Source organism: Cibotium barometz, chromosome 38, assembly GCF_041138505.1.
Source record: "Cibotium barometz isolate CiBa-2024 chromosome 38, ASM4113850v1, whole genome shotgun sequence".
NCBI lineage: Eukaryota > Viridiplantae > Streptophyta > Polypodiopsida > Cyatheales > Cibotiaceae > Cibotium > Cibotium barometz.
The window spans coordinates 989,764-1,133,942 of NC_141083.1; the positions used below are offsets into that span (position 1 = coordinate 989,764).

Here is a 144,179-nt window from a genome sequence, read left to right on the forward strand (position 1 = left end):
AGCAAAGTACTATGCCTGGGAGGAGATGATATTGGTACTTAAGGGACAGGACCCTTGGCATCTTCCAGAGTGTGGGCACAACCCTAGGAGCCTTAGTTTCTCATGATCGATAGGAGGAGCACCGGCCCCAACCTCTCTAGACTATACAGGTTTTATGTTGATGATTTGAGTGGGCTTGCAATCGTGGGGGCATGATCAATATCTTGGCAGGCACTACTTTTTCAAATCACGCCCCAGTTATTCTATCCTTGGAGGACCCCTGGAGGTAGGACAAGCATGCAAGCCCTAGGATTCCAAACAACCTCATTCAAGACACTGAGATTTACAGCAAGATAGAGCAAATAGGGACGGGACTGGACTTTATTTCAAGCTCTACTGCATGCACAGTGGATGCGGGCCTAGGGGAGATCAGTAGTTTCTTATGCAGGAGGCAATCCAGAGATTTCAGAGCAAGAGAGGAGTCTGAGGAGGGGTATGCCTTCTTTACAGCAGCTTTAGGAGAGTTCCCCAAACAGCCTGTGGATTGAGAGTCAGATAGCCGCTGCCAGCACAGAGATTAGATCCATAGAGGAGAGGAGGGTGGAGTTCAAGTACCATGCCAGAGCTTCCTTTTGGACGACCCAGGCAGGCGACAGAGTCACTGGGGTTTTCTTCGAGATAGCCGGCCCCCACAGGAGGAGAGACGACATTCGTAGGCTGTGGCCAAGATGGAGCTATTGTTTCTAATCCCCCCCATGTGAGAGCCATTGCCACGGATTTTTTCCAATCTCTTCTCACTGGTGCTCCATTATCCCCACAAGTGATGGACGCACACGAGAGAGTTTGGCGGCACACGAGAGGAGAAGTGGTTCCCCCCTCTCTTCGCTCCTTATTGCCTCCAGTTTTTGCTGAGGAGCTAGTGGAGGCATTGACCGCACTTCCCAGGGGCAAATGCCCAGGGCCGGATAGACTTCAAGTCTCTTTCTATTTTCGTCATTGGGACCTCATGGAAGGCAGTCTTCGAGCTGCCTTCAATGAGATTATGCTCGTAGGTGCCATGCCGCTAGAGAGGCTCTCAAATGGTTTGATACACCTGATTCCCAAGGAGGGTGGTGAGACAAATTGGAGATCCGACAGTGGAGACCCATCACTCTTCTAGGGACCACCTATAAGATCTTGGCCAAGGGCATCAGCATGCGACTTTAGCCTTTCCAACTGGATTCATGACACTAAGACAGGCTTTGTGTAGGATCAAAGCATTCTAGACAACATCTTCACTTTCTGGGGGAGGCGATCGCTTTGACCAGGATGATGCGACAGCAGGACCTCATAGTGCTTCTCCTAGACTTTGAGAAAGCCTATTATAGAGTGGATTGGAGCTTTTTGGAGGGCACAATGAGCTAGATGGGATTCCCCGGGGAGTGGATTGATGGGGTATCAGGACTTTACTCAGCCTCACACACCCACGTTCTCTCTCATTCAGGGAGCGTGTGGTGACAGATTCTCCCTTTCTCGTTCGGTTCGACACGGCTATCCTCTAGCACCTTACCTCTTCCTATTTGTCATCGAGGCCATGAGTTGTTTCCTCTCAACTCATGAGACCGAGCTTCAGGGATTGTGTCTCCCCCGGAGGAGGAGCTGCTTGATTCAGAGTTTGCAGATGACACAACAACTTATCTGTTAGGGGATGTGGGGAATCTCTAGAGATTCCTGAAGGCGATAGAGATATTTGTCACGCATCAGGAGCACAGATCAATTGGCACAAGTCGTGTGGTTTCTAGGTAGGCTTTGCACCCTCCCCGACTTGACGCCCAATTGAGGCTTTCCAGTGGATCCTGAGGGACACTCATGTTCGTTATCTTGGATGCGAGGTGGGCATTGATATCTCTCCTATGCAGTAGCTTGCCCCTCTTCTTTTGCTTTTATACTGGAGTTCTGGGAGGCTCTCCTTGGTAGATAGAGTGGTGTGGCGAACCAGGTTCTTCTTGCCACTATGTGGTATATCACTTCATTTTGGGTCTTCTCTCGAGCATGTATTCACGAGGTACATCGGTTGATCCGAAACTTCTTATGGGGCGACAGTGAGATGGGAGGCCTGCCAGGGCCAAGGTTGCATGGAGGATGATTATTCAGCCACGACGTAGAGGGGGACTTGGCATCATCAAACCGTGCTATACAACGTCGTGCCCTGCTGGGCAAGCTGATAGCTAGAGGACTTCTTCCCGGTGGTGAGCCTTGGAAGGATTTCCTCCTCCTGGCTCGGATTTCAGCCCGCACCGCAAGTTTAGGGGGGCCTTGGCCACAGATTACCAGATTGATCTTCAGAGAGAAGCGAGCCCGCGGTTTTAGAGAAAATTTTGAGGACAAATTTGCAGCCAGTTTACTCTGAGCTTGGGATCACGTCAGGCCGTCCCTTTGGTAAATTTCTCCGGTAGCCTCAGAGGAGTGTCTTAGTAGGCAGCCTTTGGTCTGGAACCCCCTGATCCGTTTACCTAGTGGCCACATGTTGGAGGCTTGACCTCACGTTTCATGGGGCGCATTGAGTACAGGACCTGTTAGGTCCCTAGGCGATTGGATTGCACACAGGCAGTTACCCCAGAGGTGCAGGGGAGAGGCTTGACAAGGATCCAAGGTAGACACATGCTCAGCATCAAAATCGACTCAACTATTCGTCAGGAGTGGCTGTCTCCTATCCCAGACCCGACTTCCCTAGTGTGGCTAGGCATGTTTACAAGCATGATATTCTTATGGCAGTTCATGGAGCGGATGAGGCCAGTGGGCTGCTCACTTTTTCTATTGGATCCCATGCTAGATTAGAGTGATCCGAGGATTTCAGTGGCTGCACCCTGCAGAGGGTGAGGATGATTGGATTTCAAGCACGGGAGTGGCACATCGACCCACCACCGACCAAGGTGACCAGTGAGAGATTTTGGTAGCTATGGATTGCGAGTGCTGACCTCTCATGTGCCTATAGTGGGACCCGAGCGAGTGGACTTGGCATGACCCCGCTGATCAGGAGGAGACTCTAGATGCTCCCTTCTTTGCTTATACAGTGCGGCTAGGCTGCAGGATCCAAATGCTAGAGATAGATAGCACATCGACAACAACAGCACATTGGCAGTCCACAGGGCCTCTCACAACGTTTCCTCTCATATTTTTGGAAGAGAATTAGGGACAATTTTTGGCCTAGAAAGATCCCCCTCTTTGGTTGATGGCACACAAGAGCTTAGCGGTCGGCACTTGGTGGTCAGCCAACAGCTTGTCTGAGACGCGGCCACCCCCAGGAGTCTCAACTACATTGTCTTTGGGATTGCCCGAAGGCTTAGCAGGTTTGGCAGCGGATCCTCCACATCTTCACTATGGATAGGGCCTCGACAGATGATTACTTGGGGCATTGTCGCTTCGGCCACAGGCTAGGGTGGTCAAGGTTTACAAGGAGGATGGGGCAAGGCTAGCTCTTCAAGTCTCTCACCACTGCATTTCGTTAGTACCAGTCACTGCCCCACCTATAGACCAGTGGCGACCAGGCTCATGCTAGCGATGGGAGATTTGCAGCAGCATTGCAACCTGGCATATATGGCAGGCTTGATGCAGCAAAGCCATTGAGGGCACCCACACTCCACTAGTAGAGCCTATTAGGAGCATTTGGCTCGATTTCATACATACCCTCCGCAGTCTCAGTGGGGGAAGTTGCAGGGTGGATCGGACCGCATGCGGGAAGCTTTCTTGAGGATTTGGCGGCCTAGCATTACAAACCACCGGTTTGGTTTTCCCCCCTGCCCGCCCGCCCGTATGAGATAGCCTTCTCCTCACACAGTGGCCAACCAGAGGAGAAGTGTCTCTTTCCCCTCCTTTGATTACTTGATCCCTGCCCTGTACATTAGGTGAGTTTGTATATAGCCCTTCGTGGCTGGTTTTTTCAGTAACAAATATAAGGATCTTTTTCTCGGAAAAAAAAAGTGTCCCATTTCTTTCCTCCACACATGCCACAAAGTCAACACTAAAGAACGGTATAAGCATTGAGAAACAATGATTTTCTCATCTACTACGGCTTCGCAGGAATCTCTCTCTATGCCTCTCTACCTAGAGCAAGAATATTGCCACATTTGATTGTGAATTCAATGCCCCGAAGAAAAGACCCTAATCCCTCTTCAAAAGGGCAATGGTTTCATAGTACGCCTGTTATCTAAGAAAGGTGTGCTCCATCTCGACTTAAATATCACATACTCCCAACTCTCGCTCTCAACTGGCACCTTTGCTCTCCCAGCTTTCATGTCCGATTACACCCTGCTGTCACCCATGGAGATTTGAACATAAGATATGTGGGTTCTCAAGTGTCGTGGCATTTGAGTAAAGCAAAAGGAATTGATATATTGGATCGCCCTCAAGGGCTGGGTTCCTGATCCTTCATGAATGCAGGCCTACAAATGTCATCTGCTATAACACTCCTTAGCTTCCTAGTTGTGTTGTTCTCCATTTTGATGTTGTAGCATACCAACGCATGTCTACTTCCTACAAATCCATATGAATGGACAAAGACAAAGCCAGGTATGCCCTTTAGGATATTTCCATAGCTAAAGACCCTTCATTGACTAGCTAGTACTAAACATTGTAAACTACAAACTTTGCTAAAATGATGTGGTGTTGGATGGAGGGTTTGCTGACATGAGCATCATAACCTTTATCAATATATATACCTAGATGAATCCAAGAACATGCCTAAATTCACCTTTTAGGAACGTGCATGTTATATACTCATGGTAGTCAATCCACAAGACTATATAACTATCAACTCCATTATGCATAGTATGGACTAGATACTAAGACATTCCCACTAACGTCATCAGTGCCCAATAGTGGGTGTAGAACTCTGTATCAAGATATGCTCTCACAAACGCACTCCACACACACACACACACACACATATTCACACAGCTTTTCGTACTGAGTTTTTGTCAAACCTCCAGAGATGCAGGCAGACTCAGCCATAATGAAGCCTGGCACTAAGGGAAGTAGCAAATAGAAAGAATTAGTACAACAAATAAGTAGTTGCTAGGGCAAATGCACCGCTAAAGATAGAAAGAATAAGCACAATATCAACTGGCCGCAAATCATACGAAAACTTCACAATGTGAAATCTGCATGTCCACTAATACGGCTGAATTATATACCTAGTTGAATCCAGGAACATGCCCAAATTCACCTTTTAGGAACATGCATATTATATACTCATGGTAGTCAATCCACAAGACTACTCCATTATGCATAGTATGAACTAGATACTATGACATCCCCACTAATGTCATCAGTGCTCAATAGTGGGTGTAGAACTCTGTATCAAGATATGCTCTCATAAACGCACTCCACACACACACACACACATAAGAGCATATATTCACACAAACCTCTATCAATCTCCAATCTAGTGATAGGAGTTTCTCCAACCAAAAAGGTGGTGCATACACAGTAGAGAGAGAGAGAGAGCTTGCTAGCTATTTCTGAATAAGGCAAAAGCTTGCACATGCATGCCTGTAAGCAATGCACAATGGCCTTTCACGTTTACGGATACATCACTGGCTCCTAAAAGAGCATCAAAGAATTAAGAATCTGTTTGCTCATATTCTCTAATAAGCCGCCATGGTAGGCAAATATGCTGTAACAATATATCTAAATTTAGAAATTGAGAAATTCACTAAAGATATGGAGCTTATCTTTCAGCAGGCTCGCCCGAATAGTTAATTCAACAGAGAAGGTGGTGAGTTTGAACCCTAATATCTCCATAGGAAAAAATATGCATGCATGTCTTTTTTCTTCTCTTCTTCTCTTTCTTCAAAACTCTACAGCTGAAAAAGCCTAGTATGAAACAGCATCAACTGCCGTGAATACACCCCACCTTCAGTGAGAAAAGGAGGCTATGATCAAACGCCACCAAGTGGTAGCGGCACACCTAAACAGGCAAATCACAATGTCCTTGTACAGTAATGATTGTAATTCTAAGTGTAGAGAAGCATATCATTGCAATACTCTTGCAATAAGAAGAGACTGCTTGAGATCTGTCAAAGAACTCTGCCTCTTCCACCGCTCAAAGGCTGCTACATAATGGTCGGCAAGTCCTGTCATCCAGCGGATGTGCCCATATCAAGCTGAAATTCAGATAATCAACCTGCTGAACAACCATAGAAAATTGCACAGCCATGGAAATTATTTCACAGCACCTGCCCAGCTCAGCATTATTCTTTGCCTCACTGCTCAATACCTTTCTTCTGTTCAATCTGAACAGGCCTCGTGGAAAAATGAGAATGAAAACCTTTGAGAAGAGAGGGCTTCAGTCTGAACAATGGGCTTCCAAGATCTTTCTCGCAGTCCAAAAGGGGTGTTTGCAGTCATTTCTCCCAGGGCAGTGCAGAACCCTCTGTTTTCTGTAAAAATACTTGCATCTTTAGGGTCAGGCCAGAAGGGCCAACTGATTAGGACAATAAAATCCACTTGAGGACTTGGTCAATTGACAATCAATCAGAAAGACATAAAAGCTCAGTTTGGCCCCGAACTCACACAGCCACCCAAGCTTTGCGCTGCATAATCTAGCCGCTAGTGAAAGCCCTGAGACAATGATGGAACATGGCCATGATCTACAAATGCCCTAAGTATTCACTACCCTATCAATGACATCCAGGGCTTTAATCCTGTCCACTACAACTATGGCTGCATGGCGCCGCAAAGATGTGAAATCATCCTCCATGGAGGTGCTCGGAGAATGGCTGTTGCTTTTGCTTAGCCTATTTGTACAGTACATAGCTTTCGGCTTTGGAGTGTTGAATTCCTGACTTTTGCTGATTCCGGGTGTAAGTTTTTTATTCTTCAAATCCTGCAACATCACTTGATCTTCAGGTGAGAGCTCCCGCATACTCGCAATGTGACCATGTTCTCTCACAGACGGTTTCTCATTGCCCACCGGTATGATCTTGATTTGCTGTACCGGAGAACGGACGGGTGACTTTATGGGCGATTTATTTCCTGGAACATTGTTTTTTGCTAAGCTTACAAGGTGATGAAGCCATACAATCAGCTCTAGTATGTAGTTCTCTGTTGCTTTTTGATCTGCATGGTGAAGAGTTTGAAGAAGCGTGAGCTCTGCATGTCCCGGCAGCCTTCGATCTAGCAACGACGACCTTCATGTACAAGCAATTTGGTATCAGATTGTCTTTCATCAACTCAACTTAAATAAGATATTCAAGAGCTTTACCCTGTGTTTGCCCACTCTCCTACCCAGCCGAATCCATGATGGGCCCTGCGGCGTGAAATTGCAATCAGTACTTTAAACTATCGAGATTGGCTCAACATAACCTCAACGTAGCTATGTTCACTCACTTGGTGGTATTGGCTGCGACTGGCACTAACCAAGCTAAAGTCCTTTCCATCTCTTCTTTTATCTGAGGAATAGTTAACTGCAGAGAAAACCCCTGATGATTAAAAAACCCTCTTCTTATACCATGGGATAAATCATCGCTAAAAGCATGCTTAAGAAATCCACACACAAAGCTTGTGCAGCTTAGGCTAACAAAATCAGCTCAAGAACAATCAACATTCAAGGCATGCTTAAGACATCCATACGCAAAGCTTGGAGACCAACAAAATCAGCTCAAGAACAATCAGATGTTTACCTCCTCGATAGGAGAACTGAGTAGTTTACGAGGCAAAGATGATTTTATGCTAGGCGGAAGCCCTTGATAGAGGTTGTCTCTCGTGTTCGCGGGAACCGAACTTGGTCTAGAGACCTGGCAAGTCATTCCAACACAAATTCTGCAGGGTTTATGTATGCATCTTTCACAAAGACTCGATAGTTAGTTGCAATGCAAGAGGACATCAACATTCTATATATATACCTAGATGAATCCAGAAACATGCCCAAATTCACCTTTTAGGAACGTGCATGTTATATACTCATGGTAGTCAACCCACAAGACTATATAACTATCAACTCCATTATGCATAGTATGGACTAGATACTACGACATCCCCACTAACATCATCAGTGCCCAATAGTGGGTGTAGAACTCTGTATCAAGATATGCTCTCACAAACGCACTCCACACACACACACACACACATAAGAGCATATATTCACACAAAGCCCTTCGTACTCACAGAAAATAAGTAGTTGATAGGGCAAATGCACCGCTAAAGATAGAAAGAATTAGCACAATATCAACTGGCCGCAACTCGGACGAAAACTTCACAATGTGAAATCTGCATGTTCGCTAAGGAGTAGTTAGTTGCAATGAAAGAGGACATCAACATTCTATCTCGAAGGAGCTGTTTTCTTCCTATTTTTGACAATTAAATAGGAGGTTCACTTTTCTTTTGAAGGAGATGGGAGTTAAGAAGCTCCTCTATAGGGAGCTGATAAACAAGTGGCATCGAAGGGACCCACCACAAATAACCCACATGCTTAGAACTTGTGTTAGATGTACAAGAAACTCTCATAAACACTCAGGACAGGGTGTGGCAACGCTGTCACTTAAGCAATTTGAAATGCATTCAACAACTTCCAAGGAAAACCTACTATGTAACAAAGCCCATGAATATAAGCTAATCACACATCTCAAAATATAGAACTAAAGCACAAACGGGGAATCATTGGTCGAAGTTCAAGTTAAAACAAGAAATCATGAAAACTACTTCCAAGCATCTTGCAAAAGCCAAGCACCCACCTCACAGTCTCTGCAGCATAAATGCAGCACAATACTACTACAAGTACACTCAACTTTGAGCATTCTTACATGTGACTGCAATATCTAAATGCATGTACACAATCAATTCAAAGGCATATTTTAAGACTTTTTTTGTCCTGGCCGAGTTTTAGACCACCAGGGTCCAATTCCAGCATAGTTATGGCAACAGGGACACAGAAACGGAAATGTCATTTTTAAGGGGGGCGGCTGAAACGACGGTGGGGGAGAGGGGAGGGGGGATGCTTCATCAGCAAGAGAAGTACAACAGTGAGAAAGAAAGGAGAAGCTGAGAGAGAGGAGGGAAAGGGACTCACGGGAAATGGAAGATATAAGGGCAAGGAGAAGAAAGAAGCTAGGCAAAAATAGAGCTTGAAAGAAGGTGAGAATCGAAAAAACATATGGGAGGGTCCATAAGGTGGTTGTCAGGAAAGGGCCAAAACGATAATGGGGAAAATCAGGAACCACAACATCTGGAGAGTTCCTTTTTATCTGTTGAAAATTCAATGTATGAATTGTATTTGGTAGTGGGTTTTCTAAGTATAGTTCATTGTTCTAAGACTGAAAGTAATTTGTAAATGGGAGAAGGTAGTAAATTTTATGGGTCACACGTGCTATTCACATGATTTACATGGAGTCCACATAGATTGTATGGAGCGTATATGTCATGTATGATGTTCACGTCTTGTATGGACCACATTTAGTGTAGTATTGCACTTGGTGCAAGAATCTTGCGTGTGGAAGGGTCATTTGGATCCTATTTATATTTGGATGTATCTTTGGCTCTCATAGGAGAGTGATTTCTAATACAATGGAATTAGATGTTTGGTTTATGCCTCTCATTGTGTTTCTCTAAGTGAAATTAGTGTCCTTATCTCTTCTAATCAATCACGAAGTTAATCCTATGCTATGATTCTCGTTAGGCTAAATTTTCCTCTTGGTGTCAGAGCCTCATTAGGAGGCATTTCGAAAGCTCATTAACATCTGATTAGGGTTGGTTTCTTTGTCAACCCCACCCCTGACCTCTTCAAACAGTAGAATGACATGTTCCACGAAATGGAACATTCATCTAAGAAAGCTGACCCAAGCCTTCTCAAGTATAGATTCATACATGCCAAGCACCAACAAACCAGTGGCATGGCCGCCTTCGTCAAAGATACCCTTATTTGTTGCTGGCCACCTGTCATTTTGGTGCTGAATTCTGTTTTGGGACAGTCCGGGGAGCCTATGAGCCTATTTTGAGCATGTGGGTGGCGCGTGACTAACTGAAAGTTCCCATCGCACTCCGACATCATCAACAACGTCACCACTCCTTGAAATTGTGCCCAGGAGTGTCCAACGGTGCCAATTCTCCATTTTCAGCATTCCCACGTTGTGAGAGAGCAAGCCAGGCGCTAGTGTTGTGTGTTTTGGGTCTGAGGAGCAATGGAGCTTGCAAGGTGAACACACACACACACACACTCGAACCCAAGAAACATGAAGCTCGAAACGTACTCACATAATGATAATGATAAGTGAAGTACAAATGTACTAAAGTCCTACGGCTAAGAGCCCAACACACAAAAGTGTGTTCACATAGAAAAAAACCCTTTCCAACACAAGGTAAAAAGTGCCCATCTGTAGTAAGTGTTCGAACTTGAACTTCCTGGGGGCCAGATCCTAAAGTTAAAGATGTGAACGTAGACAGGGTGTAGCAGACTATCTTGGTAGAGGCTATAAGTTTAAAGCTTTGCGAAAAGCTTCAAAATTCTCTCTAGAAAGAGGCTTGGTAAATCCATTTGCCACATTGGCCTGTGTAGGCACATAAGTCAAGTCAATCTCTTCAACATAGAGCTTCTCCCTAACATAATGGTAATGTACTTCGCTATGCTTTGTGCGAGCATGAATTACAAGATTCAAAGCAACTGCCAAAGCACTCTGATTGTCAGTGTAGATGGTGGTAGAAAAAGGCTATCTAATACCAAGATCAGCTAATAGACGTCGTAGCCAAACACATTCCCCAGTAGCTGTAAAGACTACCCTGTATTCACCTTCACAACTAGAAGTGGCCACTGTAGGCTGCTTCTTGTTGAACCATGAAATGCATGAATTACCAAGAAGAAAACAATTTCCACTTGGTAGACACTCGCATGTCATAGCATCCTACCTAGTCACTGTCTATAAAAGCAATCAAGCACAATGTAGAAGAACTGCCATAAAACAGCCCAAAGTCCATGGTGCCTTTAAGATACCGAAAGACACGCTTACATGCTTTCCAATGCTAAGTGCCAAGGTTATACATGAATCTGCTCAAATATGAAACAACAAACTGAACGTCCGGACGGGTAGTGCATAGATAAATAAGGCATCCCACGGCCTGCTCATAAGTGGCGGCATCAAATGGCTCACCAGCATCATCAAGTGAAAGTTTTAAACATGGTTCCATAGGAGTAGAAACAAGTTTATAATCTGTCATTTGGAAACGCTCAAGGAGCTGCTCAATGTATCTTTGCTGAGATAGCAAGATACCCGCCTTAACACATATAAACTGAATGCCCAAATAGTAATGCAAATGTCCCATGTCTGTGACATCAAAAGCATGCTGCAATTCAGCTTTGAAAGCTGAAAGATTGTCCTCATGAAGACCAATAATGACCATGTCATCCACATAAAGAATAAGAATTAACACATTGTCTCCATCTCTGCGAACATAGAGTACTCTCAATTGGACTATTTCGGAATCCATTAGCAGTCAAGTACGCATGAATTTTCTGGTACCAAGCACGAGGAGCCTGTTTAAGGATTTATGCAATCTGCATACTTTCTTTGCTGCCCCTTTCTGAACAAAGCCAAGAGGATGAGATACATACACTTCCTCTTGCAAATCACCATTAAGAAAGGCAATCTTAACATCCAACTAATGTACATGCCAACCCTTGTGACCAACTAAAGCAACAATAGTACGAATGGTAGTCATATGCGAAGTAGGAGCAAAAGTCTCCTCATAGTCAATGCCCTCACGCTAAGCATAACCTTAACCAAACGAGCCTTATGATGATCAAAAGAACCATCAGGCTTATGTTTAAGCTTATACACCCACTTAGTGACAATAGCACGCTTGCCAACAGGCAATTCACATAACTCCCAAGTACTATTCTTTTCAATGGGGTCCAATTCCGAGTGCATTGCTGCAACCCAATGCTCATCCTCCAAAGCATCAACATGAGAAATAGGTTCCTCATTTTATGAGGTGGCAACAAGAGCAGTGTCAACAAATTGTGAAGATGCAACATGAGTACAACGAAGCATAAGACTAGGTTGTTTGATATCACGCAAAGAGTCAATCAACCAAGGAGATATATCCATGGTCTCACGAATAGCCGCATGTTCATTGTCCAATGCATCACCCAGGGTCTCCTGACCGACATGTGGCACATCAAGACCGATTTGACTGGTGTTAGGTGGCTGAATTTCAGGAATTTCAGTATGACGTGATGGCTGTAAACGAGCCAAAGCGAGCTCTACATTATCAACATGTGACCAAAACAAAGGCAGCAATGTATCTGGTCTAATTGATGGGTGTTTTTGACATGAAAGCAATGGCTGAGATGCAAACTCATCAAAGATAACATCACAAGACACAATGATTTTTCCTGTAGCGAGCACATAAAGTCGATACCCTTTGCTTTAATTGTTGTAGCATGTAAAGATACATTTAATGGCCTTCGCATGAAGTTTATGTCTTTGTTGCTCTGGTACATGCACATAATCTAGACAACTAAAGACTCTCATATGAGTAATCATTGGGATTCTGCCATTCCAAGCCTCATAAGCTGTCATAGATTTCAAGGCTTTAATGGGACACAATTATCACATTATTGGCACGTATGACCGCTTCAACCCAAAAACTACTCACCCAATCCTTGCTTTTAAGCATACACCTGGCCATCTCCATAAGAGTACGATTAGGTTTCTCAACAACACCCTTTTGCTAAGGAGTAAAAGGTGTAGTACATTGATGAGATATGCCATGAGACTACATAAAAGCTGTGAACTCATTGGATAAATATCCCCCCCCTCGATTTGTACGTAAAGCAACAAGCTTATGGCCACAAGCATTTTCAGCCAAGGGTAGAAAAGCACAAAAGGATGCAAACACATGGCTTTCAAGCCATACACCCAAGTGAACGAGTAAAGTCATGAATGTGAGGGACCAACTCTCCCAAATCCATAACCGCCATAGTCTCTCCCTAGCCACCTTGGCTGTGAGGTCTTGCTGCTGCATCTTGGCCGAAGCTATCGCCTCCCAAAGAGTGAAGATTTGTCCAAAATGCTCCGATCCTGAACAAAACCTGTCTGAGTGTCATGGATCAAGTCGGGGAAGAAAGGTTGAACACTCCAGCTAATGGCCTTGGCCAAAATCTTGTAGGCAGTCCCAAGGAGGGTGATGGGTCTCCACTACCGGATCTCCAATCTGTCACCACCCTCCTTAGGAATCAAATGAATTAGACCCTCTGAAAGCCTCTCTAGCATGGTGCTTGTAGTCATAATCTCATTGAAGGTTGCTGGAAGACTGCCTTCTTGGCGAAGAAAGAAGGAAACTGGAAGCCCGTCCGCCCCTGGGCATTTGCCCCTAGGAAGAGTCGTCAATGCCTCCACTAGCTCCTCTGCTGTGCAGGGAGTCAATAAGGTGGTCCGAACAGTGGGGGAACCGCCTCTCTTGTGTGCCACAAGACCCTCTCTTGTGTGCCACAAGACCCTCTCTCGTGTGTCCAGCACCTGTGAGGATAATGGGGCACCCGTGAGGAGGGATATGAAAAAATCCATGGCAATGGCTCTCACATGGGGGGCTCAGAAACAATAGCTCCAACTTGGCCACGCAACCTGCGAATAACATCTCTCCGCCTGCAATCTCAAAGAAGTCCCCAATGACTCTATCTCCAACCTGGGTCCAGAAGGAAGCTTTGGCATGGTATCTGTACTCCACCCTCCTCTCCTCGATGGATCTAATCTCTGTACAGGCGACAACAAGTTGACCATCAATCCACGGGCTATCGGGGGAACTCTCTTGAAGATGCTAGAGAGCAAAATGGCTCTTGGGCTGAAGATAGTAGAAAGAGCCAAAGTAGCATGGAGAAACCACTACGAGACAAACCGTGTGGATCAAAACACTCACACATGGAATGATCTCAAAATTTACCTAAGGAAGAGATTCTATCCTCACGCAAAAAGTTGCTGATCTCGGCAAGGCCAGCATCCAAGGTGTGCGGCAGAACCTAAGATAAAATCTAGTCCCTCCTATTATATCTTCTCTATCTTGCCGCATATCTCACGGTCCTGTATGAGGCTGTCCGGAATCCTAGTGCTCACATGCTTGTCCTATCTCCAGGGGTCCTCCAAGGACAGAATAACCGGAGCATGATCAAAGAAAGTGGTGCCCGCCAAGATGCCAATCATGCCTCCGCAACTGCAAGCCCACTCATCGACATACAATCTATCAAGTCAAGAGAGGTTGGGGTTAGCGCTCCTATCACACTGCGAGAAGCACAAGCTCCCGAGGCTCCGCCCAAACTCTGGCAGGTGCCAAGGGTCTTGTCCCCTTAGTGCCAAGATCAACTCCTCCCAAGCAAAGTACTCTACGCTTGAGACTGTAGCCATACCTCCTCCGAGTCTGTCCTCTGCTGACTCGATCATGTTAAAGTCTCCTCCCATGCATCAAAAGTCAGCCTCAGGAAGGGACTGACGAGCTGTACATGCTGCGATGTTCGAGGCATAAACATTGAGGAAGCCCACACAGTCCTCTCCAATCCTAAGGTGCCAAGGGTCTTGTCCCCTTAGTGCCAAGATCAACTCCTCCCAAGCAAAGTACTCTGCGCTTGAGACTGTAGCCATACCTCCTCCGAGTCTGTCCTCTGCTGACTCGATCATGTTAAAGTCTCCTCCCATGCATCAAAAGTCAGCCTGAGGAAGGGACTGACGAGCTGTACATGCTACGATGTTCGAGGCATAAACATTGAGGAAGCCCACACAGTCCTCTCCAATCCTAATGGTAAGCCACTCAACACGCCCAGTGACTATGACACCTGAGCTAGCTTCTCAATAACAGAAATACACACTCCCCCCTACGTTCCGGAGGGCCGAAAGAGGGAGACCAAAAAGTGTGACTCTTGCATGGTAAAATCTTCCCGCAACGACAGCTACGCCCCTCGGAAAGATGGTGCTCCTACAAAAAAAGAATATCAATGGTTCCCCAATTGTACCTCTATGGAGCTCTCCTCTAAGGATGTCTCACCTTTGAAAGCACTGAGGCCCCCCTATATCTTGAATGTTCCATGAGGCTATCCACATATCAACCTCTGTGGGAGGTGGAACTATCGGAATTGCCCTCCACTCGAAGAGTCTTGGGCATGGGTTTTGACGGGGAGTTCACAATCGGTCCTTGGGGAGAAGGCATGCCAGGTGGGCGCGGATTCTATCCTCCATGTGAAGCCACTTTGCGGAAGTGCAAGAGTAGGCATACTCTGAACTCCACTAATCACAATGAAGGTATCTATAAGCGGGGGGAAGGGGTGCCGCAACTAAGATATGAAGAAACACAAAGAGCAGCACCTCCAGGCTCGAGGACACCACCTCCCCGTTCTGATCTCTATGGCCTGAACCTCCTAGCTCCATCCGAGCTAGGGGCCAAAGATGGGTGAGCATGTCAGTGATGCACAAATCATGAAGATGGTGCGAAAGCTCTACTCCCTGTCCCTAGATGGTGGAAGCCACCCACTCCATCCCCCAAGCTACACTCAAGGGAAAGGAGACGCCACTCTCTAGCGTGGATGGCCTGGAATGATGAAACACCACACAAATCCGAATGGGAGCCACTGTCCCCTCGACGATATCAGTTCCTTCCAAAAGAAGGCATCGGAAGAAACTGTACTCCACTGGCAACCCCAGGATCTTGGGGGGGGGCACCTGGCGACTTTGGCGGGGGAGCCCTCACTAGGGAGGCGGTGATGGTCATCTCTACCAGCTCCGAGAAGCAATGAATCAAATGGCAAACAGAGCTTGCTCGCTGCCTCCACTCCGGATCAGGCGCTATCGTGGGGGGGGGGGGGGGGGGGCGCTGGGAATGCTTAGGAGAGGTGGAGGGAGGGGGGGTGCGAGCTCAGAAGAAGAGGATGGGGCAGGGGGGACTTCTGCAGGAAGATTCTAAGGCGAGGATGGAGAGTGAGGGGGGGGGGGGGGGGGGTAAGAGGAAGCTCGAAGCAGCTAAGAGTGACTCACCAAAGCGGGAGGGTGAGGGGAGGGGGCCGAGGCTTGTCCGAGGCTCAGTGGGGCCAATTGGCCTCATTGGAACCTGAGAACCTGAGGAGTCGTCTCAGTGGGATAACGGCCGCCAGACCGGAGGGGCCGGAGGTGGGACCCTCGTAGTGCTTGGGGAGGAGGGACCCGTCGTCGACAAGTGAGGGCTGCAATATATGCTCAAAACGGTTCTTTGACAACAGAACCGAATCCTCATGTACTTTGCCAGCCTGGCACGCACGGCGACGCCGCTTATAGCTCCGGAGGTCGGCTGGCAACTCTGGCAAGGGCCAACGGTCTACCACTCTCCGACAACAGAGTCGTCCGCAATTGAGTTCTAGTGCTCGGTTTCCTGAGGGCATGCATCTCTCCCTACCCCCTGATGAGCTGGGACCACCGCCGGAGGCGTTCTCTTGGACAGGCGCCGAGAGCAAGCTATAGCGAGGTGTCCAATCTGCCTACAGATGAAGGATTGGCCTGGGAGGCTTGAATCTGCAAGATGGGGGTGTCCCCGGAGGCAAGGAAGGGATATGACAAGAGGCACTGTCTCCGACAAGGCAACACAGATGCGAAGGGATGGAATCCTGACTGCCCGTGCGAGGGATGAAGCGGCAATGGGGGGGGGGGGGGGGGATTCCATCACTCTCTCAATGGCTCCCTAATCACTCACTGGGAGAAGAGGAGGGTATTCCTTCCCGAGACCTGGGAAGCACACTATCACAGGAAAGCTTGAAATGCCAGCTAGTGGGTCGTATGTGGGGTCGAAGCCGTGCTACCATCTCGCCAAGAAGACTTAGGCCGTACACAATGCGACGGGGCTCAACTGCATGACTCTATCTAACGCCGCTGACGAGTCACACTCAACATGATAGTAGTGGCGTCCCAAAGGATGAATGTATGTGATCCTTGCAGGCGCTCCAAGGAGCCTATAGCTTGTAGAAGATCTCCAAGTTGTTTGCACACCGGGCAGCTACCAACAATCTTGCACACCAGGGTGGAGGCTTCTAGGGATGCAATTGTTGTAGCGAGGAGCTCGAGGTATGCTTCTGAAAAGGATAGGCAAGGGACGGCGGCCTCGGTCAGGGATGACTGAGCAGCTACCATGGAGTCCTCCTAAGAGGTGAAGACCAAAAGGGGCCGAGGCTTGCCAAATGAAGAATACCCAAGAACAAGTGAAAGTGCCCGATGAGATGAAGGGAATGGAGGGCGGGACTAGAGAGGTTGCGGGGGAGGGAAGCAAGAGCGCCGGGCGGGGGGAAGGGGGGGGGGAGTGAAAGAGAAAAAGGGGGAAAGAGGGAGGAGGCGCAAGAGGGGGGTAGAGAGAGCGGAGGGGGAGGGGGTGCGGCTCGAAGGTTAGGTGTCAAAGATCAAGCTATCTTAGCATTGACAAAAAAAAACACTTGACCATTAATGCAATTAAACACTGAAATCGGCCACAGTCTTAAACATATGCCACTTAATCCACATAACTGTAAAAGAGAGATGTGCACAACTGACACCGCAATGGGCCGACCCCCCCCCCCCCCCCCCCCCCTTGGAGTATTTTATTACCCAAGGAGAAAATATCATGTACAAGCTTTCAAGGCCCTACTCTCCCCATGGGAGATGCTGGATTATGCATATACAAATGCCATAATAGAGTCATACATGAGGCAACCATAAAATTGAGTCGGAACACAGGCTGTAGAAATGCCGAGCCAATATTATAATCCATACACCTCCGTGTGGGTACTGATTCTTCCCCAAAAACCACCAGTCTTCATGCAATAGAGTTGGTACAACAGGTTCAGCTCTCCATTCAGCCGGTATAGCAAGTGCAATGGCTGGTGCAGTAGGTACAATGGCTGGTACAACAAGTATAGTGGCTGGCGCAGCAAGTACAAGGACTGGAAGTCATAATAAAATGATTAAATACCCTTGCCTTCAGTATTTCTTCGTGGTGGAAGCCTCCAAAACAGTCCCCAACAGCCGGTATACTCCATGGGCAGCCTTCAAGAGATAGAAAGAGAGTAGCCATCATTAGGGCAACCTGTAACAGTAGTAGAGGCTAGTGTGTAGCAAGAGACCTGCTCCAATTATAGATTTGGGGCTCCCATGAATGAAAATGGAAAGAGAAGGCTATGATGACAAGTGGAGAGCCACACAATAGCTAAAGTGACAAGTGTGAGGCCACTTTGATCCACTTTCTTGCCACATGTCCCAATCTAAGAGATGGGTTCTCCCATAATCTTTACCTTTAAAAATATCCCAACTGGTAGATGTTCTGCCAAATGTGCTTTGGCATGTCCCCCCATTTACTCAATTCCAGACGTAACAATGCGAATGAAATTCCATCGGTGTCGGGCCAAAAATAGTAACCCACCTAGATTTTAGGAGTGCGATCCTTTGTATTCCAAGATAATCCCCCATTTCCAACGCTTGTAATTTCCAAATATTTAGACATCCTAGAGTCCACCAAACCCCTTTCATGCTTGGAAATGTCCAGGCTAGTGATACCTTGTACAAACAACTGCACAATGTACTGGACATGACAATAAAAGCTACATCTCAACGGTCATGAACTGAGCAATAGTGATCAATAGACTGAACTTTAAACCCAGTTTTAGCAAGTCCAGATACAGAGATGAGATTCTTACGAATTCCACATACATACAATGTGTCATGTAAAGTGAATGTCACCACTGCATACTACCAAATCTACATTCCCAATGCCTTTAATGGCATATGATGCATTATTAGCACACATCATTGTACCACCTTTAGGTGCATCTTGCAAACATCACTGTACCACCATGGACGCCCAACTTGGGTAGGGCAATTCCTATCCCGAAATCCGCTAGGTATATAGAGTTTTTAGTGGGTGCGCGACCTAGCAAGTCCCACAGTTTCTAGGCTCCTCCGGGAGTACTTGGTGGTTGTCGTGCCTAGCTCTTGGGTCTTCCGGGGTAATGCCTTAAGGAAGTAGCGAAACCATCTCTGAGACTGCGGACGACAAAGCTAATGAGAAAAGCATTTCTCTGTTGGAGTCTTTCAAGCCAACGCCCAACTTGGGTAGGGCAATTCCTATCTGCAAATCAGCCGGGTATACAGAGTTTTTAGTGGGTGCGCTAGTCCCACAGTACCTAGGCTCCTCCGAGAGTACTTGGTCGCTATCATGCCCACCTCTTGGGTCTTCCGGGGTAATGCCTTAAGGAAGTCGCGAAACCGTCTCTGAGACTGGGGACAACAAAGCTAATGACAAAAGCGTTTCTCTATTCGAGTCTCAGAATGAGCCCACTTGTCTCTGACCCCGGCTCAAAAAACAAAACCAAAAACCTACAAAGTGGCAAACAGCTTCTTACATGAAGTGATGTACTCTGTGGCACCACTATCAAAGTACCGATCAGCATCAGAAACTGATATACAGGAAGAAGGCATAGAAGGAGTACTACATGTGACAAGCAATGCATAACCATCACGAGCCAAGTTGGCCTCTACCTTAGTGTCATCTGTGGTAGTAGCCAAACCTTGCTGCTTTTTCTTTTGCTCACTCGCAATACGCTTTCTACATTCTTCAATGACATGTCTAGGTTTTCTGCAATAGCTACACTATTTCTTCTTGTCCCCATCCTCTTTTGACACAGGAGGATCTAAAAGGGCAGGTGCCTTGCCCTTAGGCTTAGCACTAGAAGATGTCCCAGATTCTCCTTTCCCACAAAAAGAGGCTGCAAATGCCTGATGTGCAACAACAATCATACTATTCTGGTGGGACTGGGATTGCCCTTCTTATAACAAGAGAGCTACCAAATCATCAAACGTGTACAAATCTAAATTTCTCTTCGTCAAAAGCTGAAGAGTAGTAGCAAATCCTTAGTAGGATTCAGCCAAATGGTAGAAACAAGTCAACTGTCTGGTCACCTCATCAATATTGATTAACTGCTCTCACAAATCCTTAACACGGGTGAGAAATCCATCCATAGAATCACAAACAAGTCATTTTTTCCCCCGAGTAAAACAGGGCTGATTATATTACCACAAAGTCTCATACAAACACGTGCTAAAGTGCCAAAAGATACAAGTGCGACCCACCGCACTAAAAGAAAAAAAAAGGCAGAAAACAAATCCTATACAAGAACTCGGGGAGGGAGATAAGAGATGCAAGACATAAACCATTGTGGAGGAATGTACTTCCACCGTGGGGTATTGCCCTGCAAATGGAAGAAAATCTGGTGATGCCTCTCCAAGAAATGTTCTCGGCAACTCACCAGACCAAGAGGAGAGAGTCATCAAATAGTCCCATTCACCATGAAGCGTGTGAATGGTGTTGGGCAAAATATCTGCCAAAATCTAATGAGTGGAAGAAGATTCTCCTCCAAAAGTGTGGCAACATCTTGTTGAGATTATCATATCAGCATGATTGATTGTGATAAGATTGGATAGGATTTTCTAGTCATGGCTACCCTAATTAATCGAGTGGTGTCTTGGTGTATTTTTCATCTATGTACACACAAGGAGCCTTCTCTCTTACAAGGCTAATAGTTAATACGAGTTAGTGTGTTGACTTATTCTCTTGTGTGTGAAATCTTATCACTTTCTCCTGTCTCTCACGTATTCTCACACCACACACACACACTCTCTACTGCGCTTCCACTATCCGCTCCTCTGATGCTCCATGATTGTTAACATGGTATCAAAGCAGGCAAGGTCCTGAAGGGCGTTCCAACAGTGAGGTGAGAGTGTTTTTACAAAGAAAGAAGGGCGCCGGTTAGAGGTCTATGCATCATATTTGTTGGACGTTTGCTTGAACTGCTTATTTGTTGGGTTCTTCTCTCAACCGGCCTGCCCCTCCACGCCATTTGACTGTATGTGCAGCCCTCTTTATTCTCAGGTGACCGTTGGTGGCAGCTTCTAGGGTGTCGGTTACAGGTGATTGTTGGTGGTGGCTTTCTTGTCAACGCCCCTCTGCTCCTCCTACGAACTGCTCATCCAGCGACTTGTGCCGAGCTGCAAAGCTGCTCCTCTAGCAAGCTATGCTGAACTGCGCCTTGCTCCTTTGCATGTTCTCCATGCCAAGCTGCCACGCATGCATCTTCTCTGTGGGCCCTTCACGCCAACTTGGTTCAGCACTGCAGTTGATCTATTAAGCTTTTAGTAAAGCTTAATTTTTTTAAACCTCCATTTATTTAAGGAGTGGTTCACATGCACAGGCCTTGATTCATTGTGCCTATTGCCCAACCCATTGTTCACATGCCGATTGTGCCTATCGCCCATTCACATTCTCAAATATTTGCAACCTCATTTAAGAAGTTGTTTCCACGCTCCACATAATACCAACATTAACACTCTTGATCAAGTGGTTCTATAGCAAAGGAGCTATCTAGTATTGAGAAGTTTAATGGCGAAGGGTTTCACGCGTGGCAAACACAAGCGAAGTATATGCTCATGTTCAAGGGTTTATAGCCGTGTGTCAATGGCAAGAAAGTGGCAGACCAAGACAAAGAGGATGATCTCGAAGATGATGAGTGGGCCCACGCGATCATCATGCTCCATCTCGACAAAGGCCAAATTCACCATGTTGACAAACTAAAACCCGCCAAAGAAAAGTGGGATCAACTAGAGAAACTATATGACGTTAAGGGTAAGAATTCTAAAATTGATTTGAAAATAGAATTCTTTAACCGTTAATCCAATCTTGTAATAAGCCTGTGTTATAAGGGCTTTCTTTTTTCCTTTTTTTAAAATATGTTGATAAAGTGCAATACTTTACTCCCATTTCAGTATTGAGGGAGGGTGTTGAGATCATCATATCATTATGATTGATTGTGATAAGATTGGATAGGATTTTCTAGTCATGGCTACCCTATTTAATTGGGTTGTGCCTTGGTGTATTTTTCATCTATGTACACACAAGGAGCCTTCTCTCTTACAAGGCTAATAGCCAGTACGAGTTAATGTGTTGACTTATTCTCTTCTGTGTGAAACCTTATCACTTTCTCCTATCTCTCACGTATTATCACACACCACACACTCTATTGCACTTCCGCTATCCGCTCCTCTGATGCTCCATGATTGTTAACACATCTGGTCCTCCAAATGCACCAGCCAGTAATAGCTGCTATGATACTAAAGGTCTCTCAGCTATTCGATGGTTCCTAAGAATGCAGAACATGACGAGGGATATTAGAAAAACACATGGGATATGAGAAAAATGCATGCGAGCAGAGCTCCCATGCTCGATGTGGAAAACTAAATCATCAGGAGCAACCTTGTATCCAAGATGCTGGCCTACCAAATTTGGCTGCAACCAGCAGAATACACCCCAAGTAATGTAACCGAGGTCTAGAGAAATCCGTCGGAGAAGCCGAGAAACACCTATCCACACCATCTGAAAGGACTGGCAGGACCAAAGACAGTGATGAGGAGTCTCCAAGATCCCATCTCAGCAAATTGAGCATGTGCCAAGAATGCCCATCTACAATGCCCACCAGTAGACCAGCATGTGCTAGCATCCACATAAAGTAAGTCATCTGTGTGGTCTCCAAGAATCCCGAAGCTGTCTCCAAAATCTCTCCAAGAAAGCCAGAGAAATCCCCTCTACATGCCAATGAGGGGCTCTAGAAGGGGTGTGTGTGGATTGTCTCAGCAATGTGCAATGCCCAATCTTGGTAGTGTACTGAAAGAAGGGAACCGGCTCTTGGCCCTGCTGTAATGGAGGGGTTGGTTCTCCCACAACCATAGTCTATACTCACATAAATTGGAATAAATCAACACAGGGTCAATAAACCACCCCTTGCCGCAAGAGGCAACCACCCTAATCCACTACCATCTAAGAGTATCAATCTCTGGGACTGAAGGAGGATCAAGCCTGTGTAACTGGATTGATAAACCACCCCTTGCCGCAAGAGGCAACCACCCTAATCCGCTACCATCTAAGAGTATCAATCTCTGGGACTGAAGGAGGATCAATCCTGTGTAACTGGCCTCTGTCACCCACTTAGAAGTAAAGCTACAAGAGCTTCATTGTGGATCTGATACAAAGAGGCAAGTATATCCCATGCACCCTTAGCAAAAGTACATGAACAAACATGAGGAATGGCTTGCCGTCTACATGAGAGAGAAATCAATGCATGAGCCTGCGCATCTTTAGCATCCCATCTAAGTTGTTCCTGTGTAGAAGGGACAGGTGCAGGCAATGCAGTTCCACTGGAACCAGAATTACTAGTCCCAATAGTGGACCCCCTTGATGTGCTAGCTGCACGTGCAGGACCAGCAGGTCTTAACTCAGCACCAGATACATATACCCATAAATTCTTTGCAACCAGTACATGCTTCATCATGTATGCCCACATAGGATAGTTAGTCCCATCAAGCTTGTCCTCGACAGAGAGCATCCCGAATACATCATTATTAGCCATCACTCAAAGCAAAGTAACAGTCTTCCCCAAGCAAATGTCATTGCACAATGCATTGCAAACCCTAAATGTCCTCTGAAAGGAAACCTTCGGAGATGCCCAATGATTCACTCATGACAAGGACCTGCAAGTGTATTGAGATGACAGACTCTAGGGATAGAAAAGTTATCTGAATAGAGGCTTGAATCTTGATGACCAAAAAAGACCCATTGATGGGTGTCCAAATGTCGTATGTCGATGTTGAGTGCACGAAAACAGAGCCCCAAGAATGCCGGATTCAACCCAAGCCTCAATTCAGCTCTGTTTTTGGGAAAGCTGAAAATTTGCACAAGGGTTTTAATAGCCAAACGGACTCCGATTCTGGAGTTCTTCAGCTTGGGAGACTCAAAAAATGACGAGGAATACAAATGTGGAAAAACAATGAACTCTGAAAATCGGGCTCTGCAATGGTGGCACTGCTGGCAGCTCAAGTGCTGCTAGGCTGATGGAGGCGGAAATCCCCAAATCAGAAATTTGATTTGGGGCTTCTACAATTAACACCTAGGTGAGTCCTTTGGCATAGGCGGCATTGCGGAGCAATGGGTGGAGCAAGCGACAATGGACCAATGTTTGGCGGCAGCCGGAAGCAAGTGGCATCGGCTCCAGGGCTGCGCAAGTTGCAACACTTGTGCTTGGTCGCAACCCACAGGAGTTGACCTCAGCACTCTTGTGCGACCAGTCGGAAGTGACGTGGGCCTTGGAAGATGCGGCCTGACTAAGGTGCACGGGCTAACGACATTCGACAGACATGAACGCGATGCTGCAACATGCGGCTATATAGATTTTTAGGGGAACAATGTCCAACCCCATACGGGATTCTTCCTTGGGCACATGGGAAGCGATAACTGTGTGCGGACTCCGATTGAGAGAGCTTCAATGCACAAGAAGAAACAGGTACAAATCTTCTTGCTCTAATACCAATGTTGGGTCTGAGGAGCAATGGAGCCTGCAAGGTGAACACACACTCGAATAGAGGAAACATGAAGCTAGAAATGTATTCACATAATGATAATGATAAGTGACGTACAAAAGTACAAAAGTCCTAGGGCTAAGAGCCCAACACACAAAAGTGTGTTCACACACGAAAAAAACCCTTACCAACACACAAGGTAAAAAGTGCCCCTGAGTAGGAAGTGTTCATACCTGAACTTCCCAGTGGCCAGATGGCTAACGGTGTGTGGACCCAGAACACCAAGGACACACTTGCTTCTCTCCAATGAGTGACGGGGAAGTTTTTGAAAGTATCATTCGATGGAGTTATGGCAAATATGGCATTTATAGCCTGTGGAACATTGTACAAATAAAATACTACAATAATATACTTGGTATTGAGGGGGGGGTCGACCCGGGTTCCAGCCCCAATGTAGTGTACTTGTGCAACTTTTAGTTTAAGTTTTGTGATGTGTCTATTCCATCACGTGTTTTAAGTGACTATTATTTATGAGATGGTGCCCAATATGTGCTCACACCCAGCGGGGTGAATTACACGCAAATGGAAGGCTAGGAGCCCTTGTGAGTGCATAGATGCGGGAAAGGTGATTCATGGCTGGAGAGAGGGTTGGACTTAGCAAGAACAAGACTAGATGAAAAAAACAAAACAAGACAATGGATCGAAGGCAAGAATGCAAAAAGTGTTGGCATAGGGCATTGATGATGCAGCTTGTTGGAATGGCATCCGATGTTGCCCTCTCTCTCTTTCTCTCTCTCTATTCCAGGTGTGACACTCAACAGAGCCACTGAGTTATGCAGAGCTCGACGCCCCAGACCCCATGGCTCTCGTCCACGGCCACGCCACCCCCACAGGAGGATCCGGCCATGCCACCACAGGAGGATCAGGGCCATCATCTCCCATCATCGCAGGACCTTCTCGCTCCAGCTCAGTTTTACCACCTTGAGCACCATGTCCCAGCTGCCCATGAGGGATGTATTAGGGTGATATGAGAGCTCTCTACTCATGTACCTAGATCAGATTTTATAGTTCTAGATTTTTGTTACCTTTCTTTATTACTATTTTGTACCCAGGATGATGTACCTCATGGATATGACGTAACCTTTTCGTCTCATAGGTCATTTTGGCCTTTTGAAGACATTAATACAACTTTCTTTCTTTCTCTCTCTCTCTTCGAGAAGCCCAAGATGAAGGGCTGGCTTTTTGACACACTAGTGACTCCGGCGATGTTGTATGCATTCCCATTCTGGGCACCAGGCAGATTGGCAATGCATAGAGCATCCACATATTTTGATGCTATCCAGATTGATACGCAAAAATCTCTCACCATATCATTCGAGCAGAGTTTGCTATAGCACCTATGGTGGTAGAGGCTACTAGCCATGGATTCGTCACGTTTACCATACCTATCACTACAGAGTCTTCTCTAGCGATAGCGGAGAGAGGGGTGCATCCATCCCGGTATGCTTCTGTCCTCGCATGGTTCTCCACACACGAACTACAGATGAGCTCACTACCCCCATTTTAGTATGACCCAGACTTCCCCTACACCACGCTTACACATGTGGACAGAAACCGGGTAATTCGATATGACATGCTACAATTACACATTCGAGATACATGGATTACCCCAAGGGAGCCCCTACCACCCAAGATGCAGTACTACAGTGACCATTTTCTAACGCTTAAGAGGATGGATTCATACAAACGCTAGGGTACTTGGATATTTTCATGTCACATACCATGAGGATAGCACTTGGTCAACTCAGGGTCTCATCCCATTGGCTCGAGATTGAGGTCGGCAGAGCAGCAAGGAACCCTAGAGACAACAAGCTCTGTAGATTGTGCCATGGAGGAGTAGAGTCTAAGGAGCATTATATTTGTCAGTGCCCGGTGTATTATGAGATCAAGGGGAGATTCCACTGCCTATTCAGAGAGGCGTTTGGGCCATTATCTCAAGTTATGAAGTATCCACATCAGCGTCATCTTGGACTCTTCCTGTTGGAGATCCAACGACACAGAGAGTTATTAGTCAGAGATCCTCAACCCCCGCACCTATCTCAGCCTACCATCACCATCTTTTTCCACCCACAAGAGGAGCGGACACAGATGGATGAGGCCACCACAGTAGCGATGAGGGGCCCACCATCTGCCCCCTCGACTGGGGTTACCCTACCTTGTGCCACCGCACTTTGAAGAGCTGTCAAATCCCCACAGATCTCCTCGTAGAGCGTTCCTGAAACACGACTCAAAACCTGCTAAACAAAGCCAAACAACATGAAGGGGGTGTAGGCCTGACTCACCACCCAACCATGACAGCCATGGGCAAAACCCACAAGTCTTGGCTGTCCCCACCGAGCCACGAGCTGAGCTAACTAGCAAGACACACCAACCAATCTCTACCCCGTGATGTTCCATACCACCACGGAGCTACCCTCACACGCCTCGAGACTACTGCCGGCCTCGGCTACATGACGCAGGTGCACGTCTCTACTAGATCCAGGCTCCTGACCGTAGAGCTCTCACAAAGACTCGCGAGACTCTATGAACAAATGACTAACCTTGGCCACCCTTTTATAGGCTCTTGGCCGGTCCGTGGGCGTCCACACTTGGACACCCGCCCGTCCATACTTGGGTGCCCGCCCGTCAGTCTATTCCTAGCCCAACTCGCCAATCAGCCTACCTAGCTTTAAGCTTCCCCAAGCCTCGAAGCTAGTCTTGTGTGCATGTTGCACACGACGGTAGATACACTCTGTGCACATGACATACTCCCCTTCCTCTAAGAGCTCACTCCTGAGCTCAGTAAAAACCCAAGGTAGTCCCTCTGAAGGGTAGTCAATGTTGTCTCCCATGTAGCGTCCTCCTCAACACGATCCTTCCACTTGATCTTGTATTCCGTGAGTAGTGTATGCCGCAACGTCGTTCACGAGATCCAAGAATCTTTTCTGGTTCATGTGGCACAAATGTTATATCCTCGACATCTATGATTTCTTGAGGAGTAACTAACTCGTCTATTCCACCCAGTACTTCCTCAAGTCTACTGACATGAAATACGAGATGAACTTCCACATGAGAAGGCAAGTCCAATTCATATGCAACTAAACCAATCCGGCGTGTAACCTGAAATGGTCCACAGTATCTAGGAGAATTTCGGAGATCGACCTGTCCGTAAAGTCTCGGAATCTTTCGGAACTCGCAAATACACCATCCTTCCTTCAGAGAACTCTCTGAGTGAACGACACATAATCGTCGAAAAGATCGGCATTGGTGTCTTCCGTAGCCGGCACGCCTTCACGTTCCATAAAGGGCTCCAACTCGGATTCTTGGGTCGACATCTTGAAGAGGGCTAGGGAGAGAGAAAATTCGATCTTGCACAAGAAAAGTGCTAGAGAACTTGAGAGCTTGAGAACTTGAGAGATGTGTGGCAAGAAGCCCGCTTAAGGGGTTTATATAGGCTTTCCCAAAAGCAATCTTGAGCTTTTGCTTTTGTGTTTTTTTTTCTTATATATATATATATATTCTGTTTTCTTTAAAAAAACACCTTTAAGCATTAAGTAGGTTTTTTAAACCTTTTACTAAGGTTTAGGAAAAAAAACGAAAGCATGAGAAAAAAAACTCACGCTTCGTTGCTTTTTCGCTAAATCCTTCACCTCCTTCCTGCCATCCGTCGGACTGCCTTCCGCTCGCTTGCCAGCACCGCCTGCGATCAGCGCCCGCCTGTGTGAACCGGCCGCTGATGTGCTTGCCCGACTGCTGCTGGCTGCACTACACTGGCGCCTTCGCAAACAGCCAGACTGCAAGGCGTGTGCGCCTACGGGCGCTAAGCCACCCGCCTGCCAGTCTGTGTGAACCAGCCCACGCAATTGTGCAAAGCGTCCACCTGGCCGTGCGTGCCAGCGTACCAGTGTCTGCATACAATTGGCTAGCGTCCGCGGACAGGCGGACTACGCAACCATCAGGCGTTACACAGTTCCATCAAGACACAGCCTGCGATCCTCTCTCTCTCTCTCTCTCTCTCTCTCTCTCTCTCTCTCTCTCTCTCTCACAACAATAGCCAATTGGCTTTTTGTTTTCTCTCTTCCAACTGTTCATGCAGGTACAAAAACGAATCTAGCCTTCTTCTTGCTAAACAAATCAACCCTACTAGACCACCTTCTTCATCATCACGGGTCTCTTCGATGAAAAAGCAACATACTAATCTGAAAAACAGAAGTATGCATAGAAAAAACAGCAAGCTTCTTGAACTCATACCTTTTCTTCGACCTCATCTTCTCTACCTACCGACTTGCTCGTTCACGAGGCATGCTCTGATACCACTTTCAAAACCCCATAGGATCTCCTCGTGGAACGCTCCTGGTACAAGACTCGAAACCTGCAAACAAACCAAACAAACAAGAAGGGGGTGCAGGCCTGACTCACCTCCCAATCACGACAACCGTGGGCAAGCCCACAAGACTTGGCTGTCCCCACCGAGCCACGAGCTGAGCTAACTAGATGGACGTACCGACCAACCTCTACCTCGTACGTCCCATATCGCCACGAAGCTACCCTTGCGGGCCTCGAGACTGCTGCCGGCCTTGGCTGCATGAAGCAGGTGCACGTCTGCACTAGATCCAGGCTCCAGACCATAGAGCTCTCACAAATCATCCGAGATTCTATGTGACTAATGACTAACCTTGGCCACCCTTTTATAGGTTCTTGGCCGGTCATCGAGCGTCCACACTTGGGCACTCGCCCGTCCATACTTGGGTGCCCGCCCGTTAGTCTATCCCTAGCTCAGCTCGCCAATCACCCTGCCTAGCTCCAAGCTTTCCCAAACCTCGAAGCTAGTCTTGTGTGCGTGTAGCACACAGTAGATACACATTGTGCACATGACACTTGAGCACTTTTAATAGATTCCTTCGCAACTTGTAACATTTCTTGCATATCTTGTAAAAAAGTACGCGCTACATCATGCTGAAGTCGTGAAAATCCCACGGTGTGACAGGTGATGTAGGTTGAAATCCGTACATAAGCATAAAAGGACTAAAACCTGTACTCGTATGCTTAGTACTGTTATATGCAAATTCTAACATAGGAAGATAATCTTTCCATGAACCTTGTCTTTTGGAGACATCCACGAAGCATGTCCTCCAAAGTCTGATTAACACTTTCACTCTGGCCATCAGATTGAGGATAATCTGAGGAACTCAGATTCAAAGTTGTTTCCAACTTCTCAAAAACAAGCATCTCGTTATATGCAATGGTGAGGATGGGAGAGATGCGCATACAGAGTTCTTACTTGGAAGACCTTTAAGAGTCTTCCGAAGGATCGGAGAGTTGCATCCACTCAGCATCTTAGGGGCTCTCGCATTCGTATTGATCAGATTGATGCAGCTATTCCGCATGAGTGGCTTTCTGGGACTTTTCACGGGAGACTATCATCCGAGTTGGCTAGGAGTTTTTTCGAGAATAGGCATACCTCTGCAGGTCATTGCTCTCACGGGCCAGGAGGATACAAATTGCCTCATTTATTCTATCATGCCTGGTAGGAGATTGAGGAGATGTAGTATGGAGGACATCATCCCAAATACTAGGCTTAGTCCAGTGAGGATTGTTGGTCGCTCGGGGAAGCACTGGTTCATTGACCCTTCTCCTCAGATAGTGACTCATGGCTCTTGGTGTTTGTGGCTATATGGTGGCAGTTCTATCAGATATCTTCAGTGGGATCCAGAAGAGTGGGAATGGATTGATGCCTTCGATCCTTCGAAAAGCCTTCCTTTTTTCAGTTTCACTGTTCGGAATGCCAGGTTTCTCCTCACTCGACAGATGCATAGGATCCCTACTCTCAGGCCTCATTGGGAGATCTATGATATTTCTCCAGTGATATAGCGCAGATATTGGCATAGACTTTGGCACTCATACAAAAGGAGCTAGATCTCTCATTTCTTTTGGTTATTCTTACATGGTGATCTCCCCACAAATCAGTGGAGATCAGTTTTCGGTGTAGCACCTTCATGTCCTAGATGTGCGGCAGATTCTGAGTCCGTACAACATTGTCTATGGGGATGCAGCATTGCACAACAGATTTGGGGTCCTGTAGCCCAACTTATGGGCAAATTGAGTGGCCGAGCCATGCATGTGACTTGCCGGCAGTTGCTTGGCTCTCCTAGTCTGGTCCGCAGCTTTTTTATGAGGGCAGTGGTACAGATTCTCCTTTTTTCATTCGTAGAGATATTGCCCAACATGGTTTATTGCAGGATGTTCCTCACTTTGATTATACACCCCCTAGACAGAGGATTGACACCAGTTGGGAGATTATTGCCAATATTACAGCATGGCAGATCTGGAGAGCTAGATGCACGGAGGCTATTGAGGGTGTCCAGATTTTTGGATCTCAGTACATTAGTACTATATGGAGTGATATCATCCACACTCTTATGGCTACTTGGGCTCGCATGTAGGGGATTCTGCGCAGGCAAAGCGTGTGATATTTATGCGGGAATGGGACCATGGCATCTTCTTTTCCTCTAGTACCACAGGTCTTACATGGCATCATGATGCTCCTCAGTGGTTGAAATCACCTTAAATATTGGGGTGATTCTATTCTTTTCCCGCTTATAACTGTGATTGTTGTATGTTTTTCTCATACTTAATAGAAGTCTCTTTCTGAAGAAAAATAAAAATAAAAATAAAAGTCACTTGTAAACTTAGAGTCCCTATCACTAACTGTCTTGCGGTAAACCATACAGTCTAAACAATTGCTCGATAAACTGCCTTGCTAATTGCGTAGCTGTAACAATCTTCCGTGTAGGTAAAAATCTAGCCATTTTGTCAAACATCCATGGTCCACCACAACCCAAATAGAATCGTGGCCTTGATGTGTTCTTGGCACTCCGGTAATAAAATCCATGGAAATACTTTTCCATTTATTACCTAGGACTTGCTAAGGATGCAACATCCTAGCTTGTCTAAAGCGTTCAGCTTTATTTGCTTGACAAACCTGACACTTAAGAACATCTTCTACATACCCATTCATCTCTAGCCAATAGAAAGTGTGTTTCACTAAAGCTAATATACTGTGTACCCCGGGGTGTCCAACAGAAGGGGCGTCGTGACACTCCTTAAGAATCTTGGACCTAATGTCTGGAACTTATGGTACACGAAATTTGTCAATACGGAACAATAAACCATTCTGAACCATCCACCCATCGGCCTCCCGCAGCCTGAATGGTAGGCTACTCAGTCACTGAGTCTTGGTCAATCAATGAGCTCCCATCCTGGATCCTCTGCCAATATGGACCAAAATAACTATCAGTCCTACAAAGCTCTCTCAATGACTGAAATAAGTCAGTAGAAATCTCGGTGAAAGACAGTTTTCACCTCTCTGATCAGACTAAGCGCATCTGCTACACTATTCATGGACCCCTTTCGATAGCGTATTTCAAAATCAAAATCTTGCATTAACTCTGCCCATTTAGCTTTTCGTCCTCTCAAATCATCCGCATCACACACATACTCGATTGATTGATGATCAGTCAATACCACAAACTTGGAGCCATATAAATAATGCCTCCAAACCTTGACAGCGTAAATGACAGCATAAAGCTTCTTCTCAAGGGTTGGCCAATGAGATTGAGTGTCGTCCAGCTTTCGACTCTCAAAAGCAATAGGTCTACCATCTTGGAATAGAGAAGCCTCAATCGCATAGTCACTCGCGTAAGTCTCAAGAACATAAGGCCCGCTAGGATCGGGTAGTGCTAAGGTAGGGGGTTCCTTGACTTTATCTTTCAAAAGTCTGAAGGCCATATCCAAATCATTATTCCAAGGGATAGGCTGATTCGACTTACGTCCACGACCTTTCAACAAGTCAGTCATTGGTAGTGTGAGCTAAGAGTACTCCCACATAGATTTCCGAAGAAAAACAACAAAACCGAGAAAAGAACGAAGTTGTCTCACCGTCTGTGATATTGGCCAAGCCAAAACCTTCTGGACTCACTCATAGTCAATGCTCAACCCGTCTCTTGTGATCTTGTGTCCTAAGTAAATATTTTCTGTCACCCAAAACTCACATTTACTTAATTTAGCATACAGTCGATTCTGTCTTAAAGTAGCCAAGACAATCGTGAGGTGTCTAACATAATCCTCAAGAGTACGACTATATACTAAAATATCGTCTAGGAACACCACCATAAACTTCCCCAAATGTTCACGAAAAAAGAAGGTGGTTCTTTCGACGTGCCTTTCATGAATACGTATCTGGTGATAGCCAGTACGTAAATCTATCTTTGTGAAATACTTCACTCCGACTCAACGGTCAATCAGGTCATCTGATCTAGGGAGAGGATAGCGGTTCTTAATTGTCACTTTGTTCAGTCTCTTGTAATCTACACACATTCGCCAAGTGTTGTCCTTCTTTCTCCTAAGTCACAGGTGCACCCCAAGGTGATTTACTTAGACGGGTCTAGTCCATCCTCAAATAATCTACAAGTTGTTTGGCCAACTCATCTTCCTCAGCCTGGCTCATCCTGTAAGGTGGAATGCTAACAGGTTGAGCACCACGGACTAGATCAATACGATGATCCACTGCCCTTTCAGGTGGTAAGTCCGATGGCAACTCCTTAGGAAATACATCTTGAAACGAGTCAAGTAACTTCTTTAATTCTTTGCTTTTAAACACACTTAATTCATTAACATCCATAGTAGATATGAGAAATGAAGAAAGTGGAATAAAGACACAGTGGAATGCAATATACAAACAAGAATCCATTATATTTTCAAAATCAACGGTATTTACAAGAGGTCCCTGAGAGGAATGTATACAATCACCTAAGATACAATACTGAGTGTTCCATGTTCAAAAGAAAAAGTATGACTAGACCAATCTATCTAGACCTTAAGGGTCTTAAACCACTCAATCCCTAATAGCAAGTCTACATGCTCTAGGTACATAACATAGCACTCCAGAATATCTTTGTAGTCCTGAATCTGGATCGGTAGCTTCTCCAGCTTTCGATCCCACACTTGCTGACCCGTAGATAGGCGTACCTCGTAGATATGATCGCTAGGCATTGTGTCCAGACCCAATTTCTGCACAAGTTTGTAATTAACAAAGTTGTGTGAGCTTCCGGGGTCCAGAAGAATGTGGATTCTATGGCCATTCACTTCTCCATAAACTCGAAGAAGATCGTGCGAGCCAAAAACTTTAGAGTTGAACAAACAACCAGAACATGAACTAGGGCGAGAAAGTACAATGACTCAAGTACCTATCAAAGACAACTGGTTGGCTGCCTTCGTCTTGGGTCCTGCATTGGTCTTAGCACCCTTCTTCTTCAGGCACTCATTACGCATGTGTCCTTTTTTCTTCGCAGATGAAACAATGTCTCTCCTTCTTGAGCTTCAAAGCCTTGAGAAGACGATTTTTCTTCGTTGAAATCGAAGTAGAATTCTTCGAAGGTTGGTCCAAAGACTTTTCTTCTGTTGTGCTAGCCATCGGCGCACGGAGAACTTTCTTTTGTGCTTGTTCCCCTGCTCGGTTATGGGTTTGGTTTTGGAAGAGACCATCGCATCATCATAAATACGAGTAGAGTGAATGGCCTTGTCCAAAGTTTTGCACTTGTTAGTTTTGACCCATAAACGGTACGAGTCAGGTAAACTTGCTACAAAGAATCCATCTTCGTAGCTTTCATAAGTCTCTAAATTTCTAGAGGTAGACCTCATAAGTGAGGTTTTACGAGGTCATGGTCAAACTGGCAAACTGAGCAACTATATCATAGTCATCCTCCTCCTTGAGGAATTCTTTCTTGAAGACTTCTTCGAACTGTGCCGAGGTTGTTAGTTTAGGTTTGAGTTCTTTCCACCAAAGCAAAGCTTTGCCTGAGAGGAAACCTACTGCCAACTGAATCTTTTTCTCATCACCATATGGATGAAACTGGAAGTGGACCTGCCACTTATGTAGCCACATGTCCACAATCTCCTTGGTACGTTGCTTTTGCTCGCTCCCAAACTGCTCTAGAGTAATGTTGGGGCCTAAAGTAGACGCCAAGGAATCCATGCCCGAAAGAGTAGACAAGGTAGTGGTCAATAAAGAGATGGAATTCTGCAAAGCATGCATCTACGCGGTGACCTGTGCTTGACGCTCTATGAAAGAAGCCTCGAAAGTAGCTTTGAACTCCTGAAAATCAGATTTAGTTACAAAATCTTCGAAAAGATCGCCATCAGCGGCCTCGGTAGCCAGCAAGTCTTCACGTTCGGGAATGAGTTCCATCTGCGATTCTTGGGTTGACATCGCGAAGTGGAAAAAATTTGGAAGTGAGACAACATCGTGGCTACAAGCAAGAGCTGATGCTAGAAAACTCGAGGCGGTAGAAGCCCACTCAAGGGATATTTTATAAAACCCCGAAAAGTGTTTGTTTTTTGTATTGCTTTTGTGTTTTTTTTTTCAAAAAACCATGCTAGATGGCTTTCGTAAAAGCCACATATAAGGCTTGCAAGAAGAGGTGTATATGGATTAGCCACCAGGATTTGAGGATACAAGTCACCCAGAGTGTGTAGTAAATGCCACACAAAAAAAACACATGAGCCACACGTATAGCCACCCGTTTTTTTTTTTTTTTAACACACGCTCCATGCTTGTTTTGTTAAAACACGTGACCTTCGTTTTGTTAAAAAAAATGTGAGGTGCTTTTTTTTAAAAAAAACAACGTGGCGCTAAAAAAACTGGGGCTAAAAAAAAAAACATTGAAAGCACCTGTCAGCTGCATGGCGTTCTTCACCATCACTTGCGAACAACAATGGCTTTTAAAAAAACACTACCCGACTACTGGTCGCCTCGCTGCCCGACTGGTTCTTGCCCTACGCCAACTGGTCTGGCTACGCACAGCCGACCTGCTCTCAATCCCTCTCTCTCTCTCTTGTTGATTCACACGGCCGATAGGGTTTCTCTTACTTCTCTCTTTCGCTTGCTGATTCACAACCGACTGCACTCTTGCTTCTCTCCTTGTTGCCAATAAAACAACTCTTCACTTGCTAACCAAAGCGACCCTTTCCATGACCACAACCCACTCGGGTTCCAACGATGCAACTAGAAACCATATGCTGAATTTTGAAAAAAAAAAACATTAGTATTACATGAAAAAAACAGCAGTCATCTTGAACTCATACCTCTTTCTTTGATCTCTTTCTTCTCTATACCTACTGACTTGCACGCTCTTCGAGGCATGCTCTGATACCATTGTCAAAATCCCCACGGATCTCCTCGTAGAACATTCCTAAAACACGACTCGAAAACCCACAAGTCTTGGTTGTCCCCACTGAGCCACGACCTGAGCTAAAACTAGCAAGATGCACCGACCAATCTCTACCCCGTGATGTCCCATACTGCCACGGAGCTACCCTCGCGGGCCTCGAGACTGCTTCCGGCCTCGGCTACATGAAGCAGGCGCACGTCTGCACTAGATCCAAGCTCCTGACCGTAGAGCTCTCGCAGACTCACGAGACTCTATGAACAACTGACTAACCTTGGCCACCCTTTTATAGGCTCTTGGCCAGTCGTCGGGCGTCCACACTTGGGTGCCCGCCCGTCACTCTATCCCTAGCCAATCAGCCTGCCTAGCTTTAAGCTTCCCCAAGCCTCGAAGCTAGTCTTATGTGCATGTTGCACACGGTAGATACACTCTGTGCACATGACAATGGCCATATGGCCTCACGTCTCATGTGCATGTACATGCTAATCCCAGGGCTATTTCGTGAAGGGCAATAGATAAACAGAGTCATTAAGGCTTGAGCACGGCGCCGGAGGACACTAGAAAGGCATCCTATGGATGAAGACCAAGTCGGCAGGTGGTTGGAAGGGGTTACAAGTGCCATCGACAGAAGATGAATGATTTATGATATTTTGCAGTTGGCCGACAACATAAGTTTGGTCCCATGTGCCTATCAAAGGCTCAGCCAAGTATTTGTTGAGTCATTCAGTCCCCTAGGGATTGAATCAGTAGGATAGGACTCCTTGAGTCAAGACAACCTTTTGAAGGGCAGCCTATGGCTAGCCAGATTGTACACCTTTTTGTACTATATGAATATACTCAAACTCAGCTATCTCTCTCTCTCTTCTCTCCATCTCTTACTTGCATTTTGCATCAGCATGTTCCAAGAAGGTGTTTAGGACAAAAAGAAGACTCCGAGAGCTTCCGCATGTGACATTGAGCATTAGGCTCAACAAGGCTAAACACTAATTCAGTCCCAGATGAAGGTGCACAGTCCAAGGAAAATAACACAAGACATGGAAGAAGTTCCCAAGAGGTTGGTTGTTGGTGTTCCACAAGACCAGGGGGAATGGCAGTCCTGTGAGTCGGATGTCACTTGGGGCATACCAGGAAAGGCTTTTAGGCAACGGTTTCCAAGGGAGGATGATCCTCCAAGGAGTGGAGTGAGAGTGCCACTCTCAATACTCGAGAAAAGAAGACCAAAGACAGTGTTCAAGGAGAGGGCAAGAAGGCGAGGGGACAAGAGGGAACAAATGCACAGATCTTCATCGGATTTGGAGTGGATGTGTAGAACAGGACTGGGTTTTCAGTGAAAAGGTTGCTAGGAAGGCAAGCATGACACATTTGGGAGTCCATGAGGAGACAAAGGGATGATGTCAGTCATCCAAGGTCAGAAGTTGGAATCCCGTCATCAAGTCTAGCAGAGGGGGGATGTCATGTGCATGACATGTACATGCTAATCCCAAGTCTATTTCCTGAAGGGCAATAGATAAATAGAGTTATTAGGGCTTGAGCAGGGTGTTGGAGGACACCAGAAAGGCATCCTGATGCAAGACTGGTTCGCCAAGTGGTTCAAAGGGGTTACATGCACCATCGACAATAGATGAATTATTTATGATATTTTGCTGCTGGCTGACAACATAAGTTTGGTCCCATATGCCTATAAAAGGCTTAGCCAAGTATTTGTTGAGTCATTTAGTCCCTAGGGATTGTGTCAATAGGATAGGACTCCTTGAGTCAAGAAATTTTTTTGAAGGGGCAGCCTATGGCTAGCCAGATTGTACACCTTTCTGTACTATATGAATATAGTGAAACTCAGCTCTCTCTCTCTTCTCTCCATCTCTTGCTTGCATTTTTTATCAGCATGTTCCAGAAAGGTGTTTAGGGCTGAAAGAAGACTCCTAAAGCTTCCGCATGTGCCATCACCCTCCAAGACCTCAAGCACCCAAAGGTTCACCAGCCCCAAATTGATGAGATCATCCCCTGCCAATGAGCAATTGTAGTTGCTACCTCATCCTAACTTCTCCTCGGCCCTTCAAATTCAGGGGCCCTCTTCACCCCCTCACCGATGCTCTATGGACTACGGATAGCTCCCTCTCCACACTCACACCCGTGTATCCTCTACACCCACTTCGTATCCACGATGATGAGGATGATGACCCTCCATGATGAGGATCACAATGATGATCCATACATGTCTACATTTACCTGGGGAATAGAGTTAATTCTTTTTGTTATGTTGTCTTTTTTTTCCATGATGAGATTCCATGGACACATTGTACATGGTGGCCAATAATGCCAAGTAACCTCACAGTCTGTGACCATGAGAAAAGGACTGGTACTCCAAATCCCTAGGAAAGCCTCTCAACGCTTTCACATACGCTCAAAGCCACGTCGCAACTTCTTCCACTAGTGTGAATGATGTCTATGCATATGCTTAGGATGGACTCAGCAGGTGGCCTGGTTAAGTGCCCTCTATGACCTCACTGCCACAAGCACACCAAATGTGCCATGTTGCTATACTACTAATGAACTCCCACCTCTGACAGGTGCCTGTGATACTCCTACCTTCTCGGGCAATGGGGTTGTCCTAATATTGTTGTGAGAGAGGAGAAGGGTGAGGCCCCGTCCCATCTCCTCATATGCTAGGGCCGGTGCTCATCAAATAAGGGCTTTTCCTGTCAGGAATCCTTGTACCATCTGTATCTTCTTATCCTAGGGAAGGGATGGAACTCAAAGTGTGTACCCCATCTGTGAAGTAGGGAGTCGATTGCCTCTTGAGTCTTATGTTTCCGCTCCCCGTATAGGGCTCTAGAGTAAAAGAGGGTACATCTTAAGTTATTCCAACTCCCCCTGTTGTCACCAAAACCGCCGATGTTGCTTGCATAACAACAATGGTGTTGGTAAGGTTCGCAATCTCCTGCTCAAGCAAGGTCATCCTTGTGTTGAAGTTGACCTCAGTGACCAGGTCATCGACTACCGCGTCATCATCCCAATGTGTAACATGCAGCGGAATTATGCATAATCAAGGATCATGTCATACAAAGTCTTACACCGCCTTCTTTATCCTGAGTTTTCACGAGTCTTTAGCAATCCACTTTTATCACTTCAAACTTTAAGAGATGAGAGAGAGAACTGTACACCTTATTGGGTCCCAAATTACCCACTGAAGAGCCCCCCTCCTATTGCTAGGAGTATTTGCTTTATTATCTTTGAAGAGAATGACTTTATGACTAACTTTTTGATTGTAGATAAGCCAAACACAAGACCTTTGAAAGACCAAGAGTCAGGCTAAACTGTACACGACTGTAGAAGCACCAATGATGACCGATCTCAATGCCAATGCACTCTTCCAATGGAATGTAGGAAGGCTGCAAACCAAGGCTGAGAGAGGGGCTGCTTTGGACTGTTCTAGGCTGAGTTTAAATGAATGAACAATGATGTGTTTACCTTCACCGAGATGGCTGTAGCAAATGATGATGATGGTGAATGTTGAAAACTGCACAAGTGTTGAAAACGCAAGGGCTGATGCACCTCTGTTAATGAATGCCTATATGCTCGAGCGTTAATGCTCCCAGGGCTGAGGGACTGAATCGCTTTACTTGAATGATGATGACGATATGAATGATGCAAAGCAATGCTATTTATATGAGCAAAGTGCAAGTCGGCTGGCTGTGAAACTGGCCGACTATAGCATAATCTGCTACACCACTTGCAGATGATGAAAATAATGGTAATAATGCTGTAAAAATGTGGAAAAAATGCACATAGATGAACCATGATCTGATGCAAACCCTAAGGCTTCTACTGACTCTATATGCATGAATGATTCTCTCCAAGTGGGTTAAGGGACTTGACTGACTGTCTGACACTCTAAGGATGAGGAATGCCTGACATATCCTAGACCGAGGATTACAATGGGGTCACGGCGTACAACAATATCAAATCCTTATGGGTTCTACTGCTGAACAATGGAGCATTGAAGATGAGCCATCTTGTCACCATGCACTACAGTGCAGAGTGCATGTGACACGATGGTCATCATCAAGTTGAACATTCTCGATCGTTCAGTACTTCAGCAACCACGACAATCGCAAGATAGTTTGCTACTCCTCAAGGAAAGCTAGCGTGTCGAGATGAAGTGCTACGAAAATCCCGCTCTCCCACGAACTCAAGTACCAATCTCACTCTTGGAAGCTAGCAGTGTACTTTCAGCCCTCTTAACCAAGGAGATGGACATCAAATGTCAAGAAGTCACAAGCAAGCCCCAACTTTTATAATAAAAGAACAAGTAGTTTACTTGCTTTTGGGTAAACTAATGTGCTTTTCAGTTTTATTTCGAAAACCCAAATGTGCTTTTATTGACTTATAGCTTTCCCCCCCTTTTAAGAAAAACTCCATCGCTTATTTTAATGGGGAAAAAAAACATCTTATCCCCCCCCCCCAAAAAAAAGGGATCGGCATCCACTTCTCTCCCCCGAGCCAAGGCTAGGGCTTCGTGCACAATCCCATAGGCCCGTGTCTAACTCTGGCAACCCATACCACCAAAGCCTGTTGTGTACTCGCCATGTGCGTGGCATAAGAATGATTGCTCTTCTGGTCCAAGCCGGACCTTCATTAGTGCATCTGCACAACTAAATCTCATAATAACCCAAGCTCTCACTTACATAGTGACAACTACACCATAAATAGCTAACTTGCTATAATAGGCCATTAAGCTTGTTATCTTTTGGGGGGGGGGGGGGGGGGGGGGGGGGGGGGGCACGGGCGTGAGTGGGACCACCAGCAATAAATGAAGGTAGAAAAAGAGGATGACCTCCAAGCTCAAGCTCACAAGCTCGCCATCCTAATTTCCAAGGCCTGATCCTCCAATCTCCATGCAAGCCAAGGGCCAAAAGTGGGAAACAATGTCTGTGAGGCATTTGTATGGCTTGACTTGAGAGTTCAAATGCCTAAGAGGCTACTTCAAAAGTAGCTCTATGGTTATAACACAAACTCAGAGAGGAGCCGAAGTCTCTGCAAAAGCGCTCGTGTCCACAGGAAGGCATCTGAGAAACTATAGTCCGTGACTCAGGAGGGCTACTTGGGGACGAGGGGGAGAGCTCTCACCAGGGAAGCAGCGACTGTCATTCCTACAAGCTCCAAGAAGTGGTGGATCAGTCTGCGAAATGAGCCCGCAAGGGGCCCCCTCCAGGGCGGAAGAGGAAGAAGGGGGGGAGGGGGGCCGTGGGGGAAGAGGGAGAGGATCTTGTGGAGAGGGGAAGGATGGTATCTGCTCCTACACCTAAGAGGACACATGCTGCTGTTGCGGGATCAGATCCTCCTAAGAGGAGGGGGCCCCCGGGCAGAGAGGGGGGGGGGGGGGGGGGGATCCGAAGACTAGCACTGAAACACTCCGTGGGACCAATCTCCACATTGTCCCTGACATTGGGACCCTTTGGGAGGCGGGTGGGGCCTTCGCTTCAAATCGATACTCCTGTGATAAATGCTCGAAATGGTTCTCTGACAGGATCCTTTCCACCTTGGCCCCGAAGGGTAGCGGCTCACTGCTTTGGCAAGGCGTGTCCGCTACTGCCTCCGCCCAGTTGTCTGCCACCACCTACCCCCATCCTCGTCGTCAAGCGTAGGGTGCTAAGGCTCTGTCTCATCAGAGGGAGGAGGTGGTGCTGAGGCGCTCGGTCCACTCTTACCACTCTGATGGGAGGAGGGGGCTAGACCGGCGTGGGGAGCTCAATGGTCCAACGCCCACCCCCCCTAGGGGCCCCCAGCCCCCCTGTCCCCGTAGAGTGGCAATGAGGGCAAGCTCTGGCAAGGTGACCCATCTGCCCGCACACGAAACATTGGCCAGGAAGGCCTCAGTATTCCACCCGTTGAAGAATGGGGTCCCCCCGGCAATCAATCGAAGAGAGATGACATGCGGTACAATCTCCGAAGAGGAAATGCTGATGCAAAGTGAAGGAATCCCAAACACCCACGCTAGCTTCGAGGCGGCTGTTGCCGGGGATTCCAACACTTGCCCTATCATTCAACCAGTGATGGGGAGAAGCAGAAGGTACTCCTTCCTAAGGCCTAGAAAGCAAGACTATGACCGGCGATCCACATACTCCAGCTAGACAGTCGGAAGCAGGATCAAAACCGTGCTGCCAACGTGCAAAGAATGCCTCACCGTGCATAATGCAATGGGGCTCAGCTGAAGCACGCGGTCCAGAGAGCATTTTCTTCAGCTCACAGCAGATGGTTTTGTGATCAAACCCAGTTACATGGATGTACACTTGTCTCATGCAGTACGATGTGCTATTGGTCAGATTCGCACATCCTCATAGGTATACAAGCTGAGGCCAGGATATGTCGAGTATGCCATGGGGACCCAGAGACAGAGCTGCATTATATATGCCATTGTACTGCATACTATGAGATACGTGGTCGTTTCCACTGTTTATTCAGAGAGGGTTTTGGACCACTTTCCAGAGTCATGAGGTACCAGGACCAGAGGTGTTTGGGGTTGTTCTTGCTTGAGCTGCGGAGATATAGAGATAGCCTGCTTAGGCGCACAGAGAGCCAAACTCAGAGGCACATTACAGACTTCTTTAGTCCAGCCATCACTGCGCCAGATGGACCACAGCAGCAGCACGACATGGATACCGCCCACACCAGCGGTACACTAATTGATCGTGCGATTGAGCTTGGGTGGTCCAGATGCCCACGACTACGGAGGAGGGCATCCCAGCATAGACGGAGGTTGCAGCGGCAGATTCGGATTATTCTTGCGAGACATGTGGGACACCCAGTCAGGGTGCTGACCACAAAGGATATTGAGGAGATCCGCCAGCGTCCGATGCGGCACATATTATGAGATGGAGGCACCTCCATAGTGTACCCCCCCCCGTCCCACATGATATTGTATCCCCTCACTGTACTCTACTCACCTCCATAGCGTACCCCCCCCCCCCCCTCACTATATTCACACCCTATAAGGGTTTCTGTTTACCTTCCAGTTCCAGTTTCATTTTCTAGGTGCCAGTAGTATCATCTTTATTTTTCATTTTCTGGTTTTTTATCCAGACATTGTATCAGATCCACCATGATGTAACTTTTTGGTCTCATAGGTCATTATGGCCTTTTGAAGACGTTAATATAACATTTCATTTCATTTCTCTCTCTCTCTCTCTCTCTCGTGATTTAAAGTAGTTGAGACATACACTTCCATATAGTTCACCTGGACATTGGTTTCATATCTGCATAGCACCTTGACTTCGGTATCAGAGCATGTTCTCTTTTGTACCTCAACATAGCAAGAGTTACACAGCCATTTTCAGCCATGTTCTTTTTGTCTAATTTCAAGTACTATTGCAGCACAGAGATGGATTCTCCAGTTCACCACAATCCCCCCAGTTTGTTCTGTTTCATGATGGACACAAATGATTATAGAGATGATGCACTTTGCATACCACATTCATGCAAAGCCCAAATGGATTCAAATCAATGGACACTTCAAGCTCAACAAGCAGCTTTAAGTGCTCAGTGCCTTAGTCACAGATGCAGTTAGCAAAATTCCAGGAGCGCATCATCACCTGGACTACAGCCTAGAGCTTCAGAACCAGACCTGCTTGCACGTACAGTAAGATTGAAGCCAGCATCATGGCTGTTTCTTCACCAGGGCTGAAATTCAGCATGCTCATTGTGTAGCACAGAGAATTTAAAGGTAGCATGGAGTTGGTGCCAACATCAACAACAGAGATCCAGCAAACTTTAGTCTCCGAGTTCCTCTCACTTGTCGCAAGGTGGCTACTAATGTTATATTAACATAAAACCTTTTCCAGACATCCACACTTCCTATAGACCAAACCTGCAACAGCTAGAATCAAAGTATACCATCTCACTACTGGGGTTCAATCTCTGTCAATTATGTTTAGGTTTTTCTTTGAGCTAGGCATAACCATGCACCATTTCTTGCACCTAAATTTTACAGCTTTATGCAACAGAGAGAGCACATACCAAGCTATCTATTTGATTGATGATATTAGCGTAATGTAGAGAAAGACCGGCAGGCCCTAGCCGCTGGCGAATTCCTTCACTAGAGGTTCGTTGTTTGCCATATGAGCTCTCACCTGCAAACAAGGATAGCATGAGTTCTCTCTCTCTCTCTCTCTCTCTCTCTCTCTCTCTCTCTCTCTCTCTCTCCATGGCGTGACGTTGCACAAGCCCCCCTCCCTGCTCGCGCTGCGCGCTGGTGGTCTCTCTTCGCGCCCCCCCCCTGTTCGCGCTGCACACTGGCGGCCCCCTCCGCCTGTTCGCGCCGTGCTGTGCTGCGCCTGTTTGCACCCTTGCTGCGTGTCCGCTTCCCTTTCCCCACCCGCGCTGCTGTGCTGGCGGCCCCCTCCGCCTGAATATTCAGGAGGGTTTAAGGACTGACTTGGAGCAGTTGAAAGCTGCGAGTGATAAGCTGTGGGAAGAACTGCAGACCACTAAGAAAGATTGGGTGGAGGTGGTGAAGAAGCACAAACCCCCACAGAGCATCATACATGAGACTCTCGAGGAGGAGAAACGCAGGAAGGATAGGGCCCTCCATGTGCGAGTACGGGAGCTACAGGCAGGGGCTTCCCCCAAGGAGGATTCCGTGATGCTTTGCCAGATGCTAGGAGTGGACGGGATTGCCCCCCTCGCCCCCCCCCCCCCCCCCCCCCTTGCAGATACATGGAGGGCAAGCAAGGATTTCGTCTGGAAGGACGAGGATGCACGGTATCTTTGGGTGCGGCTATAGCATAGCAGTGACAGTCATCCACATTCCTATGTGTTATTTTGCACCACACCACTCCCCTTACGCTGCACAGCATGGCCAGTCACCGGACTTACCATTATATGGGGATATCACGGAGTTCTCACAGCCGGGGCAAGTCCTCCTGCTCGGGGATTTAAATGCCAGGACGGGAAGTCAGCAGGTCCCACTAGATCTAGACGACCCTATCAGACTACAGGAGCTGGACATCACAAGACCATGAGGAGGTCACGGTGTATGGGAGATATTTCTTAGAGCTGGGAGCTGCAAGTGGTCTCGTTATCTATAACGAGATGTCCCGATGGCCCTCCTCCGGCGCCCTCACCTCCTTCCCTCACTCAGGAGGTACTAGCACTGTGGACTACCTTATGGGATCTCCGGCTTTAGCACACCTTCTCCCCGACTTCTACATTCCGCCACCCCCTTTTGAAGATCACCATGCCTACCTCTGTTTCACTCTTACGGTTTTTATCCCACCACCTCAGAGTGGAGATAGGTAGAGCTGAGCGCATCTTCAAAGCCGGGAATCTCATACCGAGACCCAGAGAGGAGAGGATCTGCCAATAATGCCACACAGAGGTTGAGATGGAGGAGCATTACATATGCCGCTGCCCAGTATACTATGAGATCCGCGGGAGGTTTCACTATCTATTTCGTGAGGGATTTGGTCCACTCTCCAGGATCATTGACTTCCAGGACCAACGTTGCCTGGGCCTCTTCCTGCTTGAGCTCCGCAAACACAGGGACACCTTCTTGAGAGAGCCTCGGCCCCAACCATCCCGCCCCCTCCCTCACCAGCCAACCATCACCAGTTTCTTCCGGACCCAGGAGATGGAGCACACCGACATAGTGGATCTTGTCGACCCTTCACGAGCTGCTCTGGACCTACCTCGCCCCCGAGAGGAGTTACCTCGGACCGAGCCTCTGCACTCCAGCATGCCCGACGCCCTCGACCCCCCCCCCCCCCGGTCGGCCACGATCACCTCATCAGCTCCAGATCTAGGACATGCTCCACCGCCATCGAGCTACCTTTCCACGTGACATAACTGAGGGAGACCTCTCGGCCATACTCATTAGCCCTATGCTTGATATTTTGGAGAGTGGTATACCATCTACTCGGAGCTGATGGTGCTCTCATGTTTCTATATTCTTAGTATTCCATGATGAGTTTCCATGGACACTTTTGTATCACCCCAGTGAGATAGCTATGTTTATGTTTTCTTTCTGTTTTATTTTCCAATCCATGATGAGATATGCCATGGACATTATTGTATCACTTTGGTCTCATAGGCCCATTGGGTCTTTAGTAGATGCTTAATATATCTTTCTTTCTTTCTTTTCTCTCTCTCTCTCTCTCTCTCTCTCTCTCTCTCTCTCTCTTGTGGATGTACACTTGTCTCATGCAGTACGATGTGCTATTGGTCAGATTCGCACATCCTCACACTAGCTTGAGATTGAGATTGGCCGATATAGAGGTATACCAGCTGAGGCCAGGATATGTCGAGTATGCCAATGGAAGCCAGAGTCACTGCTGCATTATATATGCCATTGTACTGCATACTATGAGATATGTGGTCGTTTCCACTGTTTATTCAGAGAGGGTTTTGGACCACTTTCCAGAGTCATGGGGTACCAAGACCAGAGGTATTGGGATTGTTCTTGCTTGAGCTGCGGAGATATAGAGATAGCCTGCTTCCAGACTCGGAGGCACATTACAGACTTCTTTAGTCCAGCCATCACTGCGCCAGATGGACCACAGCAGCAGCAGCAGGACATGGATACCGCCCACACCAGTGGTACACTCATTGATCATGCGATGAGCTTGGGTGGTCCAGACGCCCACGACTACGGAGGAGGGCATCCCAGCATAGACGGAGGTTGCAGCAGCGGATTCGGATTATTCTTACGAGACATGCGGGACACCCAGTCAGGGTGCTGACCACAAAGGATATTGAGGAGATCCGCCATTTCCGATGCGGCACATATTATGAGATGGAGGCACCTCCATAGTGTACCCCCCCGTCCTACATGATATTGTATCCCCTCACTATACTCCACTCACCTCCATAGCGTACCCCCCCGCCCCCCCCCCCCCCCCCCCCCCCCTCACTATATTCACACCCTATAAGGGTTTCTGTTTACCTTCCGGTTCTAGTTTTATTTTCCAGGTGCCAGTAGTATCATCTTTATTTTTCATTTTCTGGTTTTTTATCCAGACATTGTATCAGATCCACCATGATGTAACTTTTTGGTCTCATAGGTCATTATGGCCTTTTGAAGACGTTAATATAACATTTCATTTCTCTCTCTCTCTCTCTCTCTCTCTCTCTCTCTCTCTCTCTCTCTCTCTCTCTCTCTCTCTCTCTCATACTTGTACATTTTATTCTCACTCCACATTTTCCTCTTGATGACTGGAGGAACATCATTGTACTACTTGTTTGTCTCATAGGCCAATTTTGGCCTTTTGCAGACGTTAATATATCTTTCTTTCTTTCTCTCTCTTCGCTACTCCCGCCCGCTGTTCGTTGTTCGCTTCACTTTCGCCCCGCCCGCTTCGCTGTTTGCTGTTCCCTATTCGCTTCGTGCCTCTGTGCGTAGCCGCCCTCTCTGTTCGCTACTGCCGCCCACTTCGCTTCCGCCTCGCTGCCAGGCTGGCGCTATGCTGGCCCGCCTGCCTGTCCGGTAGGCCACCGACTATGTGCGCCCAGCCACCTACCAACCTACTCACCCACCCTTGCTCATGCCCCCAAGGCAGCAACATAACTCTCTCTCTCTCTCTCTCTCCTCCGTGCCTGTCGGAAGGGCTGCAGAGTAATTTCGAGGAATGGCCCCGAGTCTCCAAGAGAAACTCGAGGCCCTCGAGACGGCAATGAAGGCACTAATCAAGGAGAACAAGAAGACATCCGATTCCAACCTCAGTGAGGTGGAGAACAAACTACACCGGCACATCATGGCCCTCGAAGCACGGGTCACGGACCTTGAACAAGAGAACACAGCACTCAAGGAGGAGGTGAGTGCATTGAAAGTGGAACTCGTAGCCGTCAAGAACACCGAGAAGGAAGAAGGGGAGATCAATGACAACACTCTCACGGCCATCAAAGAAGAGATCTCCAAGGAGATCACAAAGGACATGGAGGGAAAACTCGAAGCCAAGCAGTCAGGATTGGTTGAGGTGGTGAAGAAGAACATCCGTAAAGAAGTGAGGGAGGAGACTCAAAGGGAAGAACATCAAATCATTCACACCACCATTGAGGAGGAGAAGATGAGGCATGCCCGCCGCCTCAACATTTGAGTCACAGGTATAGCCGAGACACCCTCTCCCCTTCACCAAAGCATGGAGAGTCGGGAAAGACTCAACACGCAAGCGAGCCCTCATCCTACAGTTTGCAGGAGAGACGGAGAGGGTCACCTTCATGAGGAAGAGGGTCATATTACGAGGCTTAGAGGGAGCTCCTATTTTCTTGGATGATGATCTCACGAGGATGCAGCTAGAGCATAGGAGAGCTTGCATCCCACGAGTCTTACACGCGAGGAGAGAAGGCAAGAAGGCCTTCTATCGAGATGGTCGGGTCATCATTGATGGTGGCCGGCCCATGGATTAGCGGTTTGGGGCCTATGGGACACAAACCAGGCCACTGACAAAGATACACATGGCAGTATGGAACTGTAATGGTTCACTATGGGTGCAGCCTGGACGACTGGAGCATGTTATGGTGGGGAGAGACATCATACTTCTGACAGAGACACATTAGAGCCCAAAGAGAGGGCTACCTCGAGTAGAGGGATTCCAGTGGGAGTCAGCATACAGGAGGACCACACGCCAAGGTATCTCGAGAGGGTCGGGGGGAGTAGCAGTTCTATTTAGACGGGAGCTACAGGGGGAGACAGAGTGGTATGGTAGCAGAGGATCCAAAGGCCACATACATGTGGATCAGCTTACAGCTCTCACAGGACAGGGTTATATACATAGCCCTATGTTACTTTCCTCCATCAGGATCCTCCTATGTCATTACAGAGGACATGCCACAAGAGGAGGAGACAGGAGCCTCGCCATACACTTGTCTGTCAGAGGAGATTATGCATTATTCTACACTAGGGGAAGTATTTCTTACGAGTGACTTCAATGCCCACACACAGAGCAGACAGTGTGAGGTGTATGACTATGATGACATGGAGATCCTCCACCCTGTGGATCCAGAGGAGATAGGGGCTAGTCGGGCATCAGAGGACACTGGACCAGACAGAGGACATTATGGGGACCACTTACTAGAGTTGGGAGCCAGTCATCGTCTCGTTATTTATAATGGGATGCTACAGTGGCCGGGATCACGAGGGCTGACATGCTTCCCACATGGAGGTCATACACGAACCGGAGGCACGGTGGTAGACTACATTATGGGGTATTTGGAGGCATCACAGCTTGTCACCTCATGGCAGACATATACACTGGCAGAGTAGAGGATGGGCTCCTACTCATGGATCCCCTGGCACCTATGGATACCATTACAGCCCAGCTGGCATCACTCCTAAACACGGCTGCATTACAGAGCTTCCCACATCGTGTCCACTCAGGAGAGCCTGCGAGATCTGGGACTATGCCCCAAAACAGATGGTATGATGACGAGTGCAGAGCCCTATACTCACGAATCCGCATACAGAGAGCCTTGGGAGCCATCACAAAGCAGGAGTCGAGGAGAGAGATGAGGAGACTTACTCGCCGCAAAAGGCGGGCCTTCGCAGAGATTCACGAGCTAGAGATCTTCCATTTCTTCACGAGTTGAGATAGCCCTATCTCATGGCGGCACTTTCAGAGAGCCCCGGACACCAACACCCATTGCAGACCCACAGACATGGCACGCATATGCAAAGGGCCTATACCATGCCCCACAGCAGCCACCTATACCTCAGCCACAGGAGCCTCGACCTACCACAGCTAGCTTCTTTACCCACTCGATGGTAAAGGAAGCTATCCGCCGCCTACAGCATGGACGGGCCGCCGACCATATGGGCCTACAGGGTGAGCATCTCATATACGCAGTAGATTCTTTGGCTCCTTTCCTTGCACACTTGTTTAACAGGGCACTAGCAAAGGGTTTGCCTGCGGAGTGGACGATGCACACCATTGTGCCGATCCACAAAACAGGGGATATGCTCGATCCCAGCAACTACAGGACGATTATGGTTGGCCACGTGTTGGCCAAACTCTATGGTGCAATGTTGGAGCAAGAGCTTAGCTTATATGCTGAGCGAGCAGGTTTACGCTCATCAGGGCAGGCAGGCTTCAGGAGAGCTTTCTCTACCATTGACCATGTATTCACTTTGAGATGTATGATTGATCAAGCAAGAGTGAGGAAGTGAAAGCTCTATTGCTGCTTTGTGGATTTCCGCAAGGCATTTGACACAGTACCACGAGAGAGGCTCTTTCAGCGCCTGCAGTCTCTTGGCATACCAGCAGATATGACATGGGGCATCTATGCATTATATGAGCAGGTTTTTGGGCGAGTCAGATGCCCAGGAGGTATGTCCGAGACTATTTCTAGCACCATTGGTGTGAAGCAAGGATGCCCACTTTCTCCCACGCTCTTTGGGTTATACATTGATGAGGTGGCTGACTTCATTACACGGGGAGGTGGAGATGGAGTTGATCTAGCAGGTACCTCAGTACATATTATGCTTTATGCTGATGATATTGTATTAGTGTCTGAGTCTCCAGAAGGCCTACAGCAGCATCTACATGCACTCCATGATTTCTGCACATAGAGGGGTCTTACTGTGAACCTTGGGAAAACCAAGGTTATGGTCTTTCATACATCGAGACAGGGCAGGAGTCAGCTGGCATTCACTCTCGCAAGACGCCAGGTGGAGGTGGTGACATCATACGTGTACCTAGGGGTTACCTTCTCTGCAGCAGCCACGCGCTTCACCATGGGTTCAGCAGCCAGATCTAGATTGACACGGGGATATGTAGCATTGGCTATGCTAGAGAGACAGTGCCACCAGGCGCATTTTCAGGAGCCCCAGACGAAGGGGTGGCTATTTGACACATTAGTCACACCGGCACCAATGTATGAAGCAGCGGTATGGGCACGAGGCCTTGCTACCCATTGGTGGACACAGATAGAGAGACCACAGGCCCTCATGATGGCACGCATGATACGCAACAAACCGTCAGTACCTCATGACATTATCCAGCAGAGTTTGCTACACCTCCTATGATGGTAGAGGCCATATTCCAAACTATATGCGTGCTAGACAGATTCAGAGTGATGCCACAGGACAGATTGACAGAGCTTTTGAGGCATCTAGACAGCTGGCTGAGGCAGAAGACAAAGGATCATGGTATGCACACGTCACACATTGGTTCTCACAGCATGGCCTAGACATGGATCATCTACCACCATTCCAGTATGACAGGGATGCACCACATATCTGTCTCTCTCATAGTGAGAGGAATAGAGTATTTAGACAAGACCTATGGCAGCTCTATACACGAGAGACATGGATATCGCCTACACAGCCTCTTCCACCGAAGATGCTATGCCACAGAGATCACTTCATGAGTATCACTGATGATGGATTTATAGAGAGGCCTAGATACATGGAGGGCTTTTTACCACACGGCTCCCGAGTGGCTATTGGTCAGCTTAGAGTTTCATCACATCGATTGGAGATCGAGACTGGCAGAGCAGCACGGATCCCCCGAGAGGAGAGGGTATGCAGATTGTGTAGAGAGGAGGTGGAGAGTGAGGAGCATTATGTATGCAGATGCAGAGCATATACAGCCATCAGAGAGAGATATCCCATTTTATTCAGAGAGCCACATTCCCTACGCCAGATCTTTGAGGCAGCAGACCAGTGCATACTGGGGAGATTCATTCTAGACATACAGCGTCACAGAGAGACATCATTACAGGCTCAGACAGCTCAAGAGGGGGGACGACAGACAGATTACTACATTTTTTCAGAGATCCATCCCACTCCCAGCCCCTACATAGCAGGGAATTACTCTCCAGAGAGCAGAGACACTTAGAGCCCGCAGGAGACAAAGGACACCAGGCTTTCGGACACCACGCCTATACCAAAGAGAGATGACAGAGATCAGAGCTCAGTTTCACACAGAGGGTGCGGAGCGACTAGCTCGCTTCAGAGCAGACCCAGGCATGTTCTTCAGGGAGCTGTGGACACCCCCTTCATTGATGTATACCATTTTATACCCCCAGTATGGTGCAGGATGGAGGTTGCATATCATGCTTGTATACTCCATGCATATAGCTTTGCATTCTCCTAGTAGTAGAGCTCCATCCGCTCCCCCACTCATTGTACTTATTGCACACCTAGATTCAGCTTTTTAGTTCAGTACTTTTTCATTCTGTTGGGATGATAGAGGATACCGCACACAGGTACACTGATTTGTCCAATAGGCCGAGTTCGGTCTTCTGGAAGACATTAATAAAATCTTTCTTTCTTTCTTTCTCTCTCTCTCAAAGTCACACACCCCTAATCTCAAAAGCCTCATCCCCCCCGCACCTATCACCGGCCCGGACACATGGCACTCTTATGCACGCTCCCTCTATCATATCACCCATCACCCACCTCCACCTTCCCCACCAGATCCCCACTCCACCACCTCCACCTTCTTCACAAAGGGCATGGTTCTCAAGGTCATTCCTAGACTATGTAATGGGCGAGCCCAGGATCACGAGGGACTCACATCTCACATGCTGATGATACCTTGGCGCCCCTACTAGCCGAGTACATTTCAAATTGAGCCGAAGGGCTTCAGGGACAATCGGATGCCTTATAGGACTTCTACACTCAATGGGACCTCTCTAATAACCTTGGTAAAACCAAGGTAATTGTCTTCAATACTTCCCACCCCTTCACATCCAGATTGAGCTTCACATACAAAGGGGATCTTGTGGAGATTGTCTCATCCTATGTCTACCTTGGTGTCACTTTCAGTGGCCCATGCTTCACCATGCTTCTCGCAACATACGCAGCCTTGCGCTTACTTGAGCGGCACTGCTTCGAGGCACATTTCCAGGAGCCCAACGCAACGGGTTGGCTTTTTGACACCCTCATCACACCAGCCTTGATATATGGAGCAGCCTTCTAAGGGCCATATTTATCCGATAAGCATTGCCAGTGAGTGGAGAGGCCCCAAGTCACGATGTTCTCCCGTATGATTTACAACAAACCATCAGTCCCACACTAGATTATCCACTCACAGTTTGCAGGTACCCGAGGCTTGCCCTGGACTCCTCGAGACAGCTAGCAATCGAGGGCCACCTTGGAATATGGTATGCCTTCGTTTCCACTTGGTTCTCAGTATATGGGCTCCGCATGAACCGCCTCTCACCCCTTCAATACAATTTGGACTCACCTTTTCTCCAGCTCTCTAATGAGGACACCAACTAGGTTATCTGGTTAGGTCTTCTCAGCCTCTACACCCACTGCACATGGATCACACCTTCAGGGCTCCGAAAACGAAGATGCACTTCTACAAAGATCGCTTCCTCAGGCTCACTAAGGATGGTTTCATCCAGCAACCGAGTGTTCACATGTCCCATGCCATTCAGATTGTGATTGGCCAGATGCAGGTTTCATGCCACAACCTCAGAGTGGAGACAGATAGAGCTCAGCACGTCTTCATAGCCAGGGAGCTCATACAGAGACCCAGGAGGAGAGGATCTGTCAACTATGCCACACAGAGGTTAAAACAGAGGAGCATTACACATGTCGCTGCTTGGTATACTACGAGATCCATGGGAGATTTCACTGAGTCTCCAGGATCATTGACTTCTCGGACCAGCGTTGCCTAGAGCTCTTCCTGCTTGAGCTCCGTTGACACAGGAACACTTTCTTGAGAGAGCTTCAGCCCCAGCCACCCCGACCCCTCCCTTACCAGCCAACCATCACCAACTTCTTCTGGACCTGGAGGACTTCAAAAACAGGTTGCACAAATCCCAATGAAGTTGGGAAGGGCAGACTTCGGAAAGAAATCAAGTCGACAAGCTTGCGGGGGGGAAACGGTGTTGCGCTTCTTCTACAGAGGTACCGTTGTTTTTTGGTCTACGTGGGCCATTTTCAACATGAGGCTGAGAAATGTTCCAAACAAATGAAACCTTTCATTCCTTGCACAAGGCACGAAACGTGTTTCAAAGTAACTATGGTGCAAGGTTACACTTGCCATGTATATCGTGAAAGATTAAAGGATCAAGACGTGAGAGTCCGTTTCAGTGCCCATTAGCAAATCTTCGTTGCCCAAGCCCCCAGTTGTCTTCTTCCTCCTTTCTCTTCTCCCCTCATGCTTTGAAATACCTTCATGGTTTATGTGTTTTTCAGCATTGCACTATGTTTTCTGGTGGTTTCTCCAAGTTTTTTTAATATTAATGTTCTATAAAAATAATACATTTTGCGGTTTCTAATGAGGGACGAAACCTTTCAAAACAAAACCCCAAAAGCCTCAAAACAAAACAATCCTAAAACCGTTTCTTGTGACTATGCAACAAACACACAGTAGACTTTCAAGAGGTTGCATTGCCTCTTCCTATCATGTTGTCCTATTAGAAAGCACATGCTCAGCTGATCAAGAAACTATGTCATAAACATATGGCAACACATGGTTTTGTGGATGCCACATGGCTGTTGCAGGAAATGAAAATATTTTGGCGAGAGTAGCCACAACTTACAAGTACATGGTTTCAGCATTGCCAAGCGTTGATCCGTATGGGACCATTGTGTTGTATTGCAATCCTTGGTTCCAAAAGTAAGAGGAATCCTCCACGTTCCACATTTACTGATGGAGCGCATTAATGTGTCACTCGGCTAAGAGTGGTGCTCCAGCAAAAACCGCAATACTGCTGACTGAGAGGTGAGGTTGCCAAGTCCTCCATTGGACTCCAGGCAGCTATTGTGTCATGAGCTTTGCAGCCTATTCTATTTGGAGGGTCACGGTGCAGTATTTGAGTGAGCTATAGCAATACTACTTCTGAAAACACATGACCAATTTAGTATGGTCTTGTCTTGACATGAGACATGAGCAGCACAAGCCTCTGCCATACTCACTGAGCCTTTATGTATCTACAAGATCAGTCGCTGATGGTACTGTCCACCTTGGGCAGTAGGAGGTTTGCAGTTGCGTCTGTCATTGATCTCCAATGACTGTCATGCAGTTCAACATATGCTATCAGCAAGGCATTCTTCATGATTCTGCCGAAACTCCATCGCCTCCACAAGAAAGCAGTCATTGCTCTAGTAGCACAACGATGATTTTCCCAATGAGGTCTCCTGTAGCATGGTGGAGACCTGACTCCTCTTTTTTTTTTTTTTTTGTTGTGTCTGTGTGTGCATGCATGTGTGTGTGCCAACATGAGGACTGGTGCTTATGGTCATTGGATTACGGATCATTGGGAGGTTGTTATTGGGAGATTTGTAGGGAGGATACCTGGTTGTCCTTTCTCTACTGTCCTCATACTTGACTGGAAACAAGTTCTCTCTAAGGTCAAATGGGCTCCTGATAATTGCTTGGGGACAAACTCGATGAGGAAAGAAAGTACTCATTGGAGTGCCATCTTTGACACTCCACTTGCTTTACAGGAACCTGTTCGGGCATACAATCTTATGAAATTGGGAATTAGGTACATACATGATGTGGTAGATGATCGGGGATATGTCTTATCCTTTCCCCGGGCCACTACTTCCTATGCATTGGGAATGCATCATAGGTCGATATGGAAGAAAATTGCATCCCTTTTTACCTATTCCACCTGTGGCTGACACAGACAGGCTTATGGATTGGCAATTGCAGCCATCTACTACATGCATTCATCCTATTCCGCTTCCTGCCTTAACCTCCATAAAAGCCTACACGCTTCTTCAGCCTCCCCCATGGATTCACCAACATGCTAATTCTCTGTGGCATATAAGGAAGCCCCTCTCATGGTGGCGGAAGAATCTCCGGATGTTGTGGAAGTGTAAAATGCCATTGAAACAAAGACTTTTTCTTTGGAGATGTTTGACAGGCACATTGTCAGTGGGGGTCACACTTGCTAAACGTCACATTGCACCTTCCACATGTCTAAGATGTCAGGCTCCCTCAGAAACTGTTCTTCATCTGCTTTGGCACTGCCCTTGTTCCAAGATCCTCCTCAGGAGAATTTCAGATTTTCTTCGGCTCCGTTTCCCGAGTCACAGATTTGGGAAACATTTCTGGCTTTTTGGCAGATTTATGTGGTCCTTGTCCCAATACTCACTATTTCTCTCTTGGGTGAGATATTGGGCTCTTTGGACAATTTGGAGTGAGCATAATTTGGCATACTTGGGTCGGCAGAATCATCAGTCATATGAATCCTTCCGAGCCTCATTGCGACAATCCTTATATGATGCCTGCCATGAGGGTGATATGGATGCTTCTTGCTTAGAGCTTTTCTCTTTATGTTTCTGACATTTGGGATACTCTCCATTTTGGAGACTTCCCATCTTGTAAATTTATGAGCATATAAATATACTGCACTGGATATTACCAAAAAAAAAGTGTGTGTGTGTGTGTGTTCTTTTTTGGCCGCGGGGGTGGGGGGGGGGGAGGGAGGTTTGGGGAAGAGAAAACAGAGAGAGAATTTATATGCGAGTCCTCTTGTTGCACATTGCTTGAATTAGTGTTTTGGATTCCCCCGAAGTAATATGAAATTACACTACTTATGGTATAGATCGTACAAGAGGAATGTTCAGTAGAAATCACATTTTGGATTTTTCCCCTGCATTTTGTTTGGAGAATCATAATGTAACATTGAGCTGCCTGTAGGGTCTAGCAAAAACATCATAAAGGTTACAAGGTTGTGAGGGATTACCTGCATCACCAAATGCATTTTGAATTTCCTGATGAAGAAAATAAACAATATCCACCAGCTTCTCCATAACCTGTGGCATTACAAACCTTTGAATACACAAAGATGGCTAAAGATTTAAACTACCAAGGTCAAAACATCAGCAGAGTTTGATACCTTACTCCAACCATACCTCTTCCAGTATCTTGGACCACAAGGATCTCTTTTTCAAGTTCTTCACATGCTTCTTCTGGCTTTTCAGTTCACTCCTAAGAATGGCAAGACTGTCACCTAGAACCCAAAGGCATATTCGTTAACAAAAACTTTTACACAAGTAAGAGTGGTACTGCAGAGAGCAGACATAACACAAAACGAGCAATGTGCCTTGAGACCATGATCAAGGTATTAGACTGTCCACCTTTCTGAGAGCTGTTGAACAGCTCCTCCTCTTGAAGTTTTCGACGATAATCCATTTCAAATCTGTCGAGTGCATGCAGTTCATGGTACAACTCCTGAAGCAGATTCATTCCGTCAAAGAAAATGTCATCTAATACCACAGATGGTCGCTATATGCAATTGCAATGGAGATATTGTATTGCAAAGAGCAGCATCAATGAGCTATGCACAGTATCAAACAAATCAGAACAAAATGTGATAACAAAGGTAAAGAAAACCTATGACAAACACTAGCAATAAAAGTTCTACCATGGCTCATCATTTAAGGAATCTCCAGTTAGTACAGAGGAAATAGTCCATATAGATCACTTCTCACCCGTTGCTTCCAAGTGGCCATTGCAATCTTCAGCTTAGTGGTTGCACCGTTGCTGTAATCCATCAATTCACAGAAATCTCATGGTCTTTGGCTGAGTTCCCTCTTGAAGGATGGAGGTTGGCATTCCGTGGATCAATCAACGTTGGTGAAATCCCTATGCATTTGAGCCAAATCGTCGGTAACACCTGGTAAAGGTCTTTGCTTAGGACCCAGAGGTCTTGGGTTCAAAACCCCAAAAGGTACACAAGTAAGCCTTCACACAAGTTCTGCGACAAGACTTGGCTTTACACAAGCGTCTTCCATCCTGTGACTTCACTGCTTTTGTGGAAAAATCCTCGTTCACACCTTGGTTCCACTGGTCGAGACGGGTGAGGGACCAAATGGTAACTTTCCCTCTGTCTTATAAAGCAGTTGTCTACAACTGTATAAACCTGATAGCACTGAGATATCCTTCAAGAATATAGATAGTAGACCCACTGCCCATCAGTAGTATTACATAAGCCCAGCATTAAAGCCATAATTCCATATCCACGATACCGTATCAAGAAGTGTCCATATCTTGAGTCAATAACTCTAATAATAACCAGACACGGACACAAGAGCCAACTCTGTTCCAAATATCCATAAATCCGTAAGCTGCTTTTCTGAATGTTTAGGGATGTTGAATCCTTCCCAAAACATAAGTACAAAGTGAGCACCAAGGTTGCTAGTCCTGATAAAGATCACACCATGTCTAGCTACATCTACCATACATGTACTATAAGAAAAGCACATCATGTCAAGCTTTATCTGCCATACATGTACTGTCATGTCAGGCTCCATAAGCCACACATGTTCTGTCATGTCAGGCTTCATAAGCCATACATGTTTCTGTCATGTCAAGCCTCACAAGCCATACATGTTACCATGTCAAGCCTTAGAAGCCACACATGTTCTGTCATGTCAAGCCTCACAAGCCATACATGTTACCATGTCAAGCCTCAGAAGCCACACATGTTCTCTTGCCATGTCAGTGGGTTCACACCAAAGTCCTTCCTGGGAATCCATCCACATACATGCAAAAGACGTAAACTCCTGTTGACATGTCAATGAGCTCACACCGGAGTCCTTCCGGGGATCCATTCACATACATGCAAAAGGCATGTGCCATGGCATGCTCGATCTGAGAAATCCTTCTTCGCAAAACTACCAAAACAAGTACATGTTCACACAAGCCAGGGAAGCTCAACTAGCACAATGTTGTCCAGGACAGCCTTGCATATCTTTGTCCAACCATATAAGCGCATAATGCCTGCCATGTTGACTTCGAGGCAGTTCATAGACTAGAATCAGCCAATCCATGACGCTAATAAATGATTTAAAGTTTTGTAACCACATATGCGACATATTCTAGAGTCCCATACCACTAGAATACCCCCCATATGAGATTCTTCTGTAGGTAACAATTCTCGCATCCCATACTGCTAGGAGCTTCCAATACACAAGACCAATACCATAAACTATTCATCAAAACCATAAGGAAGTTTTTTCTAGAATCAAAATGTTTTCCAACAAAAACGCCATTTAGAAAAAAATAACTTTCCTAAAACACATCTCCAGATAGACATGAGAAACACTCTCCACTTGCGTCAGCAAGGGAGATTAACATGTACAAAATCCAAAATATTGGCAAAAGAAAAGCATTAAACATAAATACTTATCTCGATAAAAAGCATGTCGCCAATATATTTATGTACAATCAAAAAAAATTATTTTATTTTTTTATTTTTTTCAGAAAGAGACTTCTATTAAGTATGAGAAAAACATACAACAATCACAGCTGTAAGCCGGAAGAGAATAGAATCACCCCAATATGTAAGGTGATTTCAACCACTGAGGAGCATCATGATGCCATGTAAGACCTGTGGTACTAGAGGAAAAGAAGATGCCATGGTCCCATTCCCGCATAAATATCACACGCTTCGCCTGCGCAGAACGAGAGGGCCCCTGAATGCGAGCCCAAGTAGCCATAAGAGTGTGGATGATATCACCCCATATAGTACTAATGCACTGAGACCCAAAAATCTAGACACCCTCAATAGCCTCCGTGCATCTAGCTCTCCAGATCTGCCATGCTGTAATACTGGCAATAATCTCCCAACTGGTGTCAATCCTCTGTCTAGTGGATGTATAATCAGAGTGAGGAACATCCTGCAATAGACCATGCTGGGCAATACCTCTGCGAATGAAAAAAACAAAATCTGTACCACTGCCCCCATAAAAAAGTTGCGGACGAAACTGGGAGAGCCAAGCAACTGCTCCCCAAGTCACATGCATGGCTCGGGCACTCAATTTGCCCATAAGTTGGGCTACAGGACCCCAAATCTGCTGTGCAATGCTACACCCCCATAGACAATGTTGTACGGACTCAGAATCTACCGCACATTTAGGACAGAAAGGTGCTACACCGAAAACTAATCTCCACTGATTGGTAGGGAAACCACCATGTAAGAATAACCAAAAGAAATGAGAGATCTGGCTCCTTCTGTGTGAGTGCCAAAGTCTATGCCAATATCTGCACTGTATCACTGGAGAAATATCATGCTCTCCCAATAAGGCCTGAGAGTAGGGACCTATGCATCTGTCGAGTGAGGAGAAGCTTGGCATTCCGAACAGTGAAACTAAAAAAAGGAAGGCTTTTCAAAGGATCGAAGGCATCAATCCACTCCCACTCTCCTAGATCCCACTGAATATATCTGATAGGACTGCCACCATATAGCCACAAACACCAAGAGCCATGAGTCACTATCTGAGGAGAAGGGTCAATGAACCAGTGCTTCCCCGAGCGACCAACAATCCTCACTGGACTAAGCCTAGTGTTTGGTATGATCTCCTCCATACTACATCTCCTCAATCTCCCACCATGCATGATAGAATACATGAGGAAATCTATATCCTCCTGGCCTAGCAGAGCAATGACCTGCAGAGGTATGCCTATCCTCGAAAAAACTCCCAGCCAACTCGGATGATAGTCTCCGTGAAAGGTCCCAGAAAGCCACTCATGCGGAATAGCTGCATCAATCTGATCAATACGAATGCGAGAGCCCCTAAGATGCTCAGTGGATGCAACTCTCTGATCCTCCGGAAGACTCTTAAAGGTCTTCCAAGCAAGAACTGTGTGCGCATCTCTCCCATCCTGACCATTACATATAACGAGATGCACCAAGTGGCCGACCAACCTCATCCCTAATGAACTCGTTCCACATAATAGGTTGTCCGTCAGCCTCGTCCAAAGACCTAGGAAGCCTTTGTCGCAAAAAATATCTCATGCTTCTCCATGCTCTGACAATGGCTGCAATAAGAGGGGAAGATGGTGCCCTAATATCAGCCTCTGTGAACAAAAAACGTGTGTTGGGCATCCGGTCTCTCCCGACCCTGGGTGTACATCTGGAAATCTGAGACAAGAAAAAATCCTTCCAAGGCTCAGTGTGCCTGGTAGGAAACCTCTGACCACAAGTTTGCAATGCAACGCCCTCCATTGAACATCCGGATCGATAATATTCAAGCCCCCCTCTCTTTTGGGCTGAATAATTGTGAGCCAAGCTACCCTGCACGAGTGTCTGAGGTGCCATCCAAGCCCGACCAGAGAAAATTGCGGATCAATCTCCGCAATTGGCCAATGCACGCACAAGAGAAGCACCAACAAGAGGCAATAAACCAAGCTGAGGCAAGCAAAACCTGATTAGCCACCAAAGCTCTGGAGGCTAAATCTAATCTCATGGAGCTCCAATGGAGGAGCTTCTTCCAGATACTCATAAGTACCGAAGCAAACTACTGTGCAAGAGAAATATCAATCCCAACTTGGCATCCCAAATATCTAGCAGTACATCCTTTGCTGATCCAAGTAAAACCAACTCTGCACCCCAATCAACTCTCGGTGAATCACTAACCCAAAAACCAACAGATTTGTGCCAATTAATGAGTGCCCCTGCTGCCAAACAGAACTCCTCTAGTGCTACCCGGAAGGAACATAAGCATATATGTGAAGCCTCCAAAAACAGGGCTGTCATCAGCTAACTCAGAGTCAACCAACTCCTCACGACTACGAAGAGGCAACCTCAATCCTGAAATACCAACAGTGGAGCGGAGAAAGATGTTCATGGCCTCTACAGCTATGATATATAATAAAGGGGCTAATAGGCAGCCCTGTCGTACTGAGCGAGAAATCTGAAACCACTCTCCTCTATCACCGCAAGCAAGAATTCTACTGTGGGCATCACAATACATGCATGAAACTCCCTTGATCCATCTCTGAGAGAAGCCCATATGACTAAGAGTACCCTCAAGAAAGTCCCAATCCACTCTATCATAGGCCTTCTTAAAATCCAAGAGCAGAATGGCTAAGGGCTGATTGCTCGCTTTAGCCCATTCGACGGCCTCCCAAAACGAGAAAATGTTGTCAAAGATGCTCTTGCCGTGTAAGAATCCATTCTGGGTATCATGAATAACATCCTGCGAAATTGGCTGCAATCTAATGCTCACTGCCTTAGCAAGAATCTTATAGGCAGTCCCAAGTAAGGTGATAGGTCTCCACTGGCCAATCAATGTCTTATCCCAGCTCTTAGGAATAAGATAAATAAGCCCCTGAGTGAGAGAAGAAGGCATAGAACCTGTGTCCCACATCTCCTGCAAAGCCGATGTTATCTCAGCCCCAATCTCATCCCAAAAAGTAGTGAAAAAAACAGGGGAGAGGCCATCCTCCCCTGGACACTTACCATGAGGTAAGGCATGAAGAGCATGACTAAACTCCTGCATAGAAAAAGGGGCATCCAGAGCGGCACACATCTCCTCAGTGATCAAATGTGGCAATGCATTCCAAACCTTCCTCTGTGCCCTGTGTCTCAGATCAAAATGCGGCTCAGCACTAAGAAGCTGGCAATAGAAATCGGTGGCAATCTGTCTAACCATGAGAGGATCTGAGTGAAGAGTGCCATGTGAATCCTGCAACTGCCTGACACTATCTCTGGCATGAGATGGGCCGTGAGAAGCAAAGAAATGTTTGTTACATCTGCCACCCATCTGTGTCCAAAAGGATTCCTGGGCATGGAAACGATACTCCGCACGTTGCTCAAGAGAGTGATGAAGTTCTGCTCTAATAGTACATAAAAAATCTGCAACCCATTGAGCATGAGGATGTTTCTCGTGCTCTTTCTACAAGGCAGCCAATCTACGTCTAATAGCCCTTTCTAAGTCCAAGGCCTCTTGCCTCTTAGACAGGGCACATGTGTGATAAAAGTCACTAATATCATAGAGAGCAGAGGCCAGGCTTTGAGAGGCCTGTAAGAAGTCATGAGATCTCCAAATATCAGACATACGACGCGATAGTTCTGCATCTGAAAACAAATGATCAGGGATGTGTACATGGGGTGCTGATCCATGGCAATTCGGATCTCTAATACATAAAACCACTGGGCAATGATCCGATTTGGAGGTGCCTGTAGCAATCAAAGTATGTCCACCTCTCTCCAGCACCCAATCATCCACATAAAATGAAACCGGCCTCTGGTAGTAACCAAAGTGCGGTAGACTAGCACTCACCTTTCCAAAAGTAGTCCAGTCAAATAACAAATGAACAGGAGCTAGAATGCTCCAGAACAAAAAGGAAAACGACACCTGTTGGCCCCAAAGCTTGGCACCCCTTTCGGTATTTCTTTATTCAAATTCAATGGGGAGTTTAACTGAGTACAACAAAGCCAGTCAGGGAAAGTAAACCTGCATGTCCAATCTGGCAGCCCTCAAGACCTCTTAGCATAGAGGATTCACATACAGATCTGTGTCCCACAAAAGCCACACACCGTCGTTTCCTCTAATCAACCAAGACAATTCAACAGGGCAGCCTTGAGCACGCATCTGGCTGTTCCATGTTCATAGCTTCAAACTCAGCCTATCTTTAGCGATTTGAGAAAGCTAGGCTCAAGAAGATGAAAGGTAAAGAGCACTTATTCCCTACGTTGAGCATGCTCTACTATGGACCTTTTCGGGTATTGGAAAAGATCGATGAGGTGGCCTATGGTTTGAAGCTACCAGATCACTCGAGGATTCACAATGCATTCCATGTGAGTCTTCTTAGACCTTTCCGAGGAGATGTGCCTGAGGATGTGAGTCTTCTTAGACCTTTCCGAGGAGATGTGCCTGAGGATGTATCAAATGAGGCTCAGCCGGAAGTGGAGGAACTTGATGAGGTTCTTATTCCCGAGCACATACCACATAAGGAAAGAAAGGTATGAGGTAAAGTTGGTCGCTATCTTGCGAAGTTCAAGAACTATTCACCGATGGATACAAAGTGGATGGAGGAGGTCGACTTAGCAAATTCACCTCAGATATTGCAGCTTTATCTTGATACCTTTGAGTTGGAGCCGACTCTTTCTACGGCTCATTCAGGTTCAGCAGAGCATAGGTCTAGAGCATTGCCTGATGCTCAAGAGGAGGGTAGCACCTCTGCTCCCTTGATACAGACAGGCTCAGATGTCATCTAGAGGTCGCTTGGTGCAGCTTCTGTCTCACCCGAAGGTACTAGTCACATTGGATGTTGTGGTTATGTATCATTCACAGTGGTATACAACTTGGACTATTACTACACCATTGGCTTGCAGTGAATGTTGCTACATATGCATGGCTCAAAGAGATTGGGATGCTGATTTTGCCATATTGTACTTTTAACTTTTAGTTGGATCACATGGCTGATATCTTACTGTATTGGGCAGCCTTCGTTGTCAATGTGGTTCAGCTTTGGATGTCTTGCTGTATCACCAGAATGCAATCGAGGACGCTTGCCATTTTTCAAGAGGGGGGTATGTCACGACCCTCTGAATTTGTGCAGCATATGTGTGGGCATGGTGGTCGGTATGCAAGACATATGTTGAATGTTCAAACTTAGGGTCAAGGTGATCCTAGGGAGGACAAGGGTTTTGGAGGAACTAAGGTTTTATTAAAATCATAAGAGGGAAACAAGGGTTAAAAACCTTTAAAACAAATAAATCTCTTTTTAGAGAGTGGTGGCCTTTTTGGAGGGCTTACGTTATTTTTGGAGGAGGCTTACTCTTGGGGAAAATCGGGCTGCAGCATACATGTGCTTTTTGGGGAGCTCTCACTTTTTTGAAAAAGGCTGGTCGGCTGCAGCAGTTTTTACTCTCTCTCTCTCTCTCCTGATTATAGGCGGGCTGGACTGTACGAAGGCTGGACAGAGAGCAGGCTGGACTGTACGCTGGTTGGGCAGTTGACAAGCGGTGCACACGGCTGAACAGCAGGACTTTTCCTCCTTGCGGCAGGCCAGTGCACAGGGATTACAGCTGCTCATCTTCCTTCTCTCTCTAGGCAATTGGCTGGGCTGCATAGAAGTGCAGTTTTGGACTGCACGTGGCCAGGACTGCAGGCCGGCAGAACTATCTTCTCTCTCTCTCTCTCTCTCTCTCTCTCTCTCTCTCTCTTGGAGGGTGACAGGTTGCAAGAGAAACAGGGAAGAGGGGTGTTGCTGGACAGAGACAGCTGACTACTATTCTCTCTCTCTATCTCTTTTTACAGGTTTGTGGGCAGTGTCAGACGCGCACAGGTTCAAACTCCTCTTTCTTCCAGCTCGTGGGTTGTTCGGGAGTGTCTCTCCTAGTCCCTTGTGAGAGGGATTTGCAGCCTAAGAGGGCAGAAACAGGAGCAAACCTACATGTTTTTAGAAGAGTCTACGGGCTGATGTATGGCTGTGTTTTTGGCTATGTGCATGGGCCAGTTGGATGCATATTCAAGGCCTTGTGGATGTATTACCTTGGCTGATTAGAGGAGCAAAAAAAGTGTGGTGTTTTGGGGCACAGGGCTGTGTGAAACCTCTATGCTAACAGGTCCAGAGGACTAGTAGTTTGGTCATGCATATGAATAAGCCATGAATGGCCATGATGTATTCAGTTAAACTCTTCCATTGAATTTGAATAAAGAAATACCGAAACGGGCGCCAAGCTTTGGGGCCAACAGGTGTTGTTGTTCTTTTTGTGTAGGAGCACTCTAGCTCCCTTTTATCTGTCTTATTTGCTGGATTACAACTGTGTTTGGGTGACTGCTAGTCTACCGCACTTTGGTTTCTACCAGAGGCCGGTTTCAGTTCTCCTTGTCAAAGGTACACTATCTTGGACATATTGTGTCCAAAGATGGAGTGCGGATGGATCCTGCAAAAATTGATGCAATTTGAAATTGGCCTGAATTGGGATTGGTGCATGAGATCCTTAGTTTCCTCGGATTATGCTCTTACTATCACAGATTCATTGTTCACTTTGCATGGATTGCTTCTCCTTTGCATCACTCGACAAAGAAAAAGGCTATATTTAAATGGGTTGATGTAGAGAGAGATGCATTCCTCAAATTAAAAGATGCAACTACACATGGTCCAATATTGATCATTCCGGATTTGCAAAAGCCATGGAGTGTGGAATGTGATGCATCTTAAAACTGCATAGAAGCTGTCCCAAATCAAGAGGGGCATGATGTGGCTTATGAGAGACGTAGATTGCATGATGCAGAGCTCTATCTTGGCATTTACAAGAAAGAGCTCTTGGCTGTAATTCATGCATTATAACCATATGGAAACATTACCTTCTTGGGACTGATTTCACTATCAATATAGATCACCAGAGTTTAATGCATTTTCTTACCCAGACTAAATTGTCAGAGAAGCATATAAGAATGGCCAATTTCCTCTCTATGTTTCATTTTCAGATCTTACAAACCCCAAGAAAGAATAATGTAGTGGCAAATGCATTGTCACGAAAGCCGTATGTAGTAGCTATCTCAGTTGCCTCTCATGGGACAAATGCTTATTTTGCCACTATTTGGGCTGATTTGATGGCTTGTCATACACATGCCTCATATATGATCAAAGAGAGTTATCTTATGTAAGATAATTGCCTATGTGTGGTGTCTAACATGAGGCAAAAGGTTTTGGATGAGTGCCATGCTCTTCCATACACTGGTCATAGAGGCATAATGCCTACTACACACATGATTGAGCGGTATTCCTTTTGGCCAAGTATGCGAAAGGACATAGAGACACATGTACGTGCACGTATCACCTGTCAAAAGGTAAAATTTGGTAGGCAAAAGGCACCAAGGTTGCTTCAACCATTGCCTATTCCCACACAACCATGGGAAAGTATTACAATGGATTTCATTATAAACTTGCCACGAACCCAACAGGGTAATGATGCTATTTGGACAATTGTGGACAGGTTTAGTAAGCAAGCTCACTTCTTGCCAGTCAAGAAGACCATCAAAGCTGAGCATTTGGTTAAGATATATCTTACACAAGTGTTCAAGCATCATGGAATGCCAAAGTCCATTGTAGGAGATAGAGATCCCACGCCTACAAGTCTCTTTTGGCAGGCCTTGTTTGATAATATGGGCACCACATTGGACTTCTCATCAGCTTATCACTCTGGGCAAAGTGAGGCTGCAAATTCAGTCGTGTTGGACCTCTTGAAATGTTGTGGCGGATCAAAAGTCTTCTTGGGAGAAGTACTTACCGCTTGTGGAATTTGCATACAACAACATGGTGCATCCATCTATGGGAAAGGCCCCGTTTTAGATTGTTTATGGTAAGGTGGTTTTGCCACCCATCCTTCGCACAAAGGATGAAATATCTGCAACTGATGAGTATGTAACAAACTTGGATATTGCCTTTGCTCAAGTGTGGACAGCCATTACAAGGTCACAAGACAAACATAAAAAGACTGTCGATAAGCATAGAAGGTAATTTAATGTCAAAGAGAATGATTGGGTATTGCTGAAATTCGAGAAAGAAACACATAGAAAGAGGCCTGGCAAAGAGGATGTATACCCTAAACTTGCAACCAAGTACTATGGGCCTTTTCAAGTAATCAAGAAGATCAATGAAGAAGTGGGTTTCAGATTAGCATTGCCTAGTCATTAGCATATACACAATGCTTTTCATGTGAGTCTCCTTCGCAAGTATGTAGAGCAAAAGCCCAGTGAACCGGTTATTGAGAATCCACCAAAAGTGGATGAGCTTGAGGAGATTTTGCAACCAGAACAGAGTGTGTATCACAAGGAACGCAAGCTTGCTAGAGGCAAACTTATAAGGCGTTACCTTACGAAGTTCAAGAACTATCTTCCACCTGATGCTAAATTGATAGATGAAGAGTTCTTTAGAGATTGCCCACACTTGTTTTAGATGTATTTGGATGCTTTTGAGTTGCAGACAACTATTTAGAAGCCACCTATCACCAGCCTCAACATTTCCCAGTATGAAAGGGGTCTTGTGGACTCCAGGATGTCAAAATATTTGGAAAGTACAAGCTTTGGGAATGGGGGATTATCCTAGAATACAAAGGACCACACTCTTAAAATTTAGGAGAGTTGCTATTTTTGGCCCGACTCCGATGGAAATTCTGTTCGCGTCATTACATATGGAATTGAGCAGATACCAAGAGTTAGCAAAGTGCCTATGACAGAATGTCTACTAGTTGGGATATTTTTAGAGGTAAAGATTATGGAAGGACCCATCTTTTAGATTGGGACATGTGGCAAGAAAGTGGACCAAAAAGAGACAAGTGGCCTAACACTTGTTAGAAAGTGGATCAAAGTGAGCTTGCCATTTTAGCTCATAGGAGGCCCAAATCTATAAATTGGAGCCCTCTATCTTCATTAATAGAGACTCTCTTGCTGCACACTAGCCTCTACCACCTTACAGGCTGCCCTAATGATGGCTACTCTCTTTCTCTCTCTTTTGAAGGCTGCCCATGAAGAATACCGGCTATTGGGGACTATTTCGGAGGCTTCCATCGTGAAGAAATACTGAAGGCAAGGATATTTAATCATTTATTATGATTTCTAGCCATTGTACTTGTTGTACCAATCCTTGTACTGACTGTACCAACTTCTGTACTTGCTGTACCACCCATTGTACCGGCTGTACCAACTTTTGTACTTGCTATACCAGCCACTAAACCTGCTGTACTAGTCACTGCACATGTTGTACCAACATTTGTACTTGATGTACTTGCTGTACCAACCACCGTACCGGCTGTACCAACCACTGTACTTGCTATACCAGCCACTATACCGGCTATACCAACCATTGTACCTACTGTACCGACTGAATGGAGAGTTGTACTTACTGTACCAGCTCTATTGCATGGAGACCCGTGGTATTTGGGGAAGAATCAGTACCCACACGAAGGTATATGGATTATGTTGTTGGCTCGGCATTTCTACAGCCTATGTTCCGGCTCACTTGCCTCGTGTTGGGCTGTGTTATGGCATTTGTATATGGATAATCTCCCATGGGGAGAGTAAGGCCCTCAAAGCTTGTACATGATATTATTCTCCTTGGGTAATAAAATACTCCAAGGGGGGGGGGGTGTCGGCCAATTCCGGCCTCTATGCAGTGTCACACGTGCAAGCTCCATTTTGAGCATTTGTGGATGTTTTGTCCAGCTTTATGTTTTATGCAAAGTGATGATGGATATGTGTTATGGTTGTGGCCATGTTTAAATGTTTTAATATGCATTGATGGTATCAACAAGTGTGTCAAAGACCCTAGTCCCCCGGGCACCCGCCGCGAGTCACACCACCCAATTGCTCCACCCTTGCTTTCTCATTATATATATACATTGGACTGGCGTCCATGGCACTTGCATATGCCGGAGATTGATGCCACTCATGTGATATTGTGGATTTGGCTTTCCGCTGGGACTTGTGCCTGTGGCTTGGAAAACACTCTTACAAGCTTGGATATGAAGTAGGGAAGGAGACAATGTAGAAAATACAGCCATAAGGCCTCATGAAGGGAGGCGTCAACTTTTAAAGAGAGGAAGAAGAGAGAGATGATGAGATGTCCACCTTGGGTGTCAGCTAGAGAGGGAAAGCTTGTTGGGGTCCAAGCTAGGACTGACACATGGCTGGTTGCTCTCTTTAAACAAAGGGGACAGGGTCTGCGTAGTGGACATTGAGCTTTGTCCACCTTGGGACATCAGTATGTGCTAACACAAGGCTGGTCATAATGTATAAATGAGTTTTGGTCGCCCAAAACTTAATAAAGTGTGTATACGCTCACTTATAAGTTATAAGATAATGCTAGTTTCCGAGGCTAGATTTGACCAATACTTACCACCTATCACATGCCACATAACCATGTCATCAGACAATTTCACACGCACAGTTCACGGGCCTTACCCGGAACTACACATTGGTCAAGCAAGCATTAAAACAATATGCAAATTCAATTTACAGGCAAGCAAATAAAGATTCTATACAATGCAACATTAGTATGGACAATCCCCGTTCATGAGACTATACCAAAATAGACATATTCTAGGTAAGTACACGAGGTACCAGACCTAGTGGAACACCAATTCTCCATGCAAATCCAGGCATGTACAATATGTGAACATGGAGTTTTTTCTCCTCCCTCCTGTTACATGCTTCTATAATTGAGCATTAAAGCTTACCAATTGCAAGTAGAGTCGATGTAAGCGGAAGTCTTCGCGATGGGAGCGTATGGATTGTTGAAATGCTTCACGACAAAAGTCTTCAAGTGGTTGCAGGAACCCTGGGAAAGCTTCCCCTATGGTTCAACTTGAGAAAGGAAGGCTGAAATTAGGGTTTTCAACCAAAAGACTAGAAATTACAGCAAAGAAATGACTATTTTGCTGAATTTCAGCCATTGGGAGTATGTAGGAGAGTGAATACGGCCTAGAATCACTCTTGGGACCTATATAGTGTTCTCTTGTCCTACGTGCTCTTTTGCAAATTGTTTCTACCATGTGTGGGTGGAACAATAGAGAGCAGATGGTAGAGAACATGGACACTTGAGAGGGTAGTGTCAGTTGAAGATCTTCACCGACAACTATATTTCGTCAACTATATTGTTTGCAATACTGTATTCATATGCATTGGTATAGAAATCTGGTCAAAAATGCCCGACACGTTATACTTGATTCTCCCAACATCAGTATACATTATTTGAGAGAGAGGCTAGCCGTTCCGGCTCATTGCGCGTCTCTTGTCAATTCAGCAAATTACATCTTGTATCGTGATTGTTGTCCATTAAATCTTAGTGTATTTAAGCGTAATGATTAGCATTGTGTTCAACAAAACATTCCACACCGACCGGTGGAATTACGAAGTCTACTTCCAAAAAGTTACAGTTGAGGGCGGCGCCAATTGAAGAAGATGGAGTAGCTTCCATGGAGTCCTCCAAAAAACTAGAGCACACAGTCCAATTGCTTAATGAATATCAAGTGCTGACCAGGATAGCAACTAGGAGAAGAAATCACGACAAAACAAGAAAAGGAAAAGATAGGGGCACATAAAACAAGGAGAAAAAGACAGCCTAAAGGGGAAAATAGGGATGGGAGGAAAAGAAAAGAAACCGGGGAGGGGGCGGTGTGTGATTTGAAGTGAGGCCACAGGCGGAGGGGGTGCAGTGGCTGCTCATGACCAGCAAAGGCTCCTGCTCTTGATTTTCCTAAGAATGATTACAATCCAAACTTGCATACATCATCAAAAACAAAGACATACACCAGTATATTGTGCCAAAGTCATTAGATCCTGCATTTCTGCCTCTGCCTCATCTTTTGTTTGCCTTTGAGAAGTAACCTCCGCATCCAACCTACAAGTCCCAAATCCTCTCGTCATTATATGTCTAGTAGAAACCAAACAATGCATTAATGCTTAAATGTGAAAATTTGAGAAAGTAAAGACATCACTTTTCAAATAGCCGATCTAATTGATGCCATTGAGGGTCCCGACAGTGATTGCCAAAGCGAACCACCTCGCCTGAAAATATTTTTAGCTCGTTCCTAGAAGAAAAATAGCAACCAACATAAGCTCTCTCTCTCTCTCTCTCTCTCTGTGCCATCCTCATTAGCCCCGTGCTTGATATGTTGGAGAGTGGTATACCATCTATTGGGGGCTGATCCTCCTCTCATGTTTCATGTTTCATGTTTCTTGTAATCCATGATGAGATTTCTATGCACAGTTTTGTATCACTCCAGTGAGAGTTTTTATTTGTTCTATTTTATTTGCCATTTCATGACAAGATATGCCATGGACACGATTGCATCACTTTGGTCTCGTAGGCCCATTGGATCTTTAGTAGAAGCTTAATCTCTCTCTGTCGCTCTCTCTCTCTCTCTCTCTCTCTTGCGAGGCATGCGAGACACCCAGTCAGGGTGCTGACCACAGAGGATATTGAGGAGATCCGCCAGTGTCCGATGCGGCACATATTATGAGATGGAGGTACCTCCATAGTGTACCTTCCAGTTCCAGTTTCATTTTCTAGGTGCCAGTAGTATCATCTTTATTTTTCATTTTCTGGGTTTTTTTATCCAGACATTGTATCAGATCCACCATGATGTAACTTTTGGTCTCATAGGTCATTATGGCCTTTTGAAGACGTTAATATAACATTTCATTTCATTTCATTTCTCTCTCACACACACACACACATTGGCCAAACTGTCGGGCAGTTTTGGAGGTTCATGATAGCTCATGGGCAGAGGGAAACCAATTGAAAGCCACAGGACAGGCAGGCTTCAAGAGGAACTACTCCACATTAGATCACACTTTCACCCTCCGGGTGATCATTAAGGAGGCAAGAGCATGGAGGCAGCAAGTCTATTGTTGCTCTGTGGATTTCAGGAAAGCTTTTCACTCAGTTCCACGGTCACAGCTATTTTCTCGCTTACAAGAGTTGCAGTTTCACCCAGAGATGATATGGGGAATGATGACATTGTATGACTCCATGACACGCTGGGTATGTGCCCTTCGGGGGCATGTCTGATGAGATATGCAACACTTTTGGGGTCAAACATGGCTGCCCACTCTCTTTGGGCTGTATATTGATGAGATTTCAGATTAGCTGGGAGGCTCAGGGTCAAGTCTTGCCCGAGCACTGATACCCATCCTCTTCTATACAGATGATATTGTGCTCGTATCAGATTCATCGGAGGGGTTGCAGAGGCAGTTGAGTGCAGTTCAGGCATTCTGTGAGAAGAGGGATCTTGTAGTGAATCTTGGCAAAACAAGATCGTGCTCTTTAACACCTCGCATCAGGTAAACACCAGAAGCGAGGCAGTTAAGATCATCACCTCTTATGTGTACATGGTGATGGGAGTTACCTTCACTAGGCATATTTTCACCCTACGCCTGTGGCAGCAGAGGCACGGATGGCTAGACGATATGCAGCCCTGGCCCAGCTGGAGAGGCAGTGTTTCCAGGCCCACTTCCAGGAACTGAGCACGAAAAGCTGGCTTTTTGACACATTGGTCAGACTTGCCATGATGTATGGAGCTTCTTTCTTGGGGGCCAGGTTTGAGAGAGGAGAATTGGAGGAGGATAGAGATGGTGCTGCATGAGATCATCACTGCAGAGTTTGGAGCACCACCCCTAGTTCTTGATGCCCTCTTCCAGACTATCACTTATATCTCACACCTTTAGAGATAAGACTCCTGAGACAGGCATTAACATCCTCCATGCAGCTGGCACAGGAGAGACAGAGCAGGTCTTGGTACTCCCAGGTAACCAGTTGGTTTGATGCACATGGGCTACAAATGGACAGCCTATCATTCTTTGAGTACTCCTTAAGAGTCCCCTTTTTTTAATTTCTCGAGATAGGCACGATCAACCGCATCATCCATCTAGATCTTACTCGGCTTCACACTAGCTGCACATGCTGACACTCCCGTGCTTCCTACAAATCCGGCTTTCTACCATGAGCACTTCTTGCAGGTCAGAGAGAATGGCTTCATTGAGAAGCTTGGATATCTTCATAGGCACGTAACATGCAGAGTTGTCACAGTACGAAAATACGATACCCTATGGGAATTTTTGGTACGATATGAAATTTTGGGATACCGTACGATAAAATACGGTTTGTTTTTTTTTTAACACTTACAAACTATGGAGCTTCAAGCTTGAATGTGAAGGAAGGTTGGGGGGGGAGGAGTCTACAGTGCCTGAGGAACCAGAACATGGAGATGTGTCTCTCCCAGTTGGATCTCCCAATTGTCTCAAAAAAAGAGCCTGCATGGGTAATGCAATACCAAAGATCTCCCAGTGTAGCGTTCATGACTAAGGGACCGTCCTTGCACAAATACGGGCAGTGCATCTAGAGTGATAGGTTTAGGGACTCCTCTGTAGATCAAAATGGCCTTGTCTAAATCTTCTCCCTTGTACATAACTTGAGGATCCGAAAGTCTAGCCTACCTTTTTTTTTTTTTTTCGAGAAAAGATCCTTTCATTAGTTATATAAAAACGCCCGTAGGGCTACAAAAGATCTCTCCTGCTCCTAAGAGAGAGAAGAGCAGTGAATACATCATGGCAGCCCGGGAGACTCTCCCTAGGTGCTGCAAAATACAAGCATCAGTATAAAGAACTGAGCGGCTAAATCATACAATAGGGGGGGGGGGGGGAAGAGCCAAACAGGTGGCCTGTAGTGCCAACGGGGGGATCCCGTGTGTAAGGTGTAGAACGGGCCACAGCGCCAAGTGGTGTGAAAGGCGTGGCGCCGTAAGATCGCCGCATCCGAGTCTCCCCGGATGCGGTCGAACTGTCCTCGCAGGGTGTGGATCAACTCCTGCCAAATCCCCCGTACAGTCTCTGCTGGTGGCTCCAATCTCCCCTCAAAGGCCGTAAAGCACCGGGCCCTCCAGGTGAACCAGATGGTGAGGCTGCTGAGGAGCTCCCATCGTAAATCCCTCTCCTGTGTCCAGCTGGCGGACGAGAAATCCGGTGCCGGAACCAGGCGAGGCTGGCCCCTAATAAATCTGATGGCCTGACTGCCCTGCTCCATCTCATAGCCCATAGCAGGCCCTGACGAAGTCGACCAAGCAGCGGCACCCCACGTAAACACACCCTCTGGAGAGAGGGGGCCCAGAATACGCAGTATCCGCAGCCAAATCTGCTGTGCCTGAGGGCAGTCCCAAAGGCAATGTCTCTGTGTCTCCATAGGGTGGCCGCATCGGACGCAGGCCGCCGGAAGACCGCTGTAAACAAGCCAAGTGCCAACTGCTGAGCCCCTGTGGGCGACCAGCCACTGAAAAGCCGAGATCCTGCGAGCCTGCCCGAGCCCAGAAATCCTCCAGGAACTCCTGTGAGAGTCCCTGCAATCGCCAATGCCCCGCTGCCGCTGGAGAAACCGTCCTCCTCGCCGTCAAAATATGCCGTCCCAGCCGAACAGTATACTGGAAAAAGGTGATCTCTGTGGCCTCAAGGGATGCATAAGGATCATGCCACTCGTACTCCCCGGGGTCCCACTGTAGCCGGGCCAAGGGGCGCGCTGCATATGCCCATATGCGCCAATCCGGGAGCACATCAGCAGGGTCGGGGTCAATATGCCACTTCCGAGAAGCGGCAGCCACTACCCGAATCCTCTGAAAGGTGCACTCTGCAACTAAAGGCGACTCCACCTCCACTCTCTGGAGTCTGCCCTCATCCTGAATCTCATAGTAGAGGCATCTGCCATCCTCAGTGCTAGCTCTGACAGCAATCAGGATCTCCAACTGTGTAAAGGCTCCCATCCACCGTGGGGCCACTGGCTCGAGAGGTGTGAACCACTCCTCTGTAAGTGCCTCCTGAATATCATCCCTCATAATCAACTCCCCTCTGAAGTGACTCAGCCTCTCCACCTGGATCTCCTCTGGTAGACTGCAGAAAGCCTGCCAGTCTCCAAAACTACGAGCTGGGCCTGCCGCTAAAGGTCCCCAGGCTAGACGAGGCCGAGAACCCAGCATATGACCCTGCTCCGTACGAACCGCTGGGCTCCAGATGAGCGGCTGCCTGGCCCGCTCCTCAACACACGAAGGAGGCCGCTGAGAGAGCCCCGGTCTCAGCAGCTCCCAAGCTCTCAGGATACTCAAAGCAAATCTGTCCTCCCATCCTCTACTGAGGCCTGTCCTCCTCATCTCTATGAAGATCCAGCGAATCTCTGGTGCCCAAGTACCCCCTGCAGGGGGCGCCCGAGCCTGCAGTCGCTGCAAGAGGAGCTCTTTCCAAGGCTCAGCGCCTGGAAGCAACCCCCGAACAATGAGCTTCCCCAATAAGGCTCTACTCTGATCGACTGGATCTATAATGCCCAAACCGCCCTGAGCCAGCGGAAGTGTAATAACTGCCCATGCAACCTTTGCCCGAGCTGGCTGACCGTCCCGCCCAGACCATAGAAAGTTCCTGATCAGCCTCTGTACCTGGCTGATGCAAGAGCTCGAGAAAATCCAGCAAGACGTAATGTACCACATGGTCGCTAACAGCACCTGATTTGCCACCACCACCCTCCCAGCCAAGGATAGTCGAGCTGTACTCCAATACAATAGCTTCTTCCGAATGCTCAGAAGAAGCGGGGCAATCTGCTGCTCAGGTGACAAATCGAGGCCAATCTGGCATCCCAAATACCGCACTGCTGTGCCTGGAGGAATCCATCTAAAACCGGGGTCCGGGCTCCATGCCGGAGTGGGAGCACTACTGATCCAAAAGGCCACTGTCTTGCGCCAATTGATCAATGCTCCCGAAGCTGCACTAAAAAACTGGAGCGACTGCTCAGCTCGAATAAGATTGGCCTCTTGGCCATGCAAAAATAAGCCCGTGTCGTCTGCAAACTCAGCATCAAGCAAATCCTCTCCCCGGACTGGGAGCTGAAGTCCTCTCAAACCAACCTCCTCTGCCGTCAAATACATACTCATAGCCTCCGCAAAGAAGAGAAAAAGGAAAGGGGCGAGAGGACACCCCTGACGGACTGATCTGGTCAGCTCAAAACTCGGCCCCTGTCCTCCTGCAATCAGCACCTGGCTACGAGCTGTGGAATACAGAGCTGCCACCCCTCTGATCCATCCTGGCCCAAAGCCCAGGCGAAGCATAGTGCCCTCTAAGAATCCCCAATCAACTCTATCGTATGCCTTCTCAAAATCGAGAAGCATCACGACCAAGTCCTCGCCAAGAAATCTAGCTCGGGCCGTCGCCTCCCAGAAAGTAAAGTGTTGTCAAGGATACTGCGCTCCTTGACAAATCCTGTCTGAGTAGCATGAATCAACTCCCCCAGGAAGGGCTGGATCCTCAAACTCAAGGCCTTTGCTAAGACCTTGTAGACAGTATTGAGGATCGTAATAGGCCTCCAATGCCGAATGTCATCTGATACTCCCTCCCCCTTGGGGATAAGATAGATCAAGCCCTCTGAAAAGCTCTGCGGCATCACCCCAGTGTCCAAAACATGCTGAAAGCCCCTGCGGAGGCCTGGCCCCAAAAGGTCCCAATAGCGCATAAAAAAGGCCGGCGTCAGTCCGTCCTCCCCTGGGCAACTATGTCGCGACAGGACCCTCAAGGCCTCGGCAAGCTCAATCTCTGACAGAGGCGCACCTAGAACTGTACGCATATGGTCTGTGACCCTCCTCTGCACATGGGCCCACACAGTCTGTCTGCAACCATCTCGATCCTCAGTGGCAGGCTCCGCTGAAAGCAGGTCACTATAAAAAGCAGTGGCAATGGCTCTGATCTCCCCGAGCTCAGTAGCTACCGATCCATCCGGTCTACCAAGCTAGCGGACTCCTGCTCGCGCATGACGGGGTCCAGTGATCTCAAAAAACTCCCCAGTCACTCTATCTCCAAGCTGCGTCCACTGAGAGGCCTGACGACGATAATAAAACTCATGTCTCTGCTCCTCTACCTCTCTAACCTCCTGGCGTGCCTGGCTCAGCTGGGACGCCACCCACTCACATGCAGGCTGCTGCTCCTGAAGGCGCTGTAGCGAAGCAAGGCTGCGTCTCAGCCGTTGCTCCCGCTCGCGAATCTCTCCCAGTCGTGTCAAAGCTGCAGCGTGCAGAAAAGAGCTAAGATCAATGAGTCCCTGGGCACACTGGCCCGCTGCATCCTGGTCAGAGCACTGACTATCATGCCAGATCCTCTCAATGTCCTCAGCGAGACTGGGATCTGCAAGTACCCTCTCTGGGATCCTCAACTGCAAGCTGGGCTCCCGTGTCCCCTCCTCCAATGTCAATATAACTGGCGCATGATCTGAAAATGAGGTGCCAGCGAGAATGCCGACGGAGCCCCCTCGCTCCCCTAACCAATCGCCCACATAAAAGCGATCAATCCGTGATAGATTAGTCCCTCCCTGCCGGCGATCCGACCGAGAGAAACTAAGACTGTCCTGAGACCGGGAGAAAGCCCCATGCTGCCATGCATCAGTGATCCTCAGTGACATGCAAAACCGGTCCCAAGCTGCAAGCTCCATGCCGTGCACTGTAACATGACTGCCTCCCACCCTATCTGCCGGGTCCTCAAGCATGTTGAAGTCTCCCCCAACACACCAATGTGCGGCCTCTGGCAATGCATCTGTAACCTGAGTCCAGAACTCTGCTCTAGCACTAGCATGATTGGGCGCATAGATGTTGAGCACACCCAATAGCTCATCATGCATCCTCAGAATGACATACTGTGCTCTACCAGGCACAATGACCCCTCGATCCACAATGGCCTGCCGCCATACATCTGCAATAACCATGCATACTCCTCCCTGTCCACCCAAAGGACCAAACCCTGCAGACCAAAAAGTGTCCCATCTACCAGGCATCACCGAACCATATCTCCGGATCCTGCTCTCACCCAAGTGGTGCTCCTCCATCATCAAAATGTCAATGCTGCCACCAACCAGGCACCTCTGAAGCTCCTGCCTCAAGCAACCTCGATAGCGTATAAAGTGTGCTCCGCCAAGGCCCTGTACATTCCATGAGATGATCCTCATGGATGCCCTGCTGAGGTGGATGCTGTCTCAGCCGTACGGCGGGCCTTCGCAAGCGGCTTGGATGGAGAGTAGTCCCCATCCGAGCGGCTACGAATCTGCCCACCCGGTGTACTGCTAGAATCCCGGATCAGGCGCCAGTGGCTGTGGCCCATGGCGACTGCCTCCTGCTCTGACAGAGAAACCTCGTGTATACTCACATATCCAGGGTCGCGTGCCAAGTCTGCCACTATGCGCACGACCAAATGCCGAATCCCTGAGATATCCACACTCCCGGGATCCAAGAAAAAATGAGCCAACTCCCAAAGTCGACCTATCACATCTGTCACCTCCAGATCGCTCATGTGGTGAGAAAACTCAACTGCCTGAGTCTTCAAAGTGCTGAGAGCGAGCTCAAGAGTCCACTCCCGATCACAAGGTCCACATAGAGGGAACGAGAAGGCCACCGCTGAGTCTAGTGCCTCCTCCCCTCGGGCCGGAGGTATCACTACATGAACTCGAATGGGTGCTGGCTCATGAGGGCCCTCTGCTCCAAAAAGCCGTGTGAAGGTATAGTCAAAGGCCTCCGAGCGCTGTCTAATGCCAAGGCGACTCAGCCGACTGCGGATAGATGAAATCCGTGAGGCCCTAATCGGCATAGGTCTCCTCTGTGATGCTCGAGCGAGGTCAGTGCTCAGCGCTCTCCGGACTGCAGGTGAGCGCCAGGGAACTGCCAGGGTCTCCCAGGAAGGTGAGGCGGGCGGAGGGGGAGGAGGGGGAGGCGAGGGAGGTGGAGAGGGAGCCGCTGCCGAAACCGGAGCGGGGGCGGGAGGAGGCGATGGTGGAAGCGAGGCGGTGGGAGGGGACGGGGGTGGGGGGGGTGAAGGAGGGGGAGCTGGCATCTCCTGGTCCTCGGTCGCTGCAGGGGTCTCCTCCTGAAGGGGAGCAAAGCTGTTCCTCACGGGAACCCAGTGAGGCTGAGACTGTGGCTGCTGCTGCAGCGGTCTCTGGGCGTGCTACTGTGGCTGTCTCCCTCGGCGGCGCCCCTGTCCAGGCTGCCACTCCCAGGTCTCTGTGGCCTGAGCAGGCGTCCCTGAGGCAGCCTGCCGAGCCGAATCTGTGGGCGGGCCATCAGTAGCCTGCTGCTGTGGTGAGGGTTGAGGTCTCCTGCGAGGGCAGGCCTTGGCCAGATGACCGACCTGCCTGCAAATGAAGCACTGGTTCGGGAGCCCCGAGAACTCCACTCTCTGATCTATCCACCCCCCCCCTATCCTAGGTAGCTGAATGACCTTAGGAAGGGAGGAGATGTCAGACACCAACACTCTGACCGAGGGTAGCCCAGCTGCTCTGGCCACCACTGAAGCAGCAGAGGGACCCGTCTCTAGTACCGAGCCCACCAATGCTCCGAGCCTGGAGAGGAGCGGAAGATACTCCCGGCGGAGACCAGGGAAACAAACTGTAATATGGAAGAGGCGCTCTCCCTGCTCCGCCGCTGCTGGGTCAAATCCATGCTGCCAAGGTCTGAAGAAAGCCCGAGCACCCCTGATGTCCAGAGGACTCATGGCAAGGACCTTGGCAACGCTTTGGGCGGCCTCGAACTCGATCTAATAATGGCCCCGGCCCAGGAGCTGTACATCCAGGATCTTGCCCACATCTGCAAGAAGGCGAGCCTGAAGAAGATCCCTGATCTCCCCTCTGCTGGGGCGAGTGCCGACTATACGGCAGATGGTGGAATGAGCCTGGAGGCGTTCCACCTCTGCGGTGAGGCTCGCTTCCTCTTCCGGCGAAAGAGAAAGCCTGATGGGGATGACCTCGGGGGCGGGCGAGGGGGCTGCTGATGAGTCCCTCTGAGACGAGGCGGGAGGAGTCTCCATCAGAGTCTGAAGCTCAGGCGAAGGCGAGGCGAAAGCGGAAAACCTGCAAGAAACGGGCTGCACACAAAGAGGCGGAAGACCGGAGGAAAAGGGAAAAAACACAAAACCCCCTGGGGGTGGAAAACAGCGCGAAGGAGGGGGGGGGGGGAGTGGGCGAAAAGACGAAGGATAAAACCAGGGGGGGCGGGGCGCTGCTGAAGAAAGGCAAAGAGGCTAGGCGGGGGGGGGGGGCGAGCAGGCGAGTAGGGGGGGGGGGGGGGGGGGGCGCAACGCGAAAAGAAAAAAAGGGGGGAGGGCAGCAATGCGCAAGGAAGGGGGGGGGCGGGGCGCTGCTGAAGATAGGCGAAGAGGCTAGGCGGGGGGGATGCGAGCAGGCGGAGAGGCTAGACCGGGGGGGGGGGGGGGGGGGGGGGGGGCGCAGCAGCGATGAGGGGGGGGGCGCAGAAGCGAAGGCAGGCAGGCGGGGGAAGGAGGGGGGGCGCAAGGGAGGGCAGGCGAGCAGCGAGCAGCGAGCAGCGAGCAGCGTACGCAGGGTGAAGGCGGGAGCTTCAGCTAAAGTCTAGCCTACCTACACCAGTGATCTCCAAGTAATGTAGCAAGACCTACCAATCAAGTGTACACTACCAGTCTACCTTGCTAGATTTTTTAGGTCTCTCAACAACCCCATAAGGAATATTGAGTGGATACGAAAGCTGCGAAGTATTGCGGGCATTTGGGATCTTCATTGAGCAGGATTTCTTTTTTTTTTTAGCATCTGGGATTTTTTTTTTTTTATGTACCATACAAAGCCGTACAATATCGTACGGTGCCATACCGTACGATACGAATAGGTTCGTACTGGTACGAGAAACAACCCTGGTAACATTGCCGATTGACTTAGGATAGATAGCACGGGTTGAGGGTATCCCACTGGAAGCTTGGATATGCACACTATGATCGATTGGTGAGCGATGGGGGAGGTTTCATTGCCAATTCAGAGATTAATTGGCCCTTTTGCTTGAGTGATGCACTACAGTGATCAAAGATGCATGAGGATGTTCTTGTTAGAGATGCACCGACACCAAAAGTCCCTGACGCGCCCACACACAGAGGAGAGAACAGCAGGACCCCACTCAGGCTGTTCACAACTTTCTTTAGCCCCTAGCAGACATAGCCACCAGAACCCACCCAGCCCCCAGCGAGCCACACGAAGCATATGCAACACACACTGCAGACCAGACCCCGCGATCAACCACCCTGGGAGGTTCTTGCTACCCGCACCCGTGGAGTTATCAGAGATCGGGCTGCCTCCCTCCAGAGAGCCCCTGCCCTCAGAGATTCAGGCCCTCGACCCATCCGCTCGAGATTCAAGATATTCTTTGACACCTGAGGGAGGCACCACCACATGAAGTAGATATCATGGCCCAATACTCTGTCAAGGATACATGAGTTTTTTGTTTCCTAAACACAGGGATCCACCTAATACATAGACCCTGCTATTTTTCAACACCTCAGGGAGGCGCCACCACATGAGGTAGATATCATGGCGCTATACTCTGTCAAGGATACATGAGTTTTTTTTTTCTACTTATCATATCGTATACACAGGGACCCACCTAGTACATAGACCCTGATATTTTTATTTTCATGTTGTTTTGACATCCAGTTTACACATGGATTACATGTAACATCTTTTTGGTCTGATAGATCCTTTGGGTCTCTAGTAGACGTTAATATATTCTTTCTCTCTTTCTCTCTCTCTCTCCCCCTTGTGCTGCCCGTGCTGCTTGCTCCCAGCATACACCCCCCACACCTGCTGCCAACCATGTCCACCCCTGCGCACACCAGCTGAAGGCTGCTCGCTGGTCGTTGGGCTTTGGGTGATACAGGGCCTGCCAAGATGCCCACCATGCCCACTCTGCCTGTCACCTAAGAGTTGCACAAGCTATCTTGCGTGTACTGCCCTACTCACTTGGGCGCTCACACTGCAATAGCTCCATGCTTTCGCCTTGTGCTGCCCCTTTGCAATCCAGGCAATCGATTTGTCTTTTTGTTTCCCCCTTTCCCCAAATTGCTCCTTCAGGGCAATTTTCCCCCAAAATCAATGCTTGTTGATTTCTGTAGCAACAGAAAACCAGAGAAAGCAAGAAGGGGGAAGAAACCCCCCCCCCCCCCCCAAAAAAAAAAAAAAAAAAAAAAAAAAGCAACCAAAAACAAAAGCCATCTTTGCACACTTCTGCCCTGATTTTCATTCTCTCTCAGATTTTCCCCTATTTTGTCCAGTAAGAAAACCTTTGAAAACCAGAAAATCAGAAAAACTCTCTCTCTCTCTCCAATATACTATGAGATCCCCAGGAGGTTTCATTATATGTTCCATAAGGGATTGCTCACTTTCTAGGATCACCAACTTCCTGGACTAGCGCTACCTAGGGATCTTCTTGCTTGAGCTCCGCAGACACAGGGACACTTTCTTGAGAGAGCTTTGGCCACAGCAGCCACCCCCACCCCTCCCTCGCCAGACAACCATCACTAGCTACTTCAGGAGCTAGGAGCAGGAGGACACCCATGGATCCCATGGACCCACCTCACCCGAGAGGAGTTACCTTGGACTGGGCCTCCGCATTCCAGCGTGCCAGAATCTGGCACTCATATGCACACGCATTATACTACATACCCCCCCTCCCCATCCACCTCACGCACGTCCCACTAGATCCACCTTCTTCACAGGAGACGTGGTGGTGAAGGCTATATGCAAGCTTCAGAAGAACGGCCATCCACAAGATCACGAGGGGCTTATGGCTGAGCGTGCCTCTCTTATGCACGCGACACCCTGGCGCCCCTCCTAGCCCATATGTTTAATAGGGCCCTCTTAGAGGGCTTTCCCCCCACCTAGTCATCACATTATTGTGCCTATCCATAAGGCGTGAGACCCCATGGATCCTAATAACTACAAAACCATCATGATCGGCCATATCTTGGCAAAGCTCTATGGATCTATACTTGAGTCTGAGCTCAGCACACTGGCAGAGAGGAATACAGGGCACCGGGGCAGGCAGGATTCAGGAGAACCTTCTCCACGCTGGATCACATTTTCACGATTTGGGCTATCATCGAGCAGGCCAAGGCAGATGGCCGCTGACTATATTGCTGCTTTGTGGACTTCCACAAAGCTTTTGATGCAGTGCCTCGGGCCGTCTCCTACAGCGCTGATCTGGGCTATCATTGCCTTATATGAGTTAGTTATTGGCAGGGTGAAGGTGAGTGCCCAGGAGGACTATCTGAGGAGGTCTCTAGCACCATCGGGGTGAAACAAGGATGCCCACTATCTCTGCCCCTCTTTGGACTTTACATAGATGAGATCTCAGATTTCATTGACAGAACCGGAGGCAGAGGAGCTTTTCTACGAGGTATTCTTGTTTCCATCCTTTTATATGCTGATGATATTGAGCTCATTGCAGATTCTGAGAAGGGGCTACAGAAGCACATGGATACTTTACAGGATTTCTGCACACAGAGGGGGCTCTCAGTCAACCTTGGGAAAACCGCAGTTGTGGTATTCCACACCTCCTACCCCAGTTGCAAGCCGTACATAGATCACTTACATGGGTAGCAAGGTTGAGGTGGTGCACCCATGTCTTGGAGCTACCTTCACGAGTCCATGCTTCTCTACGAGACATGCAGCTCAGCCTCTCAGGATAGACTCACCAGAGAATATGAAGCTCTAGCCTTATTGGAGAGGCAATGTTCCAGGCGCATTTTCAGGAGTCGAGGACGAAGGGTTGGCTTTTTGACACCCTAGTCACCCCAGCACTTATGTATGCACCTCCCTTCTCGGCACCAGATTTATCCCCGGCAGATTGGCAACGCATAGAGCATCCTCGGATCATGATGCTATCACAGATGATACGCAGAAAGCCATCTGTTCCCCACCAGATCATCCAAGCTGAGTTTGTTGTGGCTCCTATGTTGATGGAGGGCCTGTTCCAGACAATCGCTTATATACCGAGGGTGAGGGAGACGGATCCACTTCGACTCCCCCTAATTTGCACTACAGTCATCACAAGACATAGCGGCCGAAGGAGAGCATTCATAGTGGTATGGCACAAAACTCACCTGGTTTCAGGCACATGGATTACAGATGAACCGGCTCCCTCCATTTCAGTATGATCCAAATTCCCCATACATTAGGCTTACATAGGAGGACAGGAACCGGGTGATCCGCTACGATCTACTAGGGCTATACACACTTAACACATGGATCACGATCCGCTACGATCTACTAGTTTTATATACACTTAACACATGGATCACACTGGTAGGCCCATTGCCTACCAAGATGCAGTACTACAGAGATCATTTCCTGAGATTCACAGCAGATGGTTTCATACAGAGACCAAGTTATCTCAATGCCTTCATGTCCCATGCTATGAGGATAGCCATTGGCCAACTTAGGATATCATCCCATAAACTGAGGATAGAGCCTAGCAGAGCTGAACGAATACCCAGAGAGGACAGGACATGTAGACTCTGTCAAATAGAGGAGCACTATGCTTGCCAGTGCCTAGTCTACTATGAGATCAAAGAGAGAGTTCATTCTCTATTCAGAGAAAGCTTTGGACCCTTATCCCAGATGGGGGGTTGAGTCGAGGGAGCACCATGTTTGCCAATGCCCAGTCTACTATGAGTTCATTGTCTATTGAGAGAGGGCTTTGGACCCTTATCCGTGATCATGGAGTACCCAGATCAGAGGTGCCTTGGACTCTTCCTATTGGATCTAAACCGACACAAAGGGTCACTACTCAGAGATCCTCCCCCCAAACAGCCCTCCTCTCAACTTACCATCACCAGTTTTTTCCAGCCTAGAGGGGTGGATAAGGAGGCACCAGAGCCCACCACACAGGATACGGGAGCCTGTACCACACTGCCCCCTGACAGCAGGCCAATGGGAGTCACATTAGATCAGGCACGGACACTCCAGAGAGCTAGACGCTCTCGTCCCATCAGACACCGACCACCCCCAGCTCATCAGCCCTGGATTCAAGAGATCCTGGCCAGCCATCAAGCAGCCTCATCCTCACAGCAGACTATCGACATCTCTAGCCTTCTTATATCACCCATGATGCAAATCCTGGACGGGCCCTTGCCTGGCATTCAGGGTATTCTTTCTCAATTGGAGCAACAGTGCTTCCAGGCTCCCTTCCACGAGCCTAGGACTACGTGATGGCTATTTGACACATTTGTGACACCTGCTGTGATGTATGAGGCCTCCTGACCAGACCTCAGAGGAGAAGAGGAAGAAGAAAGGGAAAGATGACAGCTTAAAGCGGGCTACAGGCTGAAAAATGGGCAACAAAGCTCTGCAAAAAAGGTACTGAAACGGACTGCAGGCCTGGGCAAAAACACAGGACAGGCAGAAACAGTATCAAAAGTGGCAAAAACCACATTAAAAACGTTTTAAAAAAATTCTCCCCCCAAATTAGAGTTCCTCTTCCTCATACAAATCCCATTCAGCCCTTTCACTCTTGTCCTTTGGTTGACTCTTGTCTCTAGACTCACGGTTCACGTGTCCAGGATCACAGCTCACGTCTCTGAGCTCACCACTCACAGCTCACAGTTCATGTCTCCAAGCTCACGTGTCTTGACTCGTCTTTTTTCGCAGGACTGTGGACTCACGTCCAAGAAAAAATTGCATGACACCAATTTTGGTAACACAAATTGAAAAAATATACAGCATAAAACTGGCTTCGTATTTAAAGTTGTATGCAATTCTGGACCATGAAATAAGCCCTGCCTTGAGGTGTGAGAAGATATTACTGCAGTCAAAAACCCTTGCATCATGATACATGCGAAGTAATGTTACCTTTTATCAGCAGCAGCAATTCTTAGCAACTCGGCCATATCTGTTGAGATCAACCGTTGGACACCCTCCGATCGTAAAATCTCCTCTTTCATGACTTTCATGTTCTCATGCAACAAGGACTCCTTTAGATTAAAACCCTTCACAACTGTGTTAGCCACTTCAAAAGCAAGAATTCCGATCTTATTTCCTTTTGGTGCAGCCCCTGAAGCAAAACCACTTCCAAGGTTGAGATTTGTCATGCTGCTTCCTAAAGTATCAAGCGCTTCTACTGCCTTCCCAAAACCAACAGTACTGGCCCTTCCCAGAAGTGCTCCCATCTCATTCACCTGTTGAAAAAAGAAAGAAAGAAAAGCAATCGAACACCGAGAAGCATGTGATATGGGGAAGTATCATCCTAGCCAACATTTCACATAACCAATATCACATCCATCGATAGTATATATAGACTACTACTACTACACTGAATTGTTGTAGAACAAATCTGTACAAAGACCTTCAGAGTTAACTTTGCTAATGGAGACAGTATGAGCATACACATACTTGGAGTCATAGTCTCAGACCTGAGATTCACAAAAAAACCAGCTACAGAAGTACCAGTGGGAGATTAGAACCATTAGCCATTCTAGTGACAAGAAGATTCTTAACAAATTCAAACCAGGGCAGTTCTCTTATCTGCCTGACAACTATGTATGCCACATCTTTAAGCATGAATCTCTCTTGGCCAGAGAAAGTTCAAATAGAGAGAGCTCCGATTATGATCGTGCACTCTCTTCATACATAAAGCGTAAGTATATTGTAGCTGAACGTTAGGAAAGATCTGCTAGACAGCCTTGCATGTGTGAGCACAATTTCTGGGAAGCCAAGCATGAGAAAAACAAGAAGAGCAAATTCACTCACCCCTCTTTGTACAATGCACCTAAGCCCCTAGCTTAATGCCCCCACTTGCCATGTAACAAGGCACTAAGGCCCCAGCTTGTGGGTAAATAGTATCCTCGTTCTTCAAGCTCTCTCCTTGCAACAGCAGCATCAGCAGTAGCACTCTTACCAAATACAAGGGTGGGCAAAACAAGCAGATTATAAGACAACAAGAGCATATAAGAAGAAAAAGAGAACTGGCATCCAGGCTGGCTGGCCAGCTAGCAGGGAGCGAAGTCACCAGCCCACAACAACTATGAAAGGCCCCTCTCTTTGGCAATTCAGTTGCCCCCAATCAGCCGCAATCTCCTCAAATGGTTTGCATTCAGTGGCTGTAAGCAGCAGTCCTTGCCAAAAATGAGGGGACATTCTAATGGGCCCTGTCAATCATCCTTGCTCCTGCCCATGTACTAATCATTACAGTCAAGCAAAAGGCACATAGCCCAGTAACAAACAACCCAAAAATGTTGTTGCCACAGGACTCTCGTAGATAAAAAGGTTCAGCTCAGCACAGACCTTGAGTTCAACAAATTCTGTGAGGGTCCACTACTAGACATCATAAGAAGATTAGCATCTCGTCTTACGTCTTATGCTTAATTGTGCCGTGTAGGTGATTGCAAGGTATAACAACAAAAAGGTTTGCCAACTACCTTTGCAGCCCCTTTTCTTGCCACAGTGGTTGTCCTTGATCTCACACTCTTAGCTTTAGTAGAAAGCACCCGGCCAAGTTTGCTCCTATCTCCTTTGTAATCCCTTTCTCCAAACTCCTCACTTAAATCTTCCATATCCTCTGAGTCACTGTGCATCCTTGTAGGGGTAACATTTGGGAACATCCCCTGAAATTCTGACTGGCTATCTATGGCCATCAAAGGTGACTGACTTGCAGTTCGATCAGTGTATTGCTGATGGGCCTGATTCTCCAAACTGACATCTTCCATGTCTACAGAAGCATGGTGCATCCTTTCAGGCGTAACTACTGGGAGCAACTTCTTCTTCGTCTTAAAGGATTCGCACTTATTGGCCATGCATTTTAATGGCCCCGGGTGATCCGGTTGCCCATGGGCATCGACAGAGTGCAAATCCGGAACGCTATCCACAGTAGATCGCCGAGAACAGAGGCAGCCCATGTTGGCGGCCCAGAAAATACCTGGAAACAAAACTTCAATTCACTCTGGTTGGCTCCATGCCTATTTCATATCCATTCTTGCCGCTAGGGTAGCTCATGCCCAGACTATTCGAAGATCACATAACTGCAATAATCAACCCCTGATATGTACGGCTCAGGGGACCTACGACACACAACCTGCGATTTGTAACCACAAAAGGACCCACTGTCTCTTCAAGGAAGCTGCCTACGCAGGATGAGGACTAGAAACAAATCGTGGGAAATGTCGGAGATAACAGAATTGGGACAGGCGCCCAATGTGGCGCAGGACCAGAAACGAATCGGAAACCTCCAAGGCTTAGTACACTACAGAGTTCAGAAATCGACAACGGGGATGAGCCCCAACACACACACACACGCGCACGCACAGGATAGAGCGCAACAGGAGGACTATCGCTCACGAGATTAGGCCCTCGAGTTGACCTTGAATTAATGCTCTCTCTCTTTTTCTTCTTCTTCTTTGAATCTTCGGCCTTGAGCCCAAACTTCCATGCATGGACAGCCTCTGAAGTCCAGGTCTCGGCTTCCAAAAGTCAAGCATAGGCTCAATCGCCCCCGACTCTGGAGCCTGACGTGTTGCGTCTGGACTTCAATACAAACGAGTCATTGCTGTTTGCAAATGACTTCTTGTCTTTGTGGTGAATAATTATTTTAGAGATTTGATTTTAAGTATTTTTGTATTCTCTCATTCAATTTTAGAGATTCTCTCATTCAATTTTGGTGAATAATTATTTTAGAGATTTGATTTTAAGTATTTTTGTATTCTCTCATTCAATTTTTCAGTTATCTCTTGCATATTGTCATATGCTATTATCTCTTGAATGCTTTTATAATTGTTATAATTATCTTTCTTTACAATTTTTCTAAGTTGAGACGTTGCTTTTTACATGGGGACTATTGTAAAGACTTCCATGATTTCTTCCCTTTAAATTTCATAGGCATGGATGCATTCATTATTCCAATGCATGGTTCTCTAGCTTAAAAGATATCTTGCTGCTTCCACTTGTCAATCAATCATTTGGTTGGGCGTTTTAGCTTTATTAATGTGAATATGTATTGATGGCCATGTGTCGATGATGTTTGCATTTCTTTTCTTTTTACTCCAATTTGTAGGAGTTTAGGGATAGGTGCTATATTGCAAATTCTCAATCAACTCTTGGCCTATAAATGAACTTCTCTATTATTGTAGATTCGCCTCAGTTTGATTTTTGTCTCCTTCTTGATGACACATGGTGCATTGGTTGTCTCCACACTCATGGCCACATGCTAAACGTCTCATTTCAGGCTTTACAAGCTTATTCAAGAATCAATTATGCACATCCTCAATGCTCTGATTGCCACTCTATACGGTTGTGCCTGAAGCTTGTGGCATAACATTCGAGCATAGCACATTTGCCTAGATGTAAGCAAGGGTACTCTAGATGCATGGTTATAATGGCGAAAGGTCATGATTCATCTATTGTTGTGATATTCAATTACTAACATCTTTCTTTCTCTAAGTCTAGATGCCACGTTGTTGCATTTAATGTTGTTGCTTAAAGTACATATTTTGCCAAAATTGCACACTCATGGCCACATGCTAAACGTCTCATTTCACGCTTTACAAGCTTATTCAAGAATCAATTATGCACATCCTCAATGCTCTTACTTGCATGCCCTTGGAGACTCACCATGATTGCCACTCTATACGGTTGTGCTTGAAGCTTGTGGCATAACATTCGAGCATAGCACATTTGCCTAGATGTAAGCAAGGGTACTCTAGATGCATGGTTATAATGGCGAAAGGTCATGATTCATCTATTGTTGTGATATTCAATTACTAACAGCTTTCTTTCTCTAAGTCTAGATGCCACATTGTTGCATTTAATGTTGTTGCTTAAAGTACATATTTTGCCAAAATTGCATGTAAATTTAAAATAAGGTGCCTATTAAACCATTATGAATACTTATCTTAATTACAAAAGGTAAACCTAGCACTTCAAAATTCTTTAGTAGTTACTACTATATATCTTATAAATTTTTATATATAAAATCATGTGTCATACACACACACACATAGGGCTAGAGTGCACCAACTTTTGCTCCCAAGTCTAGGCCCTCATTTTGACCTTAAATTGATGCTCTCTTTTTTTCTCCTTTGAATTGTTGCTCTCTTTTTTTCTCCTTTGAATTGTTGCTCTTTTTTTCTCCCTTGAATTGATGCTTCTCCACCTTTGACCTAAACTTCCATGTGGTTGAATCACACTTCCCCCATGGAGAGCCTCACAAGTCCACAAAAAAAATAAATGTCTCTCATCAGAAGTCAAGCATAGGCTCAATCACCCAAGACTTTGGAGTGTGGACAAAGGTGACAAGGGTTGAAGTTAGAAGGGGGTCTTTGTCAAGATCTTTATGACACTTGGAGAAGAATTCTATTCCTCAAACATAAAAATTAGAAAAAACCATAGACTTAGAACAAATTAAAAGCATAAACCTTACATAAACAAAATAAAATAAACAAGACAACTTGAGAGTAAGAGATAGATCACCATCAACACAAGATTGGGTTCAATCTCCCCTAGATGGGAGTGGCCCATCATACCACTCATCCATAAAGCTTGCTTTTTAAAAATATAACTCTAAAAATAAAGCTAAAGAGCTTTTTGAGTTTTTGAGCATAAAAGCCCTTCCAAAAATATAGCAAGCTACAATTATCAAGTCCTGGGCCTACCAAAAGTATAAATACTAATTGGTATGTACAAAGGTTTGGGGCCTTGCCTTAGCCTTCCAAAAATATTAATGCCAGAATATGTAACCATAATAGGTGTTCACATGTCTTCTAAAATATCTCATCATGGTCCAACAAATGTTCTGTTCGTGAGACTAACAAAATAGTCCGCCACTCAATCATTGCCTACATCCAAAGTAATATTAGTCAACACACACAACTGATTAAACACGATAATCCTGACTATATCATACTAGCGCACATAGCTAATTAAACACATTAATCTTGGAAAATAATATAAATGTAAGGCACATCCAAAAATAAAATATCCTCAATAAACATTCATAAATAATGGCATGTACCCATAGAGGTTATGACTAATATTCTCTAATAAACGTTCATAAATAATGGGCATCCCCATAGAGGTTATGACTAATATTTCCTCTTGCTCAGGTTGTGATTGACCTCAATTGTGTGGATGGTATGAGTGGATGAGATTTTGATGAGAACGAAAAAAACTTTTCTAGCATCCATTTAGCATCTTTAATAGAATAATTCTTGAAAGTCCCAAGATACTGAACGTAAGTATTGCATGTACATGTAGTGTTGGTCTCATGGTCAATGATAGACTCAGGCACAAGATGTTCTTCTTCATCTACTAGCTTAGAAGGTTCTTGTAATATAGGATGAGAAGGTAGAGGTCCTTTAAAAGGTCTCAAAAGAATAATGTGAAAAGAACTATGGATATGCCAATTGGAGGGTAGCTCCAACTTAAATGCATTGTCATTTATCTTAGCAATAATCTTGAAAGGTCCATAAAATCTAGAAGCTAACTTAACTGCTTAGATTGGTCCCTACGGACTTAATTCTCATTTTCTCAATGCAAAGAAGTACATAGTCACCTTCATTGATAAAGATGACATATTTACACTTGTGATTTACATACTTCGTGTACTTTTCTTAAGCCTTTTGAATGTTCAACTTACTAACTCATGAATTTAGTCAAAGTCTCTAACAAAAGAATCTGTAGCCTCAATATAGAATGTGAAAGACGAGTCGTAGGAGTCAGTAAAGCCTTACCGTAGACTATCTCAAATGTTTCTTTCTTAGTAGCAGTGTGAGGACAGTTATTATATGCAAAATGTGTGAATACTTATCCCATTGCTTAGGCTGAGATGAAACATAAGATCTAAGTAGATCAAAAATTGTACTATTTGTTACTTCAGATTGCCTATTTGATTTAGGATGAAAAGCAGTAAAAAAAATCAAGTTTTGTTCCAAGATTATCAAACAAAGTAGTCCAAAAGTCACTACAAAACTTTCTATCTCTATTAGAAACAATGATCTTTGGGGTAAACCATGATGCATAAACACTTGCTTAATGAAAACATGTGCAATTTAATAAGCTATCTTTTTATAAGCGATAAAATAAGCATGTTTGTTAAATCTATCTACAATAATCTAAATCATATCATTCTTGTTAGCATAGGAAACCAATAATGAAATTCACACTTATTTATTCCCATGGTTTATTAGGAATAGATAAAGGCATAGGCAAACCAAATTTATTTCCTTTATGACTCTTAATCTTTTGACAAGTAACACATTCACACACAAACTTAGCAACATCTCTATACATATTAGGCCGAAAGAAATCTCTAGCAACTATTTACAAAGTAGATGAAACTCCTCTATGACCAAAAGGTGGTTGACAAGATTCATAGCTCACCTAAATGTTTTAGGAATGCACAATTCTTTTGAAAGAAAAGAAAACCATCATCAAAAGAATAATCTAAATGAGGTAACCAATCATTATCTTTCATCTTGTTTTATGCATAGGAAAATCACAATTCTTTTGAAAGAAAAGAAAACCTTCATCAAAAGAATAATCTAAATGAGGTAACCAATCATTATCTTTCATCTTGTTTTGTTAGGACTTCTACTCAAAGCATCAACAGCAACATTCTCATCATGACCAGCTGTTTATTGAATAGCTAGCTGAAAACTTTGAATAAAGATGCCCCGTTAATATGTCTATACAATATTAAAGGTTGAGAAAGCAAATGGTTAATACTTTATTGATCAATTTTAATGATAAACTCAAAACCCATAAGATAAAGTTTCTAAATTTTCAATGCATGAACAACAACAATCAATTCTTTATCATAAGTAATATACTTAAGCTCAGATGGTTTGAATTTTCTACTTTCAAAAGTAATTGGATGATTATCTTGCTTGAGCACATCACAGAGCATTGAAAGACTTTTCATGCATGTTAGTCCAATGAAGAACTTTAGTCTTTTTTAACAATTCAGTCAAGTACTACACTTTGCAAGCAAAGTTTTTAACAAATCTTCTGTAATAAAAACATAAACCAAGAAAAGATCTCAACTCATGAATGTCCTTTGGCCTAGGCCATGATTTAATGGTCTCTATCTTTTTAGAATCTACATGAATTTCATTAGCAGACACAATATGCCCAAGGTATTTAATTTCATTTTAAAAGAAATCACTTTTGTCCAGATTGGCATAAAGTTGATTCTCCTTCTAAAGATTGAATACTATCTTAAGGTGTTTTTTTGTGCTCATCTCCATATTTTCTAAAGACCAAGATGTCATCAAAGAAAACAACCACGAAATTTAGGTGCTTCAGAAATATATGGTTCATCATGTGACTAAATGTAGTCGGAGCATTAGTTTGTCTAAAAAAGCATTACTAAAAACTCATAGTGACCCATTTGCTAAAAAGCATTACTAAAAACTCATCTCCATATTTGCTAAAGACCATGATGTCATCAAAGGAAAAAACCACAAAATTTTGGTGCTTCAAAAATATATGATTCATTATGTTACTAAATGTAGCCGGAGCATTAGTAAGTCTAAAAAGCATTACTAAAAACTCATAATGATCTATTTGCGTGCAAAAGGCAATCTTATAGACATCTTCTTCAGCCATTCTAACTTGATGATAACCTGATTTAAGGTCAATCTTGGAAAATACTTTAGCTCCTCTTAACTTATCTAAGAGATATCGACATGTGGAATATAATATCTATTCTTGACAATATTCTTATTTAAAGCTTGGTAGTCTATGAACATGCCAAACATTCCATTATTCTTTTTGATGAGAAGAACATGTGCTTCGTATGGTGAACTACTAGGGCTAATAAGTTTCCTATTAAGTAGGTCCTTAATCTGATTATGGATCTCTTTTTGCTCTAGAAAATATACTCTACAAGGAGCTCCAAGCGGAATATTACCAAGGATAATGTCTATCCTATGGTCTTTCAGTCTAGAATTAAGCAATCCAGGAGGTAACTCATTCATAAAACAATCCAAAAATTGTGAAATGAATGGCTCATGTGAGGTGTCCTTGGAAAGTTGTTTAGAAGCGGTAATCTCATTAACCATTACTAGATAAGTCTTTTCCTTTTTCCTCATAGCTCACTTAGCTTGGGTATGGCTAAGGAGTGCACAACCCCACTAGATTTCACTAGATTCCTGTAACCCTTTCAAACATACATTCTCACCATTGAATGCAAAAGATATGTCAAGGATTGTTCTCATGTCTCTATGGCATAGCTGAGAATAACATCATATAAGTACAAAGTTATAACAAGAAAAGCGTGAGGTTTCCTATATGGTGCAATAGATAAAACTACATCTTTCACTTCCTTAGTGTAATCATACTTTGTTCCTTGAAAAGCAGTTTTGATCTTATACTTTGATGGAATAACATTCAACTTAAAAGCATGTAGAAGCTTTTAGAAAATAAAATCATGCGTACTTCTATTATCATGAAAAATATTTACTTTCTTGTCCTTAAATTTTCCTTTCATTTTTAGAAGCATATGAGGAGGAAGTTTATTTACAATAGGTTTAGGCATACGTGAATCATCAAAATATCCTCATGTTTGGAATCACCCTCTTGCTCGCGAGAGAGAAGTCATCCTTTGCATCATCCTCACCATCAATCATGTTGACTCATGTAGTTGGTTGCTCTTTCTTCTCTAGGGAATTGGGTGCAATATGTCCTTTTTGTCGATAGTTATAGAACTCCTTCTAAGTTTTTGTTCTTTCTCTAGCTTGCTTGATTGCATTGATGCACTTTTGACCAAATTATTCGTAACACACTTAACCTTATATTTCCCAAAAAAATTCTTCCCCAAAAAAATAATCATAAAGCTGGCTATCCATGACAACATTGTTTTTGCATCTTTCTTACCATCAAAATTTCGGAATGTGAAAGCTTTACGATTAATTTTCTTTTATTTTTGTTGCTCTTGCTCTTAGAAAGTCTCCTTGATGGTACGTCGAATGTCAAGTTCAGGTTCAGTACTGCGAGGTCACATTTGTTCTTTGAAATCTATTCTCTTAGCTCCTTCCTCATTTAATTGATCTTGAATAGACAGGAGTTGCTTCGAATTAGAAGGTGGTTGTGGGTTTGTCAGGATGAGGAACGGAGAAAGAAAAATAAAATTGTAAAAATTTGATAATAATTATGATAAGCATGAAAAATAATATATACAGAATAATACTTACGGCCTTGCTTCGAATTTGATGAAGTTGCATGTTGTCCCAATTTTTACAGAGTAAGAATCAACAACTTCAAGTGCCGAAAAGCTAGTAAGTGGTTTTGGGAGATTGGGTAAACGATGTCGAAGAAGCTTGTATGGTGGAGAACCTTGATGCTCGAATTGCCCTTGATTTAATCTCCAAAAAAGTAACCCTTGATTGAAAATATCCTCTTTGTTATGTCATAAGTAAAGACTTTTACCCTTTTGAAAAATTTCTCTTTTAGCACACACAAGAAAAGACCTTGTGGAAGCTTGAGCATTGAAGCTTATGAAGTTTTTAAGCTTTGCTAATGCTAAGGTTTATAAGCCTTGCTAATGTAAGCTTTAAAATGTGTAAAGCTTTTTAAGCTTTGAATTTAAAGCTTTGTAAATAGTAAAGCTTGTAAAGTGTAAAGCTTTTTAAGCTTTGAATTTAAAGCTTTAAAGCTTGTAAATAGTAAAGCTTTAAAGCTTTCCAAGTAGCAAAGCTTATGGAAAAAGTGATGGCCAACCGGTTAGCGCAAAGTAGCAAAAGAAAAAGTGAAGATTTCCAGTAGTGCAAAGTGGAAGATTGTTGGTTAGTGTAAAGTAGCAAAAGAAAAAGTGGAAGATCGCCGGTAGCAACGCAAAACAAAATTAGACCTGATTTTTTAAAAAGGAAATCACGTTGTGGCCATTAAATTTGTAAAAATCTCCCATGTGAAACTTTTTCAAGTTTGACAATAGAAGATTGATGCTAAAATCTTGCTGATTGCATCCATGGCTTTGATTTTGGAGAGACTAAGAGATGGGGAAGGTGGATTTTGAGCTTGAGTGGTTTTGATTTTCTTGAAGGTGGTGAAAAGAAGCTTTGTTCAATGGTCAAAAACCCTTTTAGTATTGTCCAAAGGTCCCCCAAAAAATTCACAAGTACTTTTGACAATGCCTTGCAGCCTTTTTCCTCTTTCCATGCAATAATTATTTGATTTGTTAAAGCCTTAATATTTTCCAAAAATAAATTCTTTAGTCTCCTTTGCTCCAAACACTTCCATGAAAATTTGCTTTTGAATTTTCCTCTGAAAGTTCTTCTCCTTGTGAGGGGTCCCCAGACATTGAGCATGCAAAAACACAAAGGAGATAATTATTAATAAAATGTCCTTTAGAAAAAGAATTATTAATAAAAAATCCTTTCCACTATATTGTGCATGTAAAGACACAAAAGAGAGAATTATTAATAAAACATCCTTATTAAAAAAAGAAATAAAATCCATTATAGTTAACCTTACCAAACACAAATGAAGACCTAGATAGAGCCATGCATGTAGGTGCTACAAAGAACTCATACCAAAATTAATAGCTCATATAAGTAGTAAATAAGACCCAGCCACATCTGTTATAGAGTAACCCTCAAACATACCTCTTGGACACTGTTAGAAACATACTCTTTCCTATATATACCTCTTGGAGAGTGTCAGAAACATCCTCTTTTCCTATATATACCTCTTGGAGAGTGTCAGAAACATACTCTTTTCCTTTATATACCCCTAAATCCTCATTAGAATATACTAATCCCATATCTCTTGAAGCCCTCATCCATAGATCTGACCATGAAAAAGTCCACCGTGGGTAGAATCATAAAACAAAGCAAAAATTAAGAAGCTACATAAAAAAACATGCAAATGTTTATTTGAGTTATAACATCTATAATGATTGTTTATAATCTGTTTGGTCATCTAGCATAATGCTTGCAACATGTCGAGATGGAAGGGTGTACACCAAAGAGATGGCTCTATAAAGAAACTAAGCTATATAATGCCATGTATTTAAAAAATAGTAAATAAATAGAAAAATAGATAAAATATTCCTTGACTCTAAAATATCCAAAGTGAATTCAATGTCATACACCTTGTCCCTACAAAAAATAGAAATTCCCAAAACATATTCACAAAAGAAAGAACAAAGTGCCACGTGGCCTCATATGGATGTCCCTTTTGGCATGCAATCTCCTCTTGCGACATGGCAAGGGAGATATTATGCTTAATAGAATAGATACACAGATATACAAAAAGGTACACGTAAAAACTTAGAGTGCATAACTTCAATAAGATACTTATATGTTGCTTGTCACATAAGCCTACGACTCTCAAGTAGAGTTAGTGTTGACACACTTGCCTACTAGTCGACACAGGTCAATCGGGCACAGGCGGGCATATGTACGAGTAGACGTAGACTGAAGGACCTCCACCCCTAAGGAATCAATCTCATATGTGATCGAGTAGTGCTAAGGTTTGTAAAGAGTACGCTGGGATATATATATAATTAAGTAATGTTCTATAAGAATTTATGAAGTGGCTTGCCATGCAAATGATGTGGCAAGAATAGTAAACACATATAAGTAGATCCAAACAATTAATTAGAAAGGATACTAAAAACAATGAGACATATTTTTGCATCATTTTTTTGCTTTTAGGTTATTTTATTACCAGTTGGAAAAACCTCCTTATATATAACATTTCCAGTAAAAAACATTTCTGAAGCACTCATATTTTTGCATCATTTTTTTGCTTTTAGGTTATTTTATTACCAGCTGGCAAAACTTCCTTGTATATAACATTTCCAGTAAAAACCATTTCTGAAGCACTCATATTGGTCTCACAAGCAGTATTATGAAGGAATACCTTGACAGTATCCGATGATCACACACATAGAAAGCAACATACAATTACCCATGACTAAACACCAGTGTTGCCAAGTATAATCCTGAAAGAGACATAATTTGGCCTTGTGATTTGTTTATTATCATGCCAAACGCAAGTCACACAAGGAATTGGCTTCATCTTATATCGAATGGAAGTTATAATGTACTTGAAATGGAAGTTATCCTGGGAATAAACACTCTATCTCCAATATTAGTGCCATTTATCGAAAGGAAGTTATATCTAACGAAAGTCATAATGTACTTGAAATTAAAGTTATCTTGGGAATAAACACTCTACCTCTAACACCTTTGTGTGGAACTCCTTGCATATTAATCGAGTTCTGTTGCACAATACCTTACAGGGATTCAGACTACATAACAAAAGTATTAGATACCCACCACCTTCACTAGTATGATTGATTGAACCGTACTCCTTGCTCTCCCTAGGCGTTGCACTTAGTGCAGTGCTATTAATTACTTCAACCTCAAGGTTTTGAGGTGCAATAATAGCATGCTCTTTAAAATATGATGCATACTCCACAATACTTGAAAATCCTTTATACACCCATTCAATTAAGTTTTCCATGGACCCTTTATCTAAAAGTATATTTGGTGGAAATGTAACAATACCTTCTTTTATGACCTGTTTGTCTCATTTTGCCAATGTCTAGAACCCACTATATGAATGTGTGCTCCTTTGAGTTGTCACCATTTTGGAGAACGTATGTTACATGTAAGCTTGAATACTTTAGTGTCTCTCCAGATTTGTGTCTCTGAAAATGCTGGCAGATGTGCCACAATCCCATACCTTTGTATCTCTTTCAAGATTACAAAGTTCAGGTGCCCAAATCTCTTATGCCATAGCTTGCTTATCCCCATATCATTGTAAAAGCCCGGACAACTCATACAAGTTGTTGCATCGGACTCCTTTCCCAATGACATTACAACCTTATCAAAGAGAAGCATCAAGTCTCACAATGGCCACAACAGGTAGCACATTCCTCTTGATGTCCAGAACATAAAGGACATTGGATAACTTCTTAGTATCACCATTGCTAGAAGTAAAAGAAATGGTACCTGAACCCGTGGCTAGGCATTTGGTGTTGTTATCAAAATTAAAAATGTCCTCTTATACTGCCTTTGGAACAACTAGCAAGATCTTTCTAAAGTCTCCACCTACTTTCCACCACTAAAAAGTTGGTCATTGGACATGATGTCTCTCAATGTCCTATCTAATGCTTCAAAGGTATATTGAAGGGTTATGGGTGTCTCATCCCATATTATTAGCTTATCTAGCTTCACAACATCTACAAAGTGACCATTAACCTTTATATTATAGGTGCTAATCACATGTAGGTCTAATGGTATTGTCGCTCTCCACGCTGATGCAATGTCATTGCAGTGTCTTGCATGCTCTAGCAATAGTCCTAGTACCAACAAAGCAATCTAGGACTGTATCCACATGGATCAGTGAACGTCCCGAGTAACCCTGCCACCATAGGACAAGCTCACAATAATCTTTAAGATAATTATTATATAATGATTTCACTACTCGAATCGTGCTTACCTTGCAAAAGGCTCGCTACGCTCAATAGTATATCAGATGGGATTCCCATTTGCATCCAACTGGTATGGTGAGGTTTCCTCCTGCGCTTTCGGCTCTACGAAGATATCGTCACCCACCTCAAAACTTGCACAATCTGTACCTATCTCACCTCCCCGCCTATCATACTTTGGATGACTGGAAGTACTCTCACTGGGGTGCATGAAGATAGCGATGACCAAAGCAGAGACCTACTTGCACACACTAGTAAGTTAGGGAGAGAAATTATTGAGCTTCACTTTGATAAAAACCAAATAAACTTGCACTCACCTCTTCTTGGGCATCTTCTGACATGACATATTGATATTGCGAGACGCACAAGAACAAAGTCCTTTGCAATGTGAAGTTCCAAGTTCCTGCCTCCTGCATAGCAATCCCTAGGTGCTCCGCACATAGAGTGCACACCATAGTGCCATCGGCCTATTGGAACTCTGTAGCAAGCACAAAAGCCAACTCCACAAGTACCTCCCTAAAACATTCCAATGAGGAACCACTAAATTGCTTTTGTGGAGACACAGATCTGTAGGAAAATCAGCCCACGCTAAGCGCACGCCTCCAAGGCTATTGAAGGCATCCATGCTTCCCCACCTCGTCAGAGATCCCATGAATTGTTACAATACTGTAAGATTCCTGGAACAACAAAGGATGTAAGGGGAGTGCAAACGCTATAATGACAATGAATGGAGAGAGTCACTAGTACTCTTGAGAGATCACACTTGTATTTTTGCTTTCCCAAAAGCACAAGACGGAGGTGATCAATATTGGAGCTCAAAACTAAGTGCAGGGGATCCACCACAATGGGACGATAGTCTTGATTTGCATAATACCAAATAGTCTTCAATGGGATGATAGTTTAATTTTACATCATACCAAATACATGTTATAAGCATTTATGAATAAATGATCTAATGAATGTTCAAACATGTTAAGTTTACTTACTAGATCCCGAGAGGTCTGCCTCGTTATCTCTTAAACTCTTTGACCCCTACTCTTGGGTTTGACCATGTGAAGGGGTCACCTGCTCTTTGCCTTGTGCATTGGATTGCCGCTCATCTTCATTCTCATCATCCTTGGAATGGATGTCCTTAGATTCCTCATCTAAGTCATCCCCCCTTCCCACTCTGGCATGGATTTCTTACCCTTTTTCTTCTTGGGGGTCAATTCTTGCTCAGTGACAGGCTTCTTGCCCTTTCTGGCTACTGTATTCAACTAACATTATAACTTTAAATTCTCAAAAACATGCTTCATACTTTGTACGATTTACTGTACAAAAAGAAACGTATTTTGAAACTGCTCTGCTTCCTCTGGAGGAAACTCCCCCTTTGGGTAGTCTAACCACCATGGGCAAAGTATCCATGTGTCCTTGCCCCGAAGCTTGTCGATCCACTCTTTGTTGGGGTACAATCATGTCTCCTCTACCTCAGACAACACCCATGCGTCTGAAGGGTGCTCGAGAATGTAGACCCGATCACGTACACTACTAATACACAAGCATTAAAGAAGTCAAAGAAACCAATACAAGAGGTGTGACAACTTCTCCACCATGCAAGGTGGAAAAAAAGAGTTGTGGTACTTCATACCTATACAAGAGGTGTGCTGTGCACGATAGGTGTGGTTGCCGGTTAGGATCCAAGGTGGCACGCATTTGTCCTTTCCACCTAACAAATGCCTTCTCAAAATGAGACTTCATGTAAGATTTTAGGGCATCCGTGATACCGACTCCAGAGTCTATTGTGGCTCTTTCGTGCATGCCAGCTATTGGAGGTGAGCCTGCCCCCAGCTTCACGTACAATTTTAGCGCGTACTCGGTCAATTGGAACCAGTACACATGACGATGAATCTACATGAAGAAGGCTCTTTCGGATGGCGGAATCTATGCGTCCCTCATAGTGAACTTGCCACCATCCAATATTTCAAGTAGCCTACATTTCCTGCATTGTAAACAAGCATTAGGTTTCTAATGACTTAAAAAAAATGGTTATGCATCAAGAGAGCTGGAGATCTTACTCTTCATTTGAACATGTGCTTGAGCAATCTCTGCTAGCTTCGAAGTAGTGAATTTGCTAACCTTTTCACCCTAGCCTTGGTATAAGATCACTTTTATAAAAAACTCATTCCCACAGTCGGGGTTGGCAATTTGTGCCAGCTTATGTCCCCTTTTAGTGAAAGGTGTCTCTGTCTCCTTTAGGGCATCCCTATAGTTCTTGTTGAACATTTCTACATTCATCACGTATTCTCTACTCCCTTGCTTAGGCAAGCCACTGATCTTGTCTTGGAACGTGGCATTGAAATCCGATTGTAATGCATTTATATTTATTTAAGAAACATACTTCAAAATCAAAACATTAAGAAATATAATTCAAAATCAAAACATACTGCGCACACACCTTGAAAACTAATTATGACAAGAGTGCCATGGAAAGTTTCAACCACTTGGATCTGTTACATCCCCGATGAGTAACCACTTGGATCTGTTACATCCCCGATGAGTAACCACTTATACGATCAGTGTCACTAAAAATGATTGTGGATCGGTAAGACCAACACGCTGCATCATAAATATATCATATGCCATTGTGTTTGGCACATGAATGGTAGTGACTCTGAAAAATTTGCATGTATTTTAAACAAGGCAAATGATGACATACACAATGTTTATTCATTTCATAAACAAAAAAACATTATACAATGCACTTACTTGTTGATCACGCGCAGCTCCAACAAGAACTCCACCTCCTCTTCCTCAAGGAATCGGACCACTCTGCAATTCACCTTGGGAATCCTCTTTTTTTCAACTTGATTGGTATTCACCCATTCTTGCCAAGCTTTAAGTCAATGGTTTCCATCCTAAACAACAAAAATCTTCCCAACCACGTCTTGCCATCCTTCGGTCTCCTCTAATATCGTGTCAAATTCACCTGACAATGATGGGTCATTGGCCGGCTGCACTTTGACGATCGAATGGAATGAGTGCTTTACTTGGGAATCCCTCTGAGACAATGAATGCCGCCATTGTCGATTGGTATTTACTCTCCTCAATGTTTTTGATTAACCCCTCGATAGAATTCTCATTCATGTGGATTGCTGGGTTTGCAAGGAGGCGACAAAGTGGCACTCTAGGAAGGCAATTTTGCTTGTCGACCACGTGGTTCTCCACCCAATTCATAGAGATGTGTTGATCAACCACTTGGCCAAAACTCTCTTTCACAGAATCCTCTTCTTCTACAATTGTGGCACTAGTGCTGGCCACACGATTGTTGGTGAGCGTTGAAGAACTAGCTTCCATAGTCAACTGCAATTGTGAGGTATTTGTTACCTCGCTTCTTGATGTGGCCACTTGTGATATGCCCACATCTTGCGAGAGAGCGATCTCATCTTGTGATCCGGTGAACCCCTTCCATTGCAAATGAGTGCGTGGAGGCATTTTGTCTTGAATATTCATCCATCTTTAAGATAGATTAGTCTTTTGTCATTAAGATGTGATGCAATTATTTTTAAATAGTCTTTAATTATCATTAATTTTTGATTCCAACTATATGTGATGCACTATCTCTAAAATTTTATAAATTATTATGCCATTTATATTAATCACAACAAGTTTACCTAGAGAATTTGGATGATTGAGAACTCTTCGGCGCGTTAAGGGCAAGTGAGGACCACTACCACTTGAGGGCGTTGAAACTGTTGAGGCCGCTTGAGGGCGTTAAAACCGTTAAGATCGTTTAAGGGCATTGAAAGAGAGGGTGCGAGTTGCATGAGTGTGAGTTTGATGAGAGGGCTTAGAGAGAGAGAGAGAGAGAGAGAGAGAGAGAGAGAGAGAGAGAGAGAGAGAGAGAGAGAGAGAGAGAGAGAGAGAGAGGGCTTGAGAGAAAGGGCTAGTGTTTGAGAGAGAGAAAGAAGGCAAGTGTTCAAGGCTCTTTGTGAGCCCTCAACGTTGGTTGTGCAATCGCTTTAAAATCCGTTGCACAACCACAACCACGTGACCTGTATGGCCACGTGGCTTGTGACCTTTGCCGTGTGCGTGGCACGCGGCATGTTGCATGTAATTCATATGCCAACTTCTTTGATGTAGTAATAATGTTAGCACTACTTCATAATGCCAACTTCTTTGATGTAGTAATAATGTTGACACTACTTCATATAGTGCCAACTTCTTTAATGTATTTGTCGAGTTTTTTATAGCTTAATGATGGGAGAGAGGAGAGAGATGAGGGAGAGAGATGTATGAATGCTAATTTTTGGAAAAAATAAATAAATATATAATATATTTATATTTTTAGATTTTTTAAAATTAATTTTTAAAAAAAATCAAAAAATATAATTAAATTATAACGGCTGAATTAAAAACGGTCATTTTTTTCATGGTGTTAATCACCATTCAGTACTTGTGTACTCCCTACTATTGTATCATTCTTTTTTCATGGTGTTAATCACCATTCAGTACTTGTGTACTCCCTACCTATTGTACCATTCTTTTTTGTTCTTGTGTACTTCATTTTTTCTCCTCTTTACAATGAGTTGTACAATCACATTCGCATCTTCTAAGAAAGATCTGAGTTTCAACAATGGACGGGTTGTGGTGAGTGCAAAGTTTTTACATGAGCAAGTAGCTCCCCCCTCATTTTATGGATTACAAGCCATAGTAAGTATTGGGACCCAAGAGTTGCACATCCCTCTCGAGGAGAGGAGTTCTATATACTTTAGGACTCTATCAGCTAATTACTTGGCAATAGTTGATTCTTCATTGAACTCAAACCCGCAACCAATAGCCATCTTAGACAGCCCATCTAGAGGTCTTACAACTCAGAAGAATGTGATAGATTTATTAAGCCCCTTTCAAGATAGCAACAAAACCGATGCATCAGGCTAATCTAGTGTTGAAAGAGGACATGGTAAGAGCATTTTAGAATACCTTTTCAGCATGAAGAACGGAAACACATTAACAAAGATTTTGTTAAATTTCAAAGAAGTTATCAAGGCCATAGATATTCCTAGACACTATAATGGTGATATTGCATTTGAGTTCCAACCGACCATGGGAATACGCTCAGGAGGAATGGACTCCATGAAGCATAAGTATGATCCCCACTAGTGGTCAAAGCGCAAACCTTTAACATTGCCTTTCTTGGACTATGTCGGTGCTTGTGAGATCAGATTAAGGTTGCCCACACAACAAAGTATGTGTGTGTTACGTCTCAATGAGAGCACAAAGCAATGTGTGAGATGTGGCACATGGCTCCTACCAGTGAAGCTGCATCAGTGGAGGCTCGATTGATACGTCAATAGTGGCACAATGGTCATATGATGGATAGGAATTTGTCAACAATGGACTCTTGGTTGAGCTAGTGGGAGGTGCACATAGCACATTGGGGTTCAGTCACATGACATACGATAGAGAGAAGTAATGATGTTCCAAATATCCCAAGAACAAACCTAGTAGAAAGCAAGCATGGAAGTTGGTTGTTGGCAGGGGAAGGATATAGACGCAAGATTTCTCTTTACGATGCATGTACTACCGATATGGAAGATACAATTTTGCAAAGCACAAAGGCAGTCTCTTACACTCAAGGTAGTCTCTTACACTCAAGGCAAGAACATAGGGAGAGGCCCAAGCTTGGAGAAACTAAAATAACGGTGCTCTACAAGCTTTGCCCAAGTCCGAACAGTTAATTAGGCAATTGAAGGAACACCCATGTACAGGGCGCCTACTCCTCTCATTGGTGACAAAGAAAGTGCAGGTTACAAAAGACCGTTAAGGGTGGTAATTGATATTGATGATGAGGCCACACATCGACCAGAGTACAACACACATGTAAGAGACCACAAGTATTTTGGGAGGCCACAGAAGATTAATTTCAAAGAACATGACACAAGTAGTACTCCAGAAAGAACTATAGAAGTCATAGAGGGCAATGCCATTGAGCACAAGGTGAATGAAGCAATGTGGGCAATTCGAAGGACATACATTGGCACCAAGGTCACATGCAGCGAAACACCTCGTTGTTGGGGGTAAGAGGTGTAGGCAATCTGCTAAGGGTGTGCTTGCACCTCCTTTGAAGGCTATCGTAAGCACGCTAATGGTCTCAATAGACAATCTATGTGGTTCTGCCTTGACCACATGCTTCATTACTATATTGTGGACAATAACATAGAGTTTTCAAGATCGAATTGCACGGGGATGATGTACATGTGGGAAAATATGATGTGCATGTGAAAGACAAACCGTGTTGTACATATCCATATTTTACAGATAGAGAGGCCAAGAAGAAGCCATACCTTGCATGCAAGCACTTGTACTTTATTTATGTACGTGTGCTAGGCTTAAGCCAGAGTGAGAATATGTTCATCCACCAATCTATCCTTATTTGACCTTGAGCTTTATAATGCTTTGTCTCATAGGAGAACATACCCTAATTTAGACATTTGAATGCAAGGATAATTAGTTGACCTTTGGTATTTTGGGATCTACGTAACCTTTGTGAAAGTCATCTCATTGTAGAGGATTCTATTGTGCAATGTCTATCTCCTTCAAATATATACTCGTTCTTTCCCAAACAAGTTCAAAAGATGCATTTTTTATTGTGGTGCCGAAACTCAAGGAAAGATACCTTTATTAATAACATTAAAAAATACAAATATAGTTTTTTATTTTGAATGTTGAAAAAGGAAGAGTGCACCTCTCCCACTGTTATAAATATAGAGGTAGGCTCCAAAGCAATTTGTTATACACCATTGCCACCAAGCCTTGTTAGTAGAGTGAATCACCCTAAACCCTCCTTCTTTTTGTTTGTGATGGCCTCATCAAATGTTAACAATGAAGTTGCTGCGCATATCCAGAGGGAGGCCACCAATGAGAAGGTTAAGCAAGCAAAAGACCATAGATGGTGCACAAGCATGGAAAGGTCTCAAATCCTTTCCACTTCCTGATAATGATGATGCTATTTGTCAAGTTAAGGACAAAGTGGTGGGATTAATTGCAATTTGATGAGTCCATGGTTTTATTGATGAATCCTCTGAGTGTGTCTTGCTAGAGAAAGTACGGAAGGGTACGAACACTGTTCGCTTACTTTGTGCCTATACCCCGGAGAACAAGCGAGGCCCATAGTAGTAAAGATGATGGTTTTCACATTTCTGTATTTGGAAGATGTACATGAATGAACTTGGTTTTATTTTCAGTTTGAACCAGTAACCTCAATGTAGAGGATGTGATTTTGACATGTTTTAATGTGTTCACTCCCTCAGAAGTAACTATGTCATGTTGGTCTCTCCAACTTACTTCGCCCCTCTCTCTTCATGGAGGGGGGTTTTGCATTTCTGTAATTGGAAGTTGTACGTGAATGAACTGAGTTTTATTTTTAGTGTAAACCAATAACCTCGACTGTAGAGGATGTGTTGTTAACATGTTTTTCTGTGTTCACTCCCTCTAGCTCACTATCGCCCTCTCCCTCTCAAATAATTATGTCATGTTGCTCTCTCCAACTTGCTTCGGCTCCCTCTGTCTTCGGGGAGGGGGGGTATTTTTTTGGAATCTACTTGCCAGATTTCCAAAAAGCGCTCACTCGAAAATGCTCACCAAAAAAACCCCCCCCAAAGAAGGTAATTATGTCAAAAGTTCAAAACAATACAATAGCCATAAAACATAGTACATGTGCACCCTAAAATCTCTTCATTACAAACCATCCCCTAAGCCCAAAGTGCCTAGGTCCATCCCCATGTGCATGTGTACATATAATGGAAAGAACCAAGGAGAAGATTAAAGAAACAAGAGAAAAAGAAAAAAATGGTCTTGTCCGTGAGGACGAGCCAATATCGCAGGAGCAGGATGCGCATTGTTCCCGTGACTATTCATACTATCAATTCGTGAGACTATGACTATTCGTGCTGTCAATGAGATGGTGACCCTAAAATCTCTTAATTACAAACCATCCCCTCCTAATTTTGTCCTCAAAACCGAAGGGTGGTCACAATGTATACAAGAGGCTATATACAAAAGCCAAAAATCAGTCCATGAGTCGTATGACCATATAGATCCACCAAGTTCTTGAAGAAAAATGAAACACAAATAAATATCCGCCCAACCCCACGAGTCGTATAGATGTTGGATAGATGCTGATAGGATTGAATAGAAAAGATAGGGGTATAGTGCCAAAGGAAGAAGATAAGAATATAATTGCCTAGGTCAAATAGAATCCCAGCTCATGTATGTATATCTGAAGATAATGGCTCTAGAATCCCTTGGATCAAATGGCTAATGTTGAGAACCATCATCAGTGGTGGCGAGGCTAATCATGTACCCTCCTAGATCAAATGGATAACAAAGGTATAAAACATCCATATATTTTCTCGAGTAAAAGGGAAAGCATATCAACCCATCCTTCCATAGATCCAATGAACATTTGTCATGGTGTGTCACATAATCATGCACAATACATCCCAAATGCAAACAACACATCCAAAAGTGCTTACCCCGGCCCCATAGACCATAGAATCATATCGGTACCCACAAAATACAAAGACACATGCCTTATGGTGGCTTACATCCATATGGGCATATGTGTTATCCTGAAAATTCCATACTTAATGTGCGAATGCAAATCTCATCCTCATCCTGAGTAGCATGTGTAATGTACGCATAAGAGTCTCCACCACAAAGCATAGAGCATGCATCTTCATAGTGAACATCCTCATCATTGATGCTACCATCATCCACATCATTATAGACATTATCATCATTACAAAAGGATAGTAGAATAGTCTTCAACAAGAAGACTCTCTTTAGGTTGATTAACCTCAATATCATTCTCCATAGAATGACTATAGTATCCTCACCAACCTCTCCCAAGTATTAGGAAAGTCACCATACACAACAAGTGTGTATAAGACATCCTTATCCAACATAATGTGAACACTTGAATCATGTGCATAAGCTTCCCTTATAAGACCAAGATCCATGTCACCATCATGATCAACATGTGTACCCTCCACATATGCATGATCACCAACACATGTATAACCACCTTCGTTTATGAAGAAGTTCTCCTTCATATGCATCATGATCCTCCACATCCTCTATGACCCATAATTAAACAAATGTCTTCCAATCCGAACTTGAGAATGGGTCATATAATCCATTCTGACAAACGTTCCAATTTCCACCCAATGTATGATCATTGGATGCATCATCACATGTGTCACCCACAAACGGGTTATCATCTGATGATCTTAAATCAGCCAAACCTTCAGCCATGCAATTGAATAATGTGCTCTAAATGCTATAGAGATTCGTTCTTTGCCATTGCTTGTTGAAAATAATTTAAATTTTCCATATTTAATCATAATGCATTAAATTTTTTTATCCTAAAGTACCGATGAAAATCCTCCCCACAAAAGGTCGAGAGACGTAGGCTCACAAAACACCAAAATTGTGACAAAAATGTGTTTCAATTGTGCACTGAAGTTTGATGGAATGGAGCCTCTTGCATGCACACAAACCATTCTTCATCACTTTTCAATAGAATTCTAGCCACACACACACGTTGCCTTCAAAAGACTTCTAGCTACATACGTTGCGTTGAAAGTATGATAAAGTAGCCCCCCATCAAAAGTGTGCAAGTCATCAAAAGACTTACAACCTTTGCATAAGCAACATACACAAGAAATATTACTACTCAAGAATGTAACATAATACCTGCAACCTACAATTGTTGCAGTCTTGGTTAGTCCCCATACATTTGCATGTATGATATCTAATTGCCTTGCACTGATATGCTTTTCATGTGGGAATGCATGTTTAGCTTGCTTCACATACTTTGTGCATGCCATCAATCTTAAACTTTGGCAAACCTGCAACAATATTTTGGGCCTGCATAGACTTTAATCGTGTTGCACATTCACATGACCAATGTGCTTGTGCCATATGTGAATATCTACAATGACACTTGTTTCATGTGCAAACATGGCTGCCTTTACTTCAAACATGTTCACATCCAAAGTAAACATCGTGCCATTTATATTACCTTTTGCAACCAAGCGACACACTGATTTGCTGAAGTCTTCCACAAAACATCCTTGAGGATTAAACCTCACTTGTAGACCCTGCTCAACCATCTGTCCAATAGAAACCAGGTTCTTTGTAATATTTAGTACATCTGCCAAGTACTTCTTTTTTCCATCCTGCAGAGATAATGGCACTTTACCAACATGTGCAATGGGATGTGCAATATCATCACCTGTTTCTACATAACCTAGTTTTTCCATTTTTTGCATGTCTCTAAACCACTCAGCATGACTGGTCATGTGGTTAGAGGCACTAGAATCCATATACCATGTTTCTTGAGATCTTGACACATCTTTTGCTATGGATCTGAGCATGTGCTGCATCACAAATAGCTGCTCATTTCTGTCATCACCTCCCTATTTTACTAGATGATGCATAGTTACCTTGCTGTCTACAACTTTCCACTTTTAATGTCATTCTACTTTTTATAGTAGTCTTGCTATGTGCCCTGGTTTGCCACAATAATAGCACTTTATTCCATTTGCATTCTGATTTCTTTGCCAACCACCTTGGCCTCTTTGGCTCCCCCTACCTCTAGGCTTCCCTCTTCCACCTATATATGATTGCTGCTGTGAATCATTGGACTGTTGTCCAGAATTTTGATTTTCTTGTTGGCCACCACCTTGTCCTGGACCATAACCTCTACCTCTACCTCTACCTGAATTGGAGTAGAATACATGTTTTGATGTGTTCTTGCTTTGTGAAGAAGAGTCCTCACCTAAATATTTTTCTTCTATGATCAGCATAGACACCAAGTCGTGAAAGTTGGGAATATTCTCCCTGATTGCAATGGAGGTCTTGAATGGCTTGTACTCTTTGCCAAGCCCATTCAAATAGACACTCACCAAATCATCATCTTCCACCCCGATACATTGATGGACCCAAGGGATTTAACAATGCCATTGATCTTTAAAGCTTACTCATTGATAGACATGCTTTTCTTTTCCACAGTATGCAGCTCTTGCTTTAGCTATAATTTCCTTACCTCTGTGTTGGTCTGGAACATCTGTAGTTGATTGACCTTGCTGGTCCCCAACAAAACGGATGAGTCCATGGCTCTTTTATATGGATCTATTGGTTGATCTTGCCGATCTTCAATGGAGATTCCATCTTGATTTTTATAAGAGAATATATTACCGGTTACTATGAGCTAAGAACGATCGAAAAGGCCCCTGAGTGGACAGGGGTGCTGAGTGGACAGGGGTGGTGAGTGTTTTGGTTGCCAATGATGCCATAGATACACCGATGAAGGAATGATTGGAAATAAGGATTCAACCGGAGATTTTGAGGATTATGATCGGTGACACTATGGTTATGTTAAATGTTTGTTTTAAAGATAGCTGAATTTGTGAAAAAGGCAATTTCATATTAGGTGTTTAAGTGGCGTGATGACTGGCGTTAAATTTGCATGAATATCTGGCTAGGGGGCCTGGGAACTCTTTTCCCTGGTACCCGAGACAAAACCTAACCAAATTCCTAATTGGATCCCATCACTATAGCGGTTGGGCGGTTGGCTAACCCATGGGACTGGTGGATGGGTCTAGGCTGGACTGATGGATCCGTAAAATAATACTCAATTCTGTTATAGTACGATAGATGAAGTAAATCCCGGATAGTAATTGTTCTATGGAAAAAGAATCAACGGCTATGCCTCTCGATGGGAAAAAAAGCGTTGGTTTTTATGATCCAAGTGGAAGTTTCTCCCTTGATCTGACCAAGTGACACTTAGGTTCAATCAGATCAGTTTGGTAAGTAATGACCCTGACTACATTAGAGTACAATTTTATCGAGGTGGAATCGCCCGTGCTTTCTGGTAGGGGGAAGTTTTTTCGGGTTTGGTTTTTGAAGAACCAAGGGATTAGTCTCTTGACCGGATATCCGTGTGGGTGAGGCCCCGAGTGAAGGATCCTGTCCCATGCAAGAAGTGATACTTCCACTGCAAGCACCCCCGAATTCGTTACGCGGAGGGGGTAGGGATCTTTCAGTTGTACCAGAGCAAATTGGCTAAAGTGGATCAACTGAAAAGCCAAAAATGTCAAAAATTTGTGAAGCAACAGTAAAAAGTTGTAATTGTGTGATAAAATTCATACAAATTGATATTCAGAATGAAGATTCATAAAATTGAAAGTGGATCTTCAGATGAAGTACCGCAATTGTATGGAAATCCCTGACTTGCTTGAGGCCTAGTCATGATGGTATTTACCTTATAATTCCAAGGACCATGACACCCGTATATAGCGAGGGTATAACTGTAGCTCGTTACTGGCAGTATATACCTGTAAATCTAAGACCTTGAAATTATAAGTAAAAATGCTATCCAAATGATGAATTCGAATGCTGGTTGATATGATTTTAGAATTCTGGATGAGAACTGAGGAGTTGATTTGGATTCTGATTGAAAAATGATGATTCCTGAATTTTGGTTGAAATGTAATAAGCTGAGCAAAGCCTCAATGAGGATGAATGGGACGAGTCCCTGTGATGATGTTCGTAACTTTGGAATGATGATAATGACTTCAGCAAATCACTACGAGATTAGTGGATTGTGCTGACAAATTGCTACTGTTAACACTTGACCTAGTGGATCCAGTTAAGAAATGACAAATTAAAAACTTGCATAACTGAAACTTCCATGGAGGAATGTTCAGATGGAATTTTCGGTCTAATGGACCATTATTGTGTTAAGAATATGAATAATATGTTCTGAATGAATTGTTATGTGATAATGAGTTCTATATAAGGGATGTTTATCCCATGATTCTGTGGAGAGCTGACTAATCTAAAGAACCCCAGAATCAGTTGGATCTAAAGTCGGATTTAAATTGTAAATAAAAGGACTTAACAAGAATTTTTGTATTGAAAGGATCATGGATCGAGGTCATCATGGTAGGAATGATAACGCCCAAGTCGATGAGGAAGAGCTCGACTTGGATCATAAAACTCTTCATAGATCGCAGCCTAGACCTTTTAAGGGTGAAGAGGAAAACTTGGGTGAGACTATGGAGAAGTGGATCAAAGCAATAGAAGAGTACTTCGATGTCATCGGGTACAACGAGAAGAGCAAAATGGCTCTTGCAAGGCTGAAGATAGCAAAAACAGCCAAAGTAGCATGGAGAAACCAGTGCGAGACAAATCGTGTGGATCGAAACACTCAGACATAGAATGATCTCAAAATTTACTTAAGGAAGAGATTCTGTCCTCCCGGCTTTTTGGAAACAAAGATGAACAAATTCTTAGAGTTAACCCAGGGGATCAGAACTATTGAAGTATATCACCAAGCGTTCGCTCTCCTCCTCAAATACTGGCCCCGCTTGGATGAAGAACAGCTGATGCCAGGTTCATTCGGGGACTAAATGAACCTTTGAATATCCTAGTGAAGAATGCCAAGCCAGTTTCCATGGCCGAAGCAATGCGGATGGCGAAGGATTTCACCAAGGCCTTTGATGTTAAGGTCCTGCCGAAGCCAGCACCATCCCCTTTCAAAAGGTTTTTAGCTCCAGAAGGTGATTCCAACCTTCCACCATCTAAGATATAAGGGTCAAACCCAGGATATGGGAAGTTCCAGAATGGAAGAAATGTCCTTTTCCCGGAACTCAATCCCTTGGAATTCAACTTCAGAAGTTTCACCCTTGAACAAGGGAGTAAAATGCTATGACTGTCAAGGATTTGGACATCGTAGTATGGATTGCCCAACTCCTTTTGGAACAAGGTTTTCAGGGCGGGAAAATGAGGGATCAAGATTCCAGACTCCAGCTCCTTCCTTCCAGAGTAATCAGGTTTCTTTCTGCCAAAATCAGAGAAATCCCAGAGGTAGCCCCTCTAACCAACCCGCAGTTTCAATCCAAAGTAATGCAAGACCTCCACCTCAGAATAGGGGAAGTCAAAGAGAGGTTCCCAAATCGGCCATCCACTTCCAAGGCAGTAACGTTGAAAGTGATTGAAGAAGAAGAAGAAGAAGAAAGAGATCATACTCCACCTACATGAGATGAGGACATCTCGTGTTTTTTAAGTGGCGTAGGATGTAAGATTCCTCCCTACAAGAATTATTGTTTTCATTATTGGAATGAGAAGCCAAAAGAATTAAGCCTGACTGATATTGAATCAAGGCATTGAAGAGACCTAGTAAGATATGTGTGACTAGAGAAATGATATTTGAAGTTTTGATGGAGAGCACATGTGTCGTAAACTTAAACCCTTGTATTAGCAAGGTAGAAGCCTTAAAGGACGGCTAAGTTAAGAATTTAGAATGATCTTATTCTAGAGAGAGAGTCTCAAAATTTCTAAATAAATGTACCTCAAACATTAGGAATGAAATAGAAGAAAATTTATATACAAGTTTGAAGTGTATTCCCCCTAGTAAAGCAACAAAAAGATAAAGGGGATCTTATAAAAAAAATATTATAGATTTTAGAGAAGAAAATTCTAATAAGAAGAAACCCTAGAAATTGCCAAGATTTTGTAAGAATTATCATGATCGTTATTGGAATGAGAAGCCATAATGAAGCCCGAGTGATATTGAATCAAGGCATTGAAGAGACCTCGTAAGATATGTGTGACTAGAGAAATGACATTTGAAGTTTTGATGGAGACCACATGTGTTGTAAACTTAAACCCTTGTATAAACCTTTAGCAAGGTAGAAGCCTTAAAGGACAGCTAAGTTAAGAATTTAGAATGATCTTATTCTAGAGAGAGAGTCTCAAAATGTGCCTCCAACATTAGGAATGGAATAGAAGAAAATTTCTATACAAGATGAAAGTGTATTCCCCCTAGTAAAGCAACAAAAAGATAAGGGGATCTTATAGAAAAATATTGTAAAGAAATTTCTAATAAGAAGAAACCCTAGAAATCGCCAAGATTTTGCAAGAATTATCGTGATCATTATTGGAATGAGAAGCCAGAATGAAGCCCGAGTGATATCAAATCAAGGCATTGAAGATACCTCGTAAGATATGTGTGACTAGATAAATGACATTTGAAGTTTTGATGGAGAGCAGAGAACGTCTCATAGACTTGTGAAGGTTTACTTCATCTCGAAGTGCATGTGTGATGCATAAATTTCTAGATCATGTCTTCTACATTGTTTGAATACTATATTCATTATATGCTATTATTGTGGAAGCCTGTTAAGGTGATGTCAAACATGTGCCATCTGAGTGGTGAATCCTATCATGAAGATGGTCGTCGGAGAACTTAACCCATCTCAATGATCCTGGGTGTGCTCTTGACACGGTTGGTATGATGAACAAGAGGTGGCTCTCATTTGTAGGCGAGTGCCTAGGGATGTGAATGTGAGTGTCAGTCACCTATGAGCTCTTATGCATTGGTGGTTGGCTGGATCATTCATACCTTGGGAGTGGTATGGCTCTCAGAAGCGGCTCTATGTAATTTTGCACGATTGCAAGATCTAGGTGTGAGACTCATGGGCTCCATGCGGCAATGAGATGAAGGCTCAAATCCATAAGTTATGTTGTATAGTATTTCCCCCCATGACTTTATGAGTACATGTTTATGAGTACATGGCATAAACTTGATTAAGGAAATAAGGACCACATCGTCAATCAAATTAGGAATGAATTTAGCCCATTTCTAGGCAATGAAGAGGTCCATCCTAGATGGACTAAAGATCACTGGGGAATGTATTGAAGCATTGGCGCAGTGACGTTACACACAAGGTAGAGATAGGGGACAAAAGCCCCGGTATTGTATACAAGAGATTTGGGATGAGGAGTGCGGGAAGCACAACGCAAATCCCCACATGTATAAGCAACGAGAGGAGGCCTTAGCCAAGTGGATGGAGAGCGTAGGGAGCTCTCATCTTGGGAGCAATGGGTTGGGATGCATTCCACACATACTTTGTAAGGATTAATAGTACACTCACTCACTTTTGTTGGCATAATGTGCATTTCATTTTTGTTAAGTATTTATTTAAGGATTAATAGTACACTCACTCACTTTTGTACACTCACTCACTTTTGTTGGCATAATGTGCATTTCATTTTTGTTAAGGATTAATAGTACACTCACTCACTTTTGTTGGCATAATGTGCATTTCATTTTTGTTAAGTATTTATGGTTGCTTTATTAAGTATTTATTTAAGGATTAATAGTACACTCACTCACTTTTGTTGGCATAATGTGCATTTCATTTTTGTTAAGTATTTATGGTTGCTTTATACATTTCACTCACTTTTATGGTTGGTTTTTAGGAAAGAGTGGTCGGTCGTGCAGTGAATGATACAAAGGAAAGATACACCTTAAAGCACTGCATGTATATCCTCCTCAAGCAACTTGAATGAGAGGGCATCGACATCAACTGCACAGATGTGGTCAATATGGTAAGGACTCTACACTTTGCACCCATGCTAAATTTTTGCATCACTTGCCATTTCTTAGTTTTTGTGTTATGAATATTTTTTGCAAAGGGACCAGTGCCAAATCATGAGTCCACCGATGATTAGGTTCGGCCTTTCTCGCAAGGCACTCTGTACAGGAGAAATTTCTTTAAATAGTTTTTTGTCGGCTCCATGTGTTTGAGCATATATTGTGAACATAAATAAAAGACGCCATGCAACTTCTTTTAAGTAATAAAAATCCATGATTTGTAAAATTTGAGTACACAACTCCGTTTCACTCTTCTTTTCCACTATGTTTCATTCTGATAATGTAACCTAGAGTAGTAACGACAATCAATATTCACGCATCGCAAATGCCTAGAGCATCTACTCAAATGTACGGCCCCATCAAAACAATCACAACTACATGTGACATACTCTACCTAAGAGTGGCCATCATTATTTTGTTCCATACCAAACATTGCAGACTTTGTTGCATAAGGAGGTAGATCATATGCTATGTACCCATTATAAGATATTGGAATCTCCACCACCTTCTCAATATTTTTTGCATTTTGCAAGCCACATGCAAACTACTGTTCAAGGGTAGCAGTTCAATCATGCTCAAGACATGAGTAATCTCCCCCCTAATGACTTCATTATCATCCTGTGTAAAGTAATCTCACCAATCTTAATAAAAACCTTGTAAAACTAGTGAAGTTCAGCATCTAGTACAAAACCTTCTTCTCCATTAGAAAGAATTACTGACTCCAATTTCACAAGCTCATGACTGAGAGAGAGCGGTTTCAATGTCATTGACACTCCTTGCAAATCAAAATATTCCTTTGGAAAATCAAGCTTGAACTCCTTCCATTGGCCTTCAAAAACTAGTGAAAGTTTATGTCTAGGCAAAGGCCCATAAAATAGTGATGTTTCTGCTCATTTCTCTTAGAGGACACAGAAGGAACAAGGACACAAGAACAAAAGAAAAATAATGAACAAGGACAAAACAATTAGAGGGAAACAAGGATAAAATGGGAAATACTGAACCTCAACAAAATCCTCCACTACGCGAATAACAAAAAGAAATATATTAGAATCCCAATTGTATAACAATATTTTAAATCATTACCTATTAGTTTTTGCTGAGAAAAAAATGCATGTATTTTATTTCTAATGTGTATATTTTATTTATTGTGTATATTTTTTAGTTTTTTTAAACACTTATACAACAACTAAAAATGTAAATTGTCATATCGGTTGAAATAAATGCTATAAAATTGCAAGCTATTATATATTCTTTCCAAAACCAATATTCAAAGATACGATGCACAAAAGAAAACTTAATATTTAGAATGATGGTATATATTTTTTCTGAAATAGTAATGATCACCTATATTCAATATAATTGATTATTAGATATATTCTCTATGTAACTGAACTGGTGCATTTTTTGAAGACACATATATATCAATTTACGTGGAAAGTTCTTGGTCCAACCCATTTTGGGGGAAAACTACATCAGAATAGCACCAAACTTGGATGGCAACTAGATAGCATAATGGATAGCACTCATGGTGCTTGATATTGATCTCCCACAAAGCCTCTTGCTATTTTAAGCTAGGCTCAAAATGCAACTAACATGGGTTTTTATTATTTGGACTCAAAGTGTATGTGTGTGTATTGATCCTCCTCTTTCTACTTGCCCATCTTTATATGAGAGAGAGAGAGAGAGAGAGAGAGAGAGAGAGAGAGAGAGAGAGAGAGAGAGAGAGAGAGAGAGAGAGAGATGATGTTTATGTGTTTTTACGTGTGTTTGCGTGTGTGTGTGTGTGTGTGTGATGTTTATATATTTTTTTTATGAGAGAGAGAGAGAGAGAGAAATGTATGTGTATGTACATTTATTTGTGTGTGTGTGTGTGTGTGTGTGTGTGTGTGAGAGAGAGAGAGAGAGAGAGAGAGAGAGAGTGGGTTTATGTGTACATATGTGTGTGTGTGTGTGTGTGAGAGAGAGAGAGAGAGAGAGAGAGAGAGAGTTAGAGAGAGAGAGGGGGAGAGAGAGAGTTATTTTAAGACCATTTTTTAAAAGCAATTTAATAACAAGAAGAGGTGAGTTGTTCAATCATATTACATTTTTGTTTTTTGAAAATTATGCTACAAGGTTGCCTTAGTTGCAACCTAGCTTTTACTCTCTCTACCACTCACCCTCTCATGCTCTCTCACCCCTTCACCCTTTCACCCTTACCCTCTCCACTAATTGTAGCCAGGTAATGATGTGCATAGGAAAACCTCCACGACCTCTAGCCAGCTAAGATTCATGACAATCGCCTTCCTTTATGCTATATAGCTCACGATTCACCAAAAAAAAAAATGGCATTGAAGGAGGCCGCACTGATACAGCCTCCTTCAAGGCCTTTTTTTAAATTGAATTTATGGTATAATGATCCGACACAACTCTACATAAATTAATAATAGCCATGTATTTACGGGAGATGTCCTTAATTGCATATGTTGTGTGTCCCCAACAGAGGTTGTGAATGATGATGATGTGTTGGCTATTACTGGGCTATATCATTTGCTCCACAAAATAGGATGTTTTTTGTGGAGCAGATGGCATAGCCTTGCCTTAATGATTCCATAGGATAGGAGGCGCTAATACAAGGGTGAAATCACCCCTTGTGCCATAGCCAAACCAAGTTTTTCTCCACAAAAAACATTGTGATCTAGTGTAGCTCTGCAAAAATTTACAATTGGCCATGTATTCAAAGGCGATGTCCTTGCTTTCATATGGCATTTCCAACAAAGGCTATGAATTGCTTATATGTTGAAGCACTTAAACGCCATATGCGCAAAGCATGCTTGAGTGTTGTGTTCATTAGATGCAAAGCATGCATGAAGCACATAGTCACAAGGGAACGCCATTCCAAGCTCTTGGAATGGCGGAACACGTTCCATAGAGCTAGCTGTTCCCATTCCCGTTCCAAAGTGGCACCACAAAATGCGTAAGAAATGTAAGTGAACTATGTATGATGTAGAACTATGGTCACTAATGAGATGGTTTGAGATTCTTTCTTTATGATGCCTCTTTCCAAAGCATGTGCAAATACATAAAGAAAATTTATAACCACATGCCTATGCTTATGCTTTTGGTTAATGCCTATGCCTATGCCTAATGGTTGATGCCTATGCTTATGCTTTTGGTTAATGCCTATGCCTATACCTTATGTCTATGGTTATAATGCCTATGACTATGTTTTTGGTTATGGGGTTGATGCCTTATGCCTATGCCTAATGGTTAATGCCTATGCCTATACCTTATAGCTATGGTTAATGCCTTGTTGGGAAATCACAGGTAATCTCATCTACGGATCATGTCAACCAGGAGACACGCCCATGTCTTCTTAATTATGCTAAAGATTCTACTTGACGAGAAGTACCAGAAGAGGGTCTCGAAGAGGGTCATTGATTTTCTCGCCAGTAAAATTTTTGAAATTTTTTTGGCAGTGTCTCCTTTGTATGGAGAGCAATTTGACAAAAAAAAAACTAGCTTCGCTCCGTGGGGTGGGCAAAGGGGAAATCCCATCCCTCGATAAAATCAGTAAATTAATTTGAAGAAAAATGATGCGGGAGTGTGCCCAAGTCTCTGAAGCTACCTTGGAATGTGGATACTAGAAGTTACCTTGGAATGTGGATACCATGTATTCGTAGTCATTAACTCATTATGCTTTAATTTAACTACATTAACTCATTGTGCCCAAGTCTCTTATTCCAACAATCAAGCTTTTAAGCATCATTAATCTTTTTTCTGCAAGTATTTTCTTTAATCATTATCATACCCCATAACATGACCATGAAACAAAGCACAAGTTATAAAAGCTTCTCTCAAGTCATATCTCTCAAGAAACCACCATTGCCTTAGTTTTTCAATGAGTCAATGGTTATTTCTTATGCCCATATGGTCAAGGTTATGCTTTGCTTTGCCTATATTGCTTATGCCTATATGCTTTTCTTTGCCTATATTGCTTATGCCTATGCTTTTCTTTGCCTATTACTTGTGCTGCCTATATGGTCAAGCTTATGGTTATTTCTTATGCCCATATGGTCAAGGTTATGCTTTGCTTTGCCTATATTGCTTATGCCTATATGCTTTTCTTTGCCTATTACTTGTGCTGCCTATATGGTCAAGCTTATGGTCAAGGTGTAAGAACCTTTACCGCATGCATGGACTAACCTAGCTTTGACCATAGACTAACAAAGCTTTACCATGCTTAGACTAACTTAGCTTAGCATATACTAACATAGACCAACATAGCCTTAACTAACTACACTAACATAGCCTTAACTTCATGAACATAGGTATCAAGCACTAACATAACTAAGCCCTCTTGAGCCTCAACTAACATAGCCTCAATACATAGAATAGCATGCCATGAGCATAGGCTAACAAAATCACTAACATAGCATAGCTACAAGCATACATTAACATTTTATGAGCATATAGTAACAAGTGCTTACACTAACATGTTTTGAGTATGGACTTAGCAAAACCTTTCTCTTCACATACTTTGTCTAACATGGCTTTGAATTAACATAAATTTCAAGCTTAGCTAACATAGATCAGATCTTGTTTAACATAGCTTTTAAAAGCTATACTAACATAACATTAGAAAAATTAAGCTCACAAATAAATAGAAAGGAGGTGAATGGATTTGCATACCTCACTTAAGGGGTGATCAAGACGGTTGGATTGAAGTCGATGGAGAGTAGATCTAATGGCAATCTTGCTTGTAATTGTAGCTAGGTACACACATTGCCCACAAATTAGACCATATCCCTAATTACATTCTCTCTCTCTCTCTCTCTCTCTCTCTCTCTCTCTCACACACACACACACACACACACACACACACACACACACACACACACATACACACACACACACACACATAACATTGTCTCCCCATGCACACACAATCTAGACACATACACACACATTCTTGAAGCAAGGGTGGGGAGAGCACATCTACTAGCCACACACACATACACATACACACACACCCTCTCTCCACACACACACACACATACGCGCACACATATGCACAACAAGAAGAAGCAAGGAAAGGAAGAAGGAGGGGGGAAGAGATGGGGGGGCATACCCTGCAACAAATCAGGTGTAGGAAAACGCAATAGCAAATGGGCATTTTTTGCACTAAAAACTTACAGTCGTCGTGGTATCAACATTGGTATATGCTACGGTATGGGCTTTGGTATGTGCTACGGTGTGGGTGTCGATATATGCATCAGAATCGACGTCGGTATATTCCATTTTTCAAAAATTCCCTCCACATACTTGCCTCCAAAGAACACGACAAGCATATCGACACGCGACCGACATTCCGTTGATACCTCTAGTAGTGGAGTCTAATCAATTAGTCCTTCTATATTAAAGTCCATTTTGTTCTTTAATCATTGTAATTTCAGGATTGCACCAATAATTTCAATAATACGTAGGTAATATACCAAAGTGTCTAGTGCTACATTATTATCTTTACCCTGCTTTATATTATAAATTAATAAATCAGGTCCATGTACCTAATAGAATCAACCAAGATGCATGATCTAAATTGCTTTACTTTTCTTTTTGTTTACAAGCAAGTTCCATGGATCAAGAAGATTTGAGTGCACCATAGTATGAAGATTCTCAATTCAAGTGTCCAAGAGGCAGATGAAAGCTAGAACTCACGACAGCCACCTACCTCGGAAAGGAAAATGCATTAGTTGGCCTTGTTAGTAGTGCAAACTTTTAAACAAATTATGCTCAACTTTGATTTGGGGATGAAAGCTAATGTGTTTTGCAACACCCCAAAATGTAAGATGTCATACAAGCTACCATCTTCCCATCATGGACATCAAAAGTGCAATTTTCAAGAACTTTAAGAACTCTCTTTCTAATGTAAAAAGAGTATAGATCAAAGATAAGTTGGCTACCAAGAGGCTGCACTACACATGATTGTAAACTATAGCCATGAGATTCACATAAGTGATAGATTAAGGTTGCAAAGGCTCTTAACATTCAAGCTTGGTGTTTGAAGAAACACTAGGTTGACATCCATGGTGTAGATTTCAAATGGGCCTGGGGTGGTCGCAAACGTAGGTTTGACTGTTTGAGTCCAAAGGTAGTGGACCTTGTTGTGGATTCTTGGAAGTGTAATACTAGGATCTTTGTAAATAAGAAAGACATTTAGAGAAATTGGGTTGGTTTGCAAACAGTATGAAGTCCATCCTATCCATTTTTGGGAGGTGGCATTAGTACATATCTTCAACTTCATGCATGATTTGCTTTGATGTTACAATTTTCCTCTTTTTTCACATGTTTGAATCCTTTCTATTTTTTGTGTTGTCTTTTTTCACATTCCATAGTAGCATCTCATTATCATATCAGTATAGTAGAAGCGGATGGGAGAGAGTATGATTTCATGTTTATTTAGTAGCCTAGAGTACTTTACATTTGATACTTATCCCAAGTCTTCTATTATGATTGCTCTCTTACAAGTCATAGTAAAAAAGTAGTACAAACATGGAGGATGTAATTGTACATAGTTCTCTACATGTACATACTAGATCTTTAATAGTCCAACACATGTATGACACCATTATGTGTTGTACTCTGTTAGTACATTGTATAGTACTCTATCAATACATAGTAGCAATTTTCCTCCTTTTTCACATGTTTGAATCTTTTCTATTTTTTGCTATCTTTTTTCACATGCCACAACAGCATCTCATTGTCATATGAATATAGTAGAAGTGCATGGGACAAAGTATAATTTCATGTTTTTTTAGTAGTCTAGAGAGTACTTTACATTTTGATACTTATCTCGAGTTTCTATTACTATTTCTTTCTTGCAAGTCATAGTAAAAAATTAGTACAAACATAGAGGATGTAGTTGAACATAGTTCTCTACCTGTACATACGACATCTTTACACAACATCTTTACACATGTATGACTCAATTGTGTGTAGTACTTTGTTAGTACACTGTTAGTACACTGTATAAAACTCTTTTAGTACATAGTGCATAGTACTATACTAGCATTAGGGGAATTTTGGACTCAACTTTGGGCCCTCTAAGAAGTGCCAACTAAGCTTAGAGAGATAATCCAAAAAGCCTAAAAAATAAGGTGAAATTGATTTTGGCGTATTTTCTCTTGGCATTTTCTTGAGATATAGAAGATATATTTCTATTCTTAAATATACATAAAAATGATAGAATATTGCCAGTTCTCGAAGTCTTCAATCTGTTCATGTACTATATGTCCTACGTGAACAATGAATTGGTCAATTCTCCAAGTTTAATGGCTTATATCTCAAAATCTCTACGTACAAGCCGAAATAGAATATTTCTTGAAATTTGAACCAAGGATCATCCAAAAATAGTTCGAGTTCCCTCCCTGCAAGAAATTTCACCTCAAATTTTGAAGGTTTTCAACTTCCCTTTCTACAAGAAACTTTGCCTCAAATTTCAAAGTTATTACATATCAAAGTTTGCAAGTATTGGTACCTTTAAAATCAAGGTTTTTCTTGCAAATTAGTTGGACTCTTTACTTCTTTTTACTATTTTGGCACCTTTCTCTTTCCATTCAAATTTTTATACTAATCAAGAGCAAGGAGGAACACAGAGAGAATCAAGAGGATGGCAAAGGGATCAAGAGCAAGGAGGAATACAGAGAAAAGAGACATTTACAACCTGTACATCGAGCTTGAACATGAATATGAACCTCTAAGTAAGAGAAATAAATCTAATACTTTGTGTATAGCTTCTAAAGAAATGTTGAGGATGCAAGGGAAGAAAAACATAGATTTATGGATTGATGGGAGGTTATATCCAAAAGACCCTTTTAGAAACTCCACCCCCCCATATAGGAATACGACATCCTTGCTTAACTTTGTTGGAGATGGCTATAATGGGCTCCTAGGATATACACATCATTTGGAAGCAACAAGCAATGTTATTAAATTAGAAAGAGATTTGTTTGAGAAGGAGAACATTCATTTGAAGAAAACCATGGAGCATTGTGTGCAGAAGTTATTAAGCAATAAGGAAACCATTTCAGGGCTTGAAAAATAAATGTCTGAATTAAGACATAAGCAGACCTCATTAGGTCTCCGTAAACGACAAAAAAAACTAAGGGATATTGAGCAAATGAAGTTAGGAGGTGGTGGCATCAAGAAGAGAATACGTGCAATCAAACAAGTAAGCTCCTTTCTATTAGCTGGTTTATTGTTTCTATTGTGATATTTTATGAATAGCAAACATTATTGCATATGTTCATGTATATCAATTTCTACATTTCAATATGATATCAGATCATTATTGCACCTTGATAAAGAATCAACGACAGAACCTTCAAGCGCACATTTAAGTCTTCTTTTAGATCGCCAGTATGCAGAAGCATTGATGAACGAGAAGAAATATAAGAAGGTCTATGAAAAGCAGATAGATGACTTTTTCAAAGATAATCAACTCAATCCACAGGACATCTAGGAAATACTTAATGAGACTGGTATATCACACAGAGGGTACTCAGCCATTTATAAGACTTTGCAGGATTCTAGTATGAAAGGATCATTATTGCCAAATCCTTCTTTGGTAAAAAAAAATGCATAAACAAGTAAATGAAGAGGTACTGCAAGCACTAGGAACCCCATTTCATATTGAAGATACCTATGCTGCACCAACAGGAGATGTGGTCTACAATACATACAATAATATTTTCTACGACGTGGAAACCTTACAATCATATGCTGTTCAATTGTTTGAAGTTACTCCCTGAAGAATGTGATGGTGTCCTCAAATTTGTGCTGAAGCTTGATGAGTGTCAAATTGTGAAGGAGAGAAAGTTAGAAAGGGTTACCATCACACTGATGATGAACAAGCACGTGTTCAATCTAAAAACAATATATTGTCGTTAGGATCGTTTGAGGTAAAATTTATTAGACTTGGATATGTTTGTGAAAAAAGAATTACATATAAAAAACACTAATGGGTGTTGCATTCCTATGTTTCTTATGTATCAAGTAGAATCAGAGAATTTTGATGTTCTACATTGGGTCTTTCATAAGACATCGATACTCGAGATCATCAGCGAGCAGCAGAGAAATGGTAAAATCTTGGATGTGGAAGGCATGGGACAATATAAGGTGGAGTGGCATATGGCGGGTGATCTTAAAACTCTGAAATGTATGCACAATGTGTCAAAGGGTGCCAATTCAAAAAGTCCCTGCTTATATTGCATGTGCAGTACAAAGGTGTTTGATATAAGAGGTATTGGAAGAAGGCACCGAATAGGCACTTGAAAGACCCAATTCACGATATTCCGTTGTTAAGGGTCCACATTTGTACAATGCATGCTCTTTGTTGCAAAATCATTGAAAATCATTTGTACAATGCATGCTCTTTGTTGCAAAATCATTGAAAAACTCTTGTTTTTATACATATGTTTTGCATGGACTCTACAACCCAATACAACAAAGGTTACATCCATCAAAGCACTGGAGAAAGTTCTATCAGACATTGGTTTGCATGGTGGACATGCAAAAATTGAACAAGATAAAAAAAGGTCTAAGGATGGGAAGAATGTACCTAAGAAACCTTCCATTGGGGGTGTTAAAGTAAGAAGGTTTCTATTTGAACCAACACTAGAAGGTCGTAGAAGAAGACGATCAATGCAGATCGTAAAATACAACAGATCATAAAATACATTCACAATGCAGTAGTAGACCATGCAGACAATGGTCAAGGAAGAACACGGAAAGCCACGGTGTGGAAATCTCTAGACACTATGTTTAAGTTCTGTGACAAGAAAGTGTGGACAAAGGAGGACCATGAGATATTTCAAACAGTGCTAGATGAGTTCAAGAGATCAATGATTGATGCATGGATAGATCAACACATCACCCACTATATGGTATTAGATTGATTATGTATTAAACTAGTTTTTATACTATATATTAAAAAATATACTAATTAATGTATTCTTTTATTCTCTTGAAGCATATTATATACCATCTTGCAAAGAAGTATGGTAGTTTATCAATATGGTCAACCTAGGGAATGGAGAAAACACATTATCAAGCATACTCTGGGTATTTCAATCATACAAGACATGGTGGAGGAGCAAAAAAAGCTAATAGTTTAGAGGAATTACATCACAGTGGACATATAGGAAGCTTGTACACAAAGCCAAAAAGAAGCTGCAGTTCAAAGCATGCCAAATTAATCAAGGAGTAAAACTTGTGAATAAAGAAAGAAACAAGATATATGGAGGAGATCTAATGCAAGTATTAAGCATGGAGAATGGCGAGTAACAAAACAAAGAAATGGGAAGATTTGGATACCCATAGATCCATGATTAACATTTCAAATTCAGAAATGATCATATGCAAAACTGTCATGACATTACACGAGAGAGAATATTATTACAAGAGATAGGAATATATACTACTCCTTAACCTGCTCACTAACATCCTTGGGTGCATGAAGCCTTGCCCTTTTTGAAGATGACTCTACAACATCCTGTAAATTGGCAAACTGGAGGAACCCTCGGTTTTGTGAATCTCAGAAGCTCCCTTTTGCCATCATCACTTAGCATATTGGGATCCTTAATCCCACACGCCAATCCATAAGCAGTATAGGCTAAGTAATATTTACTCTCCTTAGTGCATAGACTCCAGGGCCCTACCCAAAGATTCGCAATGCTAACTGCTTCTCCAAAAGCATGACTTTGTCTGCATTCCACCTGATGGGATATGCCCCAAGGTATCTGGATAATGTCTTGATTGCAAACAAAGGAAATTCTGCATTGTCTTCCAAGAATTTCTCGTGGAATATAATGAATTGTGGAAACTTCAATCGGTTTATGTACTCTCCCAGTGCTGAGTCCATTCCGAGTCCTCCCACGCATTTGCCTGCTCCGCGATTGAGAAACTCATCCTCAAACACAACCAGCTGCAAAACAATATTATCGATGAGCCAACACAACAAATAGAATAAGCTACTCAGCAACATGATAAAACAAGTAAACACACCTTTTGATTTTTTTCATTAACAAAGTAAATCATTTGTCCATATATTGATTGTTGAGCTAGTGTCTTGGACCGTCAATGAGGACGCCCCTTCCCTTTCCATGTGTGAAATATTAAGTCTTTGTTGCTGAATAGCCTAAAATTTCCCTTCAGTGGTGGGAAGGTTGGATTCATAGCTTTTTTCATCCTTGTACATCATGGATAACGTGTCGGCAATAGAATGGAACTCACTATCCTTAACATTTGAATCCAATAAGAGATACTTATCCAAATCTGGATCCACAAAATCTTCATCTTCCTCAAGATTCTGTGCAATGATGGCCAAACAGTAGTCTTCCCTTATGTCAAAGAGAGCTTGAATATTTGTAATTAACAAATATTCTTTGTTACCAATAGGAAATGTGGGGAGTAGTGGGGTTGGAATGTCCCCTGCTTCCTCTATCATAGAGGGCTTCTCGTCACACCTGTAACTAAGGTGTCTTCTCTTTTGAGCGCATCAATATCCAACTACTCACTTAAGTCTTGCAACCTCTTCATCCTCAAGCAACACATGCAAGTAGCAGATAAATCCATAGTGGTAAGCAACGAGATGACACTTGTGATTGTGAATGGGGCACTTACTGTGTGTCTTCTTCTTATCATCTGGCACCTTTAAAACATCCATGTTCAGCTTTTGTCTCAGGGTTGTTGAAGGCACGATATCATTCATGTGCACGTACTGGATGCCGTAAAACATGACTGTACCACTCAAAGTGGTTTGCTAAAATTGCTGCCCTTTCTCCTCAAGATACGAACGAGCAGAAACGATCACGTATTCAATGGAGAAATTGAAATTAAACATGCGTGAGATTTCAGGATGGCGATGATGCCGTCAAACTTTATACAGGAAGTCGAACAACTTTTCATCTGGGGTTTCTTGAAGGCCAGCATCAGACTCAACCTCAATCTCGAAAGGTTCCATCTACAAACCAAGAAATATGTCAGGACGATGAAAGTTGTATGTAAGATAATAAAGGATTAGCCAAGATCAGTATAACATGATAAGCGTTGAAGAAATCTCACCGACATCTCTAGTCGCGTTGTAGTAATTTGATGAAATATTAGTGAGAAAATGAAATTGCAAGGAAAAATGTGCCAAATCATTGCAACACGATACGTGTGGGAATTCCCAAGGAGCCCTCTCTTCACGTTATAGTGATTTGATGCAATATTTCAAAGGCAATGATGATTGTAAGAAAAATCACTACAAGAACGATAGTAGGACAAATCACTATAACACAATATGGGTGGGAGAGTTCTCACCGACTCCCCTCTTCGTGCTGTAGTAATTTGATCAATTATTTGTAAGGAAAAAATTAATTTCTTAAAAATCTAAACGATGAAATCTTTGAAAAAGTAAAAAAAGAACGACGGTAGGACAAATCACTATGATATGCTTGAGACAGTTCGCACCAAGACCTCTTCTCACGTTGTAGTGCTTTTAAGAAATTTATGAAAGCAAATTACCATTGTGGACAAAATCACTACAACGCGATATGGGTACGTTAGTTCTCACCGAGATCCCTCTTCCCGTTATAGTGATTTGATGACATATTTGGGAGAAATAAATTAAATTCTTAAAAATCTAAAAGCAGCAATCTTTGATGGAATATTTATAAAACAATTATACAACTTCGCCAAATTGAAACACGAAAATATTCGAAAACATACCCGCAAAATTTTCTAGGAGAGTAAGAAGCAACCAACAAAGTTGACTGTAGGAGTGCAAGAAGCAAGGTGAAGGTGATGATTGCGAGAAAAATTGCACGAGATGACTGCGAGAAAAATTGCACGAGAGCAAGAAGCAAAGAATAATGAATGTTGCTCACCTTTATCCATGGAAACTAACGGTTTTGTACACGTGGCAGACATGCATGATGGCACACCATGTGCTCTGCGCACATATGATGACATGTGTCAAAATTTGATTGATCGTAATCATCATGAGTATAGCCCCACATCCTCCTTGGCACGTGTGGACATGCTCTTTTGCATGTGTGTCTTTGCATGTGTGTCGTGCTTGTCCTCGATAAATGTGGTACTCGTCCTCGGCGGTAAATGTCAAGTGTCCTTGTCTTTTGTCGCCGTTTCATTTTGCCTCCTTCAGCTGCGTGTATTCCTCTGCCGTGCCTCATCTACGCCATCTCTGTGATTTATCAAGCAAGCATCCATCACTTCAACGTTTTCCCTACATAATTCTTTGGTAAGTTATCAAGCAATCACTCCTGGTCTTAAATGTTATATTCAATCATATATATCATGTTTTACCTACGTTCATTAGATATTGGATCAAACGAAAGGCAATGTTTGACAAGTCACCATGACGCGAAGAATGAATTACGATTTTTTCTGATGTAGCCATATCGCGTTATAGTGTTTTGGACATACTTTCTTGTCATATACATTATTCTGTGTCGTGTATGTTATCTATTACTTATTTCCATGACCTACTTTGTGAAATGAAACGCTCTGTGCAAGAAATCACTACAGCATGTTGAGGGTATGACGATTAGGTTTGATATGCCTCTATCGTGATGTAATGATTTAGACCTATTTTATCGTCATAGGTGTTATTAGGTTATATTGGGTCAAGCAAAAGGCAATGTCTTAAATGTTATATTCAATCATATATATCATGTTTTACCTACGTTCATGACGATTAGGTATGATATGTCTCTATCGCGAGCTGATATGCCTCTATCACGATGTAGTGATTTGGACCTATTTTATCGTCATAGGTGTTGTTAGGTTATATTGGGTCAAACAAAAGGCAATGTCTCAAATGTTATATTCAATCATATATATCATGTTTTACCTACGTTCATTAGATATTGGGTCAAATGAAAGGCAATGTCTGACAAGTCACCACAATGCGAAGAATGAATTACGATTTTTTTTATGTAGCCATATCACGCTGTAGTGTTTTGGACATACTTTCTTGTCCTATACATTGTTCTGTGTCGTGTATATTATCTATTACTTATTTCCATGACCTACTTTGTGAAATGAAATGCTCTGTGCAAGAAATCACTACAGCGCAAGGGTATGACGATTAGGTCTGATATGCCTCTAATCGCGATGTAGTGATTTGGACCTATTTTATCGTCATAGGTGTTGTTAGGTGTACTGTTCTTATGTTATTTTATCAAATGAAAGGGTCTCTTTTAGAAATCAATACAACGCGAGGAGTTGATGCAGATTTTGTCTGAAGTACCCATATCGTGTTGTAGTGATTTGAAGCTAATTCGTTATCCAAGTTAACTTTTTCAGTAGTTTTTGTATTATTGTCCTATGTATTTATTGAGAAGCTTATCATGTAACATTATGACTATTTTCAAATGGCACGTACGAAGAAGACTGCAAGGCTCTAATCTACAGATGATCCTCAATTAGGTAGAGAAGCTAGTTCGGGAAAGAAAATTTCTGCACTGCGCTCAATGAGGAGACGCAGATACGCGACCAACATAGATCCATCCTTCTTGAACTAAGGAAGGTGGAGAAACATATGCATTGCGTGGTTTCGAAGTTGCCATTCCAGCGTGTAGTCCAGTCTATATGCGAGAATTTTGGCATTAATATGCATTGGTAGGCCTCTACCCCTAGGATGTTTGCAAGAGGCTACGGAAGACTGGCTTGTCGAGTTTTTTCAGGATAGCTATGTCCTTGCCGCGCATGCACATAGAGTCATTGTGATGCGAAAGACATGAACTTGCTTTGTTTGTTGCTGAGGTTCAGATATGACCATACGTTGGAGCCTGCCCTACTTGACAACAGAATGAAGGGAATTTTGGAAATCCTACCTTTGACGAAGAAAGTTAAGATCATACAAGTGACAAAGGCTAGTCATTCACGTGACACAAGGCTCAACGCACAAAGGATTGGCGACCAAGCCAGGATGCAGGAGCTCCAAGAATTATGATTAAAGAAATCGGCTATTCGGGAAATGCATAAGTCAAATGTCAGAGCTTTGAGTTATTTTGTCCCCTCGTTTCACGTTAGACTTTTGGTGCGAGGCACCGCGCAATTTTTCCCTTTCGATGTGGAGGAGATTGATGTTTTGTCCAATGTTTTGAGGGAGATCAATGATAGAATTATCATAACAGTTCTAAGGTTTGCTACGTCCTTTTCATCATTGTGATTGTAAAGTGGGTTGCTTGTCTAAAGTAACTAATATAATGTAATCTTGTGCAGCTTAGTTGTATCAAATCTCCCATTCCATGTTCAAAATCGTATATATATTGTAGATTCCCTTCTTTCCTTGGTTCTTACTGCACAACATACTTCATTGGTTGATGTATGTCCGTGGTTTAGTTCGATAAATTTTGATGTAGCTCAAATAATCCTAATGGCATACAATGAAGAGTAAGTGACATGCAATCTCATTTATAGTCTTAGTATTGTGACCTATATTTACTATATATTTTTGATGTTACTTCTGATACTTATAATTGCATGTTGTAGTTCATACTGGAGTTTGATCCATTATGATATGGAATCCAAGACTTGTTACTTGGCCAATTCAGGTGAAGAATTCCATGGCACCATGAGACAGTAAGTCCATACATTCAGTATTTATATATCGTAAAACGAGTTGGAGAGAGAGAGAGAGAGAGAGAGAGAGAGAGAGAGAGAGAGAGAGAGAGAGAGAGAGAAGTAGTTAGAGAACTTTCAGTATTGACAACGGTATTGTTTCGTGCAGATCAGTTAGAAAGCTAATAACTGCTCTCGAGGCCATAATCCAGGACACACTACTAGAACACACAAGGACTGTGAGATGCAGAGTCCCGCAGCAGCAAATAGGATGGCCATAGTTGCGGTTGGAGGGTGTGCTACAACGCAAAGTTGTTGCTACATTTAGTTCTCTCATTGCCCGCAAAAAATGTAGGCATGCTCCTTTTTTTTAATGATATGTTACTTTCCTTCGTCATTCTTTGACAACACATGTCTATTTTTTTGGCTTTTTGTAGAATCCACGATAATTTATCAAAATACTCCGATGTGTATTTAGGGCTATTCAGGGGGAAGAGGCCATTGAGTATATTATTGTCAGCATCATAGCATGCCGCCTAATATCCCGGTTACGTTTGTGCCCCCTCCACCACCGCCGCGACCAGGACCACCACCACGGCAGTACCCCCAAACACAAGTCGACAGGTTTGTTGTCGAGCTTCCAGAATTTGATGAATCTGAAGATGTCAATTTGGAAGCTTCAACCTCGCAAGCTTCAACGACAGCAAGTTTCAATTCCAAAAAGCAACCACCCCAAGAGCGTCCGGAAGAGTAACTACCCCAAGAGCGTCCCGAAGAGCAACCAACCCAAGAGCGTCCCGAAGAGCAACCAACCCAAGAGCATCACGAAGAGCAGGCACCCCCTCAACGACAAGCCTCACCACCCCAACAACAAGAATCATCCCACACACAAAAGCCTCACCGCCCCAACAACAACAATCACACAAAAGCACACTTCGTAGGGAAAAAATGAGAACATGCTATCAATGTTTTAAACATCCAATAAGAAAATGTAGAATGTTTATCTTAGTTTCTATTGCTCTAAGAAATACAAAATGTTGTCATGATTGATGTAACTATATGCTGTCAAAAATACATTTATCTCCATTTATCTCCATTTATCTCTATTTATATACAATTATCTCCATTTATCTCTATGTGATGGTCGTTTGCACCACGAAAACTTGCTTCCTTGTAATGTCTTTACATTGAATGGTCCTTTCTTTTCTCATTAGTACCTATTTCCAAAAATCAAAGTAATGTATATAAGTAATAATGATTATGGCATAGTTTTGGAATGAATACTTTTTCGAGGTTAGATTGAATAACATACCTTATGGCCATTGCACTTGAACACATAATCATCAGGCACTTGTAGGTCATCCTCATTTGCCAAGTTTGTTCTCACTTGATGTAGTGAGATTTTTGACCTTATATTGAGTACTGTCAAGAGCTCATGTTCAAACCATACCTCTAATAACATCAATGGATTTTCAATGTCATCCTCCAAGTCCTGATCAATTGCTACAAGTTTTCCATTGACATTATGCCATCTCATATAATGAAAGGCCAAAATAAAATTCTGGGAGCTAATCATATATTTACAGACAATAGATTTCCTATGGATTTTGCAGGTAACCCCATTTAATTCTTTCACATCCTAATTTTGACCTAAGAAATCCAAACATTTCTCTGATTTACAGATAAACATTGACAATGTTTTTTTGACCTCCTCGTAAGAAGTCGACAAAAACATGCAATGGCATAAAGATAACAATTTTCACTTGGACGATTTGCTACATTTGGTCTTATACACCTTTGCACATCTTGGTATATCTTTAATCTAAAGCACTCACTTGTTTTTGCTGTTGGTATAGGCCATTCTGGACTATCAAATGAAGGTAGTGGTAATGCTTTCAAAGATCCCATAACCTGTAACACTATGAGGTGCCGTGTAAAATTCATTATAAAAGAAAACTCCTCTCTCTGCCAAAGACCTGTTGGATGTTTCTTTGTATAGCTGCTCACCAATAGATGCATAAAAAACATCAAAGATTCCCACAATACTATCTATAGGCTGCCAGTCAACCAAGTTTAAAGGATATATATCTATACAGACGTATACAAGAGAAGCATAAGTATAGAAATGAAACATATATATATAGACGAATACAAGAGAAGCATAAGTATAGAAATGATATATATACAGACGAATACAAGAGAAGCATAAGTATAGAAATGAAACACATTACATAAACATAATGTAAAAACATTTACTTACAATTTGGTCTATGGAGTGGGATTCCATCAGGCAAATGTTGCAGACGCAGTTCTAAGTGCATGTAAGCATGTTGTATTAGGACTTCCTTAATGCTCCTACCTGTGTCAGAGAGTTTGAAGTCTTGAACTCTGCCTTTGTAAAAGTGTCGATGAACTCATTCTTTATTTTTTTTCGTTTCCTAGTCTGCAACATAATCAAAACTACTAATAGAGATTGTGGTAGGAATCCACCTTTGATTATCCATATCAAAACTGTTTTATACTATAATAGCTCTAGTAGAGGATGCCTTTCACAACTTGAGCCATACTACGTCAAAAACTTGAGCCATACTACATCTCGGCATCAAAATTGGCTTCCGTGCCTTTCACAACTTGAGCCATACTACGTTAAAAAGCTCAAAGAGAGGAACACTTGCTATTGTGTGTATCATGCTCACATGGATCTTCTCCATCAAGCAGTTAACTCCATGCAGTCTAATGTTGTGAAACTACATGGAGTCACTTGCAATTATGAATGCATGTTGTGCAGGCCTACGGGGATAGGGCAAGTACAGTGCTCAACAAAACCACCACTTACCAGTCAGCCACACAACTATGGAGATCTATGATGTGTCCAAAGGAGTCATCACATTGGAATGGCACAAGCTATAGTGCTTGATGGGTTAATGTGGATTGCCCCCGAGCCTCCATTCTGCCCACACGAGCTAAATGATGTTGGTGATCCAATTAGGTGGAAGGCATGTGTGTACATCACAGAAAAAATTAAGCGAGGTGTCGGCAAAGAAGAGAATCAAGCTGGTGTACAAGGAGACCATTCCATCAGTCACATCATCAAGCAGTTCAAAGACCATTTGAACATCTTCATCACGCACAATTTTGGGAGTCATTGTTGGGGCAGCATGCACAATTTAAAGAATGCATCTATAACTTCCCTGATGTGATGAAGTGGTAAATTTGTCATTGATTTTACTAAGAATTACACCTTCAAGATTAAGAATGAAATTCAGTCAATGCCTTGGCATAGCGATCAGTGCACCATTCTTGTACATATATGGTACTCAAAAGATTCAAAATGAAATTCAGTCAATGCATTGGCATAGCGATGCTCATTGCACCATTCTCATATATATATGGTATTAGAAAGAAAATTGTAAAATAAAGAAGCAAGCCATTATCTATATCTCCGATGACAAGCAGAACGACAATTTATTTGTGCAACATTGTCTCCTACTACATCACAAGTGGCTGGCTGAAAAAGGCATGTCCTTCAAACGCCATTGGGTTTGGTTGGATGGCACAGCGTCCCGATTCAAAGTGGCTCGGCCTTTCTACTTCATAGGCAAGTAACACCCTCTACATGCCATGTCTCTTCAACACTTCAGTTGCTTTCTATACTAAAATGAATCACATAATTCATTGTTTTAACACCATGCTATGAACTCACTACATTTACAGGTACTTATCTCTCTGACAGGTTTTCTCATGTGTTGGAACTACTTTGGGAGCGGGCATGGTAAGAGCAAACATGATATGTCAACAAGAGTAGTCTCATAAAGCGTGCACTTATTGTAGAATAGCTTGACGCCAATGGTGCAAAGTTACAGAATGCACATGATGTTGTTGAGTGGCTCACGTGGAAGATGGGCGAAGATGAGAAAGTGCAAAGATGGTTTGTAAAAGTCAAGTTGGGCGATGTGGACCATAGCAATGCATGGTCTTGTGACACAATCAAGGGGATGCGTAGCACTCTCATTGTCTATGGACAATCTAGGGCCGTCAAATAGTCATCCCTTAGCCCCAAATAGGACACCCACAAGATCTTTTAATCCATTTGAAGCCGACATCATGGGGTTACCACTCAATGTGAGACTTCAATATGTCTACACGAATGCTCAAGGAGCTGAGATCTTTAGGGATCCACAACAACGATATCTCGTTAAGATTGTAGACTTTTTCTCAGAGCTTGATAGAGCACCTCTAGTCAATGACCAGGGTAACATGTACATGGGTGGAGATGGTGTTCGCTCTACGAAGTCGCCTATCATCCAGAGAATGTAGACAAATTAGGAGAGCTCTCTAAGAGTGATTTCCTAGATTTATCAAAGCCTTCTGGAGCAAGGGAGTCTAGAGATGATTGGCTCATTGAGCCGGACATGCCTGGACCATCCAATGCCCAGTCCTCAAAGCCATCCATAGATGATTTACTTTTGTAGATCTAAATTTGGAAAGGGACATGAAAGGCAAGAGCAAAATGGATCAGGGGGCTGAGAACCAATGGGAGTTTGTACGACAAATTCTAGTGACAAAGGTCTTTCAGGATGACCCACTTCAAGAGGTCTATAAGGACTCTTTAGAAGGATATTATGCCAAAACTAGATTGCCAGAGCTAGATCTTCCTCTAGCACTTGTGGTGGTAGTCGAGAAGCTTGCAGGATACAAGAACCGAATCGTTGATAAATGGGCCAATGAATATCGAACCTTAGATTGGAAGGATATTCTCGTGAGCTCACGTGGAGAGGACAACCATTATTCATGGAAGTGTTCTCAACTAATACACCTAAACCAGGAGAGACAGCCTTTCTTGGAGAAACTGTTGCTCCTCCCCTACGAGAGTTCACTAGAGAGGGACCATCAACATCAAAGTGGACCACTGCAAGTAGCCCAACTCTAGCACCAAGATATTATTCTACACCAAAAGTGCGACCACAGATCACACCACAACAACGTTTCTCTCACTGACAATCGGAGGGTAGGGGAGCCAACTCGGCCTCCCATAAATGCACCTCCTGAAATGCGGGTAACGGGATCTTTGGAGAGGGTTGGTGAGGCAGGTAATAGGGGACCCACACCAATTCGGGATGCATATGGACCACCTTACCAAAGAGAAGAACCACTGAGAGTGAGAGCCCGTAGGCCTGATGATGATGAGTATTCAAGACGAGTAAGGCCATCAACTCTTCAGAAACTGGTAAAGAAGTACGAAGGGTCGGGAGATCCATATGACCATGTAGCAGCATTTAGGCAAGCAGTTACCTACAGGTCCTCATCTTTGTGGAGCATGTGGCGGTAACCATAAAACCGAAGAATGTACTACCTTTTCTCTTCTAGTCACAAACCAACCCACAAAGAAGTGGTGCCAGGCCTGTGCTTGGAATTATACCCACACCACAAAGGAATGTAGTCGCATTGCAAGAATGAGACAGGAGCGTGAGCAGCAAAGGGGTACAGTGGCTCCACAAATGCATCAACAATATACTAATTTTGAACATAAGCCATTGATGGCACAAGAGCAAGCACGACCTGTACTTGGAGCTCAACCTCTTGCTCCTGGGACTGCTCCTGTGAGGTTTGTTGACTATGACAATTCAAATATATGTAGAGACTTGGTAAACTCAAAGCTATGTGGAGGAGGAATATGCATCATATTCATCCACCAAGGAAAATCTATTTGAAAGTCCCACATATCCAAGACAAGCACTGAAGCCTCAACCGGGGGAACAAAATTCTTTGATGTTGCTAGGCGGCTACCAACCTAGGACTTCAGGCCCCTCAGGTCAATGGCAGCAAAGGAAAGTAGAAGCCAAACTAATGGGCCCCTGTTATGAGTGCGAAGAACCCCATTGGGCTCGTGATTGTTAACATCGCCCAAGGCAAGCAGCTCGATCCAATACAATAGTACCACAGTTTCCACCAATTGAAAGATATTGTCTAGGGTGTTGTGTAGAACACGTTCCAAAGGATTGTTTGTGCTGAAACCACATGAGGAAGGCACCTCTCAACCAAAGGTCTCACTCAACTTTGTAGAGGAAGTTCCATCGCCACCTTCATCAGAGAATGAGGATGTCGTGCCACTTAGAGTCATGACTAGATCAGAGACACAAAGTGCCGAATGCAGACTGATGAGACACCTCAAACTAGGGATGCAAAGGCAAATCTAGTGGACAAGACCCTACATTCCAATAGAAAAAGGACCACTGGGAGGAAAAATTACCGCAACAAGCAAACTAAGAGTGCATCCACTAGTTCTCAAGAAGTCTCTAAACAAAACATGAAGGATCAAGCTTTTACATCCCAAGAAGTGCATGAGGAGCATCAACCTCAACCTGGGCCTAGTGACAAGATGAGGCTAGTACAACCGAGGATAGTTCTGGGGGTTCTGTTTTTGTGGATAAGGTGAACGAGACTCTAGATGCCATCATTGATGCTCATAGAAGTCGCATTACAGCTTTATTTGAGCTACCCAAGAAGCTTCAAGAATACCCAAACGCTCGTGTGAGGAGAAGATCAATCTAGCTGTACATTAGCAACTCATTAGGGAAGCTCAATCAATACTTGAGGGCCCACCTCCACCTATTCCATACCAAAAGTGTCATCAAGTTGGGAAATGAAAAGTGAGCCGATCTCACAAGCTCATAGTAGCGAGAAGTCTGCACCAATTGACACCCCATTGAAAGAAGGCATAAATATACAATGTAAGTTGTATCTAGGGCTACGAAACAAGAGTAAGCTAGAAACATACCATGTAGTGTATAATGTTGGTGTCAGTCCAAGCAGCTCTCTGAATGCTTATAAGTTGTCTTGAAAGCTCTTTTTGTCTTGCTGGGAGTAGTTGACTTTCTCACACATTTGAAACAGAGTATCAATTGAACGCCAAACATCTGCTTTGACATTCCTTGAAGAACCTTCATGGTCTTTCATCGCATTCTGTAGTTTTTTCCACTATTGGTATTCAATTATACTTGTATAGGTTGTTGTATATTGATCTCCTAACTTTGTGGGTTTGTGTTGTTGATTATTCATTAGCTTGGAAAGAAATCTTCTTGCCTTAACACCTCTAATAGAAAGCTTCATTAGAACTTCCTTTTCATTAGATGACTTTTTAGTGTCCTTTAGAATCTAGACATTACCTCCATGTAGTCCAATTTCAGATAGCACCTTCTCCAATGCATGGATGGATTCTTTTCTCTCTGCTACATTCTTGATCTTCCAAGCAAAGCCAATATACCAGTTTCTCTATGATACGACACAAAGCAGCATGAAGCGTGCATATATGCACATTGGAAAGAGGAATCTCAAACACTGATTTAAACTTCTCATCCAAAATTTGTCTGTTCGGTGGTCATCTCCACCACTTAGAGTCCATCACCCTTGCGGAGTCCATGTAGTAAAGGCATGGAGACTTTGCATTGGCCCCCTTGCTGCAATTAAATAAGCACTTGAGAGTCTTCAAGTCACCCACAAGATGCCATTCAACTTGAAAGTCCCCCCTTTTCTCTACATGGAGCATCCTGGTTACATTCATCTATTCTTTGATGAGATTGGGAATATGTGTATGCTGAAATACCCAAAACAAGGATTTATGGTCCTCCTTCTTGACCTCAAATGAACCTATCCACCAGAACTCCACCATTCTCTTTTGCAAGAGCTCCAAGTTCATGAATATATTGTTGTGTCCATTGTAGAATATGCTTCCACCTTCTCCCTTAAACTCTCCTACAATGTGGTATGAGTAACCAACATAGTGAAGTTGTTCTTTGTTTAAATCCTCCCCTATGTCTCCAAACTTTTGTAGGTGTTGGAAGTAGCTTTGCTTTATTGCCTTTAGCCTCAAGGACTGATGACACTGACTTCTGGATGGAACTTTAACCCTTACGACTGAGTCCACTTGAATCCATGGCGGATTGAATATTCGCAACCGAAACTGTATTGTTGGTTACAAATTCATCCACTTTATCTCGTTGAACCACCTTGAACTTCTTCTCCTTTATCATTTCTCTTGCCATTCTTAATGTTACTAATGATTTTAGTTGCTTTGCTAGATTAAGATTGGGAATGATATTCTCTTTATTAGGATGTATGACAACCCTACAAATACAACACTACTCATTACTAACATAGAGAACATGTAAATCACAAAGCAACCTTGCTAATATAAAAGACATGTGAATGGGAATGCATTGAGTGCAATCTTACCTTATGGCTTGAATTCTCTTCTTCGCGCCTCTTGAACCAGGCCTCATGTTCTGAACGTTTTTGAGCTTTCTTCTCCGTATGCGCGGTCCAATGCTTGTGTCTTTTTCTTTGTATTTGCGGAGGCCACTTCTTAGTTTGTTGATTTGACACTCTTGTTCTTACAATCTAACTTTCTGTGTCTTGCATTCAGCAGACAATCCAAGAAGCTCAGTTTCTAAATGTTATGAGTAATGCCTCTCTCTTTCTTGCATGTAAGAAATTGACTTGCAATATCCTAGTAAGCCTTTGGTGCCATCACCTGCAAAACACAAGAGAGTTGTGGGATTTGAAAAGGAAGGATGTGAAGCAGCACGGGGGTCAATAGGATAGAGTGGAGCCATCACACCAAATATCTATGTGTTGCTTCCTCTCGCGACAACCTCATATGATCTTTGATATCTGGTGAGAGCAATAGTTGACCACTTTTGCATTTTTGAATGGGCGCATACTCACTATCTAGATCAATGTGCAGATGGTACTTTCTCTTAATGCTTTCATGATTAGACTCTTCAATAGAATGAGTGTGTACATGGTTGTTCTCCATTGAAGTGTTCTAAAAATAAGTAAGTTGGATATGAGGCAGAGTGAAAGAATATGTCTCGCTATGGTGAGAGAAGGCTTGCTTGAAATTAGAGATGAAGGTTCTCATTCCCTCCAAACTGTCTTCCGTGCAATAACATCCTCTTGAACTAACTTTATTCTTACAGTTTCAAATGTATCAATTCAAAGAAGGTCCTAATAAACTTTATGACGGTCGCCTAGGAGAAGATTTACCTCTCTGGGTCAAAGTGTACACTTTTATGACTCTTACGTTCTCTTTATTTTAACATTTCAAGATTTTTTCTAGAGAGAGAATATAAGAATCGACAATTTTCTTACAAGGCCCTACAAATGACCTCCAAAATGTCCTAATGAGGGCAGAATAGCTTTCACCAATTGTCATTGTCCCGAAGAAAAATGGGAAGCTGAGGGTATAGGGGATCCCTCTTAGGGCATATAGTGTCTACAAAATAGACTAACTGTGGATCCGTCCAAGGTCATGATCATTGTGAAGCTGCAGCCACCCAAGAATGCCAAAGAACTTGCAAGATTCCTGGGGCTAATTAAGTGGCATAGTAGATCCTGGGGCAAACGTGGTGGTGCCCTCGTACAGTCTGACAGTGTGAAAGGTGCGGAATATGTCTAGTTCGGATCCTGTTAGGAGGCATTCTAGAATCTCAAGAGAATACTATCAGCATCTTCCATTCTCCACCAGCAACCAAACTATGACCTAGTATTCCATGTGTTTGTCGATACCTTCGATGGCTTGAAGATGTCAGCCACCATTGGGTTCAGTGAGAGTGTTAGCCCACATAGTCCCTCTATCGTCTCGTTGATATGTATTACGTTGTCAGTTGCTCCTTAATGAGCAAGCATACATGGATTTTTTTTTGTTTTTTAGATTTTCTCACAGCCCATTACAGCCTTAGGAAACCTAGCGTACTCTTTGTTGGGAAACGAGTGTCTGTTTGCACTAATTAGCTTAGACGCTACACGCACGTGAATGACCTCTTAGGGATATTTATCTAAAAAAAGTGCATCGTAGTAACTTCTCAGATGGAAGAGGAGGTCTTAAAACCTATTTCGCATTATTGTCTCAAGATGATAAAACTTTATCGAGAATTTTTTTCCTGTTTCGCAGCACGTTTTTGAAGTGTTCCAAAAAGAATTTGGAAAAACTTTGCATGAGAGAGTTGTAGTATTTTTGGAGTACTATAACTTTGTCTCTTTGAGTCATTCGTGATTTTGTTGTTTAGACTCTCAGAAAGTAGCCCGAATATGGTTTGAAGTTGTTTTTGCATTGTTTTTTACAATTTTTAGTGCTTTTCGGGCTGTTTCTTGCCTCGATTTTGGGTCACATTTTGAAGTTACTGGTCGGAGGCCAAAATGATCGATTTGCCTTTGAACGATCAAGACCAAATTTGAAGAGATCGATGTCGGCTTTCTGATGAGCACTAGGTCGCCTAGACTCACGGTTCAGGAGCTACAAGCCTCTGAACAAGGGTGTTTTTTAGAGTTTTTTTTTTGGTCGATAGAACCCCTTTCACATCATGAACTAGCAAGGTGCAATTCACGGCATGAAGCGGACCTCACGGATTTTATCAAAAAAATTTCTTTTCTGCATGGGGACGATTTCACGCCGTGAACCAGACTTCACGAAAAAATTAAATTTGTTTTAAAAAAAAACGTGGGGACTGTTTCACGCTGTGAAATGCTAGAGGTTTCACGCTGTGAACTAGACTTCGTGGATTATTATTTATTCTTTTTGCGCGCGGAGACTATTTCATGCTGTGAGACACATAGTGTCTCACACCATAAAATGCTTAGGGTTTCACATCGTGAACCCGACTGACTTCACGGAAATATATATATATATATTGCACGGGGATTGTTTCACGCCATGAGACACTTACTGTCTCACGCCATGAAATGCTTAGGATTTCACGTCGTGAATCGGCGGACTTCATGGAATTGTTTTTTTTGGCACGCGGGGACTGTTTCATGCCGTGAACTCGACTTCACGGAAAAATTAAATTTGATATTTTAAAGGCACAAAACCCTAGGACGTGAGACCTTAATGCATGAGTGCAGAAATGGTTCATGCGTGAACCTTTTTTTTTTGGAGTCTAGTGGGAAATTTGAATTTCCTTGTTTAAGGCGGATAGTTTTTGAATTTTAAAATGGAGAGATATGGGCATTTTTCCAAAAAGGTAACCTTTTTATGACACCCCCTTACACCCTTCATAAATGATCCCCAAAATGGACAATTTGACAACTCATGGACATCTACTCTCATTGAATGCTCATTAGCTCTAATGAGTTATGTAAAAAAGTGATTAAGAATTAATCAAAAATTCACCCTTTTACTAATCTTTCCCTCTTTTACACTAATCAAGGACTCTAATTAATCACTAATTCTTAATTAATTCACACAGTTGAGCACATCATTGGATAGAGCAAGGAATTGCTAAGCTATGTGCATCAAATAATGTGTAAGTTAATGTATAATTAGAGATTAATCAAACTCTTAATTTTAGTCTCTTCTTTTAAGGCAAATTTAAGCAAAAGAGAGTCAAATTCCTCCAATTGATGAAGAAATTGATGTAATTAGGTGTTTTAATGCATCTAGATACTCTCAAAACACTCAAAAATAGTAATTTTAACTAAGTATATGATCAATTTTGTAATGAAGCGGTGGACACATAATTGTGGACATGACTTGTACACATGAGGCCAAGGGCCAAGCATAAGTGTATTGGGCCAAAGGGCCAATTGTAATTGAGGGCCATGGGCTTATGGGCCAAAGGCTTATGGGCCAAAGGCTAAGTGGGGGTGGACACTAATAAGTGTGTGTGAAAAGGGGGCCATGGTATATAGGCCAATGTGAATAGCTGATCACAATTAACTCATACTAATCAAATTTATAAGCTAATTAGCTTTCATGGCAATCTTGCCCTTCTTCCTACTCATGGTGGTGGATGGTGCTCCTACACCCATGTTGTCACTCCATGCTTTGAGTGGCCAACCCTAGTTCTTTGCAGTGGTATCAGAGCTTTCCATTGATCCTACTTTTCCCAAATTTCACAATGTTTTGATGGAGAAATTTCTAGCCATTAGGTGCTTCAAGAAAATCTTGATTTCATCACTTTTCTTGCTTTAATCACTCCAAATATTTTAATCATCACTTAGACAACATTATGGGGGAGTTATGGGGCACATTAGGCATATGATTTGAGCCATGGAGAGGCCACACAGCTGGGAGGCAAAATTCAGCATGCTGGTCTATTTTTTTGTGAGAAATCCACCAAGAAAGCTTCCAAATTGAGTCATCTAAATACTTCATTTATCTTAGCATTGGTGTTACTCAACATATTCAAGCTTTTTGGAGGCCTATTTCTTGAGATTAGTTACTCATCATATTCAAGCTTTTTGGAGGCCTATTTCTTGAGATTAGTTACTCATCATATTCAAGCTTTTTGGAGGCTTATTTCTTGAGATTTGAAGCCCATACACTCTCCAAAAATCTAAAAAACAGAGGCCTATGTTTTTCTTCATGGCAAAGGTATTCTTCATCACCATACAATCATAAGAAAGCTTTGAGGTAATCTTTGAGAAATTTCTAAGCTTTTCCTTGCATTTCTTGCTTGAATCTTGGAGTTCTTGAAACCTTCCTTGAGATTTAGGGCTTTCTTCCAAGAAACCCTAATTTCTTAACATTGGCCATTCCAACTTGCCATTAGTCTTGTCTAATCATCATTAATCACACTAATGGTGCTTTTAAGCTAATGCTTCAAATAGACCAATTATCAAGCTATTTGTCTCAAGTTTGGGAGTTTTTGATCAAATCCATATACCATTGGATGCCATTGGAACCATTTGATGCTTCTTCAATCATTGGTGTGACACTCAAGCCATCTCAATGCTTGGGAATGTCAAGATACATGCCAATCTATATGCCTTTTGCTTCACTTTGTTTCTTGATGGAATTTCAATGCATTGATTGGCATTGAAGGCATGAATCAATACTTGTAATGGCACATGGTATGCTTATGTGAATGCCTAATACACGTACATGGAGGTGTTGATTGCCCATGTGTTTGACATGCCTATGTAAGAGGCATACATGTGTTTTGATTGATACTTTTGGAGCTATATGCCGTTGTGGAAGACATTGGACATGATGGGATTGATATTATGATATTGTACATGAGTTCATGCAAACATTACAAACCATTTGTAAGTCATCCTACCCATATTTTTGAAGTTCAA

The 144,179-nt window shown here is 43.8% G+C and overlaps 1 protein-coding gene across 1 annotated transcript; it reads right to left on the minus strand.

Moving 5' to 3' along the window:
• Positions 1-5,632: 5,632 nt before the first annotated feature.
• LOC147616220 (protein PSK SIMULATOR 1-like) lies at positions 5,633-88,140 on the minus strand. The gene is made up of 12 exons (XM_086777231.1): positions 86,997-88,140; positions 85,432-85,757; positions 70,721-70,813; positions 70,533-70,623; positions 56,622-56,715; positions 56,397-56,494; positions 56,228-56,297; positions 43,598-43,710; positions 7,641-7,754; positions 7,348-7,424; positions 7,223-7,267; positions 5,633-7,148 (listed from the first exon to the last, which is right to left on the minus strand). The coding sequence occupies exons 1-12, from the start codon at positions 87,471-87,473 to the stop codon at positions 6,620-6,622; spliced, it is 2,127 nt and encodes a 708-aa protein (XP_086633357.1). The 5' UTR covers positions 87,474-88,140; the 3' UTR covers positions 5,633-6,619.
• Positions 88,141-144,179: the final 56,039 nt, after the last annotated feature.

What these genes read in the sequence shown, in the direction of transcription:
- LOC147616220 (XM_086777231.1), bottom strand. Translation starts at nt 87,473, where the DNA reads ATGGGCTGCCTCTGTTCTCGGCGATCTACTGTGGATAGCGTTCCGGAT. An exon ending in ATTGCTGCTGCTGATAAAAG is followed by an intron (nt 70,814 to 85,431) that starts GTAACATTACTT and finishes TTTTTCTTCTAG; the next exon opens with GAACGAGCTAAAAATATTTT. An exon ending in GGTCCAAGATACTGGAAGAG is followed by an intron (nt 56,298 to 56,396) that starts GTATGGTTGGAG and finishes GTAATGCCACAG; the next exon opens with GTTATGGAGAAGCTGGTGGA.